Source organism: Meles meles, chromosome 6 (genome assembly GCF_922984935.1).
Source record: "Meles meles chromosome 6, mMelMel3.1 paternal haplotype, whole genome shotgun sequence".
Lineage (NCBI taxonomy): Eukaryota > Metazoa > Chordata > Mammalia > Carnivora > Mustelidae > Meles > Meles meles.
In genome coordinates, this window is record NC_060071.1 from 14,903,080 (window position 1) to 15,031,201 (window position 128,122).

General features: G+C 42.1%; 1 long non-coding RNA gene across 1 annotated transcript; it reads right to left on the minus strand.

Annotated features, from left to right (window-relative positions):
• Positions 1 to 32,615: 32,615 nt before the first annotated feature.
• LOC123943302 lies at positions 32,616 to 92,717 on the minus strand. The gene is made up of 6 exons (XR_006818612.1): positions 92,572 to 92,717; positions 92,059 to 92,456; positions 87,200 to 87,360; positions 86,515 to 86,684; positions 59,697 to 59,885; positions 32,616 to 32,667 (listed from the first exon to the last, which is right to left on the minus strand). It is a non-coding gene; the product is annotated as an uncharacterized LOC123943302 (long non-coding RNA).
• Between the last annotated feature and the right edge of the window lie 35,405 nt (positions 92,718 to 128,122).

Here is a 128,122-nt window from a genome sequence, read left to right on the forward strand (position 1 = left end):
GAGAGGCATTTATGTGCATAAAGTAGAGAGTAGCCGCTGCGGACACCAGACAGAGGCTTCAAGAAAACGCACGACAGTCTACGCAAATCCCCTCCCCGCCCCCACAGCTGAAGCCCAATGAATGGTCTTGGCGCTGAAGAGCGGCGTTCTAGAATGCTTATCTTCTCCCCAGTCCTCATCCCGACCCTCGAAGATTATGAATACAATCGTTTGTGACAGATTGCTCCCCAGTCTTCCGCCTTAAATTCTCTATGATAAATTCAACACGAAGTGACAGTCACAGCAAGTGTTCAGGGCTGTATCTAAAAAAACTAATTTTACTGAAGTTAGAACTCAATGAACGAGAAAATGTGAATGTACACCCAGGGCATATCTCAAAACTTTAATCTCTATGAATGCCATAATGGTTATTTATGGCCGGGATGATATTAATATCTTAAAACATTTCAATAAAGAAACGCCGTGAGACTTTAAAATTGTATTGTTATGCAAAGATAATAATATTTCAATGGATCCTTCCCTGTGCTGCTATGTTAATGGAGCAAAGCGAAAGAAAACGGCAGCTTTTGTTAGCCCGACGGCGGCCAGGGCGAGGCGGTTCTGTGTTTCATTTCTGAGAAATAGCTCCTCTTCCTTTTCTGATTATTTGGGACTAAAAAAATTTTCTTGGGCTGCTATTGTCTGCTTAAATTAGGTAAACGCAATTAAGACGAATCAAATATACACAGGCTCCAATGATGGGTAAAATTAAGGTCACCGGTTGCAGCCTTAATCCAGCAGTACCGCTTAATCTCGGCTTTAGCCATTACAAGTGAGCGGAATGGTAATGTCTTGCTAGTGTTGGGGTTAATGTAGACTGATCGGAGAACTAGAGATAAATCCTGCAGGCTTGCTTGAATGTGCAAGTGCTTATACTGACATTCCGAAAAAAAAAAAAAAAAAGAAAGAAAATCGGACTCCGTTCCCCAGGACCGGTTCAGAGTCCTTTCCTTGGTTTTTCTCTCCACTGAAGCAAAAGAACTTTTTTTTTTCTTGTCAATTTCTGTCCCTGCCCTACCCCAGCCCCTCTCCAGCCACCACCCCTCCAGCCCCCAGGGCCAGAGATCTTCGCACTTGCCATGGGCGTATATTTCTTGCTCATTCCGAAAAGGAATGTTCTGTGTCTTAGTCCTCTTAACAGGAAAGCACTTGTCTTTTCTTTCATAGACGGGAAGATCACATCTGGGTTGTTGCTGGAGATAACCAGTAGATAGGAAGAGAACATGGCACGTATAAACAAGGGGGGGGGGTTGACATTTACAGCCAAGGGAGAGGTACGAAATTGCAAAGGTCATCAATGAGTAAACAGATATTAATGTTTAGCTGGATAACTGGAACATAAACAGGTCACATTAATAAGTAACACCAGGAAAAACTTAGCACTTTCAACCAAGCTCAGGAAAGTAGGTGCCAAGGAAGTCACCACAGCAACCCCCTGCCCCCGCCAAAATGAGAAAAACCCATTGGGCATCTCTGGTCTCTAAAGAGTGAAAACTTACGGTTCCATGTTTCCATTTCTCGCATTCACCCCCCCAAAACAATTTTGAGATGGTCACAATAAGAGGCAGGTCCTAAAGAAAACTTCCGGGTGAAAAATGTGTTTGAAGAACTGTTCCCTTGTTCCCCTGTCATGGCAGTCTATAAAATTGATCAAGAAATCTATTTTCTCACTAACCTATAAGTATTTTCTCTCTCCATTATTATGCCTGTATGTTCTATTAAAACTTCTGAAATGAGGAATTAAATTTTGCATCTGTTGATTGGCATTTACCCCTATGGCCCAGGGGTGGTGTTGGGGAGGGGTAGGTAAGACTTTTTTTTTTTTTTTTTTTTGGTTCACAGCAAAAATGAGAAGAAGGCATAGGGATTTCCATACATCTCTGCATGTATCCCAGCCCCCCAGAGTGGTAAGTTTGTTACAGTTGATGTAGCATCAGAGTTTATAGTTTTTACCTTAGGGTTCACTCTTGGTCTTGCACATTCGGTGGGTTCAGTTTGGAGAGATATATGAGGACATGTAGCCATCTTTATAGTATCATATAGAGAATTTTCAGTCTCCTTCAAATCCTCTATGATCTGCCTGTTCATGCGTACCTCCAACCCCCAGTGATCTTTTTACTTGCTGCTATTAACATTCATGTGTGGTTTTTGGTGTGCACATAAGTTTCACTTCTGTTTTTTTATTGGGAAATGCCAAGCCAGAGCTGTAATTATGAAGGCAAAGGTGTGTGGGGTCAGGGGGACAGACAGTGAGACTTGGTGACTTGATGAACCCCCAGGACCTTGGGAGTGAATGTTCTGAGCCCCAAAGAGTGCTATCCTCTGAGTTCATGGCATCACATTTTTAAAATTTTTTTAAAGATTTATTTATTTATTAGAGAGAGAGCAAGCAAGCACAGGGAGGGGCAGAGGGAGAGCGAGGGGGAGAGAGAGTCTTAAGCAGTCTCTGTGCTGAGCATGGAGCCCGAGGTGGGACTTGATCTCATGACCCTGAGATCACAATTGGAGCTGAAACCAAGAGTCAGATGCTTAACCAACTGAGCCACCCAGGCACCCCATGTTTTTTTTTAAATTTTTTAAGGAAGTCAGATTTCATGTGAAATTTCTAGACTTCTGGATGTCTAACTGTTGACAACTCACTGAAACCCTCCTCAGGCCAAACAATTCCCATTGACTGCAGACCATACCAGCCCAGTTTAAACCCCTTATCTACATTTAAAATATATAAACAAAGATCCCTGAAATGGAGGAGAAAGAGGGTCTGGGTGTTCCTTTAAAATTTATTACAATCTCTCTTCTCCTTCAAACACATTGTCCTCTATAAAAATATTTTTTAAAGAAAACTAATAAAATAAGACAATAGACTTAATAGAAAATTGGAATATCTGTAAGGACCTAAACCTTATTCTCAGAACTCCAAATAAAAGTCAAATGAGACACTTTTATATATGTGGCCTAATGGTTTACAGATGAGTGAGTAGCACTACTTTCAAATATAATGTGAAGAAACCAATTTTTAAATAAATGTGTAGTTTGGCTATTAAGCCCACAGGAGATATTGTGACGTACCCAACCTGAAAATCAAATTATTTAAGGTTGGTTATACTAATAACAGCCTCTAACCAACTGCTAAGGTTGACTCTAAAACCAGACTTGCCAAAAGCAGCAAACGAGACAGGTTTGAGAAGAAGTAGAAAGAAAATAAGGTACAGGGGATGTTTACTAGTTAAATGTGAGTTAGATTTTCATATAAAGGACAGAGGCTATGTGGGATCTTGTTTCTGGATATGTGGTGGAAAGACAGGTGTCGGGCTAAAGGTGTCACGGTCTGGTCCCTCCCTACTTCACCGCCACCATGAGTTTTTCCCCACCATGGTTTTTCGTCCCCATTGACAGCTGACCCCAAAAGTCATGGTGTCTCATCTCCCCTACCATCTCTTAGCCTAAAGCTGTATTCACATCCCCCTCACTTTTGACACAGGCAATTCTTTATTTGTCCCATAAAATTCAGCTACGTTCAAGTGCCCCCTCTTCCAGAAAACCTCAACTAACCCCTCTCTTCCGACTGGGATGCCTCTCTGCCATGTTCCCTAAAGCACCTCTTTCGACCTCTGTCTTAGCACCCACCTCTGCACTACAGTCACGGGTACCCTTGTTTGGATACAGGTCCCCACTGGACCGTGAACTCTTCAAGGAAGACAGAGGCTGCTAAGTTCAGTCTTTGAACCTCCACCACCTAGCCCTGTGTTCGGACAGCAGCGCATCTGTGTGGAATGAATGTAGAGATGAATGGGATGGAAGGATCCCAGAGCAATAACTCTTAGAAAAAAGACCCTGATGGTCCTGGGATCGAGTCCCACATCGGGCTCTCTGCTTGGCGGGGAGCCTGCTTCCCCCTCTCTCTCTCTGCCTACTTGTGACCTCTGTCTGTCAAATAAATAATAAATAAAATCTTAAAAAAAAAAAAAAGAAAAAGAAAAAAGACCCTGATAAGTAAAATATTGATCAATGAACCTGTGATAACTTTCTTTCTTGGTCTAAACATCTGCATGTGTTTACTGCAATGACACCGATGGTAACAAGATTTACTTTGAAGGATCTGGTGCATCTTATTAATCACAATCATACAAGATCCAAAAGTTCAGTTCTTCCGCTTCCTCATCTGTGAAATGAGAGCTGATGGCTTCAGCACTGCTTAGCCCAACGCGTGGTTGAGAAGACGATCTGGAAAGATGTATGGGACCACATAGAAAAAAAAAAGTCACCTTATGAATGACAAAGTCCCATCTGGAATGTGGACTGGACTGTTGACTCTCCTCCCCGCATCTCTGTCTGACTCTACTAGAATTCTCCATTGGGGCACCCGGGTGGCTCAGTCGGTTAAGCATCCAACTCTTGGTTTTGGTTCAGGACATGATCTCAGGGTCCTAGAACTGAGCCCCACATCATAGGGCTCTGCGTCCAGCAGGAAGTCTGCTCTCTCTTCCTTTGCCCCTCCCTGCCCCTGCTCGCACATGCTTGCCCATTTGTGTATGCGTTCTCTCTCTAAAATAAATAAATCTTTATAAATAAATAAACAAACAAACAGTTCTCTATCTATTGTCTACAGCCCAATCTGCACATGAGCAAGGATTCTGTCTCGAATCTCAGGATTTTCAGGCTGAATAGGACACCCAGCACTTAGCAAGTGCTCACTAAACGGTTTTAATAGCACTATGTACATGACCAACATTATGGTAATTTCGTTCTTTCAAACTGGACTAGACAATACTCAACAAGACCAAATAGGAAAGCAAAAAAGGAAAATGGAAATTATTGAGAGGCTACCATTTACGGGACCGTGTACCACTGATTTTACTTTTTAATTGTAACCAAATTATAATTACAATTGTAATTGTAAGTGAAGGGGAGAACACTGTCCTTATTTTACATGCGGGAAAATCTGAGTCTCGGTGAGTTGGATATCCATGCTGAAAGGTACACAGTGGTCAATAGGGTTTGAATGCAATATACCACACTGCCTCCCTATGATACCACGCTGCGTCCCCATGATAAGGCCTTTGTGCTCCAGGAGCTAAAAGACTCCGGCACATCGGCTATCACAGAACCAATAACTTCTAGAGGTGAGTGAAAACTCAGGGTGCATCTAATCCAACCCCAGATCATAGACGACAAAACTGAGGTTCAAAGGGAAGGACGTGGTCAACGCCACAAACACTGTAAGAAAGACAGTCATGAAAAATGCTGACATGTTTCACGTTTACTTGTTATGTCCTATTTAAGTATTGTTTTCATTAAATTTACAAGTATATTTATAGTTCATAAAAGTTTTTAAAATAATTCTACTTTCTTTGATCTCCTAAACCTTTTTAAAAATAACATGTATTTTGAGCCCGTGCAGAATTAAATCTTACATAACTAAACAAAGTTGTTTTTTTCTTCCTGACAAAATACCAGTGACCTCTCTCTTAAAAAATAAACTAAGATTATTGCCTAAACCTGCGCCGCCCCCCAGCAAAGAAGGCATAACTCCACAGAAAGAGGTCTCCCACACGATAATTAAAATAACAATTAACTACTAGAAAAAGACAGAGGTATTTCCTCCTTTAAAAATCAAAAGAAAACATAAAATAAAATAAAATAGATTCTCTGTGAAAATTGCCCTAGTCACCCTTAAAAGCGTTTCCCAAATTCCAAAGGACGATTCTTAACGTATGAGGTAGGCATTTAAGAATAAATCTTTTAAGTAATTCAAAACAAGGACTCTTCAGTAAATAGTTGAAATTAGGGGGGTGGGGGGGGAGTTAGAGTCATCTGGTTTCCATTAGGATGATAAAATAGTTCACTTGAAACCTTTTACAAGATGCTTTGTTACTGGGAGGTGTCTGCGCATGTCACTCCATCACCGGCCATTTGACACAACATAAAAGGCTTCGAAAGCCCTGTAAGGCCTCTTAATCAAAAACTAATTGTAATAGATATTGGGGAGTGTTAACACGGTGACCGCGCGGTTGTAGCGGTGGTATGGAAGTGGCAGCAAACATTAAACACAACCCCGGCTTGATAGGGCTTATCTGACTTTCAGAGCTAAGTGCTAAGTACTACAGGCCAGTATCTCCTTGCTCTTGCTTTCTACCACTTTCAGAGTTAATTGCCCCGTAAGGCTTCATCGTCTTAATGAAATTTATAGCATTGTCAGAGAACGTGGTAGATACCACGGCAGCTTAGGAGACTTTACAGAAAACAGAGACATAAACAGAGAGGGAAAGAAAATGAGGACCGGAGCCCTAAGGCAGCTGCTGCCTTCCCCAAGGGAGAGACTCCCCAGGCCCTGCCCAAGGGTTTGCAACGTATTAACTCTTTCAGGCCCGGAAGTGGAATATTCAGGCAGGACACTCTCCTGCAAAGTTAATGATCAGTAGCCTGGGACCCATGGTAGGCATTCAATAAAAACTTAAGGACTAGTTTAGTCCTTCCAGGACTAGAAGCTCCGGCCACAAATTGGTGAGAGTCGTGGGTCCTCTGTCCTCTGGGCCTAACGCGGTGTCGAAGATATGGCAGGCACTCAGGAAAGGTTTTCTGAATGACTGATGAATGAATAAATGATCTCGAGAAGGAGAGTACGTTTATAACGTTCAGAATGCTTTCATGTTTGAGCCCCACAGCCAACCACTTGACAGGCATAGGGTTTCATGAATGACTGATCTGAGCCTCGCCCAGCATGCTATAGCTCACCTTCCAGGCTTTTTGGTTTTGCATGGACTGGACAGATACTGTGTGAATAACCTGTTGTCTGAATCAGGCTATGGAGAATTTCAGGTTAAAGACCACGTGTGATTTTGGATCCTGGACTGGATCTTAGAACAGAAAGGAATGTATATATTACAGGAAAAATTGGTGTAATCTGATGAAGTCTGGAGTTTAGCGATTGGTCTCGTACTTTATTTCATACACACACCCGCCTTAGTTACTGTCTTAGAATTAGGGTTGGTATCAGTATTAGGATTATGTATAGGGTTAACATTAGGGCAAGCTGGGTAAAGGGTGTAGAGGAATTCTCTATGCTATCTTTAAATTCTTCTGTATCTCAAAAAGGCTTTCAAAATTAAAAGGTCCTGAAAAGAGTAACAGCTCCGATTATCCAGATACAAAACCACATTATATAAAAGAATATGAAACGAAATGTGAAAAAATTTGTATTACCTTCATCCACTTGCAGATGGGTTTTCCAATTCATGCCCGCTCATTCTCTCCAGCTTCCTCCAGTCACGTTTCTTTTTTTTTCTTTCTTTCTTTTTAGAGAGAGAGTGCACGCACGCACAGGTGTGCACAGTGGGGTGGGGAGAACTGACAACAGAGGGAGAAGGAATTTCAAGCATACTCCCTGCTGAGCTTGGAGCCGATGCAGGGCTTGATCTCAAGACTAAGATCATGAACCAAAATCAAGAGTCGGTCATTCTAACTGGCTGAGGGCCCCAAGGGCCCCCCATCACAATTTCATACATAGTTCCACAAAACTCTATTTGAATCTCTGCTTTTATAGCCCTTGCATTTTCCAGTAGCTATCCATGCACAAATTCTTCCACCATACTTTGAACTCTCAGAGGAAAAGGACTGTGCCTTGTTTATCCTTGTACCTCAGAGTTGTTCATTTGGGTTTTTTTAATGTTTTTGGGTTTTTTTAAGCTTTAATTTATTTATTTGATTGAGAGAGTGAGAGAGAGAATGAGAGGGGAGAAGGTCAGAGGGAGAAGCAGACTCTCCATGAAGCCAGGAGCCCAACTAGATCCCGGGATTCCAGGATCATGACCTGAGCCGAAGCCAGTTGCTTAATCAACTGAGTCACCCAAGCGGCCCCCAGAGTTGTCCATTTGAAACCATTTGGGCATAGATCCATGAAAAGTCTTTAACAGAAATCACCATGCTCTCAGCCCAAGGTGTTACTATATAAATTAGAAAATCAGTTTGACTGCTTTGGAAGTGTCTAGAATAACGAAGGCCAGCATGTGGTAGAATTTATTTCTGTTCTGCAGCAGAGTGATTCAGAAAGTTCTGGTCCTCAAGATGGCCCAGCAACCTAGCTTCCTACCATTTTCTTTTCCATTACACTATAAGGTATTGCTCTTGACAGCCATTTAAAGATGGCGTACCACTCCCATGTCCGCATTTCAGCCTGCCTAAAATGGGAAGGATGAAGTTGAGGGCCAGCAACTTCCTTTTAAGGACACAACAGAGCAGTTTCAGAAAACATTCGTTCTCAGACTATAGGCCAGAATTTAGCCAAATGGTTGCACCTACTTGGTGCTGGGAAACACAGTTCAGTTAAATGGCTTTTGGACCACAGATAGGAGAACCAGGAGAAAATTGGATATTGCAGGACGATTCTGAATCCCTGTCACAGTTATTTTATATTATAGAAATTTACCTAATAAGACATTGATTTTTTTTTCCTACAGTAGTTACTTTTATAAAGCATATTAGTATTTTGTAATACTGAGATATAATTCGTATACCTAAAATGGACCCTTTTAGGGGTGCCTGGGTCAGTTAAAATCCAACTCTTTGTTTTGGCTCAGGTCATGATCTCAGGGTCCTGGGATCCAGCCCTGCATCAGGGTCCATGCTTAAAACAATTTCATCACTCCCTGTCTCCCACTCTCCCTACCTCTATCAACCACGAATCTAATTTCCACCTTTATGCATTTCCCCAGTATGGATATTTTATATAAATGGAATCATATAATATGGTATGTTTTGTGTCTGGCTTCTTTCCTTTCATAGGTCATTTTTGTCTATGGGGCAACATGTATTAACACTTTATTCCTTTTGTGATAATATTCCATTTTATGGATAGACCACATTTTGTTTATCCAGTCATCCATGGATGGACATCTGGGTTCCTTTCACTTTTTGACTATTATGATTAATGCTGCTAAGTATATTCCTGAAGTTTTAATGTGGATAGGTTTTCCATTCTCCTGGGTATACATGTTAAGCATGCTGGGTCTTATGGTAACTCTATATTTAACATTTTGAGAAACTGCCAAATTGTTTCCCGAAGGGCATGTACCATTTCACTAGTCTACAAACAATGTATGAGGATTCTAATTTCTTGACATCCTTATCAATACTTGGTATTGTCTGCTTTTTTATATTATAGCTATACTAATGTGTAGGAAGTGAAATCTCATTGTGGTTTTGATCTGCATTTTACTAAAGACTAATGATATTGACCCTCTTTTCATGGGCTTATTGGCTATTTGTTTATCTTCTTTAGAGAAATGCCCTTTCAAACCCTCTGCTCCTTTTCAATTGGATTCTTAGTCTTTCCATTATTCAGTTGTACGAATATTTTGTATATTCTGGATATGAGTCCCTTATACATGATTTGAAAATATTTTTTGCCATTCTGCAGGTTGTGTTTTCACTTTCTTGATGGTGACTTTTGAAGCATAAAAGTTTTTTGTTTTTGTTGTTTAATTTTAAGAAAGTCTAATTTACCTGTATTTTCCTTTTGTTTTGGTTTCTGGGTTTTGGTGTCATATACAGGAAACCATTCAATTTTGTGGTTTGATCTCTTACCTTTAGGTCCATGATCCATCTTGAGTTAATTTTTTGATATAATGAGGGGGAGGGATCCAACTTCATTCTTGAATATGTATTTCCAGTTGTTCTAGGACCATTTTTTTTGAGAAGATTCTTCTTTGCTCCATTGAACCGTCTTGGTAACCTTTTTTTTTTTTTCTTTTTCTTTTTTTTTTTTTAAGAGGCCCCATGACTCCTTAGCTCACACACAGAACTCTCTTTTTTTTTTTTTAAGATTTTATTTATTTATTTGACAGATAGAGATCACAGAGAAGCAGGCAGAGAGAGAGGAGGAAGCAGGCTCCCACTGAGCAGAGAGCCCGATGCGGGGCTCAATCCCAGGACCCTGGGATCATGACCTGAGCCGAAGGCAGAGGCTTTAACCCACTGAGCCACCCAGGTGTCCCGAACTATCTTGGTAATCTTGCCAAATATCAGTTGACTATACATCTTAGGATTTATTTCTGAATTTTCAATTCTATTCCATTGATCTATCATTATACCAGAATCACGGTCTTGATCAATGTACTTTACACTCACTAAGTTTCAAATTGTGAAATGTGAGTGCTCCAACTTTGTTCTTTTTTAAGATCATTTGGCTCTTTTGAGTCCCTTGCATTTCTGCTTAAATTTTAGGATAAGCTTGGAAATTAATTTTTTAAAAAAAAGGCAACTGGGGGGGCGCCTGGGTGGCTCAGTGGGTTAAGCCTCTGCCTTCGGCTCAGGTCATGATCTCAGGGTACTGTGATCGAGCCCTACATCGGACTCTCTGCTCAGCGGAGAGTCTGCTTCCCCCTCTCTCTCTGCCTGCCTCTCTGCCTACTTGTGATCTTTCTCTCTGTCAAATAAATAAATAAAATCTCAAAAAAAAAAAAGAATTGTTTTCTTAATTTCATTTTCAAAATACTCATTACTAGTGCATAGAAACACAATTGATTATAGTATGTTGTCCTTAGGTTTTGCAAAATTCACTTACTAACTCTAATATCTTCTTAGTGGATTCCTTGGGACTTTCTATAAACAAGATCAGTCATCTTCAAATAGAAATAGTTTAATTTCCAACGATGGTTGTTAAAGTGTCTATTCTACCCTTCAATTCTGTCATGTTTTTTATTTAATATAATTTGGGACTCGATGTTGGAGGAGTAATTTATTATCATAATTAAGTATTCCCGATGGACGGATACTTTTATTTTCATAAAATGTCATTCTTTACATCTGGTAATAGCTTTTATCTTAAAGTCCATTTCATCTGAATGAGTATAGTCACCCCAGCTCTCTTTTGATTTGCTGCTTCCCTGCTATACATTTCCCCATCCTTCTCCTTTCAACTTGTTTGTGTCTTTGCTCCAAGTGTGTCTTCTGTAGACAGGATATAGTTGGTTGATAGTTTTGTTTTGTTTTGTTTTTTACCTATTTTGCCAATTTCTGCTTTCGATTGAAGTAGTTAATCTGTTTACATTAGTTAATCCCTGGTAAAGTAGGATTTATAGCTGCCATTTTGTTATGTGTTTTCTATACATCTTATGTCTTTTTTGTTTCATCATTCATCCATAACTGTCTTTTTTGTGCGTTACTTTGATAGGATACTTACTTGATAGGATATGGTTTTAATGTCCTGGCTGTTTGTTTTAACACTTTTTTTTGCTGTTGTTATTATTTTCTTAGTGGTTGCTCTGGGTATTAAAATCAACATCCTAACTTACTCTAGCAAATTCTTCATTTCAATTTTTGTGCTTTTCAACTCTAGAATTCCCATGGGTTTTTTTTAATAGTTTCTCTCTCTTTTTAAAGATTATTTATTTATTTGAGAGTGTACTTGTATATGTGTGTGTGTGTGTGTGTGTGCATGATGGGGGGAGAGGCAGAAGGAGGGGGAGAGAGAATCACAAGCCAACTTCCTGTTGAGCATGGAGCCCAATGTGGGATTCAATTTCACAACCCTGAGATCATGACCTGAGCCACAACCAAGAGTCGGATGATTAACCACCTAAGCCACAAGATGTCCCTAATAGTTTCTATCTCTTTATTAATATTCTCTACTTGGTAAAACATCATCTCATATTTTCCTTTAATTATTTAGATATACTTTCCTTTAGTTCTCTTAAAGTCTTTGTCTACTAAGTCCAACATCTGGTCTACTTCAGGAATAGCTTCTTTCCCTGATTGCCACCCACCGCCCCCATCCCGCCACCCCGGGTGTAGGCCATACTCTCCTATTTCTCTAGAAAACTGGACAGTTTAGGGGAAAAAATATGATGTGTTACTCTAGAAATATGATTTCCTCCCCCCCCTCTACCTAGAGTTTATTGCTGTTGAAGTTTTTATTGTTGTTGCTGCTTGTTTGCTTAGTGACTTTCTTGAAATAATTTTGTGAAGTCTATGTTCTGTGTCATGTGCAGACCTCTATAAGTGGTCAGCTCATGATTAGATTTCCTTAAATTATTGCAATCAATAAGTCTCCCAGCCTTTGCCAAGGAGCTCTGAAAAGGGGAAGGGGTACTTTCATTGTTCAGCCACATAGCTGAGAACTCCTCCTTAGCCTTCATTTCCTTCTCACACAGAGACTCAAGGTCACCAGAGGTAAGAAATTGGAGTTTTCTGGGTCTTTCCCAGACATGTACTCAGGCCTACACTTACATGTGGGCTTCTAGATTTTTAAGAATATGTGGAGCTTTTCAAAACCCTCTATGGACATCTCATTACCCAGTTTTCCCTTTTTAATATTTTGCTTCATCTCTTGATGAAGATCCAACTGCTCCGACTGCTATCAGCAACTCAGAGACCTGTCATGTTAAACAATGCCACCGATAGTTTTTAACAAACACCCTAGAGAAAAGGCTGTTTGTACAGAGTGAGCCTTGAGTCAAGTCAAATAAAGACAAACTGTGAGACAAGTCAAATAGTGACATTTTTCTGGGAAAGGAGCCTTTGAGGAGTTTCAAAACCATTTCCCTCTTTCAGTGGCTACTAGGTTACTTGTTTTTATAGCTACCATACTTATGAACCTTTGGTTTTCCAGGCTACTACAGAACAGGGAAGAGTAGAATGGAGTGAGACCAAGTTAAAATACCACCCATTCACCGTCCTTACCATGATTTTGGAATAAACACTCTTCAGATTACTACAAACCTTTGGTTAATTTCCAGAGTTCTGAAAAAGTTGCTTTTAGTGATTGCTGCCAATATTCTTACTGCTTTTATGGAGGAGTGAATTTTTTTATGTCCTCACTCTTCCTTTTCAAAATTGATTTCTCACATATTTGTATTTTTAATCTAAATAAATTTATATCTTCAAAGTGTGTAATCATGGCATGGGTTGAGTTAAAATGTAGCTATGGCAAAGGATGTTGTTCCTTTTGAAGGCCAAAACAGTTGTCAGCCAAACCCAGATGTGAGTCACCAGAAAGCCTCTTGTAGAAAATTACTTAAAATTATAATCTGAAATTTATGAGGATACGAATGCTAATCTCCCAAATATTTGCATTTCAGCAAATATCTATGGATTCCATATCACATGCAAATATCCATGTCAGTTGCAATGGAAAATCCAAAGATATGATACACATAGTCTTCTCTGAAAAGACTTAAGGAATACATACATGCCAGAAACTAAATAATGGCAAAGATGTAGGCCTCCCATTGGTCCATAGGCAACATGAGCCCAGATATAAATAGGACCACAGTAATGCTAACAAAAATTGTGTTCTTTGCCTCTCACCCTGTTTGTGATTTGCAGAAACTCCAAGTCTCATCTTTCTACCCCTTCATGTTTCCCTTCACATCCCGAGTTCTTTAAGAGGTATTCCACCCTTTAGACCTGGCTTAACCCAAAAGCTGTCAGGTCTAGAGTAGATAAAGAATAAGGTCCAAGCTAATCCTGCTTAGCAGAGGTTTAATGGGCTATACAGCAAAAGCCTGGGCTCCATGACATAAAGTATCTGTTTTCATCTCCTCTACAAGGAAGAAGTGAATCTTCCTCCAAAAAGTAGTTCAGACTCCCTCTTCATTCTACTTGGTGTGATCTTTGCACTCAGGCTGAGCAAGATTTTATCCCCACTCTCTCCTTGTGAGCCTCAAGACTTCAGACAATAGTAGTCGCTTTATGTCCTACTTGTTAAATGGAGGAGTAATGCCTATCACTTGGTTTGTAAATTAAATAGGATAAAATATTTACATTGTCTGGCCCAGAGAAAATACTCCTGGCACGTTCCCTCATGTTCTCCAAGCAAACAATCCCCAGTTGGATCATCTGGAGGGGATGATTCTCATCCTGATGGTTCTCCCGATTTGTGAAGACAACAGTTTTGCCTCATTCTTGTCTTACCTCACAGGACACCACCTCAGAGAGGCCCTCCCTGACCACCCATCCAAAAGAAACTCCCTGCTAGTCCTTCTCTGTTCCATACTGAGGGTGACCAGTAATGCCAGTCTGCCTGGAACCAGGGGGCCTCCCATGATGTTGGACTGTCTGCGCTAAAACCAGGACAGTGCTCAGCAAGCCTGAAGATCTTGGTGACACTTCCACCTTCCTGCCTTTTTAATTTTTTTCCTTTTTTCCTAGTCTTTGTCACTTTTTGGTATTCACTTCACTCATTTGTGTTCTCATTTCTTTCCAACTGAAATGGAAACCCCTTGAGGGGAGGGACGGGATTTTCTCTTTGGGCCTCACAGCTATATTTGGATGACCTGGGTGCTCACAACACTCCTGGGCACACAGTAGGCACTAAATAGCTGCTTGTTGAAAGACTGAATGAATTGTTAATTAATTGATTGACTCTTTTTTTTTTAAATGCTCACCCTTCTCAGTTATGCATTCACATAAACGCATGCGGAACACAAAGTTTTGTATGACACCACAATTCATTTTGTTAAAAAAGCATTTGCTTTGGCTATAACGACTGAGCGAGTTATAAGCCCTTGAACCTGTGTGGCAGTGAGAACTTCAGACAGCTGTGTTCCTTTTCTTCTGATCCCCAACAATATAATTAAAAAGGATTCACTGAAATGTAGACGTTTCTACCATTTACCTTGGAATGTTGGCTCTCGCCAATATAACCTAGTCTGTAAATACAAGATTAGCGTCTGTGAAGGGAGAGAGCTCGTTCTGTAAAACTGCATTCAAAAGGAAATCTCCACCTCTTTTTCCATGAGAGAAGACGCAGCATTACTCGTAAGACCCATAATTACCTCAAATGTTCCACCAAGATAGAAGAGCTACAAATGTTAAAACGCAATCTGAGACCACAGCTTTGGACTCGGAGATAAAGATGATGCCCTTTTCCCCACGATCAGTTTACTATATAAATGAGAAGACATAAAGTAGTTTTAGATTTAATTAAAGTAATTGACTGAATTGCGTTTTGTAGTTGTGATTGTCATTAACATTCTTGACCTCTCTGTCACAGAGATGTGCCAGAGAATTTTTCCAAAGGATATTTATTATGAATATTATCATCAATAAGCACCATCAACATATTAAAATTAATTTTAACTTCTTTATGGAAGACTGGAAAGCACACCCAGCTGCTAAAAACCATCCGTTCTAAATCATTCTTTATCGATTCAACATGGCTAAACCTCGAGTACAACTAATAGGGGATTTTATGTGTGTGTAGGCAAGTTTCTATAGATAGATAAGATATTTCATTTTATTTTAGATCTAACTCTGGTTATATTAATCACAGAACCATATTTTCCCCGAGCCCTGGGATTCACTTGCTATTCCCAGTCCTGGCTGGGCCGTCCTCGCGCTGCTTTTCTTTATGTCCACGTGCATACTCAGGGACACATGGACGTTTGGGCTTATTTTGACTGCTTGCAAAGAGCTTAATAAAAGACAGGCTTGGGTGCATCAAAAGAACTTAGTCCACAGGTGTTCTGAGCTGGGCTAACTTGTATGTAGAGCAAACAATTAAGCGCTGGAATTTGAGACTCTAAATTGTATCAGTTGAGCACCTGTCCCGAAGGGAGGAAAACACCTTTCATTACATTACCCGCGGGCATGTCGGCTCTGGGCTGTGTAGAGTTACAGCAGATCCTATTCAGGCACGCTGGCTGAGATGCGACTGCTCCTGCCATGAACCCAGTCAGGGGCTTCAAGTTGAACTCCTTCAGAGAGTATCTGCGTCTCTATCTCCATCTATCTGTGCCATCCGCAGCGCGGGCCTCTCCGTATCTCTTCCTGCGCCGATCACTTACTGAGCATCCGCTCTTCGCCCGGCACGGTGCAAGAAAGGTTTTCAATAGGGCACTGCGTCTCCTTTCACCCAGCAACACTACAAGGCTTGGAAAGGCTAAGTAATGGGCCCTGGGTCGTGTAAGAGTCAGTGGTAGTATCGGCATTCAAAGCCGGGTCTGCCGGACTCCAGACTCCTGTCTTGATCACCATGTCTGGGTGGACGGTGTTGTCCATGCCAAGCTGGAGGAGGGGTTTCACCCCCCCCTTGATCTTGGCTTACTTCTCTTGCCTTTTCCATGTCAGAGTTCCTCAGCCTGTGGACTTCTCACATTTCCTTCATAACTCTGCCTGAATTTCATCTTTTTTTCAAACGCTACACACACACACACACACACACACACACACACATTTGAGAGTGAGCAGAGTAGCGGGAGGAGCAGAGGGGAGGGAGAAGCAGACGCCCCAGTGAGTGTGGAGCCTGATGCAGGGCTTAATCCCAGGACCCTGGGATCATGACCTGAGCCAAAACCAACACTAGGTCGCTCAACCAGCGGAGCCGCCTAGGCACCCCTTGAATTTCGTCTTGACACAGAGGGCTTCCCTGACCTCCCCAACGATCTGTCCCTGCATCCTACTGGGATTTTCTTACAACACATAGCACCACTTGGGGTATTAGAGATGCATTTGTTGACTTGCTTGTTTCCTGCCTTCTCAGAGAGATTTGAGCTCCATTATGATAAAGATGCTTGGCTGTTGTTACCTTTATAGCACAATGGCCCGTAACCATGCCCAGCACATAGTAGGTGCTCAATAAACACTAGTGAATGAAAAATATATATGCACATACATATGATTCCTTGTTCTTAATTCACATGTATTTACTACGGAAAACACAAAAGGTCGCTTGATGTGTTATTTTGCTGAATTATCACATCATAGATAATCACACGTCAAGATTCAAGAGAAACTTCACCTAAAGCAAATGAACCACTGATTCTACCCAGCCACTGAGTGGTAGCCGCAGGTGACCTGATGTCCCGGTGTGTAGACCGGGCCAGCGAGTCAGCCCCAAGTAAGGACCAAACACCTCTTCACACAAAGCACCACATTTGCATTGAAGCAGAAATAGGATACATTGGACTAATTCCTTGTTTGCTGATGGGATTTACTATTAAAATCTGGGTGGACCAGAAAATCCAGGGAGCCTGGCAGTTAGAGCCACAAGGCTTCCATCTCCAGGAGGAAGACGGTTCCTTGCTAGGCAAAGGGTACACTTAATAAGCCTCTTTGGATGCCAAATATCAGAAGATTCAGAAATGTTGACGGCCTGGAACATTGGACAGGTGCAGTCACCATAACAAACAAAGGGAGAACTGTTTTTGCAGTAGTAAATTATAATGGCGACAGTGGGTGTCAGCGACAGCAGCTGAACGTATCGGTTGTTTACAATATGTCAGATATCCTACATGATCTCATTCAATCTTCACAGCACCTCCAACGAGGACCGAGTTTATTATTCCTATTTTACAGATGAGAAAACTGAGACTTACAGAGTCTGGGTAGGTCACCCACCGTCATGCAGCTGGTTAGTTGAAATGTGACTGATATGATAGCTTTATTCCAATGCCCATGTTCGTTATAATTTCGCCTTTCAATGTAAAACATAGACCACGAATCCTTTCAAGAGACTTCTAAGCTAATTTTTGTGACTGTAAAGATGGAAAGAGTAATGCTGTGAGCATAAAAGGGAACAATTCGAGGCAGTAAATAAATACCACATGGTCCAGCTTAAAAGTGCTTTAAAAGTGAGGGAAAGAGCAACATCAGTCTGAGCTGGGATTATCACAGTGGGCTTCACGAAGGAGGTGACATTTGAGGTAGATGTGCTAAGAGGGAGAAGAAAATGAGGAGTTCTGCAAAAGGAGAAACAGCATCAAGAAAACCATGCCAGGAGAAATTCAAAAGATATGTTTGGGGTTAAATAGACCAACCGGGCAAAAGTGAGAAGCTTACCCAGATTTGTGTTGCCCAAACTTTTCATCATGGTGATCATGGTTGTTACGCATAGAAAGGGATTCGATGTAAGCTGTGCTTGGCAAATGCTAACTTAAATGAAATTTTGCAGGACTTCTCAGAACCTTGAGTGAGGTTAATTGCATTGTGACTCTCAAGGAGAGGATGGCATTATAATGCTGGATTTGTTTTAGCAATTTATTTGACTAGTGGACCACCCTCCCCCTTTCCCTACAGAGCCCTGGTTAACATCTCACTGAACTGGACATTCTGTGGAACCAGTTTGGGAAGCTCCACTGTGCAAACATCATGGGTAACAGGACAGGGAAGACTGACAGGCACCATTCCACGGACGGCCTTGTTGCTCTGTTTAAGGAGGTCTGTAGCTATCGCACTAGGGAGCTGGTGAAGACTTCCAGACTGGGACATGATATGAGCAATTGTTAGAGAAGACTGGTCTGAAAGCAGAGGAAAGCATAAGACCCAGGTCAATCAAAGGGAATGACTATGTGGTCCAGTTGTGAGGTCATGAGGGTCCAAACTCAAGAAAAGACCCTTCAACCATTCCCATCACTCCATTTTCTTGTCGCCAATTGTCCTTGTGCACTCATCAATTTCCTGAAGTTGTTTGAAAACCCATGGCCATGGGCAGTGGGGAGAAATGGACATCTGGAGAATGCTGTTCGGAGTTTGAGAGAAACCCTTGGATCAGATTAGCATCTGATCATATCATTCCTTTAAAACCCTTCCATGACTCCTCATTTCTCTTACTACTCAAGATAAAATACTGCCCCGGCCTACAAGGGCGTGCCCACTTCTCCATCCCACACCTTATATCCGTCCCCCCTTTGCTCATATGCCCAATGAGACAGCAATGGCCATCCTTCCTTGGACATGTCATCTGTCAGCCCTGAGAGGTCAGGAACATGGTGTTTTTACTTATCCCAGTGTCCAACACAGAGTAGGAGCTCCCTAATTATTGTTGAGTGAGTGGATGGATGGACAGCTTATCCACTGGAACAGATGTGGTGTGTTCTAAGATTCTTTCTGGCAGATTCTACCAACTTCCAGACCAATCCCCCAATATCAAGCTTAACACATTATAAAATAAAACCTTTTGAGTGTATATATAACTCTTTCTGTTTGACTTCATATCTCACATGACCTCTCATGTTTCTGTGAGTCAGAGTCTCCAGCTGGCAAGGATTCTATTTGTCATTTTTCCACAGGCAGAAACCCAAACACCACAATCCCTGGTCGCTTTATCCGTTTTCCTATTCACAGATCACCCCACGGGAGGCATCGTCGAACATCTTCCACACACATACGTTTAATGTCTTGCCTTCCCTTCCTGACTGCTAACACCTGTTGAGTTATGAAGCCAAAGAGTGTTTCTACTCAAAGTTCTTACTTTTCCTTAAGCAAAATTTCAGGGGGAATTTGAATCAGGAAGGTCACAGCAGATACCTGTCCCCGCCTCAGACTCCCCGGGAATAGAAACCTTCCTTACTGAGTTGCTGTGCACCAATTAAACCACACCATTTGCTTTCCACATTTCAAAAGAATATTCAAGGTCCTCAAAGGCTTCCAGGCTTAGCCCAAACTAGATTTTTCTTCTCGTCTTCCACTTTGTCTCTCAACGAATGTAGCCTGAGTTGTAAGGAGTGTCAATGTCTAGAATCAAATATTATTTTATTTTTACTACCATTTTTCATTGCCCACAGTCTTTTATTACTTTATGCGGTTGCTCTCGCTGTTCACCTCCTCCTCAGGCCAGCCAGTTTGACGTTTTGACTTGTGTAGGGCGCCTAGACACCCATTCGAATTTTAAAGGGTGGGGGTGGGATGACATTTGGACATTTATGCCATGAAGTCTATTTTGTTGCTACTACTCTTTCTGAGACATATTTGTGGAGACCAATGAACGCTTTGAGACCCTTCTGGAAGAAATTTGTCCTTATTTTTAAAATAAGGTCCCCAGATAAGGGGACCTTGTTGACTCAGTCAGTGAAACATCTGCCTTCAGCTCAGGTCATAATCCCAGGGTCCTGAGATCAAGCCCTGCATCGGGCTCTCTGCTCAACGGGGAGCCCGTTTCTGCCTCTGCCCTTCCCCTCAGCTCATGTGCTCTCTCTTCCTCTCTCTCGCTCTCAAATAAATAAATAAAATCTTTTTTAAAACACCAGGTAAACCCAAGGATAAAAGGTATTACACACAGATCTGAGCACCTGCTGGGCCGAGAAACATTTCTCTGCGATGCTTCCAGAAGGCATTCTGCCCTGATGATTCAGCCCCAGCCACACAAGGGCCCCCGCACCCCACCTCTCACAGCTAGAAAATATTTCTCTGCATCTCTAGGCTAGCACTTAGGCCAGAAGTAGGGAGAGATTGTCACAGAATACCATCAGCCTGCTGAGCCGTCCTCAGGTGTCGCTTACAGAGTTTTGTCCCAAGAACTGTCTAAAATGACCTATCTGGCCACCCTCTGCTTTCCCTTTGTCTCCAGAAACCCCTGGAATGTTCTCCGAGATGCCTGGAAGTAAAATCAAAGTTCCGCTGCTTGGCATACGCTGCCCAGCAGTGGTCAGTCAACATTATCACCTGTCTTTGGACATGGCCCTGAGAAGTTACACTTGACCCAGTGAGCTACAGGTGAATTGTAGGTTATACGTAACTACACTCGCGAGCCGGTGTCAGTCACAAACCTTCCTATTTCACTCCCAAATACCATGAAACCTCTTAAGGGAGTCCTCTGATTATACTGTGGAGGTTTGTAGGAACCAACGAGGGTAAATAATTAGACTATATTTTTAATTAATATTGCAGTGCCTTCTAGCGCAAAGATATTTAAGATTGCGATCATATTGGAGTAACAGTAAGTAGAGAAACAGTCTTGCTCTTGATGAAGCGAGAAAGAACAAAGAAAGTTTTGTCAGACCGACAAAAATATCCGGCAATTTTGGCAATCTTATGTCAAAAGTTTCTAGTATGTTTAAAGGAAGTTTTCAATTTAGCAAACGCTCTGTTTGCCAAAATGAATATTGGTCTCTATTACCAAAAATAAACCCAGAGAAAATGAAAGGCAGGTACTGTACATTTCTAGTTGGCATAACTGGAAACCTTTTTGTAATCATGTGAACTTTATGGAAATAAAAACAATTAACACGGATTTCATAATGGGCACCATTTCAATTTTTGTTTCATTAAGCTTCATAAAAATATAGGCTCATGAAAAAGCCAGTTCAATTAAAATGTGGACTTTTCATTATTTTTAACACATTTTACCTAGTTTTAATTGATGAAAGTGTTACGTATTTGCCAACCCAAGAATTTTTCACACTTCTTTAATTCAAACCAGCTTGATTTTTGCAATTCAAATAGACAGGTTATTAGTTGGCATTAACTGGAAATCAAATAAAGCCATAGTAAAATTTATTAAATAGATCACAATGCATACATTATTTCCTAAAGAAATTTATTTTATACATTCAAAATACAGCAAATCAATTTCTGTTTTACCATGGCTAATCCTTACAACTCCTGAATGAGGAAGATACTAAGATTCTATAAGTATGATTTTACAAATGAGAAAAATCCAATCCAAAGTGACCTAACTTGCCCAAGGTCGTACAGCAAATGCAAAGTCCAGAATCCTAACACAGGTAATCAGAACACTTGTCTATCTTCTGTAGGCTTAAGATAATGAGCTCCTTGAGCAAGGATTGTGTCTTTCTCTTTCTTTACTTGTTTATTTTATATATCTATATTTTGTTTGTTTGTTTGTTTGTTTGCTTGCTTTTCCCTGTGCACTGTTCCTGGACAAGGCAGGTGTTAGAATATATAGTTAATGGTTTGTATTCAGCTTTCTATTCAACATAGCTCTCTACAACATGCATTGCTATACATTTATGGTCAAGAAACACTTAATGGGCACTCTACTGATGCCTAAGACACTGTTAGGTAGTCAAGGGTCTTCTGAAGCATCATAGAAGATAAAATTATACTCGTGCATACCTTGAGCTACAGATTAGTATCTCCAACCGTGGATGCGTTGACCAACTCTATTTGTAGTTCTTATAGACACCACAATTCTATCACATCCCAAATTAATTTTTTCATCTTCTACTCAAAATTTCTCTTCTTCGCCAGACTTCCCAACTAGACCCCGGGGAGTCACCCACAAATTTTTTTTTTCATTCACCCCCATATGGTCACAGAATACCTATTTTCTCTGCCAGTTAACTTTCCATTCCATTTCCTTCTTTACATCTTCAGTGCATAGTTCTGACCCTTATTTTCTTTAGCCCAGAAGATTTTAACAGCTCACTTACAGGTCAGCTTGTGTCCAGCCTGTCACAACTGGCTTTCTTCCTCCCAGGTGCCCAAAGTTTCTTTCTGAAATAGAAACCATTCACTTCTTCAAGAGTGCAGACAGCTGCCCCTACCTTAAAGAAGTATTTTCCACTGTGAGACCCAGAGAACCCTGAAAGCACCGTGAATAGGAAAAGACAAATAGGTTTAAGGCAGGCTCTTGGAAATTTATAATGCAGAGTAACTGAGTAAAGGCCCTGAGAAGTCCTGCAAGAAAGAACCCCATCCAACAGCCTAACCCACTGTTCCCTATATCTAATGAAAATGCATTTATTTGTTTTAATTGGTATTGTTTTCGCAGACAATACTAATTAACATCTCAAGGAACCAGCATTCTTCCCAGCATAGCTTGCAAAAAGACCATCCCACCAGATAAATTAATGGTAGGGACAGCTCTCCTCCATTATCCACCATCTCTCTCGACCAATTACCCCACATTCATGGGGTAATCTTTCCAAGGTGATGACATACTCTTTGTCAAGGTAAACACGAAACTCCTTCAAAATAGAATGCATTTCCCCCAATTTTTCAACCTGAAGAACTCTTCCGAACAACTTCAAGACCCAGCTCAAATAATGTCACCAGCTCGCTAAAGCATTCCTCCTGTCTCTCCTTTGTGCTCTTCCGCTGTGGACCATCCTTCTAAAACTGCATGCGTTCGTTCACAGTTTGACCTTCCTTACAAGGTTATTAGGCCCTTTTATATTTGCATCTGAAGTACCTCGCGCCGTTTCTAGTACATCGTGGAAACTCAACGAATGGGGACTGAAGGTGGATCTCACTGTCTGCTCACCCAATACCTTACAGAGAGTAGGTGTCAATGCCTTTTTGTTATCAAATGTCTCAAGAGAGGTCAAATCGACTTTAAAGAACCTGCCACCCGGAGGGATTACAGCTGAGACAAAGGGATTTTCCCACGGGACGTGTGGCTCTAACTCAGGCACTCTAACTAGCTCCCATCAGCTAATCCAGCCAGCAGAATGCTCATTCCTCCCTGCCCCCCACTTCACGAGCACCTGCCCCATCTGTACTTCACTAGAAGGGGACAGTATTCCCCCAGGGAGGAAGAGACAGACTTTCCAGTCCCAGACACAACTAACCGGTGGAAGGCACTAGTGTGCACAAGGCAAAGTTTTGGTTACCCGCTGAGGGCAGTCCTCACCCGCAAAAATCTGGTACCCCATGGCTCCAAGAATTATAGCAACTTCCTTACTACTCACTGGTAGGACACTATAAAGATGATTTTACAAATGAGAAAATCCAATCCAAAGTGACCTAACTTGCCCAAGGTCATACAGCAAGTGCAAAGTCCAGAATCCTAACACAGGTAATCGGAACACTTGTGTATCTTCTGTAGGCTTAAGATAATGAGGAAAGGGTCTAGCTCTTCTTCTCTAGCTCTGAAGAAGTTAATTTCCAAACAGTTGCGTCCAATCCTTTTCAAGGATGAGGCAGATCTGGAAATGACTCTGCGACTTGCCAGCTCAACAAGCCCTTTCACCTTTTGCCACAAACTTGTCCTAGTCTGTCAGATGAGGATAAAGGAGGCAGCGTTTGAAACCATTGGACATCTTGCTTGGCACCTGGCGGGGCCATCAATAAAAGTGTATCACATTTGATTCTGCTTCTCTCGAATTTTACACTTTATCAAAACAAAAAGAGGAACTGCTTATGTGAAATTAATAACCTAACTCAAAAATCTATTACTAAGTGTATTTTGGACAGATCTATTTGTCTCTGCCACTCTCCCTTTTAAATTAAAATTAAAACACATTCTTTAAAAAGCCCTCCTCGTTCAGCAGAACAACACGCAGAATTACGCCTCGGAGCCACGCATCTTAGCTCTGACTCCATGTACTGCACAAAGTTTAGCAACGTGAGACCCCAATGTCTTCAAGGTAAGGCCTGGATAGAGCACGTGCTTGGCGTATCAGTGATTTGATCCTGTTGTCAGAGAGCTAGAAACTGTGGTTAGAATCTCACAGGACACAAACGTTTCTTTCACAAGATTGGGACCTTCCAAGTTATTTCCCATTGTTTTGTGAGGGAGTCAGAGGCATGAGGCAATTTAAACAAGCTAGACAGGGAGCAAGCCACAGCTCGCACTGGGGACTGGACCAAGTCACACACAAAGAAAGCCTGAGCCGCTGTGTGTGTAAGGACAGCAACCCCCAGGAGCATGTGTTCTCCCAGGCTTGGAGTTAATGAGGCCATTGGTTCCCTCCTTTTCCTTTCCAGAGACTATCATGATCAATTTGCATGATGATTATGGAAAAAATTAAAACACTATTCCCAAAGATCAAGTTAATAAAGGCCTCTGAGACTTGGAACGTCCTGGAGGAGAAGGGTATCTATTTCACTGAAAGGGGGACAAGCATTTGAGATGAGCTGCTGTTAGGGCAATGAAGCAATGGTGAATTCCTACCCCCTCCCCCTCCTTTTTTTTTTTTTTTTAAATCATAGTGTCTTACATCTCGATTAGACCTCTCTCCCTTAAGAGCACATCACAAATTTAATACAGATTCAGAGGGAAATCAAAAGAGTGGGGGAGGGGGTATCCGAATAAAGGCAAGAGAAGTATATGAGTTGGTAGAATCCTCCTGCAGCTGAAAAGCCATTTGCTTTTCCGTGACAGAGTCTACATTTTCTAGATTCAAACTGAAAAGCATCCATTTCTCCTTTGATGCTTCAAGCCTGCCTCGGAGATAGACATTGACAGCGCTTCCCTCCCTCCTGAGGAGCCACAGATCTGTCCTTGCTCCCTCACTGAAGGCAAGCGCCTCACCGACAGACCAGTGCCTCATTTAGTTCAGTTTTTACCCTGTTCCTGCCTTTAATGGGGAACTGGATCCTGCTTTTTCTTCTAGGGAGTCTTGCATTTTCTGCTCCATAGAGAAAGCGTGAAATCTCTTTGGCAAGTTGGCTTGGAGGACCACACCCACGAAAACAGTCCCTGTCCTACTTCCCCTTCTGATAGCATCTCCACTTGGTAGGTGGTCACGGTCAAAAGCCCAGGGGATTAAGAGGAAAACATAGGAAATGAGCACGTTCTACTTGCGAAAGATGGTTCTTCTTGGTATCACTACAAAATGGGACAAAATAAAAGTGCAAGACAGAAGGGTGACTGTCAATGAAGTGTCTGCCATGGGCTCAGGTCCTGATCCCAGGGTCCTGGGATCGAGTCCCCAGTTGGGCTCCCGCAGGGGCCCTGCTTCTCCCTCTGCCTGCCGCCCCCCTGCTTGTACACACGGTCTCTCTTTCTGACCAATAAATGAATAAATGAAATCTTTTTAAAAATGCAAAACAGAAGACTGTGAAGTTCCTCCATCTATTATGGATTTTACTTTAAGCATCCAAACTGTCTTTATAGAATTAGCAACAAGAAAAGCAGTGAAACCAACAAACACTCAATATCACAACTAACTTTCCCCGCAAATCATTCTCAATGTCTCTATTCCGTTCCCCTTACCCAGTGGTGGGCAAAGACATACATCTCCTTCTTTAATAATTTGTGTTACTATTTCTCTTTGCTTGTATCTAATCCATACTACTGTGGATACCCCATAGTTCATGGTTAAACACACACACACACACACACAAAACCACCTGTAACGGTTTAGGTCCAGTAAACCCAGAAGGAATGAAATACTATATTCTTTATCTACAACGGACTCTGAGAAAGAAATTTTTTTTTAAGATTTTATTTATTTATTTGACAGACAGAAATCACAAGTAGGCAGAGAGGCAGGCAGAGAGAGAGGGGGAAAGCAGGCTCCCCGCTGAGCAGAGAGCCTGATGTGGGGATTGATCCCAGGACCCTGGGATCGTGACCTGATCTGAAGGCAGAGGCTTTAACCCACTGAGCCACCCAGGTGCCCCTGAGAAAGAAATATTTTAAGAGGAGAAGAGGAGAGGCACCTGGGTGGTGCAGTGGGTTAAGCATCAAACTTCTGGTTTCAGCTCAGGTCATGGTCTCAGGGTCGTGAGATGAAGCCTGGTGTTGAACCCCACATTGAGCTCTCTGCTAAATGCGAGTCTGCTTAAGATTCTCTTTCCCTCCTGGTCTGACTCTCCTACTCCTGCTCTCTCTGTCTCTAAAATACACAAATACATCTTAAGGAAAAAAAAAAAAAAAAAAAGGAGGCAAGGATACTGTTGTGGTGACTTTTATATTTTAACAATGTATCCATGACATCTTGCCCATGACTCATGTGGCCTCTTTGCAAGTAAAAGGCTGTCCTTGGCACAGCAACGGCTGTAATGAATTGGGTTGAAAATCCTTAGCCGGTACGCACTGTGTGAAGCAAGATCCAGCCTCCAGCGGCCGAGGTCAGCACCTGGCACTGGGTACACCCAGCTGGAGGAGAAGTGGCCTCTTTTTCATTCATCTGTCCCAAAGGACACAGTTTTCCGATAACCATATTTGATTAAGGGAGCTCAGGACTTAGGCATATAGGAAGCTTGTGATCTGATCGCAGTTAATTTAGTGGCAGGTGACATAAATTACCCAAAAAGCAGTCTTTATGGGTCAAAAGCACATCGGGGAGTGGCCATCACTTCCCCTTTATAGTTGATAGATCTAGTCCTTGAGGCAAGCAGAGAGATGCTGTCCTGTTCAATCTTCTAACGTCTGAGGAAAACAAGGCTCAGAAAAGTGAGTCACCTTCCCCCACTCTGACCATCCAGCAGCTAATAAGTGACCCTAAGATCCTGTTCCTCCCCCAGGCAGAAGGACCCAGAAGAATGAAGGCGGGGAGGTCTGATGGGAATGTGTGGCTTTTAGCATGAATCTCCAGTGCCCGGATATTACGCTCTCCAGAAATCTTTGCTGGGCTGAACTCAGATTTTTTTGAGCGGGTCTGGGGTATCGCATGCAAGGAGGGGCTCGCTCTCAGGGGGGCCTCCCTCACATCACTATGGTGTCCACCCTCCTCCCCCACCTGCTCCTCACTGTCCCGACGTCACTCCAGACGGGCAAGGACTCTCGGTTCCAAGTCTCACAAGCAGGAGCAGGTTCAGTCTCACTGACGTCTCCCCTCGGGCCTGCCAGTTGGCCTTCTCGACGTTCACTGTCATACCTGCGCAAGAGACAGGAAACCTCTTGAGGAAAACTTCCCATCCATCTTCCTGGTGGTCTTTCATTTCTTTGCCAATAAGGCGATCTGCCTCACAACACACTTCGATATATTTGACGTCTGTCATAAAAGCCAGGTCAGGCATATCTGTCTTCTGTTAAAATAAGCCATGCTACCGAGCCACTTCTCTGCTGTTAAGGCCCCACCAGAAATAATTATTGACATATTGTCCACACGTCCAGCCAACCCTCTTAATAGGAGCCATAAATTACCGGTCCTGGTTTCCCGCACTCCTAGAGGGAAACCAGATAACACTTACAGGACCAAAAGGAGACACCATGATGTTAAAAATGAAGGGGACGCTGTGGCTGACGTGACTGGCTTTAAAGGAATACCTTCCTTTAATATCTTTCCAAAGTTAGTGATTGTGGCAATATACAGCCGTTTCTCTGGGATGAGGCATAAATTTTCTCTTAACACTTTACCCAGTGATGCTTATGGGCAGGCAGCGCAGAAGAAAGCGGATAGAAGTTTCCTGAGTGGCCGTGATTTCTCTTTACACTTTCCATGGCTCGTCTTTCGGGAATGTTCCTTATGGGGAGAATTCTGGGACACTTGGACTCGGCACACACTGCGAATGTGAGAGGGAAGACCCATTCGCTTCTCATTCTCATTGCTCCCTTGAGAGGCACCCCTGGAAGGAGCAGGTCTCAGGTCCCCCATAGACCTGCTACTTGGAAAACTTGTCGTAAGATTATGAAAATCACTACTATGCTCAAATGTGTTCTAGTCCTTTTGAGCCTCTGCGGGCCAAGTACACACGGCAAAATATACACCGCTTCCCCCTTGAGGAAAGAACGTGGGCGTATAGACCTCTCCCTGCTGATCAGGAAGGAAGAACAGAGATGACTTTTATGAAGGAAAAAGGAGTCTAGAAATGCATGTGCTAACGTTGCTGTATTTTTGTTGGGGCAAGGAAGGAGGACTCCTTTTTGAAGATGCTTTTGCGAACGTTCCCACGGGGAAAGAATTATCAGGAAAGTGACGTGTTAGCAGTTCCGATGTCGTACTGGAACAAAACAAGTTAATCAAGACCGATGTTTTACCAGTGGCACACAAAGTGTGGAGAGGGGTTGATGCCTAAGAAAGCAAAGATTAAGAGCTAGAATAGTGTCCTTTCTTGGGCCTGCCGGGGTGGGTAGGCTAAGAAAACATCCAAAGATCTATGGTAAGAAACTTTGTTCTCTCTGCAGACCCAGACAGGGCTTTTAAGAACAGAGGACATGTATGGCAGGCAGGAGAGAAACCCACAGATACCGAAGAGTGGACACAAGGAAGTAGTATTTCTGGCTGGCAACGTTCTTTCTGGGTCCTTAGTCTCACCCAACTCTTGAATGGATGCCAGACATTTCTATTTGCACACGCATACCCCCTTGCCCCACGTTAACATGAGAAATCGACTGTCTGGTTCAAACTGGAATAAACTGTTGAAAGAACTGTAAGTGCGTAAGTGTCTTCTTCAGAATCAGGAAACCATCTATCATTTGGACTTTGAGTCGGAGCATTGTAAAGAGAAACTTGTTCTTCATGGTGACGCTGCTAAACCAGGAATAAAGAGTGTTGTTGAGAGAGATGTTTTAGCAGGATCTGGGGGAGAGATTAACTCTACGAGAGGCAGAGGAAATCGCCAATTTCCCCTTGTCCACCCCACTCAACTCAAACCACCCCAAACTGTCAGCGGATGTGAAATGAGAGGAAGCAGCTAATTTGATGACCAGGAACAACACGGACACTTAAGGATGTGAAGATAAGAGTAAGGTAACCCATGTCACTAACTGCGGGCAGATCAGTTGCAGAAGTCAAAAAGCGTCAGTCATGCCAACTGACTCGGAAGATGGGTCTTTAACGTTCCACACTAAAGGTTTCCAAAGTGAAGAGTAGCTCTTTTTTTTTTTTTTAAATATGGAACGCTTCACGGATTTGCGTGTCATCCTTGCGCAGGGTCATGCAGAGTAGCTCATTTTATCTTGAGGAGGCATCCGTGTCTGCACACAAGTGGGAATTCGGCTTCCATTCCAGGATTTGTGCCAGACAAGCACGTCACATGCTGGCCAAGACTTCCCAGCTTCTCAACAGATGAAGGGGCATCCACTTCTGATCTCAGCAGAGGAACTCTCACCTGTTAGCTGGTGGTGTGTCACAGCGCCGTGGGGTGAATGGCTGTGAAGGGGCAGGCATTCTGAGACTGAGAAGGGCACGTGCTCACTTTCCCTTTCATGTGCAAAGGACCTCAACGGGATGACTGCGCAGGGTTCGGTGCCAGTGACAATGGAAATCATGCCAGGAAGGTCGTTCATTCTGCACCACAGCCACTGGGCGACTGACCCACCATAGAACATTAAGTACTTTTCACATCAAGGCCTTGGCATGTTGCTTACTTTGGGGCTTGGGGAGGGAGGGGTCCCACTGAACGTCATCTACACACAGTGGATGTGTTGGCAAAGCATGATCCTCCCTTCTCGCTAGATTTTGACATGTCGCCGGATGCCTGTGTTTGGAAGGAATGGTAGGCTCTTTCCTTGGGACTGAATATAAGCCAACATATTGTTTGCCCTCGGGAAATGGCTCGCCTCCACTATGGGGGCCAAGAGCTGGGTTCTGATCCCAAAGGATTGCTCTGGGGCTCGCTGCCTGTGTGCAAAGAATGAAACGATCTCTCATCCATCAAGGATGACTTCTCTTGTTCCGGAGATCTTCACAGAAACCCCAGCCCACCTCCTTCCATGGCTGCAATTGTGATTTCCCTTTCATCCCATGCAGCACAGAAAGCAAATGACATGTGTTCAGGTTTTATGCTAACAAGGTCCTTCCCCTCGTCTCGCTGATATTTAAACTCACTAAGACCACACACTTCCACGGTGCTGTCCTCATCTGCCTAAGCCCAAATCCGTGCCCGTGGGTGAAGAACTGGATACTATTACCCCGATAGCTGACGATAATATTTCTGCATCCATTGTTAAGCTTCTTAAGTTTCTTCTTCACTTTGGGAGTACTTAGCATATCTTTTGCTAAAAACCATACTCAGTGTGCCTTAGGTAAAGGAAGATTGGATACGACGTTCACGGGAGATTATCTCGGACTAAGCTGCCGAGCGGACATCTCCGCCTCGCTCAGCCGGGCTCTCCATAAATGCACCTTTATAAACCTCTCAGGGGTAAACTGGGTCACTTGATGTTGTTTCAGAACATCTGGAAAATAGTCATTGGGGTGGGGAGGGCTGTAAAAGCTCCTCGTGCTCAGGCTCAGGGGAGAGAATGAAAACATGGGTGTGATACAGACCAAATGATTCTAAAACCTCCACTGGTTTGTAAATACCCCAACGGCTCATTATCTGCTTTCACTTCTAATAAGAGGGGTTCAGCAAGGACTTGGAGTTCAATACGTGTGATTCCTCCCTCCCGCACGAGCTGAAACCTCCCTTCTCGGCCGTTTTCCGGCCATCGACCAGCTAACTGCGGCTGAACGGAATATCCATTTTCTGCACCTCCCCAGCGTGAGCTCTGGAAGACCAGAGGCAAGCAGAGGACTGAGCCCCTGGAAACAAGAGCCCACAAGCGACCGGCAGGTGTCCGCGTGCCCAGAGGCAGCACTGTTACACGTGTGTTACTGCACACGTGACCATGTATTACAAACAGCCAGCAAATGGCCCTTCCTTCATTGGCCAGGGTACTTCTGCAGACGTAGAGATTCAGACATTTCAGGGAAGAAGGGTCCTTCCTTAAAGTGTCTTGAATTCCAAGTGGGGGAATTTCTCAAGAGATTGAGGAATGTGTCCTATGGTTCTCACTTGCCTTAAAATATTAATTAAGAAACAAATGAGAGATTTTCCCATAGGGGCGAGCTCAGAGTTGAGCTAGCTGGCCCTTGATGCTAGCCATATTGCCCTCTCCTCCTAGATTAGCACTGGGCCAGGCTGTTCCTTCAAATTAAGACAATATGCTTGTAGTGATGAGCTTGTATGAGCCATCTATCTTCCTTTTGTGATCTGGCTCTCACTGAGCTGAAATGAAGCCATTTCTTTTGCCTGTGGCTGATTAAACACAGAGTCGATCCGCATCTCGGAGGACATTCTAACGATTCTCCACAGAGCCCATGTCAGCCCAGCCCACACCTGTAGACTCCTCCATTTCCATCGTAAACCAAAGCATCTGTTTCAGAGGGCTGGTAAGTTTCTTCCATCCCAGGTATCACTCTGGTCAGACCCAAGGGGTCTTATTGGGTCCACGAGGCTGCCTGCCCTCCCATGGGTAACAACTGCTCCCCAAGGAAGTCTTGATCCCATCAAGAGTGAAAAGGATGCAACTCTGGGCAAAAACCTGTGCCTTTGCTAGAAGTCTCCATGGCTCATGTCCTGTGGTCTTCTTTTAATTAAAAACAGGCCAGGAAACACCAAGGGGAATCTTTGAAATAAGGCAAAGCTTTATTCAGTAATTCATTTATTCCTCTTTTTCATTCACTCAATGAATCCTCATCGAGTACTTGCTAAAATACTTAATTACTGCTGTGAGGAGTATTCCAAATAAGAAGGAGCTCGGGGAGTATGTAAGAAGGGACCCGATGTTTTCTAGGGTTCAGGGAAGATTACCCTGGGGAAGTGATATCAGAGCCAAGACCTAAATGATGAGAAATAGTGAGTCAATAAAAAGATGAGAGAGTATTCTCAGCCAAAGACAGAGCATATTCAAAGGTCCTGGGGTAGAGGGGTGATGCTTGGCCCATTGGAGCCCAGTGAGAAGGAAACTGTCCAGAGATAAGGCTGGTTACGTGGTAGGGATCAAATCAGGCAGGGCCTTTAGGCCGAGTTAAGGAGTTAGTTTGATCCCAAAAGCTTGATTGGAACCAGTAGTGTTTAAGCAGGAAACTAAAATGATATCACTTTCTACCTTATATTAAGGAGGAGCAATGTTGTACTGTCCTTGCCAGGCACTGTACAGATATGTTATTTATGATCTCCAATTTCCAGTATTCTTTTAAGGTGGCTATTTTTAGCCCCACCTTATAGCTAAAGAAACTGGGGCTCAGATAGGGTAAGCGACTAGCCAAGATCACACAGCTGGCATGTGGGGCCAGGTCCTGGCCAGGCCAACCTCCCATCTAGGTTCTTTCCCTTGCCACATGCTGCCTTCCCACACACAGACTGAACACTCACCTGCTAAACATTACATTTATGTAAAATTACTTTTTCCGATTGTTTGAGAGAATTTCCTATTTACTGATAATATTTCAATAATAAACAATAGCTCCATTTAAATCGCAATAGAATTAAAAATAGGATAGCAGACTCACCTTGTCGTCTTAGAAAGGAATCCTGGTGACAAGGTCTTCCGTTAGTACCATGCAGCAGCTAAAAGCCAAAGATCTGGAATTAGACTGAACTGGGTTTAAATCCCAGCTTGTCTGGTTACTGACGGTGTGATCTAGAACAGGTGGCTACAAATGCTGAAGCTCGGTTTCATCCTTTCTCAGCACATATATTAGCATTACGTTCACTTGGTTGTTGTGAGTGTTAAATAAGGTAGTTATGCAAACCAAGTTTCTGAGATGCTCCATCCACAGGCCACTCTCATGACCGCTTCACCACTGTCATATTCTGCATCATCATTACAGTTATCATGGTCATTATCATCATCATGGTTCGTTAACTAATTTACCATGCTAGGGGGACATCAAACGCCCCACCTCTTTCTCCTAGCGTGTGCTTCTTGGCCCGTTGCAAGGGCATTGCTCATTCCTCGGCTCTCACATGAAAGGGAAGCACCTTAATTCCTAGCAGGGAGCTGAAGACCACGTCCACCCAATAAGTCATGCAGTAATTAAGTTCAATAACATTGAAAAAAGGACTCAAAAGAATTCCAAAAAGGGGGCACCTGGGTGGCTCAGTGGGTTAAGCCGCTGCCTTCGGCTCAGGTCATGATCTCGGGGTCCTGGGATCGAGTCCTGCATCGGGCTCTCTGCTCAGCAGGGAGCCTGCTTCCTCCCCCACCCTCTCTCTGTCTCTGCCTGCCTATCTACTTGTGATCTCTCTCTGTCAAATAAATAAATAAAATCTTAAAAAAAAAAAAAAAAAGAATTCCAAAAAGACCGAAACAACTTTGCAAAAGGAGATAGTTGATGGAGATGGGTGGATATGGGGCATTTAAATAAAGAGCTATAACAGACGGAAGGACTCTGTTTTGCCTTGAAAACTGCTTATTTGTCTTGAGAGATCTTCTAAATTATGCAAGGCTCCAAATGGATTATTTTTCACCAGGAACAAAGAGTTTACATACGAATATTATATAAACAGCAGAGAGATGTTTCTATATGTGATGCAAGTTTGCTAGCAAAGTATCTGAAATATCTAAATCCGGAAAGATATCTGGGCGAAGCCATCTGCTCCCTTGATGGTTACTAACACACACCACGCCCCTCCTGATACGGTAACCAGGTTTGCACAGCAGATTCACAAAAATTACTTTTTAAATGTAACAATGCTGGAAAAGCCACGTGTCCAGTGCCTGGGACATATGTAGCCTTTTATAGATGTTAGCTATTGCAATAATACAACAAAAATACTCAAGATTGAACAGTCTTCCCACCCCCTTATCTTTACTTAGATACAACTGACATATAGCATTGTGTGAGGTTAAGGTGTACAACATGATGACTTGGTACACACACATATTGTAAAATGATTACACAATACGGTTAGTTAACACCTCCCTATCACATCACATAATTACCTGGTTTAGGGGAAAGGGAACATTTGATATCCATTCTTAGTAACTCTCAAGGGCACAATACGGTGTTGTTAACTATAGTCATCATGTTGTACAACAGATCTCCAGAAATTGTTCATCTTATAACTTGAAGTGCGTATCTTCAACCAACGTTGCCCCATCCCTCCCAGCCCCCCACGCTGTCTCTATGAGTTCAGGTTTTTTATCTTCCACATATAAACGAGATCATACAGTATTTGTTTTTCTTGTCCGGCTTATTTCGCTTAAAACAACGCCCTCAGTGTCTACCCATGTTGTCTACAGAGGTAGGATTTCCTTCTTTCTGGTGGCTAGGTAATATTTATGCTACTGTATCATTTCTATTTTGCACACTAGAGCCTCAGAAATATATATACACAACTTCTTTTTTTAAGATTTTATTTATTTATTTGACAGAGAGAGAGAGATCACAAGTAGTCAGAGAGGCAGGCAGAGAGAGAGGAGGAAGCAGGCTCCCTGCGGAGCAGAGAGCCCGATGTGGGGCTCCATCCCAGGACCCTGAGATCATGACCTGAGCCGAAGGCAGTGGCTTAATCCACTGAGCCACCCAGGCGCCCCTATACACAACTTTTTTATCCATTCACCCATAGACAGAGACTTAGGTTGTTTCCCTGTGTGGGCTGTTGTGAATAATACTGAGAACAGGTGTGCAGAGAGCTCACTGAGATCCCTTTGGACATATATCCAGAAGTGGGATCGTCAGATCATAAGGTAGTCTATTTTCTTTTTTTAATTTTTAGTGGAGCATCCAAACGGTTTCTGTGCTGTTTCTGCCAACTGACATTTCCACCAACAGGGCAGGGGGGTTCCCTTTCCTCCACATCTTTCCCAACATTTGTCACTTCGTCTTTTTTATAACAGCCCCTCTAACAGGTGTGAGGTAATGCCATTATGATTTTGATTTCCACTTCCCTAATGATTAGTGACATTTAACACCTTTCAACATACCTGCCAGTCATTTGTACATCTTTTTTTGGGAAAATGTCAATTTAGGTCTTTTGCCTGTTTTTTTTTTTTTTCAGTGTTCCAAGATTCATTGTTTATGCTCCACGCCCACTGTTCCATGCAATACGTGCCCTCCTTAATACCCACCACCAGGCTCAACCACCCCCCCAACCCCCTCCCCTCCAAAACCCTTTTGCCTTTTTTTTTTTTTTTTAATCAGGCTGTTCGGTTTTCTGTTATTGAGCTTTACTAGTTTCTTAGCTATTTTGGATATCAATTTCTGATCAGATAGATGGTTTGCAAATATTTTCTCCCCTTCCATAGGTTGCCTTCTCATTTTGTTGATTTTGTTTGTTTTCTGATTTTTTTGTTTTTGTTGATTTTTTTGTTGATTTGTTGTGCAGAAGACATTTAGTTTGAAATAGTCTCACTTGTTTATTGTTGCTTTTGTGGTTTGTGCTTTTGGTTTCATATTCAAAAAACTATTGCCAAGACCAATGTCAAGGAGACTTTTCCCTATGGTTTCTTCTAGAAGATGTGCAGTCTGGGGCCTCATGTTTAAGTATTGGTCCATTTGGAGTTAATTGTTATGTGTGGCATTAGATAAAGATACAATGTTATTCTTTTGTATATAATTATCCTGTTTTCCCAACATGACTTATTAAAGAGACAACCCTTCCTCCGTTGACTATTCTTGGTTGTCTTGTCATACAGTAGTTGACTGTATATGTGTGGGTTTATGTCTGGACTCTCAACTTATTTCCATTGGTCTATGCCTGTTTTTATGCCGTACCATACTGTTTTGATTGCAATAGGTTTGTAACACAATTTGAAATCAGGACATATGATGCCTCCGGTTTGGTTCTTCTTTCTCAACATTGTTTTGTCTAGTTGGAGTGTTTTTGTGGTTCTGTATGAATTTTAGGATATTTTTTCTGTTTCTGTGAAAAATGCCATCGAAATTTTGATAGGGATTGCATTCAGTCTGTAGACGGCTTTGGGTAGTGTGGACATTTTAAAAATATTAGCTTTTCCAACTCATGAGCATGGGATATCTTTCCTTTTATTCATCCTCTTCAATTTTTTTCATCAAAGTCTTAACTATTTTCCCGGTGGAGATCTTTCACCTCCTTGGTTACATTTATTTCTAAGTATTTTATTGGTTTTGGTTTTGGTGCCGCTATAAATGTAATTGTTTTCTTCATTTCTTTTTCAGATAGGTTGTTGCTAATGTATAGAAACACAACTGATTTCTGCATATTGATTTTGTATCCTGAAACTTTACTGAACTCTTTTACTAGTCCTAAGAGGTTTTTGGTGGAGTCTGTAGGATTTTCTACATATAAGATCATATCACTTGCAAACAGACACAATTCTACTTCTTTCTTTCCAATTGAGATGCCCTTTTCTTTCTTTCTTTCTCTTTCTTTTCTTTTCTTTTTGTTTCGTTTTTGTTTTTTCTTTTCTTTTTTGTTTTGGTTTGGTTTGGTTTGGTTTTTGCCTAATTGATCTGACTGCAACTTCTGGAACTATGTAAACAAGAGTGGTGAGAGAGAGCACCCTTGTCTTGTTCCTGAACCTAGAGGAAGAGCTTTCAACGTTTTACTGAAAAGACTTTTATTTATCTGTTCGTTTGGTTCAGTTGAAGCATCACTGACATACAATGTTATACACATTTCAGGTGTGCAACGTAGTGACTTGACATTTCTTTACATGATGCTATGTTCACCACAATAAGTGCAGTTACAAAATCATCCAGTCAACTCCTATGTTTCACAAGTGACAGAACCATGGCCCAAAGAGGTCATGGAATTGTCACATTTTATAGAGCCTACCTGTGAGCACATGAAGAAGTTCAGACAATCTAAACTGAAATAACCAGAAAGTTCCAGCATGCTTACCTCTCCAGAAAAATATACCAGTTTCATGGGACTGTTTTTTTTTTTTTTCCCCATCACACGAATCCAATTTTCATTCTTTTCTTGTCATCGTTCCCTACTAGTTTATATATTCCATGAAGGCAGGGACAATGCCTGTGTCACTTTCCACCATATTCCCAGGATCAGCACAGTCGCCTGGCATGTTGTGATATGTGCTCACTAAACCACTCACTGAATTGGTTGGAAATGTATTAGGAAGGGACGAGCCAAACTGTTACATTGTCCATCGCAGAATTCTATGCAAGACCTAGTGAAATGTCATGTCTCTCACTAGTACTCTGAGAGATAAGAACATTTTGTTGGATAAATATTTGTAACCCAAAATCCAAGGTAGCATGCACCCAATCAGTCCCATTTGTTGTTGTTGACCTACTTGCAATACAACTTCCTGTCCATCTGAGAGATAACTCAGTCTATAATGAGCAAGTTAGGTAAAGGTGGTCCAGCCACTCAAACACTGATCCTGAAGCTTCAGGGAAAACTGCTCCACACCACAGGCACCCTGGGAACCACTTTCAGAAAAGGCAAAGATGCATTTCCACATTCATTTGGAAACTTCATTGCCATCCATGCTGAGGTTTGCTCATGGCCGTCACGAATGTAGTTCGATGCTCCCTCAAGTCGAGGAGGTGAGGTGCACATGGTGATGGAGAAGCCCCGTGGCTCCATAGGAAGGCTTCTGTCAACTGTCACCAACCTGACTCATGAATTCAGACATGCGCTTTCCCCCATCACCCTAGTAGAGTGACGCTCCTCCCATTCAACATAAAGTTCCAGCTCTCAGACTCAAGAAAATGGTGGGGTAGAAGACATGGAGGGGGCTCTCTCTGGAGCTCAGATTTATCGTCTGTGAAATTGTAAGACTTGACCGATCCGTCTCTCCAGATGGTTGTAAGAGAGGTCACTGACAGACATCTTCAGGAATACAAAGTCTATACAATTATAAACTGGCATTTTATTTCTCAAGAGCCTTCTATCAGGTCTTATGGGGCTAACAAAGTTAGCCCACCACCCAACCCTGCCCTTTAGGGTACTTACAGTCTAACATTCATACATCTAAGTGTGCTGAGTTTAAAAAAAAAAAATTATGCGTGCACACACACACACAGAAACACACACAATTTTTCTCTGCTACAAAATACCTTCATAAAGGAGTCCAATATAAAACACACTGGAACACAAGTTAAATAATCTTTGATTTTCAATACCCTCAGATCACTTCACTCAGATCGGCATTAAAATTTTACATTTTTAGAAGGGAGGCATAAAGAATATGGAAACAGGGTCCTGTTATGTTAAATTCTATATAACCCAATTTAGAATCAGATATAACTAAAATGGATCAGAAAGAAGGCCCAGATTACATATCTGCCTCTTACTTCCTGTACAGGATCAGTATTCCGTAAGTCCACAAGATCACAGCTTGACCGACAGAAGTCACATACTGTAACACAGAGTAAAGGACTTGTGTTGACAAAAAGTTGGGATTTTTTCCCCTTATCAAAAAACAGGCATATTTGAAATTTTGCCAAAAGCGCTTAAAGTGGATTATATCTACATTTGACTTCGTGGTAAGTGCAAAGACAAAAATCTCTGAAATTTATAAACAAAAGTTTCTTTCTTCCTCCGGAGTTCAAGGCAAAAAAACCAGCCTTCACTGACTCTCGGGCATAGCAGAACTTGAAAGTCACAAGGATGTCAGATCTATTTATTGTTGCTGTAGCTCAAAATTTCCATCCGGCTACATTTAAACATGGAGTTGGGACTTCACAAAAATAGCATCAGCAACATTGCCACTGAGATCCTACGACCTTAACACAAAGTAAATATGAAAGTAGAAAAGAAATGTAACCTTTTTAAAGTTCTCTCTATGCAAATAGCATGCAGAAGTCACTGATTACTGAACACTCCATCTCTTCAATATCTGAACCATCCCGACAAATTGTCGTGGCGAGCTTGTTGTTTTGATCTTTCAGATTTCTGTAAGTTCCTCTTCACTTTCCGTGATGGTCTCTGTACCTACAGCCACCACCTTTTGATTGTGAATTTCTTTGGAGTCCAATATCGTAGCAACCACCAAATCACAAAAGAAGCTTTTTGATTAAACATGTGGGTCTATGTACCCTTTCAGCCCAAAGCAACCCTATCCTCAGGCCACCTTCCAAAACGATCTATTAAAAATAAAATACACTAACGTAGCAAGATATCCACTGAGACTTGTAGAGCCACAAACTCCCGATCTTGGGATCCCCATTTCTTTGCATGAGTTCATGTCCAATGTGGTTGGGGGTCTGGACTGAAAGAGACAAATTTTGGGAGGCTGGACATCCATGACGACATGAAAAAAAAAAGAGAGACAAATTTTGGAGAACAGACATCCATGACGACATGAAAGGCCAGGTGCATAGAGGAGGACACTGTGTGTTTCCCAGGATTAGAAACTCAGTCTGACAGTTGAGAGACAGAGCAGGACGTGGTTAACGGGTTTGTTTTGATGAAAGCCACTGTGAGACTCAGGTCCCAACTGTGTCGTCTCCAGGCTGAAATGATAAAGTGTGACAGGTGGACTGAAGAATTCCCGCCCCCCAAACACACACACACACCACCACCACCACCACCACCACAGACCTCCCAACAGCTCTGGCTCTCCATGCTGGGCTGCAGTAGGGGACTACCAAGCCCAGCGGCACCCAGATGGAGTGGTGGAGAGGACTGAGCATGCGTAGGAGGTCCTGTGGGCGGTCCCGGAGAGGCTCTCAAGAGTTATTAAGACGAATTTGGCCTCCTGTGTGCCCACAGCTATGAGACCTGTAGGCATGGAATATCAAGCTGAGCATCTATCTCCCACCTGAAACATAGGAGTCATATTTGCTGAGTTTAAATTTAAAATTTGAGAATCAGGGGTGCCTGGGTGGCTGAGTGGGTTAAAGCCTCTGTCTTTGGCTCAGGTCATGATCTCAGGGTCCTGGGATCGAGCCCTGCATCGGGCTCTCTGCTCCGCCGGGATCCTGCTTCCTCCTCTCTCTCTGCCTGCCTCTCTGCCTAGTTGTGATTTCTCTCTGTCAAATAAATAAAATATTTAAAAACAAAAAATAATAAAATAAAATTTGAGAATCACTTAGGGGATCCTTGGCATGTTATCTCAACTGTTCGCCCATCATGTGAAGTTATGGGGTAACCTGTCCCCGTGGCTTCTTCCTCTATGACAGATCGTCCATCAATGGTAACAAACCTCTTCTGGATATTACCAAAAAATTCTGTAAGATGTCTTCTTTTTAAAGAAGATCTTATTTATTTATTTGAAAGAGTGAAAACGAGAAAGAGAAGCGGATTCACCACTGAGGAGGGAGTCTGTTGCAGGGCTCAATCCTGGGACCCCAAGATCATGGCCTGAGGAAGGGCAGACGCTTAACCGACTGAGCCACCCAGGCCCACCTCTGCAGAATATCTTAATATAGCTTCTAAGGATGCCTGATTTGCTACTAAGCAGCTGCTGAAGCATTAGGCGAATCTGGCTCCATGTCTTTAAAAATATATCAAGCATTCATAAAACCTAAATTATTATGGCTCATCATCATATAATGATTGCCGTCTCTAACTTTGTGTTAATACACATGTCCAGAAATGGGCGTTCACCTTCTCAGGTACCAATGAAGGATGCAAAAGTAAGTGCTCTTAAGAAACTACTCTAAGAATCTAGATGTAGAATAAATCAGTAAGTCAGTGATACAGAATGAAGAACACTCCTTGGCTACGGGAATAGCCTAAACAGAGGGAAAGAATTCTGAATTCAGCCCTTCTTCCAGCTTCTGGCAGGAGCTCTGACCAGGAAGAAACCATCTCAATACCCAAGAAAGTTTTGTTTTATATGCCTGTTGGTTTGGTTTGGTTTGATGCAAGAGATCATTAAAATCTACACCTATAAAATGGTATGACTCCCACTTTCCACAGCATCGCTGTGCCCCTTAGCAGTTAATAAAGAAGTTATGTCTTCCCTGACTTAGAGAAAACAACACCCCAACCCAAAGCAAAAAAATTTATCAGCAAGTTTGGCTCAATTAGTCAATCAAGGCCTTTCCTTATTCTAGAATCTGTGTGAGATCAAAAGTATAGCCTTCCCCTAAACAATACAACTGAGGATTTTTACCCAGCTGTTAATTCAAAAGTACTTTCCTGTGCAAAAAGAAAAAAAAAAAAAGATCTTGCAATGGATCCATAATTTCAGCATTTTGAAAGCCTGCCTTTGTGAAAAGAATTCCACGAACAAGAAAACATTTAAAGGCATCAAATTCAACAATCTGCTTATGTTGGTAACATGAAACACACATAGTCTTTCAGGAGGTCCAACTTGAAGAAATTAAAAAAAAAAAAAAGAATATTTTAAATGACCAGTAACAAAGCAAAACAAAAAAGTTGGCTTCAAACTTTTCTTTTTTTTAAATATTTTATTTATTTACTAGAGAGATGGAGATCACAAGTAGGCAGAGAAGCAGGCAGAGAGAGAGGAGGAAACAGACTCCCTGCCAAGCAGAGAGCCCGATGTGGGGCTCGATTCCAGGACCCTGGGATCATGACCTGAGCCGAAGGCCGAGGCTTTAACCCACTGAGTCACCCAGGTGCCCCAAATTTATCTTTTTGATATCCATGATCTATTAGGGAAAAGAAAAGGAAGGCACTCCTGTCAAAATAACATTTCATCTCCCCTTATTAGGTCTGTTCACAGGTTTAACAGTTGTAACCAAAGTTTTAGGAAGCAGTTTTACTTCCAGCTTTAATTAAAGACTGAATTCAGGACCAGGCCACATTTGTCCTAAAAATGTTTTCCTTTTTTTTTTCTTTTTTTTTTTTCATTTCTTTTTCTTCTTTTTTTCTTATTTTTTTAAACTCTTCTCCTGAAATGGATGCATTTCTCAATCTCTTATATTGGATGCTAGACTTAGATCTCATGGAAACCTTTGAAAGAACTTGCAAGAAGCCAAAATGTGAAATGGGTATCGTGCACCAGGGTCGGCTTACTGTACCAAATTGGATGAGAAAGTACTTTGCAAATGGTACAGAAAGCCCTCCATGCACGCAAATTATTCCAACTATGGGTGAATCGCCCTTCACCACAATGATGCTGATGGAGACTATGGGGACAATGATGCTAAGGATGGCCGTTGAATTATGGAACATTGAATGATTTTATTGTCTGGCAGCCACTCTGCAAAGCACTTCACATGAATTTGTTTGTTACTCACAGCCATCAGGTGATACAGATTAACGTCACTTTACAGAGGAACACAGAAAGCTCAGAGAAGTTAAGCAAAATGCCTAAAGTCACACAGCTCCTCAGTCCATGAACATGAAACTAGCTCTTCATGCCCTCGTGAGAAGGAAGTGTTGGCAAAGATTCATGAATTATGTCACTATCTTAGATGACGCAGTTCCCCCAACACGTGGTCGTATTACTACTGTGTAGCTATTGAAGAAAAAGGAGACACAGACACACTGTACACAGACACACACACATTTCTTCAGATACCTGAAGATACATCAGATATCCCTGAACTAACACAGACGTGTTCTCTTTGTTCGACAATGATTCAAATAAGGCATGGAATTTTGCTATGCAAAGGGTCTTTCTGACATCAAGGAAGCATACAGACCAAATGTTCCATAAACGAGCACGGGTTCCCCACTGTGGCAGTATTTACCTTACTTTTTTTTTTTTTTTTTAAATATTTTTTATTTATTTGACAGAGAGAGATCACAACTAGGCAGAGAGGCAGGCAGAGAGAGAGGAGGAAGCAGGCTCCCTGCAGAGCAGAGAGCCCGATGTGGGGCTCGATCCCAGGACTCTGGGATCATGACCTGAGCTGAAGGCAGAGGCTTTAACCCACTGAGCCACCCAGGCGCCCCGTATTTACCTTACTTGCTTGGTGCATTACTCAGAAATCTTTGGTTTGCAAATGGCAAAAAGTCAACTCTAACCAGCTCAAGCCAAAAGAGGGACTGATTAGTTGACAGAAGTGAAAGGGCTCCAGAGCTCTGGGTTGGAGCGTGGCTGAGTGCAGGCACTTGGGTGAGGAACCTGCCCATGTCATTATTGCTGCTGTTGCAATAGGCTCTGGCCTATTGCTCTGCTCTGGCCTCGGTCATTGGATTCTGAATGGCTGTTCTAGATATGAGAGCACGTCTGCCTTCCTATCACCATGGCCTTGGTCATTGGATTCTGAATGGCTGTTCTAGATATGAGAGCATGTCTGCCTTCCTATCACCAACCAAAGTCCTAGGGAAGCCGTGAATTGGCTTAGCCTGGACCACATACCCATTCTTGCTTGAACAAATCGTCACCTTCAGAGGGACAAGGCATCTGATTGGCCAACAGAGAAGGAGGAGGAGGAGAAAAGGGGGGAAAGAGAAGGGGAAAAAAAAAGGACAAGGGCATACTGATGATAAACAGAAGTGTAACATAAGAGTAGCCTCTCTTAGCCCAGAGGGGTCTTGCTGGTTTTCATCTTCAATATTATCTCAAAAATTTCACTTCCAAGACAGGACATGGATAACAGATCCCTCCGTGTTCCTTTAAGATCGCGTTCTTTATTTGTGCCTGCCTTATTTATTATATTTAAGAAAAAATGAACGCAAAGCTTTGAAGAAGCAAGACTTATAGGGATGATGCCGTTCAGGAGGAAATAAAGTTCCTTTCTCTGCTTGATTATATTGGTCATAATTATGCTCCGTACCACGGTGACACTTAATTATACTATTCCAATAAATCCACACTCATCTTCCAAATCATAAATTAACAAAAGGAGACCACAGAGTGTGCCCCTTTACACACTGAAATTTATTCCCCCTCATCCTCTAGAAAAAACGACGGGAGTTTCCTGGGGTTCTTTCTCACGCGGTAATATCCTTCATCCCCATGGCACACAAAGGTCCCATTGATGAGAAGAGCAGGGCACGTCTACACAGGGGCAGAGAGTTGGGGATTAAGGAAATTCTCAACTGGTTGAACAAAAATGAGCATCACACCTTCTTAAAACTCCACAGTGACCAAGTCACAAAAATTGGGTCTGTAATGAGAATTGGAAAAAAAAAAAAAATTTGGCAAGTGCCTTCAGGCGGTTAGGGTCTGTGGAGATTGAGAATTCAGATAACAGCAAATGAGTATCTCGGGCCATTCTGCTTCATCCGGCGGCACATGTTTCCTAAAATTCTGCCCGCCTTCAACAGAGAGAGAAAAAGACCCTCATGGAAAGCCATTCTTTGACCCTGCAGCCCCCAAAGTACCTCTTATTAAATCCTCTCCCTTCCCACAACATTTTCTTCACTTTTCTTCTTTTAGATCCAGGGGCAGAGCTCTGAGTAAGTCCTACTCCTTCACTCATGGTCATTTTCTGTTTGTACCAGGCCATTCACTTACTTGTTCACTACCTTTTATCTCCTTTCCCTCCACCATTTTCCTCCCCTAGTCCACAAACAAGTATCAGGTTAGAAAATGTCCTTGAATGTGTATGTGTCTTTGTAAAACACGTAGTGTACCCTTGTTCTGTGTGTGTATGCTTTTAATTTATGTGAATGATGTCCAGAGACTTTGTTTTGTCTCCCTCCCTCCTTCCTTCCCTTCCCTCCCTCCTTCCTCTTTCTTTCTCTTCCTCCCTCCTTCCTTCCTTCCTTCTCCCCTCCCTCCCTTCTCCTTCCTTCCTTCCTTCCTTCTTCCCTCCCTTCTTGTCTCTCCCTCTCTCTCTCTTTCTTCCTTCCCTTGCTCTCTCTCTCTCCCTTCCTTCCTTCTTTCCTCCCTTCCCTCCTTCTTCTTCACCTAGCATTGTTTGTAAGTTTCATCTACTACACCTCACCATGTTACCTGGCATTGCGTGGTAAGCCTCCTTGACATCCCATTACACCTCCTCCTCAATGATGAACTTCCAAGGCTCCCCCACCCTCATCACCTCAAACGACACCATGATGAACACCTTCATCCAGGCCCCGCAGGGACCCAATCAGAACTTCCCCAGGGCTCTACACGCACCAGTGGGAGCGCCAGGTCATGGGACTGAAGGACTGGTCTGCCTCTGACTCCCCTGTTCTCCCTGCTTTATGGAGAACCGACCATGGTGACACGGATCAGGGTCATATCATGCAAATGGGAGAATTTGAAGCTCAAAGAGGTTGAGTGATCAGCCTAATTTCGAGTAGCTGGTTAAATGGTAGAGTCAGGATTTCAAGCCAAGGTTCTCTGACACCCGGGTTTTCACCCGTCCACTGTACCATACTGCTTTCCACGGGGATCTTTGATTCAGTGGCCCACGCTAGAGGCAAAGGGAGCTTCCCTGCATCTGGCTTCTTCTGCCCCAGGTGACTTCAGCCCAGCAGGCAGCGGAGAGCTCACCCTGCCCCAAGGGCCCAGGTGCCCTGGCCTGAGCCCCCAACGATGTGTCATCAGAGAAGAGGGACAGCCCCATTGGCCAGGGGCCAGCAGAGCTTAGCCCCCCTCACACCCCCCGCTGCAGGCAGATTTAACAGCTGCCATCTGGCGAGCAGAGTCCCTCCAGGCGAACCGCAAGCCCCCCTCTCTGGGTGAATCACTCTCGTGTCCAATACCAGTCAGGCCCAATGAAACTTTGATGGCTCTATTAATGAAGATGAAAACTTGAGATATGCCAAAGACAGATTAAATGGCATCTTGGTAACATGATTATCTCTGAATTACTAGCTGCAGAGCGAGACAGCCAAGTGACTAATGCTAGGGAAGCCTGGGCAGAGTTTGGAGGCAGGATTCCCTACGTTCGGCCCCCATGATGCTGTTGATTGGATCGGGGTAGTCCTTTCACTAAACGGAACCCGGACAGCGACTTCCTTTGCTGTAGTTAGACTTTCTAAGACAAGATTTAATCTCTTAAAGTTCTGAGGGCCCGCATCTAGAATGGTCTGCGACCAGATGAGCAGGGAGTATTATAGGGAAAAAACAAGGAAGACACACAAGAACCTGTCTCAGGCTCATATATATGGCTTTGTGCATAAAATGAGTAGAAATGACAGGATGCAGTGGATGGAGGGGGAAGTCTCAAAGACACAAGTCACACGCTCCCACATTCTACTTCTTTCTCGAGCTATCATTCAGTGAGTTTTTCTCTGCTGAGGCTTTCAGCAAATTAGCTACATTAAGCCACATAATTTCCTTGAAGTTGATTGCCGTTGTCATGTTCCATAAGGAAAAATGAGGCTTAAAAGTGCTATTAACTGGTCTGAGGTCCAACACCTAGTATCTGGCCATGCCAAGATTCAACCTACATAGGGTCTTTTCATGTCCAAGGTCTGTATGGTCTTGCCATGATTTGACCTCCCAACTGTGAGGCACTACAGAGAATTTGGAAAGAGCTCCAAGAATGATTTCCAAGGCAAATGGAAAGCCAGCCCAAATAAAGAAGTGACGAAACATTCATCTGTAAGACACGAGATTGAGGGGTGCCTGGCTGGTTTGGTCGGTAGAACAGGCTACTCTTGGTATCGTGAGTTTGAGCCCCATGTTGAGGGTAGAGATTACTTAAAAAGAAAAGAAAAGATTGAAAGTTGTCAAATAGTGGTGTGTTGGGGGAGTGGGGCTGTTTGAAATCTGCAAATAATTGAATAAATGAGATGCAATTTCATTTTAGCTGGAATTGTGTACCAAAGACTTGATTTGGCAGCTAGGGAATGAACTCCAAAACCTCCAAGAATCCCACTCAGCCGCAAATGTTTCTAAATAATACAGCTTAATTATAAGAGGCCAAGGACGTGAATTGAAGGCATGACATATGATATAAATTGTGTACTGTAAGAAGTTACCTAAACACATACTGAGAAAGCCCCACTCTTTCTCTCTTCTCTCAAAGTGAGTGTATTTCCATGCGCGCGAGCTAGAAAAACCAGCGTTGGCTCTAAGACTCCTGATGTACTGTACCTTTTCAATCAGATGCATAATTGTCGTAGGACTGTTACTGCTTATGCTCCCACTCTCACGAGAGACTCTAATTTTTGGTTAAGTTCTTAAAATCCCTTTCTGGAAAAACAAATGAGATCACATTCCCCATTTTCCTGGTTAACGTGTCATTACCACCCACAGAGCCTCAAACAATCAGCTAAATTCCATTGTCATTCTGAATTTCTCTTCTTTCTTTTGTTGCGCATTCACAAAACTTATTCAGTCTTCTGCCTTCTCAATGGGAAAAATTTTATAGAAACTACCATAAACGATCCATAATTGTGAATGGCTTTAAAAAGCCATATGGAAGGATGAATAATCTTCCCTTTTGTTTTCATCTTTCCTAAATATCCTCTTGCTTTGTGTTTTGCGATACCTTTTGCACCCAGCTTTGGTCAAAATTGTCGTTGGCCATTTGCCAGTGTGAAATGTCTTACAAAATGAATTGCTTCTTTTGTAAATAAGAAAAAACTTTGAGAAATATTGCTTCGGAATACTGGGTTATACTTAGAGCTAGCCGGTAGCATTTTCTGTAGGGGCCAAGGACGGTGGTGAGTTTATTGTCTGCTCAGCATGTATAAATCATGATCCAAGTAATATTTTGTGCTCGCCTTAGTATCTTCTACTGGCTGTAGTTTGGGGCATCCCAGATATTTTTTCAGGAAAGAATCACCTATTTCCTGTGCCGGGATAGCCTTTCATTTTGGATTAAACTTTCAGAGGACACTAGTAGCAGATAAAATTGGGACACATCTTTAACCACCAATTTCTTGGCTGAGGCTTAACGAGGACACCCTGATTTTCAAGTGAACGATCTCACCCACTTTCACTGGCTTCCTTTTCTTCTTTTTTGCTGTAAGAAGTTAATTTATTCCTTTTACAATTTAAATGCCAAGCTCTTCTAATATTATTCTGGCAAGGTAACTTCTGACTTACCCACTCTTTCCTTTTCCCAGATCACCCTATGCTTTCTAGGAAAAAAAAAATCTCTAAATGGCACATCCTAGACAAATACCAGAGTTGGGAGCTCATTCTTAAACCAAAGAGGTTGTCAAAGTTATCCCAATAATGCAATAATGCATTGCGGGCAATTCATCTATAGGGCACATTATCATATAAATAATAATGTTTTGTAATTTTCACAAACTTAGATCTGATAGCAGAAGCATTCTTAAGTGAAGTTTTTAAAGCTCACATTCAAAAGAGACATAGTTCTCTATTTTTGCCCAGTGAAATGCATATATCTATTCACACTCTGAATCACGATGTAGGATTATTAAAATAACTGTCCTTTCAATACTCTTCTTTCCAAACACAATTATTCTTGAATCATATATCTTAATATAATATTCAAAATTATGAGGATAGAATGAAAAAAAAAACTTTACTGAAATGATGGGCCCTATAAAGGCAGGACTGGATTGATGGTCAATTAAATCTGTACCTGTATGCTTTCATTCATGATGTGGATTCTTTTTCTTCACTTCTGAAATTAGCTGAAATAAGATAAATTATGCCAAGATATCTGGGCAGGAAATTGCCACTAGGTGTGAACAAGAGACATCCAATCTCTCCATTCTAATGAAAATGCAATCAGTCATATCTAAACTGAGAAGAAAAGACAAAATATGCCAAAGACTCAAATATTTAGAAAAGCGCCTTAAAAATCAGTTCATGTACAACCTATGCTGAAAAAAACCAAATTACTCAATGAATAAATGTGAAAAACATCAAGCTTTGTTGGCTTTAAGTGTCTCTCCCATAGACTTTCTTAATGAAAAAAATTAAGAAAAACATCAGCTTAAATCTCTATCTAATACAAAAGAAAAAATATATATATATATGACATCTGGGCTCTCCTTAGATACACAGTATACCTAAGAGCTACTCAGAATGCATAGGAAATACATTATAAAATAATGCAAATACTTCAAAGCACAGTGAGCCAAGCCATAGCCAAATACTGAGCAAAAATACAATGATGAGGGGTGCCTGGGTGGCTCAGTGGATTAGAACCTCTGCCTTTGGCTAAGGTCATGATCCCAGGGTCCTGGGATCAAGCCCCGCATTGGGCTCCCTGCTCGGCAGGGAGCCTGCTTCCTCCTCTCTCTCTCTCTCTCTCTCTGCCTGCCTCTCTGCCTACTTGTGATCTCTATCTGTCAAATAAATAAATAAAATTTAAAAAAAAAATACAATGATGAGAGCCTGTTGGATAAGAAACATGAAGATTCTTTGTCTTTCTACATCATATCTCAAATATGTGAAAGCCAACTTTCATCTTGGGAAAGACTTCATTTTCAAAAGCAAGGCCCAATATTCTAGCGTCTTGGCATTAAACAGAGACTCTGGACAGCATAGTTTTAGTGGTAATGTTAATGGAAAACAATATTTACCGTTGTCACTACAAATAATATACTACTATCTTAAAAAATATTAACCAGGGGCGCCTGAGTGGCTCAGTGGATTAAGCCGCTGCCTTCGGCTCAGGTCATGATATCAGGGTCCTGGGATCGAGCCCCGCATCGGGCTCTCTGCTCCGCAGGGAGCCTGCTTCCTCCTCTCTCTCTGCCTGCCTCTCTGCCTACTTGTGATCTCTCTCTCTGTCAAATGAATAAATAAAATCTTTAAAAAAAAATATTAACCAACTCATAGACTTCACTACCTTGTGTGTGTGTGTGTGTGTGTGAGCATGCATATATGTGTGAATGTGTGTGTTTTAACACAAGTGTTTTCCTCAAAGAAACTTGGCCAAAAAAACCTCCTTCTTTAGCTGCTGGTGTATTTTGGTTTTCATATGTGGCACGGAACGAATTTCTGTAGTTGTGAACAACTACATTTGATTAAAATCTGTCAGATTTATCTTTTTAGCAGGAGAAAAGAAATATGTGTTTCTCCAGAAAGGAAATCAATGTGTCTTTATGATCGATGTGAGAAGAAAGCTAGATACTGTCACTTTAAGTGATGAAGCAGAAAGACAGGGTGGCTCCCTCGCTGTCATTACTGGCCAGTGACATAATTGTGGGGCAAAGCCCTATTTAAATTTTATAATCCTATTTATAGGTTAGACTTATATGGTCACTGACTTAATAGTTATCTCTCCAACTGGTTAAGTTACAAAGTCTTGTGTCTGAGGTGTCCATAGTTTGTTTTGTTTAAATTTGCTTAGCCAAAGTTCTGCTCTGTTGCTCTGTGCCCTGTAAGAAATAGTGCTTCCTTCCCCCGTAAGAACACACCACGTCGTCAAGGGCAGATAACTATAGCAGAGAATCTCCTTTCTCAAGGCAAACAGAAGAAAGAAACCTCAAAATCATCCCCCAGGCAATGCCCGAGACAAATGAAGCAGAAAGCATCCCCAAAGGGACAATTGGGAGACTGCTTCGTGACAAAAATACATCCAGAGATTCCCCCCTTTCTCTTGGGACCCACCGCACTCCCCAGGATCCCACAGGTCTCTAGATAAAGTTCTGCTAGATAGAAAAGAAAGCTTCAGCCCTAGCATTATGAAATTATAAAATGCTCCATTCCGAGACGGTACAACCAGCAGACACTTACCCTGTTAAGACAGCTTGAGAAAAATCAGGGCACGCCAAGATGTCTTCACTGCATGAATATCAGTGTCTTTGTGGTTTCAACCAGCAAAACCATTTTAATGAGCTGATAAAGCCATGACAGGATCTGTGATGTCGCATGTCGGCTAAAATTGCTATCTCTCTTATTTCATGAATGGCAGCTGTCAGTAAAGTATTTGAAGTGTTCATTTGAGTCCAATTTCAATAATAAGGTGCTATGAATAAGCCTCTCTCTTAACTTTTTTAGAAATGATAGGTTGCTTTTGTTCTGTAATTAAAGGATGTTTCTAGAAGGCATTCCATTGATGTGAGTGAGCATGTGTGCACTTTGTTTGCATATTAACCCAGACTTGATTCAACCATTTAATGACAGTGGATGTAGACCACCTATCTCAGGGTTTGGAACATGGTAGATATTGCTTAGAGGTTCGTTCTTTTTTTTTTTTTATCATTCCTCTCTTCAACTTGCATATCCTAAAAATTAAATAAGTAAGCACAAATAACTAATGCATTTGCCTAAAGCTAAATGATTCTCTTTTCCCCCAGTGTCCACATTCCCTCCCTACCTCACTTCTACAATCTCCAGGCTATTCAAATATCAGAGCTTAAGAATTACACATTAAGAATTCATTGGCCACCATCATATCCATTATAAGTGATTGGAAGCCTTCCCACATTTTATGTAAAACTGGAATAGTTCAGGTAGATTCTGATATTCTGGTAATAGACGCTATCAGGTAATGGTGTCATATGCTTCAAATACACTCATGGATTTGATTTGTTAATATTCTGTTTACAAGTCTTTATAGAAATTGGTCTTCAAAATCTATACTCTTTTTTTTTTTAAGATGTTATTTCTATATCTGAGAGAAAGAGAAAAAGCACGTGAGTTGGGAGAGGCAGGGGAGGGGGGAGCATGGGGAGAGGGAGAAAGAATCCAAAACAGACTCTGCTCTAAATGTGGAGCCTGACCTGTGGCTCCATTCCACAACTGCAAGATTGTGACCTGAGCCGAAACCAAGAGTCAGATGCTTAATCAGCTGAACCACCCGGGTGCCCCTGTACTGACTTGAACATCTATCTTCTCAAAATTATTTTAGTTTCTTTCCTTTTTATGGTCAAATAGATTTTGGATAACAGTGGGATTGATTTTTAAAACTGTAATGAATTCACTTGTAAAACCATCTAGGTCTGGTGCCTTTTTCAGTGATAGATCTTTTACTTTCCAATCTCCTCTCTAATAATTCATCTATTCATGTTTCTTAAACTAGTTCTTTTAAGAGGGTTTTTTTTTTTTTAACTAGGGAATTTTCCACTGCCTCTACATTTTCAAATGTATTTCTACGGAGTTATACATAACATCTGCCAGCTACTTCTCTCATCTTCATATTTGTTGTTATAGACCTCGATAATGCTATATCTATCTTGCTTTTCTCTCTCTTCATAAGTCTTGTCTGGGGTGTATCTAGTTCAATAAACTTACAAAGAAATCAATTTTGATTTTATTTATCCAATTTTGTGCTTGTTTTCTGTTCCTGTAGTTTTAGGTTTCATCTTTATTAATTTCCTCCCTCCATATTCCTTTGTATTTTACTTTTGAATTTGAGTTTTCTAAAATTTATTCTCAATCCTCATTATTTTTAAAAGATTGATTTATCTATTTGAGAGACAGAGCGAGAGAGAGAGAGAGAGCACGTGGTGCATGTGGTGGGGGAAGGGAGGAGCAGAGGGAGAGTCTTAAATAGACTCTACACTGAGTGCACGGCCTGACATGGGGCTTGACCTCAGGACCCTGAGATCACAACAAGAGACAAAACCAAGAGTCAGACACTTAACCAACTGTGTTGCCAAGGCACCCCTCAATCCTTCTTTTTTTTAAACAATGAAAATAATTGCAGGATACAAGTTTTTACCCGAGTACAAAGTTTGCTTAATGTCTCATGTATTATATACTCATACTATATTATAACTGCAGTTTTGTAGCTGAACATACCTCTATAGTTACCACATATACATATTATAATCTTGTGTGTATGTGTATATTTATAATACATACATACATATGTATATATATATATATATATATACACATATATGCATATCTCACAAAGATTAGGATGTCTTTCTCTTTAAGTAATTCTTTGTACCCCCACAGAGTACCTAGCACAGATTTTGCCCATGGTAGAATTAAAATGTGCAGAATTTTTAAAAGTTATAGGAAACAAAATACTTGGTAGAGTATTTAACTCAGAGAAGCCATTGCACACCTACCTATTTATCTTCCAAGAGTCAGGTGATGCTGGAAAACAGAATGCCGAGAGGAGGTGATTCTGATGCATTGGGTGATGAAAAGAGAAGGTGTGGCATCAGATTTAAGCAAGAGATGGGCTCCAATTCCACTTACTGCCAAGTGATTTACCTTCTCAGAACCTCAATTTATTCACATACAAACTAGGTTTAAAAAAATTCTACTTTTTTAAAGTTCTACCTACTCAGAAGGTTGTTATGAGGATTAAGTAAGATAATCATGAATGTGCCTAACATATTATAAGAGCTCCATAATGACGAGCTCCCAGCATTATTGTTATCAGCATTACCATTACAGTGGGGTCAGGGTAAAGAGGTAGTAAATAATTGAGGGGCAGAAGCAAGATAAGGGGAAGAGGAGCTGGGAAAAGGACAAGAAATAGAGGACTTTAGCCCAGTCTTAACCCAGTGGTCTTGGAACCACTAGTTATTTAAGGAGCTTTTAAACCATTTCCCACCACTGGTGACATTTCTACAGGCTGGGTCTATACTTTGTTTCCATTTTGCTAAATAACATTATATGAAACCTCTCACAAAGTGCGCTTCCAACCCCATTCACCCCAAAGAGGACCACAGGGATGGAGCACACCAGACGAGGTGAAATGGCAGAATAAGTATGCCACCACCAGCTGACCACTGAGGGCCCATGATTGGAAAACTCCAGCTTTATGGACCATTCTTGTGGAGAAAGGAAGCACCCTTTTTGTTTTTATTTTCTGAGTGAAATTAAGTCAGGAAAAGGTCAGCTCTACATTAGCACTACTCCAAGTCAGCCGGAGATCTCTTAGAGGCAACATAGGCTCCAGAACTCCATGGCTAGGTTCTAACTCCACTCCTGCCATTGACCAGCTGTGTGGCCTTGGACAAGGTGCTTAACCTCTCTGTGTCAGTAAAAGAGGGACTTTACTTACTAATATTTATAAAGCACTATTTTAAGTACTTTACATATGTTAATCTATTTAAGTCTTACAATAGGTATAGGAGCTTAGGTGAGATAGGGTGTAGTAAAGATTAAATGGTGAATATATTTAAAATTCTTATAGACCCTGTTTGGGTATGGAAGTGTGAGCTTCTATTGCCATCACTATTGTAAGTGTTATACATTAACTGACACCATTATCGTCACCGTCATCATCGTCACCGTCATCATCATCACCATCATCATTGCCATCATCATCGTCACAATCATCGTCATCACCATCATTGTCATCATCGCCATCACCATCATCATCATCACCATCAACACCATTATCATCAACATCATCACCATCATCACCGTCATCACCATCATCATCATCACCATCGTCATCACCATCATTGTCATCATCGCCATCATCATCATTGGATCAGTTGCAGTATAGCATTTGGTGGCATTTTTCTCTCTCCTCATTCTACCCTCAAGTTCTCTCCCCATTTCTCAGGCATACAGAGTCATTTTAGGATTTCCTCCACATCCCTGTCCTCTCCTCCTTCCCGTCTTACCTTTACCCTCCTTGTGTTCTGAGACCCTAGTTCTTCCTAGGAACCTAAAAGAATGCCAACTCTTCCCAGACCAACAGAGTGCCAACTATAGTGTGGGGGGTTCCCACCTACACACAATCTGAAGCTCAAAGGGTTATGACCAGTCCAGTCAGAAAACAGATTCAAACACCTGACCATTGACCCCCAAAGTCCAGGCTTGTCCTATTACAACCACACAGCCTTAACATATTCACCCCACCTTCCAAACATATTTTTTTACCCACCACTCTCAAACACTGAACTGGTTTGTTCACAAGGTATATCATCCAAGTTTTTAAAATAAAGAATCATGCTGGCTTGATGTATTTATATCATATCCTCAGTCGTCTATATGGTTGGATTTTTTTTTAAAGATATGTGAACTGATTTGTAGTATATAATATGCCTTCTTGACAACCAATAGTGTTTTCTTAGTCAAGTACATAAACCTCTTGAGATGATTATACAAATTAAGATGTCTTACTATACATATTTTAGAGCAATTTCTTGACAGGGAGAAAAGTTAGAAACAACCCAAATATTTAATAAATGTGAATTGTTTAAGGGCACATGAGGAAATCCAGAAAATGAAATAGTCTGAAGCCATAAAAATGATACTAAATAGGGGTACCTGGGTGGCTCAGTCGGTTAAGTGTCTGCCTTCAGCTCAGGTCATGATTTCAGGGTCCTGGGATGGAGCCTGGCGTCGGGCTCCCTGTTCAGTGTGAAGCCTACTTCTCCCTCAGCCTGCCATTCCCTCTGCTGTGCTTTCTCACTCTCTGTCAAACAAATAAATAAAATCTTTAAAAAATGATACTAAATGAATAGGTCTGTGTATGTAAAACAGGGTGCAAGTTTATGTACCTGTAGGGATATACACCAATGGGATCACAATGGTTGACTTGTAATGAAAGGGGAAATTCAGATTGGGAATGGATGTTCTTAGTCTTGCTCTTTATATATTCTAAAATTTCTCTGTAACAAGTATACATTGCTTTTATAATATCACAAAACAATAGAAGAAACTAGATTCTGGTGGAAAACACAGTCGTACTTACTTCAACCAGCTCAAACTGTCTCCAGTTAAGCTTTTAATCTGCTGTTTTATCAGACTGTGCATTTGTTTGATAGATGGCTAAGTTGCCCCTGGCCTGTCATACTGTTATTTGCTTTGAACTCCAAACATCTGGGTGACAAAATCTGTAGATGTTAAATATTGTTGTTTTGGTTTGGTTTGGGTTTTTTTAGTGTTTGAATGTATAGGAAAAGATACATAAAAATTCTTCATATCATCAAGATGAAATCAAGAATAACTAGTCCAATGCATTGAAGGCAAAACCAACCCCATAAGCTTGGTGCAGGAAAAGAAACAGAGATTGACCTATATCACCTTTGTGTGTCCCCTTTCAGTGGCATCCTGTAGAGCACGGGACACTGAGTGCACTTAGCCGTGTTGAAATAATCACAAATGCAGGTTCCTAAACCGCCTACTGCACTTTCTTCCTGTTATAACAGAATTATACTATACAAACTACCCCGTTGCTTCAGTATAAGGTTAACCATATTCATTAACAATTTTCAAAGCCCTTCTTTATCTTTTCTTTTTTAAGATCTTATTTATTTATTTATTTATTTATTTATTTATTTATTTGAGAGAGAGAGCGAACAGTGGGGAGGGAGAAGGACAAGCAGACTCTCCATTGAGCAAGGAGTTCAACACGGGGTTCAACCAAGGATCCCAGGATCACGACCTGAGCCAAAGGCAAACACCTAACCAAGTGAGCTACCCAGGCACCCCAAAGGCTTTATTTTTCTTAACCACCAGGAATGACCACTTTATATATTAATTATAATGAATACATGTTCAGGAAATAGTAAAGAGCTGAATTCAGATTTTTTTATTGAATTTATATTTTATATTTCTATTTTCTAATTAAAATCAGAAGTATAGCTGTTATTTATTTATTTATTTATTTTTACCCATATAAGAGAGAAAGAGAATGTTTGTGCCTGCTCAAAAAGAAAAATGTGGAGCGCCTGGGTGGCTCAGTCATTAAGCATCTGCCTTCCGCTCAGGTCATGATCCCAGCGTCCTGAGATCGAGGCTCACATGGGGCTCCCTGCTAGGCAAGAAGCCTGCTTCTCCCTCTCCTGCTTCCCCTGTTTGTACTTCCCCTGCTTGTGTTCCCTCTCTTGCTATGTGTCTCTCTCTGTCAAATAAATAAATAAAATCTTTTAAAAAAGAAAAATGTCTCTGAAAAATGAAAATTTTAGTTAAACACACAGATATTTTCTCTTTGTGCCATCAAATACAACAGGAATTGGGCTTGGAGGAATTTTGTTTTGATTTTGGTTATTTTTAAATTTTTATTTAGCCAATTGGCATTATGTGGAATGCCATAATGGAACTGAAAAACTCTCTTGTATTTCAGAAATCAGAATAAAATAAGTTGAACTTTTTTCTTGTACCTTTCTCAGAAGTTTTTGAAAAATGTGAAGGGCACAGGTTAAAAGTATTAAAAGCCATGTGTTTGTAAATAAGAATTGTAAGAATGGACATGATTGAATATTAATAAGTACTCAAACACTAAAGACATTTAAGAAAAATTAGCTTGTAAAGAGAAGAATGGGAATGATTTAACCATTGGTTTCAAATAAATAACAGGACGGGAGAAAGAAGGGAGGGACCATCTTGTTGCCAAACCCACTTAAAGACAATACTCATGAGAATTGGCTTTAAACTCTATTACGTCTTAGACCAAGTATAACTCAAGGTTGGGCCCATGATGAATATCTTTCAACACCTTCTACTCAACACATCTCCCATATGCAGGCCCCCTGTGATCTTCTGAGCCAGGTAGACAGATCTGTGTTAATGCTACCTACCACAGAATGTTCCAGAATGTTCCAAAAGGAGCCACTAATAACCCAGGCAAGTATCAAGGAAGAGCAGCTGTGTGGAAAAAAGACATCAGCTGCATGAGTTGAGTTTGATGGGTGAAGAGAAAAGGATTCCAGGGAGGGGGATCCACATGTTCAAAGGTCGTAAGGTCCCATAATGTGTTCAATGAATACATTTCTGTGTGACTATGGAGCAGGATCTGTGCCAAAAGGTGGCCCCATAGAATCAAGCCCTGGCCAGCTTTGCAGAAGTCTTCTTTCCACCATGTTAAGAAGTTGCCCGGTTTTGCCTCAGAGGTAATTGTAGTATTTATATAGTAAAGACTTTTTATAAAGAAATGACATAATGGTGTCAGCATTCTAATGTTGAAAATACCATTCTGGTAATAGTATGAAGAATAGATCGGTAAGCATGTAATACGGCGGGCTATTGCAATATTCCAGACCAAAAAATACACACACACACACACACACACACACACACACACACAGAACTGAATTAAGGGTGTCAGAGTTAGGGATGATATAAAGGAAGCAGGGTCAAACAGTGGTAAGTTGTTAGCAGGGACAGAACTTGTGAATGGTTTTGGTGAAGAGGAAAGACGAGGAGAAGAGCCTGGGATAATCCTAGGTTTTTACCTTGAGCAACCAAGAAGATGGTGCCACATTTTCCCGAATCGGGGCACACAGAGGAGAAATAGACTTTTCCAGAGCAAGTAGTTTGGGGAGATAGCACATTTAGTTTTCCAGGCATAGCGTTTATGGTATCTATGAGATACTTAATGAAAATTTTCATTTACTAGAAAGTAAGATCCATGAATTCAGGGACCTTGTTGGTTTATTTTTATTGGTTGATTTAGTTCAGCCGATCAGACAGGTGGCTTTCAACATAATCATCACTTCACACAATACCTGACAGATGATAAATGCTCAGTCAATTCCAGCTGAATGTGTGTTTTTGCATGAATTTGTGGGTCTGATCTCAGGACAGGCAATTTCAGCACTCTCTGGTTTCCAGAGAACTCTAGAACCTCCTTTGATGTCTACCAAGACCATTTTGCATCTTGAAATATTGTGATTCTGGTCCACTCCCAAAGGAGTGAATTACAGAAATCTTACTAAGAGTCCTAGTGGTCCTATTACTCTTTGTGTACAGATATATAGGCAAGGTTGTTGGCTTCCTGACAGTTGAGGAAAAATTACAAAACCAATTTTTGAAGTGGTCAGACTGAGCAGAATGAATGGTAAAGTCATAGCATTGGAGTGAGCCTCTGTTTTTTTTTTTTAATCAGACGTATGGCCTTCAAGTTGCTATTGAAATGGTTAGGAGAGCCAAGCATAATTGTTGAGATGGCCGTGATCCACATATACACCAAAACTCTAAAGGAGATTGTTACATTAGAATGAGTAGCAGTGAGAAGTGCATAGCTCCAGCAGAAATCTGGAAAAGACTTTAAGAAAGGAAAACCCCTTTAGTAAATGGCTCTGCTACTTGGAGAAGTTGGAACAAATCTTCCTTGCCAGAGAAGCTTGAATTACCTGCCTATCCCTTTAAGCATTTTCTTGTACAAATCAAACACAGATGGCCCATTACGTTTATGACCTCCTGTCAATTACTCTAGATGGAGCATGCATTAATTATTGAAATATTTTCATAGTATACAAGTTTTTAGTGGTTACATTGCCTCAGATAATTTCAACTTTCTGATGAGAAGCTGGCATAAAGTATTTTATTTATGAAAATTAATCTCTTGAATGTAGTAAAACCTGCAAATACAGTAGTCGATTTTTTTTTTTTCCATTTAACAAAGCCAAACTAAAAATCCTGGCCTCTATCCTTGGAAGTTGGCGTTATGTTAGCTTTGCCTGCAATACATAAACTCTGCCAAAATCTATTACAATTGTAGTAAATTTTGATTACTGGAGTTGTTTGTTATTTATGTCTAGAAGATAAAGATAATATTGGGAATAGCCCTCTTCCACTCAATGTATAAATTACATCCATAAAATATCTTGTTTTGTAAACAGTAAAATAAAAAAAAAAAGACGACTTGGTTGAAGCTTCAAATATTTGCATCTACTTCCGTTCGAGTCAATAAACACTTCAGATGATGTAAAAGTCCACAGAGCGTTTAGAGCTTTAACTGTGCCACTCGTTTTTTTGTCAGGCATGGTAAACAAAACCCTGGGCCATTTGACTATTAAAACAGCAATAAGAATGTTCCAGTGAAGCCTCACTCTTGGAGAACATGAAGACACTTGCAAAGGGACCTTAGAGAAAGGCTTCTGTATTTTCTGTCACTCTGGAAGGACGCTATTCATTCAACAAACATGGAGCACCGACTCTGTGCAGACAACCCCTCTGGGCATTTGGAGTACATTGGGGAACAACAAAAATGTTTCTGCTCCTACCAGGAGAGATTCTAACAGAATCAATTGCTTCCTTTCATCTAACTCTTTGCCCAGAGAAGAAAGCTAAATCTCAGAGAGGTGAGCTAACTTACCTAACATCGCCCATCAAGAAGGCTGTAAAGTCAGAAGAGGAGCCCAGGTCATCAGAGCCCATCTTCTCAGTCCACCATATTCTCTTGTGCCTTTCCCATTTCCAACTGACCTTTTTTGGTCCTTGAGAAGTTCATACTTGCATGTAGTTAGCTGGACTCTCTTCAGTAGACGTTTTCAGTGGACTAACCCTAGGAAAAAAATTCTTAATTTAAAAAATGAGTTGTCTGTGTTTCTTCTCTCTGAAATCCACATAAGTGTAGGGTAAGAATGCTACAAATAAGACATCATCACAAGAATGCTGATTCACAGCCCAGTGGGAAACAGTGGCCCTAGAGGGGGCAAGCGAAGTTCATGCATGATCATTGGCTTCATTCTCTGGCCAAAGCCAAAGATGGATTGAAAACTGGAACTCTAGCAAGACACACATGGAGGGTGCTAATGGCATTGTGCTTTCACAATGGCTTTGTAGAACATGGAGGAGAGCAATCCCTACATATTGTGGTGGCAGCCAAGGCTGGAAAACTATGGTCCCTAGCTAGAGTCATGCAAGGGTGGGGGAATTCTGCATATGTATCAGGTGAAAGTGGTGTATATCTACTGGACCCCTCTCATAGACATTCACAAAAAACACTATTGATGGGAGAATTCACATAAAAATTAATGACACTGAGTAAATGCTGTTCAATTAATTTGGGGTGTTAATTTTGCCAATCTAAAAAAATAATTTTTTTTCCAACCACAAAAAATAAAACTCTCCCCAGTTTATTTAGCACATCATACTTTCAAAAACCTTCTTGCTCTTGGTAAGAGAGAGTCAGAGGGCTGTCTGAGGTCATATCAAATTTGACAGATGACAGCCTAGAAACTAGGCTTCCTGATTTACCACATCAAGCTCTGGATACTCGTTCAGGCTGCTTCTTATTCGGTCCTCATCAGAGTCTATATGAAAAAGCGTCATCATGGTCATTGGCCACATGAGAGCCTGAAGCTCAGGAACACAGAAAAAAGTCAGTCACCAGGTCAAGTCAGAGAGAAGTAACTGAGCTTACAAAGTAGTCCATTAAGGGTGTGCTGGTAAGAAGGAGGGCACATGTAGGAGAAGCGAAGTTATACTGGAAGAGAAGATAAAATGTGCAAGAATAGAAGTATGTACAAGGCAAAGAAACTGTACAGAGGTAGAAGGAATTAATTTCATCTAGCATTGAATAAAAGTCCAACCAGTTGCAAATGTACCTAATTTGTTGTGATCAAAACTATAAGATATTGGGATTTGTTATGTAGGGTCTACAGCTATTGTTTCTCCTTTTTTTAAAGATTTTATTTATTTATTTGATAGCAAGAGCACAAGCTGGGGGGGCAGGCAAAGGGAGAGGAGGGAGAAGTAGACTCCCCACTGAGCAGGGACCCTGATGTGGGGCTCAACCCCAGGACCCTGGGATTATGACCTGAGCCGAAGGCAGATGCTTGATGACTAAGCCCCCCGGGTGCCCCTAAAGCTGTTGTTTCCGATGAGAGGGCATAATAGAATTACCTCGGAAGCTTGAAAAAAATGCAGTCTGATGCTTAATGAGTCAGCAACTTTGGACATACAGTGCAGAAATCTGGTTTTTAACAAGCCATATTTGGAGCCCTTGATCCAAAATCCTTCTACTCAAGTATGGTCTGGGGACAAGCAGCCTCTTAGGAACAAAGACTCTTAGACCCCACCCAGGCACAATGAATGGGGAAGTGCCTTTTAACAAGATCTCTAAGTGACTTCCTCTACACTGGACAATTTATAAAGAGCACTGGTGGACAGCATCCCTTTCCTACTTTGTATTCACCTAATCAGAAAAAAGAAGTCAAGGGCGCCTGGGTGGCTCAGTCGGATAAGCATCCAACTCTCGATTTTGCCTCAGGTCATGATCTCAGGGTCCCGGGATCGAGCACCTTGTGGGGTTCCACACTCAGCAAGGAGTCTGCTTGAGGATTCTCTCTCTCCTCTCCCTCTGCCCCCCTCCTCCACTCATGCACTCTTTCTCTCTCTAAAATTAAATAAATAAATCTTTAAAAAAATAAAAAGACAAGACAAAATAAGCCAACATGACATAGAGTGTTCTTAGTGAACCCATGCAGGGCCTCTATCCCCAACTTCATTTCCATTCAAACATTCTAGATTTCCATCACCCTCTGATAAAAAATTACAAAACAGCCAATCAAGATTTTCTCCTAAGTTTTGTGAAACACAGCATCTAATTCATGGGCTATCTAAGTATTTCAAGCATTTCCAAAAGTCACCTGTGATATTTTGGGGCAAGTAAATCACCATTTGCACATACCTCAATTTCCACTAACTCTCCCATTTCCCACAGTTTCTTGAAGACAAGTAAAGCACCCTGGCAATCCCATCTGCTAGTTTTCTTGCCCCACACACCCCCATAAGGTAATCAGTCCATCAAGATCAAGAGACATGGGTGTGTTTAAAGTAGCTGGGAAAGCTATAACGAATTCTACCCTCGTGCTAAAGCATCAGGTTCCTCTTACAAGTGTTTGTTTAAACCAGTCCCCTTGAGGGGCGCCTGGGTGGCTCAGTGGATTAAGCCGCTGCCTTCGGCTCAGGTCATGATCTCAGGGTCCTGGGATCGAGCCCCGCATCGGGCTGTCTGCTCCGCGGGGAGCCTGCTTCCTCCTCTCTCTCTCTGCCTACTTGGTCTCTCTCTGTCAAATAAATAAATTTATTTTATTTATTTATCAAATAAATTTGTCAAATAAATTTTATTTATTTTATACAAATAAATTTTATTTGTCAAATAAATAAATAAAAATCTTTTAAAAAAAACCACAAAAACAAAAACAAAAAAAAAAAACAGTCCCCTTGAGTGGAATTGGTGCAATTTCTCCTTGTTTGTAAGGGCAATGCATCCTCTGCCCTACTTAGGGGGAAGCCCTCCAGCCACCATTCCAGGGTAACAGAGGAAGAAATTCTCTTCCTCCAGCCCAATTGTCACCACTCAGCTGGGAGCAATACAGCTCATGCAACGCTTAGGTTTTGACAGGCACTCACTACTTTACTATATAATGAAAGAAATTTTAAAGAAATAAAATTACTTGCAATTCTGCCACCCTGACAAGTTCATGGGCCATATGCATAGAAAGTTAAGTTTACATGTGGTTGGCCATTTCCCTTTCCTTATGTCAAAGCTGGTTTTCCATACGGTTATAGAATTCACAGCTTTTCCTGCCCGCATAGCACTTCAGTATTGTTATGCTATGTGTATGGCATCAATCTACAACTCTTGGACATGGAGTTGGCTTCCAGTTTTTCATTATTAGAAATACCTTTTAACAGCCTGTATTAGAGTTTTTAGAGATTCAATCCCAAGAGTTGACAATGATCTTTAAAGAAAAGAAGAAGTTGGTCTGTGGCCAGGACTGCATTGCTAACTTACATTAGGCTCCTCATAAGTGTATACCATTAGTTAGAAGGGGGAGCAGGCAAAAATGTTAAAAACTATATAAAATCAATGTTTTTTATCTTAAACATCTCCTGAAAGTACATGCCCTACTAAGAGACCCAAAAGTATCATTTTCATCCATGAATTACTATACATAATATAGACTAAATATGTTATTCATATAATGGGGTTAGCTTCGTTGCACTTAAAGGTTCTGAGTTACAAACAATTCATGGGTTACATCGTCGGCCATTTCCTGATTAGATGCCTGCAAGAGAATAGAGCTGAAGAGAAACCTGCTGTAGCCTAGCGTTTTAATACAGCTGTAATTTGATTACATTCTCACTTTCTGCTTTAGACTGTGGAATTGAAAACACATTACTCTCCATCACTTAGAATCTCCTTAACCTTCATTGAGGTTGTAGTCCAGCCATTTCGCGTAGAACTAGCCCAACATCTGACTTCCGTTTTTCCCTCCCTTGTTAGCTATCCCCCAAAACGATGGCGACGCTGGTTGTGGTGGAGCACGAGGAAGATGGCAGAAGCCACATTAAGTACACAATTTTGAGAGTAAGGTCTCCCCTGGAGTTCAGGGAAGGGGGATCTAGGGCATGAGAAGAACATAGAGGCGGCAAGATTTCGAGAATCATGACTATTTTTGTTTTGCTAAGTAAAAGGTACATAAAGGAGGAGAAAATATGTTTTAAAAGACTGGTCTGGAGACAAATCCATGAAGGACTTTGAACGGTAGGACAAAGAGTCTGAATAGGAAAATACTGCAGTAAGAACTCATCCAAACTAGGTTTTTGTTTCATAGATGGAGTCAGTGAAATGGGTCGAAGACAGGAGGGCGTCTTGGGGTAAATATGGAGCTTCCATAGTGTTTCAAAAGTTGGTAGCAACAAGGGTCTGAAGAGGCAGCAATGGAGAACGGAGAGTGGGACATGGGTAGAAGGTTCTACAGAGGGGAACAAAAACTCACTGAGTGAAGGAGACAAGGAAAGTTGTTCTTAGCAAGTCACTCCATAACAATGTCCTTCCTAGACCCTAAGCCCTAAGCAAACACCAGCTTGTTACAAGGTTATCTTCTCAAATGTAAAAATCTATAGGCCTTTGGTATGAAACTGTCTGAAACAATGATTCGAATCTGGGCATCAACGTTATGACCAAAATGGAAATATGCAATTGACTTTACGGCACACATTTGTAAAGGATGAACAGTACGTTTGTTTTAGTCTGGTTTTTTGACTGCTGCCACACAATCTCTGATTAGCTGTCCACCTCAATGGGCCAAGCAGCCCAACTTCTAGACATTTGGCCGGTGAGGAGGCTGGTTGGCCCAGCTCACTCTGGAACAAAGAAAAGTCAATGATAAGGCACTTTGGATGTTCTCCATCTTCTTGAAGAAGCAAAGGCAAAGTTTTTAACCAAGAATAAGAGTGACTGAGTGACATATAGGCTGGAGTAGAATTGAGAAACGTCGTATCAGAGATTCTAGTAGAACTTTCATTTAAAAATTAAACTGGCTAGGGGTGCTGGGTGGCTCAGTTGACTTTTGCTCAGGTCATGATCCCAGGGTCCCAGGTTCAAACCCCGCATCAGGCTTCCTGCTCAGTAGGAAGTGTGCGTCTCCTTCACCCACTCCCCCCTTGTATTCCTTCTCTTGCTGTGTCTCTCTCTGTCAAATAAATAAATAAAAATTTTTAAAACTTAAATTGGCTAGATAATTTGGCAGTAACTATCAGAAGATGAAATGTGCACACCCAGCAATTTCACTTTAAGTGTCCATGCTAGACAAACACTCTTGCATAGGAGTATCATAAGCATGACACATATGGGCATATGAAAGAAATACTCATAGAGTACATAAGGAATTATGTCCAGGGATAGTCAGCGCAGCATTGTGTCTGAGCAAAAAGGTAGTAGGAATCTGTGCACATTGTACAAAAATGACTCGATGAGCATTGGTATGGCCATACCATGGGAAATTCTTGAAGCACTTAGAATGATGTATATCTGTTTCTACTAGCAAGGGAAGATCTCCAAGGTGCTGATGAGTGAAACTATCAAGCACACAATGATATGTTGCTGAATATGACATGTGTTTTAGTGGTTCTTTGGATAGGAAAAAAAAAAAGAAAAGTTTGCTAATATAGATCATGTCAAGGAAATTGGAGAAAGCAACTGAGGTTGGAGATAGTGGCAGAGAGCATGTTATCCTTTGACTCAAAACTCACAAGACAGTAAGTGTATGGTAATTGTTTTGAGTTTCAAAATTTCTGTGAAAATTGTAAATAACCTTGGCCCAAAGGAATCTTTTCTTTTTTCCCCCACCAAATATCTGTTCTCATACCAAAGACCCCTTTCCTCTAAAATGATTCTTATTTTTCTTTTTCCTTTTTAAAGTCAGTGAGGAACTGGGTTAATCCAGAAGTTAGTGGTTGAATAGCAATGGATAGATAGACAGATAGGCGGATAGATGGATGGACAGAGACAGACATGGAAACCTCCACTGGCCAATCTCCCTCAGAGTTACCAATTTCATACAGGGTCACCAAAGCAACTCTGTTCCATGCAGTTTTGTGGTCCCCACAGCTTAAAACACAGGGAAAAATAAAGATCAAATGACATGCCATTGACCTGCCACCTCAGGGAGATCACTGTGTATGTCATATTTAAAAAGGAACGGGAAACGCCTTATCTTCCCGAAATGAGATCCACCAATGGAGCCGACTTGAAATCAGAACTCAATAATCTCGATTGGAATTTATCCACTGGAATATTTTTCTAGGTTCAGACATAAGTGGCAGCAAATTATTTTCTAAATGAGAAACTATGTCTACAGTACCTTTATATGAGTTCCAATCTTAGAGGACAAGGTAGAGCTAATGTAACTTTAATATAGTTTAGCAGACAGTGATTACTGCAAAATCGTCTTGTGCTCCCTCAGGATTTTTTTTTTTCACTTAAGAACTTGATGGTGTTTGGGGGAAAGTGTTATAAGAGGGATTCTAGCCCGCAACAGAAAAGAAAATATTAACCCACTATGTCGCCAACCGCTGGACTAATCTTTCAAGCAATTCAAAGACAGAATCACAACATGAGCCCCAAAGGGCAGTTTAAATATTCTGGAAAAATGCTAAACAGTCCTTCGCTTACAAAAGACCACTTTGGTGGGTTTTCAGTTATTTGGGGCATGTTGCTTGGACTCCCTGATGCACAAGTCAACCTTAATGTAAGTCGTTTTCTTTTTTCATGTGTTGGAAAGCAAGAACCGCAGAATATTTCTCTGAGCCTAAAGCTAGACATGGTCTGCCACGCTGAGCATGTGAGAAGCGCACGGGGAAAGAGGGTTTAATGAGTAACTTTGCAGGAAAAGACCCTGAAAACTTCTCCTAAACATTAGACCCGTACTTTCTGTCTGAAACACACACAGACAGAATCTGATTCACAGCCTCTAGAAGGCTCAGAGATGCTGGCGGCACTGGTAGGGAAACTTCAGAAGTCCCTGATTAGTTCAAGTGCATCTAAAGGTTTGTGCGTACTCTCCACCCGTCCCCAGCCCTGTCCCCGCACTCTGCCCCCCTACCTCGTAGCCCCCCATGTCCCCCATTCCCCCAGTCAGTGTCTGGAGATACCGCGTTGACTGGAGTTCTCCCGGAGAGAAAGATTGATAAAGCAAAGCAATTGGAGTTATTTCCTATGCATGAAATTGATTAAATGCTTCACTAAATGGCTTATAAATTTGCTTCTCATATTTCTGTCACCGCTGAAAAGATTACAGAAACTCTGCATATAACCATGTTGTATACAATACCAAATTACAAAAGGTTGTAAAAACTAATGTTTTGTTTAAAGTTTTGAGCAGGACCATATGCCTCCAGTGACCTTGAGTAAGCTATTTTAATTCAAACCATTTCAAAGAATAGAAAGGGGAGAAATATTCAACTCCATAACAACCCAGACGAGTCGGTAGGTAAACCTCCGTTAACTCGGCTGAACCGGGCGCGGAGCAAACGCCCTCCCGCAAACGCCTTGTGTCTCCAAAGCTGGGAAGCACATGGCGGGTCAACAGGGATATATTTACAAAGACAGGAAAATAGGGCTTTAAGACCTCCCAGAGCCGACTTGGCGCTAGTAGTTTTCATTCAGAGACATAACCGAATGAGTTCCGAGTCTTGCATGGACTTGCAGGACCGCAGAGAAGACAGGACAAATATTAGCATGGGGGGGGGGGGCGGGTAGGGGTGTCCTATGTTTAGCGGTTTTGTGTGTCTATTTTTTCATCTTCAGGCATCTTTTAGATGCCACTTCAGTTCTCTTCTTTCTTCCATGTGAGAACGCCTTCCAACTCTTGAGGAACAATGGAGGGGGGCTGGGGGCTGGGGCGGGATTTTAGCAAAGAAGCAATTTATAGGCGAGCACGTGACCTACAGATGTTCCTTGGAAAACGAATCCCCTTTCTTAACATGGCCTTAAAAGTACCTTGGCTTCTGCAGGGAAAATGATATTCTTCCATAACATTTATAAGACATTATGTCCCCAGCAAGAATTAACACTTGGCATCAACACACAGCTCCCGCCAGAACTTCAAGAGAAGAAGTTGTAAAGCTTCTTCAACTTCAACCCAGGATGGGCTTCGGATCCTGACTGGCCTGACCTCTGCGGTCCAGGTCCGCAGCCTTGGCTCAGCTTCGGGAAGAGCCAGTGTGGGGACTAAGGGGCTCCACCACCACAGCTTCCTAGCACCCAGTGAGCCCTAAATTATCAGGGCGGTGCTGTCAATGGGGAGCAGAAGGACTTTCCAGTATCAGGCGAGGGACACGTCTGCTTTTGCATGAAGTTTCTGGGTACATGTAAGAAGTGGTGATGGAATTTTCTTTCTGGGAAAACACAGTGTAATTTAACTAGTAAAATCCAGATTTTTTTTTTCTCTGTCTCTCTCTGTCTCTCTCTGTCTCTCTTTTGGGGTGTGTGTGTGTGTGTGTGTGTGTGTGTGTGTGTGTGTTTTAATGAGTACCTATTCTGGGAGATATGCCAAAAATTCAGGGATGATTTAACCTGGCCATCACTAGCTGGACAACTTATTTAACTCTTTGGTGATGGTTACATGAACCTTCTTGTTGGCTTCAAGCCACCATGTAATTAACATTGATGCCAGACACAGAGGGTTTAATAAATTATAACAAGGAAAGACGGCCATTATTCTACAACATAGAGAATAACTACCTTCTGCCCACAGGTGTTTGCCATCTTAAAACATACAAACCCACGGTTCCTAAAGCTTAGCCCTTGAAACACTCACTCTATGAGATAATCCTTCCTCAAAGGATTTTTGTGGATCAGATCCACTGGGCAACACTCTCCTGGAGAATTACCATCTATGGTAACATGGTAGGGGGTTCTGCTGGAAACGAGCCTCACTCCATTTAACCTGGGCTTTCTCACTTGACCCAAACTTCTTTTAGTATTAATGCTTAGAACCTTGGAATTGTTCTCTGAAACATACTCAGGGAAATATATTTAAACCTACTGCACGTCTGGCAGAATAGCCCACCTCTTTTGAGAGTTTAGCAAGCTCTGGAAGTTCCTTCAGTGAAACTCTCAGCCAAAGTATGAGACATCCGTAAGTTCCCTGCAAGGAAGCTTTGCCATTCCTCTTCTCCGTGTGCTATGCCAACATTGGGTGATGCAGAATTTCCTTTCCTACCCGGGCCAGTTGCATGTTTAGGGACAGTAGCTACTTTTTTTTTTTTTTTTAAAGCAGATCTTTCCAATCAACGCAAGAGCCTGTGGGCATTGAATGCCCAGACAAATATTAGTTACATTTATAAATGTATGCTCCATGTACCTTGATTTTTTTTTCTTCAGATGATTTTTTCCACCTCTGAAGATTTTTAATATTTTATTTATTTATTTGACACAGAGAGAGAGAGACAGCGAGAGAGGAAATACAAGCAGGGGGAGTGGGAAAAGGAGAAGCAGGTTTCCCACTGAGCAGGGAGCCCCATTCGGGGCTTGATCCCAGAACCCTGGGATCATGACCTGAGCTGAAGGCAGATGCTTAACAACTGAGCCACCCAGGCACTCCCCCCCACCCAACCCGCCTCTGAAGATTTTTAACAAATTGACTTCCCTCTTCTATTTTAAACAATAGACGAAAGCCATGTTTATTCCTCCGTTCCTATAATCAAAGTCACTCATGCATCAAGATCATTGAAGAAAATCTGGCAGAGTGCGAGGAGAGTGGCGCAAATCTGGAGATAAGCTTGGGTTTACCTTCATTGAGTTTTTTAAGTAAATCATGTATTTGCACACTTCTGCCTCTTAGCTAGTTTGAGTAACAGATCACTCACTAGGGGCATCAGAGGTGACGTATGAGAGCAGGACCCCTGGTGAGGATCTTCACTGTACAGCTTTGGTTCTCAAAACTGTAAGGTGCCTGAGAATCCCATGGAGGCTGCTTCCAGCACAGGTCTCAGAGCCATGCCCCCTGGCTTCTGTTTAGGTAGGTCTGGGAGGGGCCTGAGAATCTGCTTTTTTTTTTTTTTTTTTTTTAAGATTTTATTTATTCAGGGGCGCCTGGGTGGCTCAGTGGGTTAAAACCTCTGCCTTCGGTTCAGGTCATGATCCCAGGGTCCTGGGATCGAGCACCGCATCAGGCTCTCTGCTCAGCAGGGAGCCTGTTTCCTCCTTTCTCTCTGCCTGCCTCTCTGCCTACTTGTGATCTCTGTCTGTCAAATAAATAAATAAATAAATAAATAAAGATTTTATTTATTCATTTGAGGCAGGGAGGGGCTGAGGGAGAGGGAGAAGCAGACTCCTCACTGAGCAGGCTCCATCAGGATCTGAGCCGGAGCCAAAGGAAGATACTTAAGCAACAGAGCCACCCAGGCACCCCAAGAATCTGCATTTCTACCAGGCTCCCAGGTGATGCCGAGGCTACTGTTCGGGGACCCCACTTTGAGAGCTACAGCTGTGCAGCAGCTCCCTAACGTGTCCGATCCAACAGGTCATAATAAACCCAAGCCACAGCCCCTACGATGGAAAGTTTTAGGGAGGAGACACAAGAATCTGGATTTTTAATAAACTCCCCAAGCAATTCAAAACATGCAGGTCTGGACTACTTCAGCCAGAGAAGCGAGGCTCGCCTCTTAGGTCAGGGCCTTGGGTCTTGGTCCCCCCGGCTGCCTCTCGGCGAGGGAGTCTCCCTCTTCAAAGTGCAAGAGGGCTGAAGACCCGGGAATGCCTCATCCAATAACTTGTCCAGTAATTGGTATATTGATTGCTAATGTCATCATGTTTTAGTACCTATAAACCCCTCACTCTATTACACAGCCCCCAACAATCCAAAAAGTCATTGTTTATTCATTGTGACTCCCAAACTGGCCCTTGTCAGTTCCTGCTGGAAGGCTTGCTGATAAAAATCAGCAGATGATTGGACGCACACATTCTTAACATGACTGACCCATGACATCTCCGAGGGCAGCCAGGGAGCCTGTCATTATAGTACAATACTTCTCTTTCTTCCTCCTTATCTAGCCCCAGATGACTTTGAGATTTTTATTAACTCATTAATGACTGAAGATGTCATTAGGGCCAGTAGAAGGGTTTCCTTTTCTTTCCATTCCTTTCCTTTCCTTTCTTTCCCTCCTTCCTTCCATCTTTCCTTCCTTTAATGGGAATAAGTGTACACTTCGCTCATGGTAGGAGGGGGACAAGCTCATGGATGAAACAGCTAAGACAAACCAAAGGGAGAGACCCTTTCCCTCTACTAGAATTTGAAATCTGATTTATGGGTGCTGGGAATGAGAACCTGCACACGGAAATACCAAGTTGTTTTAGAAATACATTGGGCAAGAAAAAATGGGCCAGTCCAATAAAGAAATAGCAACCCATAAAATTCAGCAATTTCCATTGTGTGGTAGGCTCAAGCTTTCCAACCTAACAGCTAAATAAAAAAATAAAAGAAAAAAGAAAAAGAAAAAAAAAACCCAAATAAGGCTATTGAAACCTCTAAATGTTTCTTACCTACACATTCATTAAACCCCATCTTGTTTCTGCGTGCTTTTAATTTTCACATCTGCAGAACTGCTTTTAAAAATCAAATTAGATCTTTTGAAGGCACTTAAATTGCAACAACCTTATGTTTTTTTATATACTCTCGGGTTTCAGCCTTTTTATCTGGGTTGTGTGTCCAATTAATGGGATATCTCAAGGAAGCACTAATCATTCCGAAAACTTGAGAATATAAAAAGCAAGCAGACTATTTTCATTATAACTGATTGGATTGAGAATAAGCTACAGAGGAAATGTTCAATAATTATGATAACTTTTTTTAGATGAGATCACAAAAAAAGTCAGTCACATAAGGTGCTTTTCACTGCAGCAAAGTCTTTGAAGTCCTGTTTTCATTTGATTCCTCTTCGGGGTTCAGCCTCGGGCATGTCAGGAGGCTGGTTGGAGAGTGGGTTTACACTGATTTTATCAGCCTGGATAATTCACTTGGCAAAGAAAATGTCTGTTACTAGATGTATCTCATATGTTATTAAGTGTTTATGAAATTTTACTATTGTCAAAACACATTGTGAATTAACAGATCCTCATCACACATGGAGAAACGACTCTCTCGGAGCGAAAATTGTTGTCTGAAGACTGAAAAAGATTTTTGCCCAAGGAAATTACTGTCAGTACACTATGACCAAGATTGAAATAATGCCTTAAGCCAAGTTTTATTCTTAAATCACCTAATTACCTCTTTCTTTCTGTATTTATTTGCCTGGTGGAAAATTTTATTCATTAAATGCTATGTTAATAGAATAATTAGTTAATATTTGCAGATTAATTAAATGCAATAAATTTATCTAATTCAGTAATAATAACAGTATTAAAATGTTTTTTTCTTTACCTCTCTGTATATGAGGCCAAACATCCAGAGAAAACCTGGGAAATAAGAGTCAAAAACCCAGATGTTTTTAAAGATCCAGATGTATAGTGTCAAGTAAAGAAAACAATCAAGGATTTTAAAATTTTTTTTCCATTTTCATACAGATGTTTGGTGTCATATAGACACAGTCTTAATCTGCTCAGTCATAATCACAATGTTCTTTAATATCATTTGCCAATATTTTAATCCCTCTGTCACCAAATTATCTCTAACAATCCTGTTTAATCATTCATAGGGGAAAACACAAAAGATATATTCCTCAGGAAAAAAGATATGTGTATGTATATATAGAATGCCCAGCAGACTCAAAACACAAGAATACCAGCCAGAATGGTGCCCAAGTCTTTATGTTGAAAAACACTTCCTATCTGCATTTTCAAATGATGAAAGATAATTCAACTTAAATGGTTGGAATGGCAACTTAATTTTAATTGACATGCACGTGCTAATTTCAATTTCTAGTAAGTAGTTTAGGAGAATAACAGGCTCTCAAGTGTAAATGATGGCCATCTTTTCAATGGGGCTCTTTTCCCAACTTACTCACTTACTGCTAAGTCCCAAAAAAGACGATGTTTTAGGAACGATTTCCTGTTCTGGTGACTTTGGGTATAGAGAAACCCCAACCTAGAAATGTAAAGGTTTGATATGGAGCCCCAGCACCTTCAGGGTCTAACTGTGGGAACTTGAGCTAGTCACTTAAGCTCTGAGCCTCAATTTTTACTTCTTTAAAATGGAAATAATAACCCTGCCCCCAATTAACCTGAGGATCTGATGAAAGAACTCTGGAATTGCAGGATGCCTAGCAAGTACAAAATTATCATTAATATGTAACATATTTTATCATTAATTTTATGTGTTATTGTTTAAATGTTATCACGTGGAAGTATTGTTACTGTTAATAAAGAATTCAGGGGCACAGGAGAGATAGCCACGCTCAAAAAGATCTGGCCAGCAGCGCCTGGGTGGCTCAGTTGGTTAAGCATCTGCCTTCAGCTCAGGTCATGATCTCGGGGTCCTGGGATCGATTCTTGCATTGGGCTCCCAGCTCATCAGGGAGTTTGCTTCCCCCTCTCCCTCTGCCCCTCCCCACCTCTGTCTCTCTCTCTGTTTCAAATAAATAAATATAATCTTTAAAAAAAAAATCTGGTCAGCTATTTTCTATTTACAAATTAGTATGACCATAACCCCTGGGTGTGCAAAACAATATCAGATTCCCCTCCCCCATGTTCCTGTGCCCTTCCTTCACCTTGCCTAGTCCAACTGAGAAATCATGTTAGTACTACTCACTTTATGTTAACTAAATGGACTATTCACAGATCCCACTGGATGGGTCTGTATTACAACGAGGCCACTTCTGTCAATCTAGAACCATATTCTCGGTCAACTGCTGGTCTTAACTTCAATGGCAGGGACTCCAGTCCTCACATTATACCAACTTGGTGGCTCCTTAATACTCAAACAGAACTCTTGGTTTCTATCAAGGGAAATTGCTTTCATTTTGCTTTGTTTTGTTTTGTTTTGTTTTTGTTTTACTATTGATAAGACGTATGCCCTGAGAAGTTATCATCAAAGACCAAGCCAACCTTCCTCCCCACAATCTGACCAGGTATCTGAGTGAGAAATTGACGCATGCATCTGTACAACACAAAGCACCAAAGATCTTGCAAGCATTTTAGTCTCATACTTTTTCATCATAGCTCCAAGACTTTTGGAAAGTACCTCTAAAACTTTTGACCTCAACTTTGAAGATACTGAAAGGTTCTTACAGGACCAAAAAAAAAAAAAAAAAAAAGAGGAATGAACAGAAGACAACGCAGTTCATTTTAAATTTTAAAAAATCTCTGCAGTGTCAGAATGGGATAGCCAAACAAAAGCTCGCACAATAAGACATTTCTTTAAAAGTGGACTCTAACTTTTTCCTCACTTTTATGACCACAGGGAAAATGGAATGACTAATTGCGTTTTTGCTCTTCAACTTTTTTGAAGTCACAAATCACTCATTAGGGTGTTGCTATATTAGAACACTTGCCTTAAAGGGCCAGAAATCGATACAAAAGAAAACAATAATAGAAAAGGGAAAGATTTTTCCCATCATAACAGGGAAAGGTGTGTGAGCTGGAAAAAAGTACAGTACCGAAGCTCATGACAAGTCATGATAAATGGGTCGTTATAAAATTCATGTTTAGGCAGCACCAGGCCGGGGATAATGCCATTCGTCATGGCAACACGAGGCAGCTAATGAGCCCTCATTGCATATTCATGTCTGTGGCGGGTCTTCTCTCCCTCCCACCCTGAACTAGTGTCTGGAAATATCTCCACCTCAAGCTGAAACTCAGCTAGGCCTTCCTCTTCTTCTTCTCCTTCTCTTTCTTCTTCTTCTTCTTCTTTTTTTTTTTATTTGTTATCGTTGCAGCAATTACACTGTAAAAGTGCTGCCCAAGATTGATTGCTCTGATCTGTAGTTCAATTGTAAATTAGAATACACATCCCCCCAGGGACACAGGGCTCCTATTTGTGATTAAGAAAAAAGCCCCATAATAGACTAATAGCTAAAGTTCTCTCTCTTTTACTTTCAGGCAATTAGCTTGATGAAATGGCCTCTTTTTGTGTACCCTGGAAGTGTAAACCGATATCATAATGAAGTATATGATGTTTATTCTATTATTTCCACCTTGCCGGGTATGCAGGAACGCATGTCATGGCGGCTTTGTCTGGTATGTTTACTGATTCACAAGGAAACTCGTTCTTAAAGATGCAGTGTGTGCATTTTGAGGCTTGAGCTAAAGCAACCCCTAATTGCCAGCTCACCGCCATGCAAAAGACTTCCTACTAAAGCAGAAAACACGGAATTTCTCAAGTAATGGGAAGAGCGAGATTCTGGTAGTCAAGAGCCATCTAGCTGCTGGACCCCTCTGGGGTAGGTGAGGTGGGAAAGTTCAAATGGCAGCTCCGTCAGGCTCAGTGAAGACCCCAGGGTCCTTTAGCAAAGGGTTCTGGGGTGACTGGGCACCCAGCGAGACTCCAGCTGACCCTAATGTGTTCTTCGTCTCCGCTTAATGAGTTGTGGGATCCCAACGCCGTTTCTTCTCTTGGGTGGTTGAAGCTGGTCCTATAGAACGTTCTCCACTTTGAAGTGCGCTGTGCCCTCCCCCACTCCAAATGTCTTGTCTTTTCAAGATCCAAAACTTTGATCTCCTAAGCTGACAAGAAAACATTCTTTAGCTTCCTACATGCACCAGCTGACAGAGGTTTGGAGCAGCCAGCCAATGAACACAACTGCTTGTGGCTGGCCCATGTCCAACGTCATTTGTGTTGTTCCTATATAGTATTTTAATATTTGTTTTCTTTTCATTCATGAGGGCCTCAAGAGGAAAGGAGGGGGGAAAAGTGTCCCAACTAGGCAAGAGAGAAACAGGAAAGAAGGACAAACAAAACAAAACTATCTTGACGTAAAATGGTTTATGGTGAAAAGATAAAATTAAATTAAATTAAATTAAATTAAATAGTTGATAGTGGGTTTCTTATTAAGATGTTAATTACCAATCCATGGGCACCTGGGTAGCTCAATTGGTTAAGTCGCTGTCTTTGGCTCCAGTCATGATCCCAGGGTCCTAGGATCCAGCCCCCATCAGGCTTCCTGCTCAGTGGGGAGTCTGCTACTCCATCTCCTCTGCCCCTCCTCCTGCTTTTGCACTATCTCTCTCTTTAAAAAAAAAAAAGTTGTTAATTACTGTTCCAGTTCTATGTTCCAATTCCCAGCCATTCCTCAATAACCCAGTTATTGGAGCACCTGGGTGGCTCAGTGGGTTAAGCCTCTGCCTTGGGTTCAGGTCATGATCCCAGGGTCCTGAGATCCAGCCCTGCATTGGGCTCTCTGCTCAGCAGGGAGCCTGCTTCCTCCTCTCTCTCTCTCTCTCTCTGCCTGCCTCTCTGCCTACTTGTGCTTTCTGTCTGTCAAAAAAAAAATTAAAAAATAATAATAATAACACAGTTGTTACTACCTACCAAACATTTTCTGGGCTTATGTTGCTGAATAAATTCACCTCTGTCCTTTTTAATACGAACTGCACTTGAGTTTCTAGAAAATCATATTTATAGCAAAAGGATCTCATTCATTTTTTTAGTATTGAGCTGGACGTGCATTTTTAGATTTGTTATATTTTAAAACTGATGTGTGAGATAGTCTTTTGTTACATATAAAACATGTTTGCTTTTCCTCCCAGTTACTCTAGCCACTTCCTGGCTAAATAAAACTTTTTGAGAAAGTTTATTACTGCAGCCTGAAAAGTGATTCCAAGGTTATATAATTTCCAAGCGTACGACAAAATGAGCTACCCAGAAATATCCCAGGAAAATTCACTTTGATATCTTTCTTGCTAAACATCAAAGGTTTTGCCAGTCTTTATTTGGGGACTAACTTTCTCTTTTTCAATATTTATATACTGAACTGCTCTGTAAATTATAAACCTGCAGTATAATAATTGTAAATTTTCATTGCTTCTAGAAATGTTTGAGTGTCTAGCTGCTACATTGCTGCCACATTTGAAATATGTTATTGTAAACTTTCAAGTGACATTGAGCCTGGGAAGGTCTCATCCACACTCAACAGCATTTACTTGTAGAAACCAGTCACATTCTTTAAGAGTACATTAACTGTATAACTACAATGCCTGATATTTACAAAGTGCCTGATAAGTTTTGAAGTTCTTTCGTATAAATCACATCACATACATACTTCTATGAGACAAATGAGGCAAATAATTTTATTGTCAGCCCAAAGACGGAAGGAAGGCAACAGAGGCTCAGAAAGGTTAAGGGACTTGCCCCAAGTCGCAAGTCGGCACACGTGAAGTTGAACCTTGTCTCTAGGCATTTAACTCCAAAATCTGAATCCCTCCTGGAAGGTCACGCTGTCTTCATACCAGCTACACAACCCCCACAGGCAGCAGCCCTCCTGAATCTCAAAGCTCGTACAACAAACAAGTCTGTGAACTTCAAGTGTATCTGGGCAAGATTGACAAATGAATGTAAAGAAACACACACACACACACACACGCACACCTTGATAAAAAGGAAGGGAGAAAAGGGATGGAATTCCTCACCACACTGTTACCTACCTACCTAAATATAAAATAAATAATCTATATTTGATTGCTAACATATGCTTAGACTAGCTAGATACCAACCACAAAACTGAACCAATTACCTAGGTAATTCAAATTTGAGGGACGGGGGAAGGGCACTCTTTCCGGGAGACATGGGTTTGTATCTAAATTTTCCAGAGATTTGGTTGAATCTTCTCATCAGACTTCTTTCCAAGACCTTTAGACACACCACACCCTCTGTCTCGACCTTACCTCATGTCACATACTCCCATAGAACTAATACATCCCTGACCATCAACCTAGAATTAGCTCAAAGATCACTCCTCCACGTAGAATGGTCCCTGACTTCTATCTCTAGCTGTTTCAAATGCCTCTTTGATCTGATATTCAGGAATGAGCCTCCTTCATCCTCATAATGGCCTCTCCCATCCTGATGCCAGTGAAGACAGGATTTGGATCTAGAATCCAGCTACAAACTCTTCCAAGGGTGTGCTGGACCTGTTTCCCGAAGTGTTCCCACTGTCAAGATCATAGGCATACCAAATGCCATGCTCAGAGCCCTGAGTTTAGCAAAGCAGCTCTGGGCTGCTCTTTGCCAATGAAGGGCCACTATGTTGATGAGGATTGGCCACTACTTTGCTGGAGTGGCCTTGAAGTGGCAACTACATCAGATAAAACATGGAAAGCAGAAAGAACCCACCGGAATAGGCAAAATCAATGACCAACGCACATCAACCATGATTTCCTATGAAAAGCTGTTCCTATCTGAACATGAGAAAGGCCCTGGAAATGAGCCCCAAACAAATGACCCCAAAATGAAGTTTATAAGTAAGTATAAATAAGTCCAAATCCCAAATGTGACATTACTTAAACTTATGGGACAAATGAGGGGATGTGTCATTATTTCATTCATTCATCTATTCATCTGTTCAATAAGTCATTCAACAAATTCTTATTGAAACTTGAGGAGATGATCACAGAAACAGATATCATCCTTGCCCTCATGGAACTCACAGTATAATAGGGGAGACACAGATATATAGTCCTACCACTGACTATAAGATTATATATATAATGCAAGCAAAAGTATGGAACACAGCTTAGCAAATTAAAGGACCATTTAAAGGTCCAGCGAGACTGGACCCCTGAGAACTAGAAGTAAAGTGGATTGTGACAAGGCTGAGGACATGGGTAGGCTAAGGCCAGACCATACAGGATCCTGTAGGTCACAGGTCACAGTAGGAATTCTGGATACCACCTGAAGCCCAGTGGAAAGCAGCCGAGGGTCTTCCAAGCAGGAAACGCCGGTAATCACAACTGTAGGGGGCTAGAGGATAATAGTGTTGTTACATTCTGAATGAGGAACCTCAATTTTTAAGGCATACAATGGTTTTATTTCTCTCGTGCTGGCTACCAACCATGCTTTAAGGAACCACTTCCCCTTTACTGTTAACGAAAACAGACCTCTCTCCAACCCACGTGCTATGTGAGCCCAGCACCAGGTCTGCCAGGGTTGAGTAGGGAAGATCTGACCTAACAGGGATGATGTCAGAGACCTTTTGAGTCTGTTCTAAGAAACAGTGACTGCCCTTGTGATAGCAAGCCATTGCTCAAATGCAACACCGGAGCTAGAAGACCGTATCTAGGCTCTGAATGAAAGGAGCTCGTCCAAAGATCCTGAAAGTTGTCACTCTCCACATCTTAAAATGCCGACTCTGGCTATAGGACATGTCCCTGAGTCCCTTTCCTGCACCCTTTGACCTGGCCAGGACCTACCCACTTTGAGCCCCTGCCCTGTGGGAGGCTCCCTCCTCTTCCAGCATATTTGAATGTCAGCCTGATCAGACCTAGAGAACAATAGCCAGAATTAGGGCAGGATACCGGGGCGCCTGGGTGGCTCAGTCAGTTAAGCGTTCTCTTGGTTTCAGCCCAGGTCATGATCTCAGGGTCGTGAAATCCAGCCCTGTGTCTGGTTCCAAGCTCAGGGTAAGATCTGCTTAAGATCCTCTTTCCCCACAAACCATGAAAGACTGTGAACACTGCGAAACAAACTGAGGATTTTGGAGGGGAGGGGGCTGGAGGGTTGGGTGAGTCTGGCGATGGGTATTAAGGAGGACACGTATTGCATGAGTGCACCACACTACTGGGTGTGGTGCATACACAATGGATCTTGGAACACTGAAATAAATAAATAAATAAATAAATAAATAAATAAATAAAAGATTCTCTCTCCCCGGAGGCACCTGGGTGGCTCAGTCAGTTAAACAGCTGCTTTCGGCTCAGGTCATGATCCCAGAGTCCTGAGATGGAGCCCCATGCGGGCTCCTTGTTCAGTGGGGAGCCTGTTTCTACCCCTCTCCCCTGCTCATGTTCACTCTCGGTCTCTTTTTTTCTGTGTCTTAAATAAATAAATAAATAAATAAAATCTTAAAAAAAAAAAAAACAAAAACCTGCTGAAGTCCAAATAAGGTCTATAACTAGGTTAACACTATTGAATCCTTTTTGTAATGTTGACAAGGTACTGTGCTTTATATGAGCTGTTACCTTTGGGGAAACTGGGGAAAAGGAACAGGTGATCTTTCTGAATTATTTTTACAACTTCTTTTGAGTCCTAAAACTTTTCAAATAAAATATGATTACTTTTTAAAAATCAAATTTATACGTTTACATTTTTATTTTTTACTTTCTTTATTCTCATATATATTTCTAAAATAACAAAGAGAAAATATCACGATTAGATATTGCTATCCTGCACAACACTGGCATACAGGAAAGGTAATGCCCTAATTCTGGGCATTGTTCTCTAGGTCTGATCAGGCTGGCATCTCAAATATGCTGGAAGAGGAGGGAGGTGAATTACTTTTGCCTGATTCAAGCACATCCTCAAATGATGTTTTCATAAACAAAGTGCCGACGGCTACGATCTTATCTTCCCTTTTCCTTTTATCCTAATTCAGGTCAATAACAAGTATTTCTGCTCTCTTCGGCAGATTCCAGGTTGTGGGAGAAAAAGAGCTATTACAAGCTACAGGGCCGTGTTAGTAGGAAACGCACAAGAAGCCAGAGTGCCTTTAAACGTCTACTTTAGCGTTATCTTAAAGAAAAAAAAGTCCAGTTTCAGGAAGAGATGTTTCAAATAAATAAGGCTGGCATTTACACTCTAACAGCGTTACTGGAGTTTTTAAATTATGTGTTCAAGAGCCCACTGTTGGTTATATGGATGATAATGTGGGTCATTATATCAAAACTCTCTGAAGCATAGTAGGCAATTTTTCGACAATCAGGAATCTGAAAACTACCAACAAGTAATTCATAGGCATGTAGATCAAGGTAAAGCTTCAGTTTGGCTTAAACATGTAAGTTTAAAAAGGACTCCGTCAGCATAAAAAGCTGCCGTTTCCAATACCATGCAGTTAATAAGGTTCCTGCAGTCCATACCGTGAGAATTATGAATAAGCCTGTATATATCATAAACATAAAATCTAATTCAAAGATGAATGATATTCCCCCATATTTATCCCTCTTTTTCTGAAAGCTGCATACCCTTTAGTAAGTGTACCTAAGAAGTACACCTGCTCAGAAGTCCCCCTCGTTTTGTGCTAACTTGCTTAAACTGAGTTCAGCTCAAGGTATGGCATGCAACATCATCTTAGCGACCCACAGGCTTGTGCTGAAAAGATTGGGCAGGATAGAGTATGATCACCAGGTGCAGGGAAAGAATGCCTGTCTGATTGCTAGAAAAGCTCATCAGGGAAGGCCATCCATCTTTACTTTCTCAGGATAACATCCCCAAGCTGTAAAGACAGAGTTTCACTTAATAAAAAAGGAGGCAAAAAAAAAAAAAAAAGCAAAAATGCCCTTAATATTTGCCTTATCGATTCACGAATCAAAGAAAAAAAAACAACAACTATCAGGACTAAAAGATTTCTTCTGCACAACCATTTCTGTGGCAGGAACAAAGCTTTATTTATTTATTTATTCCAAAGGGGCGGGGAGGGTGGAATCCACTTTAAAAAATCCGAAAAGAGATTAAAAAAAAAAAACAAAACACAAAACCATAACCCACAAGATTCGTAGCTCTTTAATGCTTGCCATAGGCCAAATCGTACAATTAGAATCAGTCACTTTAAGTGCCAAAGTTATATAATGCTAATAGATCACTTTATAATGTGAGCACTTTTTAAAAGTCATATTTAATTTTCCATTACTACTGTACTGGATGCTAGCCGTGTCTGTCCATCCGCGCAGAGAGGGAGGGATCGCGGGCCTGCTGGCCGAGGCACTGCTCGATTCTCCCCTTAATTCTCAGAGACCCGACTTGGAATTCCACAGTACACCGCTTTGCTACTTTCTCCCTAAAAGTGTTTATTTTTATTTCCAAACCAAAGGATGAGGGTTCCTTTTGGTTTCATAATTATCTTATTTAAAAAAAAGAAATACAGATCGAAGCAAAAGCTTCTGTGTTAGGCGGGCGCGCGCGTGCGCATGCGCGAGAGTGAATGTGCGCCCACACGTGTGTGGCTTTCTTTAAGAAAATGAAATGAAGCATAAAATAAGCCCTTAACAGTAACCTAAGGAATAAAACAAAATCATTTACAACACATGGGATTGTTGCAGGATATGTCAAGATTAGATGGTTTAAGGGCGCTATCCGGAATGTGGAAGCAATTATAATGAAATTCATGACTCATTAGCAAACATTCCATATTGTGTTTCTCATTTCTGGGTCAATGTTACTGAGAAATATAGACTTAAGGTTTAGATGTTTCATTGACTTTGGGATGCACTTATAGATAGTTGGACCATACAGGGACATAAAGCAAAGTCTGCATGATGAAGTCCTTCCTTTCTCGGATGTAGGCAATTCGGTCCTCAAGCTAAGGATGAACCAAATAACCTGGAAAGCGTGTTGGGAAGAATTAAGTTGGTGATAGGAAGGTTGTCTGCAAATGTAAAGTAGGACTTGCATGGTGCAAACATGAACGGCCGGATGTCGGGGGGATTTCGCATACTCGCTGCTTGGTATGCAAAATGCCTGGTGAACTCAAGTACCCAATACTGAACATAATGGGAACCAGATGTCTAACAGAGAGAGAAAAATATTTTATAACAATAAATGTGACATTGACTCTTAAAGGGTTTCTTGCTTTTAAACAGCTTCCCTGTCTTCTCTCCCTTATATTTTCAAATGGTTTAAAGTAGATCGTGTAAAGAAATTATTCTCGTATTTGAAAAGAAGAGCTGTCTAACCTGCCATGGGCTTCGCAAATGCATACAGGAGGAGAAACGATCTGAAAAAGATAATTTGGGGGAATTCATTCGTTTGCAAAAGCACTGTGCTCAGCAATGCAAAAATGAAATTAAGGCCAATAAAGCATGATTCCTCCTGCCCCTTACAAACTTGAACTAGACACGAGGCCATAAGATGTACACAGCTGTTATGGGAGCATGGCAAAAACAAGCCCTGGGCAAGGGACACGAAGCGCCCTGAGAATTTGAAGGAGCAAGAGAAAACTCCTGCGGCGGGACATTCCACGAGGAAGGGTCGTCCTCTGTGGAATCCACACACACCCCCTCCCCGTCCTGCACCAATGCAGCCCCGTGGGGTCCTCCCGCTCTCCCGCTGGTCACTGCAGTGGACACCCGGCCACCCTGCTCTGTCTGTCGGCCTCTCCTGACCCCCTCCCAGAACAACTCTGCCTTCGCTGCTAGGGTAGCTGTCCTGAAGCCGGGATGCCATCTGGCGATCAAGTGGCAAGCTCTGTAGTTGAGCCTGGAGTCCACTTCCCGCTCTGTCACTTACTGGTTGTGACCTTGGGAAAGTCACTTAACCAACCTCCTTCTATCTGCCTTTTCCCATCTGCAAGCCAAGGGTCATAAAAGCACATGTCCTCTGGGCTTGATGTCAGGATTGAATGAGATTCTGCGCACAACGTGCTCCACCAGGTGCCGCCATGAGGTCAGAGCACGGATAATACAAACTTTTTTAGCTCTTCTGTCAAGCATCAGATCTGGTTTTTATAACAACAACAACAACAACAACAAAAATCTCAATTCCTTATTTTGCTGTGCCAGGCTGCTTAAGAGCTGATGCTTACATGCCTCTCCAACTCTTTCCCCCAGTCCCTTCCGTCAGATGCCCAACTCTTCTCCAATCTTGTCTGTTTGTCATCGCTCAGGCAGGGCTCCGTGTTCCAGCCTCCATACCTCTACCCGCCACGGATGGCCCTCCCTCCACCTACCCACCTAGCATATTTTTGCTTACCCCGCAGTCCTCTCCTCTAGCAGACCTCTCTGTGTCTTCTCTGAGAGCCCATGAAAGAATAAATGCCCCCTTAGCTAGGCCTATGGTCAGAAGCTCATGGCTCATGCAGACAGCACACATAAGTAAGGTAGCAAAAGGTAGTACAGCAGGGAGCGGTGGGGACTGTGAAAAAAAAAGAGAGAGAGAGAGAGAAAGCGAGACCCGGCACCATAGCTAATGGGTCAGCCATGCCTCACGGTTGCCATGATAACATGAGGGCTCTGTATTGCCAAAACTTCCATTTTTTTTCAAGGTGAGACAGAAATCTACATTTTTCCCTGAAATCTCTAGTTACTCCTTGTTGGCAACTAAAAATGTTTCTAAATGCTATAACCTTGGACCCACCAAAACCGTCTGGAGACAATCGGGCTAACTGTGCAGACTGTGACTCGGGAATTTCCTTCCAGATACCTTCTCCATTCTGGCGAATTTAACTATGACCTGTAATTGTTTGCATATCCCCTTGTCCAACAGACAATGCTCCCTGAGGCAAGGAGCATGCTGGGTTTGGGTTTTCTTCATCTTTCCGGTGCACAGTAGAATGGGTAGCTCAAAGCAGCATCTCAGTGAATTTCATATTGATATTTCCTGAGCCTAAAAGCCAGGGTACGTGAGACCTGCAGGTGGGAGATCGTTCCCATTAGGTCAAAGGGTCAAGGTGTTCCTGTTTCAAACAGTCCTGTTTTTAGAGAGGAAAGATTTTCTAGATATCATTTAGTCTGGTCAATAGGTGACTTCTTAGAACTGTCTAGAACTCTTCCTCAAAGTTCCAAAGACCTCTCCAGGGTTAGCAATGCAAAATCCAGCTCTGACAATATAAACCTATCCTATAAACCTATTTCTGTATATAAACTTGATTTCCACCTAGTACGTGAGTAAGTACATGAATGAGTGAAATCTACTTGAAAATACCCCAATTTGGGGGCGCCTGGGTGGCTCAGTGGGTTGGGGCCTCTGCCTTCGGCTCAGGTCATGATCTCAGGGTTCTAGGATCGAGCCCCGCATCGGGCTTTCTGCTTGGCGGGGAGGCTGCTTCCCCCTCTCTCTCTGCCTGCCTCTCTACCTATGTGATCTCTCTCCCTCTCTCTCTGTGAAATAAATAAAACCTTTGAAAAAAAAAATCCCCAATTTGAATATCAGATGTAAAAACATTTTTTTTTAAATGTCAGACGTAACACTGTGTGAATTTTATTGGAAGGTGAGCATTCAGCAAATCCTGGACACAGAGAGGTACACGTTGTCTCTGAAACTGTGGACATGAAAAAAAATGGGAAAGGCTGGGCTGTGGACAACTTAGAAGATTCAGTGAAAGAAGTGACAGTTTTGAACTCTTTAAATATTTATAACCTGTGACCCGATGATGCAACTTGTAGGCACTTATCTCAAGAAAATAACATGTAAATGTTTGGGGATATTTGTCAAAGCTTTGTCTCTGATGCTGAAAAGTATGGGGGGACTGTTTCATGAGCAATTACAGAGGATTTAGGATTACGGTAATTAATAATCATAGGCAAAATCTATTGAGCCCTTACTTTTGTGGCAAGATTGTGTCCTGGGAACATTCGATTTCATTACATCACTGGACCTCGTCCTTATACCCATTTAACAGATGGGGAGTCTGGGACGGAGCATTTAAATACTTTGCCCAAGTCACATAGCAAACTACGTGTCAGGCATTTGGACTCAGTACTGTCTAATGCCAGAGTTTAAGCAGCATGTTTCCCTTTCCCCATAAATATGCAAACGCCCACTGTTGTCACCGTGTAGGCCCCAGAATCATAATCTCGAAGAATATCCAACGACACAGAAAAAACATATGAATCACTATTAAACGAAGAAAAGCAGGTTGCAAAAAAGTATCCCCTTGCTTAGATATTGTTAGGAGGAAATGTCAGAATCCCACAGACACAGTTCCACCACTAAGGGAGGATTTAAGATATGAGTAAGAGGTTAGAGCACAAAATTCACCACAGGAATTCATGCCAGGATCCAAGGAATGCCTCTAGACTCCTGTCTTCTCTACTTGTCTCTTGCAAACCACCATCTCCAATAAAGTTTTAGGCTTCGAAGTGAAAATTCTAACTCCCCCTCGATGTGCTATCATGGGTCCAGATCCCAATATCATCTGATTTACATGAAGGAAAGGGCAGGTACTGGCTGAGTAAGGGCCTGATGGCTTAGAATGGTCCAGGTAGCTGGGGTCAGAAGCTCTGGTTTTGCCACAGTTGTTTCTATAAAATAGCAAACAGCTTGGGAGGAATGCGTTGCCCATCTAAGTAGCAATTTTGTTTGTTTGTTTGTTTGTTTTTTCTGAACAAAATATGGAGGGAAACCAGTAGCCCACACAAAGGTCTTAACAATGTTTATACCCACAATATTGGTTTTCTTGGTTTTGCTTCTTTTGTGTGTTCTAAATTCTCTGCGGTGGATATATATCATTTTTATACTAAGAGGAGAGAAGGACTTAAACCTACATGGGGATTAAAACGTGAAGGTCGGGGCGCCTGGTGACTCAGTGGGTTAAAGCCTCTGTTTTCAGCTCAGGTCATGATCCCAGGGTCCTGGGATCGAGCCCCACATCGGGCTCTCTGCTCAGTGGGGAGTCTGCTTCCTCCTATCTCTCCCTGCCTCTCTGCCTACTTGTGATCTCTGTCTGTCAAATAAATGAATAAAATCTTTTTTTAAAAAAATTTTTAAAAATAAAATAAAATAATAAATAAAAAGTGAAGGTCTGGGGCACGGGGTGGGTGCAGCTCAGGTGGTTAAGCATCTGACTCTTGGTTTCAGCTCAGGTTATGATCTCAGGGTCCTGGGATCGAACCCCGTGTTGGGCTCTGTGAGCTCAGAGTCTCTCCCCCTCTCCCTCTGCCCCTCCTGCTCATGCTCTCTCTCTCTCTTATTCTCTAAGATAAATAAATAAATCTTTTTTTTTAAGTGAAGGTCTACAGTTAGTAATATCTGGAGACCAGAGACCGAGATGCAAAGAAAATGTCTCTTTTGTGATGCTGGAATATAGGAAACTCTTACCAGAGAAAGGTCAGCAGCTGAACAGCAAAGCCCACCTGAAAGTTTGCAGCTGTGGACAAGGCCTCACCATGAAGATAGTACACCATCAAAGCTGTAGCTAATGGAGATGCTGGACGTTGGACAAACCAGGGCCCACTGCCCTGGGACACTGTGTGGGACAAATGGCACACCTAGGATAAGACAAGTCAGAGCAGAGAAGAAAGGCATGAGCTACACGGAATATAAGACACAGTTTTAGAAGGCAAGAGACAATGGCCACAAAGAGGGAACCCAACATGAAGGTACATATTTCAAGCAGTCAAATGAGGAGGGGGACTGGGAAGGGCAGGGAGAGGTCATGTCTGAGAAATGGCCGTAGAGAAGCAAAAAGTAAGGAAGGGGAATGGGAGGTAAACCTTTTTCATGCACAGAAAGCATAGTGGTGACCAAGGGAGAGAGAGGGATGGAAAGATTTTGAGGACGACAGAAGAAGAATGTCTTTGAAAGGAAGGATGGTTTGTGGAATGAACATGAGGTGGGGGAAGAGAAAACAGGTAACAAGATACGAATGAAGATATTAAGAACAAACGTTGGGGCTTGAATAAAGTTGGCTAGAACACCCACTGCAGAGTCAGGGAGTGTTAGCTTCCGCCATCTGACCTGCTCTAAAGTTCTCCAAAAGAGAAGAGGCCACAGGCCTTCCTACCTGCCCTCTGCCGATGGCCTCTCCACACACAAGTCCATCTTGCTCCCCATTTGGCACATGTTCTGCTATCACCTCACGTTCTGGTGAATGGATACTTCATTCCTTTGCTCCGACTACTTAACTAGAGCGTAGCTCCAACTAGATGAGAAGTTCCTGGAGGTCTGAAGGTTGAGAACAGGTGACATCGTGATTGGACATTTTAGCAGTTTGAAGGCATAGCCACAAGTTCTGGAACACTCCTCAAATGCACAGGAAGGGTCTATGTGCCTTCTCCTTGAATCTGAGCTGACCGGACTGACTGATGGGCCCATAGTGTATGTGTGTGGGCCATACTAGAAAGGAGGGTTCAGCCTCTACCTCGTTCCCTTTGGATACTCACCTCTGGAGTCCTGAAAGGCTGGGAAAGAAGCACAGGGATGAGCTGCTGTGAACAGGGACCAGGCATTCCGGCTGGTGGCCCCCGCTGAGGTTCCAGCAAGGGCCAGTGTGAGTCCCCACGTGTCAGTGGGAAAGCCTTAGAGGTGACCCAGCCCGGGCCACCTGCAGACCTCATCCTCACGAAAGGCTGCATGAGACCCACCAGCTGAGCCCAGTCAGCACACAGCACCATGACAGATAATAATAATAAAATGTTGCAGTTTTAAGTAAATAAATTTTAGGGGGATCTGTCCTACAGAAATAGAGAACCAGACCAGATATAGTTGGTTCTCAAAGTATCTGTTAAATTTAATTTAATACCAGGAGCACTTGGGTGGCTCAGTCGATTAAGCATCTGACTCTTAGTTTTAGCTCAGGTCATGATAGGATGGAGCCCCACCTTGGGCTCCACACTGGGCATGGAGCCTGCTTAGGATCCTTTCTGTCCCTCTGCCTTTGCCCCTCCTCCCCAGCTAGCACAGGCACGAGCGTGTGCACGTGGGCTCACTCGTTCTCCCTCCCTTTCCGAAAAAACATTTTTTTTTTTTTTGTCAATTCAACAGCAGATAAGGAAAGACAGCATTATCTCTCGATCTTTTTCTCTCCCTTTGTCTTACCCTCCAGGCACTATCTTTTCTGTTCCTTAATCAGGTTCTTCTTGTACCCTGGTCCCCTCCCCACCCCGTTTCCCTTCTCTCTCTCTCCAACTCTGGAATTCTCCCCTCTTTTTAATGGCCAAGGGACCTGTAGAAGAGAGAGCCACGTTCTCTCCATACCTATAAAGGCTTCTGTTTTCTCTTTTAGCATGAACAAGCTCAAATCCTTAAAAAAAAACCAAGACAACAACAACAACAAAAACCACTGTACCCATTTTTTTCGTTCTTTACTGACTTTATCCCTTCTTCCTGAATGATCTCTAGGTCTTGTGCACACTTTTTTAGGTTGTAAAAACTAAGAACAAGATATTCTCCCCAGGGATGATATTGGCTAGACTCTCGGCCCCTGCTGGAAAGCACTATTGTCTTGGCCACCCTCGGACTTCTTGTAGTTGTCCTGTCCATCAGCTCTAGGAGTCCGGACTGGCTTCCCCAGCCAGGACACCGGTCTGCAGGCAGCAGCTGCATCCGGGGCTTGAGTGGGAAGATAGCAAGCAGGGTGGTCAGGACCTCTGTGAGGACGGCCCTCCCCCCGGCAGCTTCAAATGAGGCCTCCCAGGAGGGGGGCCCAGACGCTGCGGCCCGGACACCACCTGGCCACCCTGCTCAGAGAGGGGGTGACCCGCACAACGGTCACTGAGCAGCTGATAAAGCATGGAGGCTGGGGGGGGGGGGGGGGACAAGCAAGAACCAGACCAGGAAGCTTCCCCGCCTCCTCTGTGGAAGGAAAGGCCTTCCAACTGTGTGCCCCTGAGGGGGTAGCCTGCGCCACCCCCTCAAAATGCCACCGGAGACAAGCCCAGGTGGGTGCACATGGCCAGATTCGTGGCCTTGCATCCCTGCACAGAGCTCTGGAGGAGCACACAGCGGATCCGCAGAGAAATGGAGAAGCACCCCCCCCCCCCCGGAATGGCAGGCACATTGCTACAGGGACCGCGTGCCGGGCTGGCAGACTGCGCCAATGGCCCGCCAAGTAACATCATCTCAGGTCAAGGAGAAAGCCCCAGGGCCCAAAATAGCTGCCCTTCCCAGTTGCCACAGGGTCTAAAATTATACCATTGGAGATTTATTCCTTCACACACCTCACTTTCATTGGGGGTTGGTCCTGTGCGGGGTGGCTGGGGGGTGGGTCGCGGAGAACCCACGAAATGTCTTCGCATGAAGGTGTAAAAGGCCTGCCGGGTCCACAGAGTTCTGTTGGGGACGGGAACGGTGGGAGGTGTTGAAAGGGGAGGAAGAAGGCAGAGGACGTGTGGGTGAGGGAAACCAAAAGGAAACTTCTCCTGTTTCAGGGTTTTACCCAGAAGGAGCCTTGCTGGCAGCTACCTCGTAAAGCCAAGGCCTGAACAATTTGCCAGTAAATTTGAACCATGCATGTAAACAATGCTAATAATTTATTCCTTGAAATGCCTTTCTAATACATTATTATGCAGGGCTGCACATGCTTCTACTTCAAACTGCCTAAATGGAAAAAGAAAAAAAAAAGTAAATTAAGGGGCAATTAGAAAGAATAACAGGAGAAGCATGGGAAATGCTATAGGCCTATCACGCCGGAAGGCAAGGGGAAGCTCCAAGCAGGTAATCAGATCATTTCAACCAAAGCCTCCATTTTCTGGGGGAAGGACCCCCTCAGAAATTCAGGAAAAGCCTCTGTCTTTGTGTATAGAAGTTTCGTTAACCTGACCCCGGAGGACCAAGCGGTAAACAAAATAAAAACAAGCGATCGCTATTGGAAATACACCTCTGGTCCCCTGTTTCAACTAGCAATAGCTCTGCCTGATTCCATTATTACGTTTTTAAATTCCTATTTTAAATAATTTTTTTTTCTTAAAGTAGGTACCATGCCCAGTGGGCAGCCTGATGCGAGGCTTGAACTCACAACCCAAGCTGAGATCAGGAATCAGATTCTTGCTTAACTGACAGAGCCAGGCTCCCCCGACCTGATTTCATTTTTATAGCCCTTAAGAAGTAGGCAATATTTCAGAGAGGTAACCCCCTCCCTCGTCTGCCACTACCTTCATTTAAGCCACTCCGGGGACAGGAAGTAAAGCACAGATGCCATTGATGAGCTTTAGAGGCAGAGGCAGGGATAAAAATGGGAAACAGGGAAAACAAGGAAGGAGTAAGGCAAGAGGAAAGAAAGGGTGTGCAGGGCTGAGAACAACGGGTTCCCTCCCAAACGACGAACATTTTGACATCATTTGGTAGTTTATAAAGAACTAGCTGCTACATCATTTTATCTCCAATGTTCCACCCTCATGAAGCAAGGACATTTTTTTTTTAAGATTTTATTTCTTTATTTGACAGAGAGAGAACAAGCAGGGACAGGGAGTGTCAGAGGGAGAAGCAGACTCCCCAAAGAGCAGGGAGCCCTATGCACGGCTCGATCCCAGGATCCTGGGATCTGACCTGAGCGGAAGGCAGATGCTTCACCGACTGAGCCACCCAGGCGCCCCAGGGAAATTTACTCCCATTTATATGAATGAGAGCCCTTTGGAGGAGACACAAGGTGACTTCCCTAAGGTCACCCTAGAGGAGTAGATGGGGATGTGGGAAGGGTTTGACACCAAGTCTAACTCACTCACTCCCGTGTTTTCTCTACTCCAGCAGTCTTTGGAGTTACAGGGCATGGGGATCCAAGAAACATTACTCCTGGGTCTATGAGTAACTTACTGAATGATTTCTAAAACTACGATTTCCCTCCTCAACCTTGATTCATTCATTCACTCACTGGAGAAGGATGCGAGTCTTGCCTCACTCGGGGCAGCGTCTAGGAACGTGGGTTCACCTTCATGGAGATGTCCTGTAGATAATTCCTTGATGGCCAACTCAACTGCCCCCTTTCAAGAGAGCTGTTCCCTGACCATGTAATCTGAAATGGCCCCTGCCATCCTCTGCCAATCACTCTTGTCTAATTTTCCCGTAGTACTTACCACCACCCCAAAGTCATGTAGTTCATCTTTATTTACTTTATGGCAGCTTGTCTTCTCTAGAAAATGAGGTCCTTCAGAACAAGGACCCTGCCTCACTCGAAGCTGTCTCTCCAAGACTTAACAACAACTCCCACACGCAGTAGGTGCTCAATAAACATTTGTCCACTAAATGACAACGAATGTCAAAGAGACCTTTCTTCTAACACCTACTATGTGTCCAAAGTAGTGCCAGGTCATTTACACCAATTATCTCTTTGAATCAGGATGATATAGGCCAGTTGGAACACAATATGAAGAAGGCAGAGTTTTACTAATGGCGAGTGCTTGGAAAGATTAAAGCTGAATTCGTAATGCCTGTACCCTATGCCCCTTAACGCAAGAACAAGGGCCATCTTGTGACGTTAAAAGGTAACAAATTTAAAATGAATAAAAGGAAATACTTTTTAAAACAGCGTATAATCTACCTGTGGAATTCACAGCTGCGGGATATTATTGGGGCAAATAGTCTAGCAAGATTCGAGAAAGGATTAGACATTTACATGAATAGGAAAAATATTGGCAGTTACACTAACTAGGTTAAAAAGTTACAAGGCATGTCCGTCCTGGGCTCCAGGGCATAACTGTTCACCAGCTGGGGTGAGGAAGGAATTTCCCCTCGTGACGGAGGCTTGCATAATTGGCCAGATGCACATTGGCTCGTATTTTTGCCTTAACGGAGGCAGAGACCACAGCCCTGGGGAAGTTCCTGGAGAAGACAGACCAGTGACCTTTTACCCAGGTATTCTGGACCCCCTTCTTGCACAATCCCAAACAACAGGTAGCAAAGACCCATAACATCTTTTCGGACTCATACCTGAAAATGTTTCCATTTTGGGAACGGTGAACAATAATTTTCTCCATCCTGATGATGAAAATATTTCACGGAATGAGATCGGGCCCGGTGGTAATCTTATTAGCAACACAGCCAACCACGCCTGGAGGATGCCTGAGCATTTCCCCACCTCAGCACATTGGAGTTCTGGGAGAATCTCATCCAAAGGTCTCGTCCAACCCTTGGTGCCATCCGTCTAAGACTGAGCCTTGCCCATGTGCCCTTGGTACATGCGGGTTTAACATCAGTGCATTTCTGCAGGTGTGGGAGGAAAAACTTCTAATGCCGTCCGCTCACATTCCAAAGTCCTTCTTGGTTACGCTGCCAGGCACAACCGTTGATTCTTGGTGATGTGTGGCATGCATTTTTTGTTTTTCATCCTAACATGGAAAATCCAAAAGGCCGTTGTTTGTCACACATCCAAACGCGAGTGCTCACAGTAACATGCTGTCACATTAAAGAAAACAGTGAAACTAAATTATTTATTATACTCACTTTATTGCCCTTACACAGGTGTAGACGAGGCTCTGAAGAAATCGTATCACTGTCTGAACCGCTAACGGAAGAACTTTCCCCACATTGTGAGACAAAGAACATTCCACGAGCCAAAACACAGAGGGAAATTTTCATTTAAATCCTCAAACCAGCTATGAGTCTAAAAGGTTTCAAAAGTAAACAGACATAGAACAAAATGTGGCATACGTATAAATCGATGTGTTTTGATGAGAGCAACACCATAGATGGCATTAATATTTTCAAATTCATTCTCACACAAAATATGGGAAGAACCGCCGGTCTAGGCCATAGCCATCAAGGAAAGGCTCAAGTCACTCTGGGCAAAGTCCTTTCCACCTAAATGCAAGATTTGCTCTCTTATAAGGTTTCCTTCCTTAAGTTAGCAGAAGAATATTAATCAGATTGTCTTCGTATAAGATCAGACTTAGAGTATCTAAGAGAAAAGACCTTAAACAGGGCACCTGGGTGGCCAGTGAGTTAAGCCACTGCCTTCGGCTCAGGTCATGATCTCAGGGTCCTGGGATCGAGTCCTGCATCTGGCTCTCTGCTCAGCAGGGAGCCTGCTTCCCTCTCTCTCTCTCTCTCTCTCTCTGCCTGCCTCTCTGTCTACTTGTGATCTCTCTCTGTCGAATAAATAAATAAAATCTTAAAAAAAAAAAAAGATCTTAAACATGTAATTGTTGCTTCAGATACCCACCTGTCATTTTACAGGCTGGTTGCAAATAAGCTTTTTCAACTTAGGTATCTCTCTTGGTCTAAGCTTTGCTCTTGACTCTTCCATGTGATTACCAGACGAGCAGAGTTTGTCAGATACATGTTTGCTGGTGCTGGTTGTGTTTGGTTTGGAGATTTGGGGTTACTTTTTGGGGGGTGGGGGGTTGGTGGCTAATATTTGTTTTTTACTTAAAATCGTCCACATATCATGAGGCATGCTAAGTTAAGAGTGTGAGCTCTGTAGTCCACCAGGATGGGGTTCAAATCTCATACTAGCCATCTGACCTCAGATATTCCAACGAACCTTCCCCCTTCCTCATCGGTAAAATGGAGAAAAAATAAAATCTAGCTTCATCTAGCAAGCACACCAGAGGGGGCAGTGACTACAAAGGATGTGATTCACTGCCTGTCACATTTTCAGTAGACAATAAGTGTTATCTTTTATTATGGCTGAGCGTGGTTTGCCCACATATCTGTAATCCTTGGGAGTACATATTCTATTCCGATGTTACGACATCATTTGCATATCAACATCGAGAAAATATTTTACAGTTCCCTTTCCCGTATTGTTAGGTTTATATTAAGGTTCTAAGTACTGTACCAAGAGTTCAAAGAACATCTCTGAGGGGCACCTGGCTGGCTCAGTGGGTGAAGCATGTGACTCTTTTCTTTTCTTTTTTTTAATTAACATATAATGTATCATTTGTTTCAGGGGGACAGGTCTGTGATTTCTCAGTCTTACACCATTCACAGCACTCACCACATAGTATGGGATGCTTGATCTCAGGGTCACGAGTTCGGGCCCCATGTTGGGCGGAGACATTGCCTAAATAAATGAAACTTAAAAATAAATAAATTAATTAATTAAAGAACATCTTTGGGCATTCTTTTTGGTACTGAAAATGGATTCCCAGCAGTAAAATTATTTGATCAAGGGTTATAAAAATTTGTAAGGTCTTGACACACACTGCCAAACGAGTTTCCAGAGAGGGTTTGGACGGCATAACCTACCATATAAGTTATGTGAGATTCATTTTTACCACCAGCCGGTGAACAATGGGAATTGCCACGGATCAGGAATAAAAAGAGTAAACATTTAAAAAATCACAGAAAGACCTTGTACAATGAGCTATCGTCTTTCCAGATCTAGCCAAAAAGGAAAAAACAAAAACAAAAACAAAAAAACCTGCTGTGAATGGTGCAAATTTTCATGTCCTCCACACCTGCCCATTTCCCTCCAAGCCCTTTCTGGAAGGATTGCACTCCACCTCTCAGAAATGTCTCCTCCTCCAGCCACATACCTTGTAGTTTTCCGGCTCAGTGAAGTCCGAGGGGGAAGGAGTGGATTCCTCTCTGCTGCAGACGCGCCCAGCAGCCCCGTGAAGGTCGGCCTCGCAACTGCCCGCCGCTGGCATGGAGACAGGCGTAGTCAGGAGCAATCCCAAAGGAAATGCGACCTGGTGAGGCTAATACATAAATATTTTCTTGCAAGGTGGAGTGAAGTAGAATGACACAGCCCACATCTGACCACAAAACATGGAAGGTGTAACCCAATGAGGCATATCACCTGAGATCTGAAAGGCATCATCGGAGGAGGAACTGTTGGTTTGTGCGGTTTTGCCAGAGACCTAAATAATACCTGGGTTTGTGGGAAGAAAGAAAGAAAAAGAAAAAAAAAAGGAAAAGAAAGAAATAAAGAGAAAGAAGGGAGGAAGGGAGGGAGGAGAGGAAAAGAGGGAAGGAAGGAAGGAAAGAAATAATGAGAAAGAAAGTAAGAAAGAAAGAAGAAAGGGAACACTTTGGTCTTCCGGTAGTGAATGTACCTCACATAAAAGGGGAGCGATTGACAACATTGAAATGGAAATTTTCTGACTCAGGGTAACGCAAAAGAGGCTTTTCCTTGCCTCTTCCACACCAGCATCCTGATGACCCCTCTTTAAGACTCTTGAAACAAGTCCTGAGGAGCCCCGGAAATTCATCTGAAGTGTGTGTGGGCATTTTTCTAAGAAGAGAACCTCTAACCCCCGACTCATCCACATAAAGCTGTCCAAGGAGAAATCTCTCCCAAGTTGTTGTCACGAATAAGGCTGGTCCAGCTGCTTCTCCAAGCTTGGGGGCAATGCAAGAGTCAGAGAACAGGCACAAATCAGAGCTGGACTCTTTCAGCATCTGTGGATGGCATGGCGTTATTTGCTAAATTCCAGAACCCGGTGCTGGTTAAACAGGCTTGGGAGGATTACTTCCTCCAGTGATGGGGAGCACTGGCATGGCCTTTGGTCCTGGCTCCATGGATGTCTGCACCCCTGGGTATAAAGCACCCCTACAGTCAGGCAATAGGGCTGGAGATCTAAAGACTCAGCCTCCCATCACTTACTACCTGTGTGACCCTATGTGAGCAATCAACCTCTCTGGGCCTTGGCTGCCTCTCTGTTAACTGGAAACAGCAACACTTGCCTTGCTCCGTGACTGGGGGTGAAGGGAGCCCCAGTGCCTGGTACTCAGAAGTTGTAAGGTACACGCAGCACACACACACACACACACACACGCATAAGCGAATGTGTGTGCACGCACTTGAGTTTTTGAAAATCAATTACTCCTCTCCATCTTTATAGCTCACAAGGTGATTTTTGAAAAGTCAATCAAGAAAGGAAGGAAAGAAACAGGTTTCCCTTTCCAACAAGAAAAAGCAATTAAACGTCAAATATTAACTGTTCCTGGGAGTAAATTTTTTTAATGGGTTAAAGGCTTGGCCATTACAGGCCTCCAATATGTAATTTCTAAGAAAGGACTGGGTAATTTTTTTTTAAATTAAGTGGAAGATAAAGCGCTGGAACGAGTGTATCTGTTCAGAAACCACTTTTTTATCCATTTTCCGGAGCTTCCCAATTGCATCATGCCTTTTAAGAGACCCGATCTGTTTAAACAGCACTTTATTTTAAACCCTCACTTGTGAAAAGCACTGATTTATGATAGGGCTGATTAAAGCAATGGTGTCTTAAGCAATAATGATTTTAATTATAGGACTTTCACCAATGTGCATATTCTGATTCGCTCCCCACTTCTTCCCTAAGGGAGGGAGCACAGGTAGGTGGGGTGTAATTTTGAAAAGTCCCTGGACAAATTCAGTATCAGAAAGGAACGTAGAGCCAGGTAGACCGATGCACCCTTTTTGACAACGTGAGTGCCTTGTATTTTACTCTGCTCTGACAAACTCAAACAATTCCCTGAGGGGATCCTACCGATATTATTAGGGTTATTTATAGCTCTGATCCTGCTCTGTTCCCACTAGGGCATATGGAAGTTGTAGGAATATTCATACTACAGACTCCCTCCGAGCATCCTACGTGAGAGTCTTCAGTCTCGGGCTGAAGGAAACCATTAAGCTCAGTGTTAGATCTTTAACTCATTCACATCTAACTTCAATATAACACGTACCAAATACCCTCTCCTTATCTGAGGGCCCATCCCATGGACCAGGGTGGTGAGGAAGACGTTCATGTAGGGTACTCCCATTAAAATCCCCAACAGCAACTAGAAGGGAAAATTCCAATCACACCTTGACAGATTTTCTTCTTTCACCAAATCAACTTTACAGATCTCTTAGTTCGGGGCTATTAATTGGACTCTTACATGATTTACATCGAGTTCTTAATCTCAGCTACGCTATGGTGCTGTAGTCTTTAAGGGAGATGACCAGCAAACGCTTTATGCATGAATCCCTCTGCAGAAAAATCACCTTAATAAATTTTTAAACTTTTTTTTCTTTTGGAATTGAGAAGTCCCAAGACACAAATGAAAGTGTTTGGGTCCAGCCATTAGAATTTTCAGCTTAGCCCTTGAAAAATGATGTGCATAATTGCTTTACAGAAGAAAATCAGATCAAAGTCAAGATTCTTCCTTTTTTAAACTTTGTAATTATTTCTCAGACTCCTCCTTGAAAGGCCTTAAAAAGACTTCCATTGAAATGTATATGGGCTTCTTCGCTCTTCCTTTCAAATATGCTCCGTCTTGACTTTGACTTTGCTGTGTGGCCTTCCACTGCCTTCTTTGATGGCACTGCCTGAAAGGAAAGTTCTCAAACATCACCAGCACGGGCAGGGGATGGAGCAGACAAAACAGGTGGTGTACTGTGCCAAGAACTAGGCATCGCACTGTTTTATTCTGTAGCTCAGAAACAGGCAATTACAGGAAACCCCATTTCCTTCGTTGCATGAAATTTCCAGCCAACCCTTAGCACACAGACCTCCTTTCCGTCCTCTCCTTCCCAGCCCCTCTCCATAGCAAGCCCACATCCTGCTTCCCAGCAAGCATTAAATTGAAGCTAACATGCTCCAACTTCTCTGGACCCTGAGTGTTAGGGGAACATTGTGAACCTTCTCATTTGCTTTACATGGACGGCATCCAGTTCTCCCAAGGTTACGGACTTCCTTAGTTAGAAGCGATCTTGGTGATTCTTCTCCACTCCCTTTATTTGACCAACGAAGGGGGAAAGACCCAAGGAGAGAGAGTGACTCGCCCAGGATCCCATAGTAGGGCTCTGCAACTTACCCTCTAGTGCTCTTCCTGTATCCACTCACAGTCATGGTGCAGACCAAGAACAGTTCTCCAAAATAGAATTTCACTGAGGCATCACCATATAAACAAATTTATTACAAAAGCATTGATGGGCCCCCATTCTGCGCTAGAAGCCCTTCATCTCCCGAGACGCAACATTGACTGGAAAGCATTCTAATCTTGATTCAGTCACCTGCTAATGATTCTTCCTCACTGAGTGTGTGCACACAGCAACCACTGATTGAACACTGCAGAGACGATGAAAGCTGGGAGGGCATTTGGAACCTTCATCCCAACTTCTCGCTTTACCGAGGAGGGAACTGAGGCCCTGAAAGACTCGAGAGCTAGTTCGTGTCCCAGATAGGTCTAGAGCCAGTTCATGTCCCAGGAAGGTCTAGAGCTTCATCTGATTCAGAATGCAACCTACCATGGGGACTCAATCAGTTACGTTGATCATCAACCTCTTCCAGTAAGTTAGTTTGTCCCTAGGCTCTCCTCCAACATGCCACTTTAATTTGAGGACTACTCTCAGAGTACTAAAGTCCACACAGGGTACGTTCGCATTAAAATCCCGACCAGTGGGGCGTCTGGGTGGCTCAGTTGGTTAACGTCGGACTCTTGATCTCAGCTCAGGTCTTGATCTCGTGATTGTGAGTTCAAGCCCCACGCTGGGCTCCTTGCTGAATGTAGAACTTATTAAAAAAAAAAAAATGTCACAAGCAATTGGATGAAGGTCCCTGAAAAGCAGAGTTTAGCTACATACAAAATAGAACTACAGTGACCGGCACCATAACATGGGAACAGCATCCACTCACACCTCTAATACATTCCAGATAAATCCAAAGAACTGGTGTGATAAGCCATGTCAACAGAAACACCAGGGGTAGGGTTTGTACCTTCACTTTACTAATGGAATTTTTAGGGTTGCCACAGATATATTTAAAATAGTAGCTGCCATTTATATATATTTTCAATAATCTTGTAAATCAACAGTTTTCCATAATCTTAGCTGAAACTATAAATGCTAAGTGGACCCATTAAAGAAGAAATGTTAGATCTTTTTTTTTTTTTTTTTTTTTTTTTAATGTGGTCTTCCAGGAAGCTGCCTCTGGACATAACTGTAGAAAATTAACACAATAAGTAAGGCATTATCGAAGAGCTATTAACTGATTACACTAATAAAAACCAAATGGGGGCTTTAATTCTGCCCCTCTGGGAGAGAAGGACAGATAAAATAAACAACAGAAAAGAACATGAAGTAAAGGATAATTGACTTTAAACAATAATAATACAGAAACCTCCTACCAAGCAAAAAAAAAAAAAAAAAAAAAAAAAAAAAATTAATCCAGATCGCTACCTTCACTTTGGGAAAGATAGAAGAAAAATCTTATCCTGCCTTGTTAAGACCTAAGTTTGGCACCAATAAGGGTGTTTTCCAGGCTAACAAATTAGAAAATTGGAAAGGCGGGCTAACAAGGAAATGTTTAACGCCTGGTACATGGCCATGACGACTATGTTACATATTATCAAAATGAGGGGCTCTTCTAGTCCTGCTCAGAGGTGGTTGAAATGTAAGTAATCAGAGCTCATGCTCATCAGGGTGGGATGGAAAGTGGGCTCCCGTGATGCTTGGCATTCACAGAAAGGGCCAAACCAGACAGAGAAGAGGAATACTAAGGGTTCCACCACCTTGGGCAGAGGCTAGGTGTCTTCAGAACCACCCCCACATATAGTACTGCCTGTTGGCTACATCCTGAAATTCTTTTTTTTTTTTTTAAGATTTTTATTTATTTATTTGAGAGAGAGAGAGGGGAGAGAGAGCATGAGTGAGGGGCAGAGAGAAAGAGAGAAGCAGTCTCCCTGCTGAGCAGGGAGCCCAATGCAGGACTCGATCCCAGGACCCTGGGATCTTGACCTGAGCTGAAGGCAGACGCTTCACCAACTGAGTCACCCAGGTGCCCCTAAATCCTGAAATTCTTGGACATGCTTGGGATGAACTCCGTGTACCAAAGAGAAGTCTTTTCTTTCCATTTTATTCTCTCTGCCATGGTCTGTCCCCCTGCCTTCAAGTGGAGCCAGAAGCTTACAGTGTCTCTCAGAAGTGCCGGATAGGTGCCAAGTGCCCTACCAGATGCTTTACACTCATTGTCTGTCATGCTTATATTATACTTTGCAAAACAGGTGATGACCCCAAACTTGAGTTGCAGAAATGAAGTCTCAGAGTGATAGACCATTCAACTTCCCACAGTGACTAGGCCTGACCCCTCTCCCAAGGCACACACCTTTCTCCCTCCCCAAAGGTGACCCCCGCCATTGCTAACTGTTACTGTCACTCTTTTTCTCAGTCTGTTTTTACATATTGTTCTAACCCATCTAACCCATGGAACCAACCGTCTTTGCACGGCATCTGCAAAAATCCCAGGTGATTTTTGCTTTTCACTGGCAAAAAGTCAGCAAATTCTACTGAAATCATTCCGATGTGAGAAAATTGTTCCGCATCTTCTTAAAATACAAACATTAAAAAAAGAAATTCTTCCAAGACACTAACTTTTAAGCTGGCCGAAAATAGCCTGCTTGTTTCATATGATGTACTAACTAAAATAGTAGTGGTTCCAATTTGTAATGAGTGTGCTGGTCTGAGAACTGATCTCCCATAGTGAAATGTGGGCGTTAAGAAAAGAAGCACAGTAGATAAGAGGTGGGGTTATCTGTAAAGAGATAGAAGACTCTTCTGGATGACAGTGTAAGACTTGGGGTGCCTGGGTGACTTGGTCGGTTAAGCATCCAACTCTTCTTCTTTTTTTTTTTTTTAAGATTTTTTATTTCTTCATTTGTCGGAGAGAGAGCGTGTGCACATGAGCAGACGGGCAGGTCAGAGGGAGAGGAAGAAGTAGACTCCCCATGGAGCAGGGAGCCCTATGTGAGACTCGATCCCAGGACTATGGGATGATGACCTAAGCTGAAGGGAGACGCTTAACCGACAAGCCACCCGGGATCCCCAGCATCCGACTCTTGATTTTAGCTCAGGTCACGATCTCGGGGTCTTGAGATCAAGCCCCACATCAGGCTCTGCACTCTGCACAGAGTAGGCTCAAGATTCTCTCCCTCTGCCCTTCCCCTGCTCATGCTCTTTCTCGTGCTCTCTCTCTAAAACAATAAATAAGTAAATAAAATCTTTAAAAGAAAAGGTAAGACTTGTTCAGTTCTGGGCAGAGAGAGCCGGGAGACACCCAAGGTGACCGGTGAACACAAGCTTCAGGGAGGAGAGTGCCATTAGAAGCCAAAAACACTTTCCAGAAGTCAGAGCTCTTCAAAAATACAATGTATTCAGATCATCATATTTAGTAGCAAAATGTTGGAGGCCTGTCCAATAAAGAATATTTTATAAATAATTTGAAAGTTCTAATCTTTTGCAATAAGACAGGGAAAAAGTGAAGAAATTATATCATTCCAAGGAAGAGGACAAAATTATCATTATTGGCAGATGATAATATTTCCCTCTACAGTTCAGAAGAATCAATTGGCAAGCTCTCTGAACAAAAAAGCAGGAAAGTGGCAAATGCCAAATAAAAATACGTAAGTAGGCAACTTTCCTCTGCAGTTATAAAATTTAATAGAGAAACAGGATTCACAACAACAATCAATAAACTTGAGACTATATTGAGATATTACCTGAAGAAAACTACAACTTGGCAGAAATTCGCAGGAACAGATAAATGAGAGGCATGTTTTACTTGTAGCTGAGAAAACTCAGTAGTAAGGACTTCAAGTGCCCACACATTAATGTATAAATTGTACTCACTTACATTTTGAACTGGATGAGTTCTTGTGGAATATAAAAGAGGGGAGCATAACCCAGAAAACTAATCCAAGGACGACAAACTTGCATGACTGGTTATGAAAGCATAGTCTTAAATTATAATAATAAAAAAGGGAGGGTTTTGGCAGAAGCAGCAGTGGAGACATGAAGATAATGAAATAAAATTGAAACACACAGAAACAGGCCCAATAACATACAAGATTGTGAGATCAGTAAGGAAAAGAGGCTTCGCTATATAGATTCTCACTACACAGATGAAAACAAATTCCACACAAATAAGAGATTTAAACATTTTTTTTTTAAATAAGAAGAGCCACAAAAGTAGTAGAAAATGTAGATTGTTATTTATCTGACCCCGGGCTATGCAAGGCCTTTCTGAACATAAAAGCAGAGGAAGAAAGAATAAAGGAAAATATTTATGTACTTGGATTTATAAACAAATTCATTAAAAATCCATTAACAATTGGGGCAGCTGAGTGGCTCAGCTGGTTAAGCATCTGACTCCTGATTTCAGCTCAGGTCATGATCTCACAGTCGTGAGACTGAACCTCATGTCTGCTTGAGATTCTCTCTCTCTCTCCCTGATAAATAAATAAAATATTTTTTAAAAAATCCATTAACAGGGGCGCCTGGGTGGCTCCGTGGGTTAAAGCCTCTGCCTTCGGCTCAGGTCATGATCTCAGGGTCCTGGGATCGAGCCCCGCATCGGGCTTTCTGCTCAGCGGGGAGCCTGCTTCCGCCCCCCCTCTCTGCCTGCCTCTCTGTCTACTTGTGATCTCTGTCTGTCAAATAAATAAATAAAATCTTTAAAAAGATCCATTAACAATTAAAAGTCAAGTGAGAAAATGGACAAAATGCTTGCAGTGAAACATTAATACACTTAACATGTAAAGAAGTTTTATAATTTAACAGAAAGTTAAATTGTAAATTTCTAAATAAATAAAAGTGCAAATAACAGGCAAGTTACATACTCACAAAACAAGCCAAATAACCAAGAAACATGAAGAAAGTTAACATCACAAATAATCAAAGAAATGCAAATCATAATAGGATTCTGAGTTTCTTATCTTTGTTTGGGGAGACTTAATGATGGTTTTGTGAATTCTGCACTCTCATTCACTGCAAGTGGGAAGATAAATTGATATAAATACTTTGGAGAGCAGCTCTGCAAATCTTAAAAAAAAAAAAGGAAAGAAACAAAACAAAAAAAAAATACCTTTTTGACCCAGGAATTTTGCTTACGGTAATTTCCAGAAGAAATGGAGATGTACACAAAGGTTTTATAAAGGCCAACAGTTAAAAAAATGAGTATCTAACTAGAGGTCAACCAAATTATGATACCTACAAATAAGGAAACAGGATGCCAGCATGAAAATCATACTTTACAATAGTTTCAACACAGGAGCAAATACTGATTATGACTTGTCAGATGGGAAAACCAAATCACGAACCAGGGGATGATAACAGACCCTCAATCTTATTTTTCAAGCATACAAATACACATCCGTAAAAACACAGAGGAGGGGCACCTGGATGGCTCAGTGGGTGAAGCCTCCGACTCTTAATTTCAGCTCACGTTGTGATCTCAGGGTTGTGGGATGGAGCCCCACCTCTAGCTCCAAGCTCAGACTGGGGTCTCCTTGAGTTTCTCTTCCTCTCCCTCTACCCCGCCCCCATTCTTGGGCACAGGTAGGCCTCTCTTTCTCTTAAAAAAAAAAGGGGGGGGGGAGAAGACTATAGTCTATTTTTATTTACTTCTTCATGTATTCCCACAATTTCTAAATGTTCTACAATGGCCATGTATTATTTTTGCAATTGAGAAAAAAATTGTCTTGCGTGTTTTCACTTCTAGTCTGCTGGAAGCATGGAAGCCCCAAGGTAGACTGCCCAGAGGAGGTGCTGCCAGAAAATAAGGGGGAACCCGGGCTGCAGGACGACTCCGGCTGGTGAGTCTGTGCCTTTCCCCCTATTCTGGCTTTTTTTCTGTGGTGGTGGCTCCGTGTTTTATCTGTTCTCAGAAAGTTCGCAGCTTCCCACACTATTTCATTTGCCCCTCCTAGGAGTGACAGAGTGTCCCAACAATACTTAATGTATTTTGTGTCAGGGGCCTGTGGGTCAGCAAGGTTATTAATAAACATAGCCTCTTGTTCTAATTTAGGTCCCTTCTCTCCTTCGTGTCTCTCCTCCTGCCCTGCTTTTCCTTTCGCTTCTCTTTCCACCTGACCCTTTTCCCCTGCTCCCTGATACCAAAGATTCTGCCTTCCCTCTCTCGCTCAACCTCTGGCACTCTTCCCGAAACGCTTTTCTGATGTCCTTGTTGGTCCTGTTACGTTTTCATGGGGAATTTAATTTTGAGGAAACGCCTGGTGTCCTAAATGGATTCCGTGCAGGCGGTGATGCCAGGCTCTGCCGTGCCGGGCTGGGCGGAGGGACCCCTAGAACTGAGGCGAACAGTGGATGAGCCGGGAGACTACCTCGTTCTGTACAAAGAATGTCTGTTAAACCAGATTTCACGCACACAACATGAGCCAGGCCTGAGAGGCCGTACGGTCAGCCCCGCGTAAAAGGAAGTGAAGAGGGAAGATACCAGGCAGCTTAAAAACACATTTTATTATTTTTCTATCATCTCAGAGAAGACACAAAAACATCTAAGGAGTTCGTCGTGTACATTTGGAGTGTGTGCATATCCATTTTGTTTTCTGTTTAGAGCTTACATTACTACCCACACTTAAACCAGTAACTCTTGCATTTTTGCTGATTTGATTACACAGGTAGGAGGGGCTGCTTATCATCCTCTCTACCAAATTCGTGCGCCCAGGCTCCGCAAACCTCCTTGAACTTTGTAAAAATCCTGTTCAATTATTTTCCGGTGTCAACATTTTCTTTATTTTTTAAGCTTTATTTATTTATTTTGTGAGAAAGAGAGATGGAGAGTGGGGGGAGGGGCAGAGGGAGAGCATCTTCAAGCCAACTCCCCACCGAGCAAGGAACCCAACCTGGGGCTCGATCCCACAAAGCATGAGATCAAGACCTAACCCAAAACCAAGTCCCTTTACCCATGGAGCCACCCAGACACTCCCACTGTCAACATTTTCTAACTGCAACTTCAGATCAGAGAAGATTACTTTGTGAACTGAAAAAAAGTGAGTTCCTACACTCACTCACACACATACAGACACACACACACACACACATATAGGTCTGCACGTGCACTTTCCAAACATATTAAATTTCAGTTGTTACTTTATTCTACTAAACACAGTATTTCATCTCCTATCAGAGCCTTCAAGAAGTTATACGCACCAATGGGAGTTTACTTAACAATGATAAAGCAACAGTTTTATGTGGGAAAATATGTAAAAAGAAATGCATGATTCTGTGTTGAATTATTCATACTTTTTGAATTAACCTATGGCACTTTTTCCTGTTCAAGAACGCGTTAGTTTTTAAAAATGACCTGGACTACCTTTTGTAGAATGAGTGGAAGTCTTTTAGGGTGAGGTAAGTTTTTTAACACATGATTAATTCTACTCCCTACTAGGGTCCTCATATTGAAGAAATGAAAAAAAAAGAAGAAGAAGAAGAAATGACAGGAAAGCTGCATTTATTCTGGAGAAAGGCAGTTTTCTGTATCTAAATTCATTATCATGAAACGTATATACCAGTTTTATAGCATTAACAGAATTGTGTCCGACTTTTGGTCTTTCCAAACTAAGAAGGAAAATCTCTGTGTACTTTGAATGAATTATGCATTCGACTTCTTAAAATGGTCACCCCTAACCACTGTCCATTAACAATCAGAGATGCAAGCATCTTATACTCAGCTAAAATCTCCATTGGAAGTAGCCATTAATCAGACTTGACTGAATGTCTAATTTGGTTCCTTATTTTTTATTTTTTCATTTTCCTTTTAAATAGATCATTCTTATCGGCTCTGTAACAACAATCAAAGGATGAGTGTGGCTTTAAGTGTGTTCTGTTCAAGGTGTGGTCATTTGTCATTCACGGGATACTATTTTTTTTTTAAAGATTTATTTATTTGACAGATAGAGATTACAAGAACGCAGAGAGGCAGGCAGAGAGAGAGAGAGAGGAGGAAGCAGGCTCCCAGCTAAGCAGAGAGCCCGATGCGGGGCTCGATCCCAGGACCCTGGGATCATGACCTGAGCTGAAGGCAGAGGCTTTAACCCGCTGAGCCACCCAGGTGCCTCCACGGGATACTATTTAATTATTTTCTTTAAAGGCAGTATTTTTCTTAATATACATAGGCTTGCATGAGCATTAACTTATGAGAGATGGTGGGGAAGAAGAAAGGAAAAAGGAGGAGGAAGAATTTATTGAGCGCCTACTAGGTATCATACAGTATCACACCTGCCTCCATTCAGCCCACAAATTTTCTGTCATGCTGAGTGTTTCACACATCTTTTTTTATCTCATCCACACAGCATCACAATGAAGAAGATACTGTTCACCTCAGGATACAGATGAAAAAATTGGGGTTTAGAGATATCAAGCAGCATACCCAAGACACACAATTAGTGCGGCAGGAAGCAAGGATTTGAACCTAGGCTCTGCTCACCAGACTACAACGTTTTCCATGTGCAGGAGTAGTAGACTTCATTGTTGGCAATGGCAAGGGCTCAGAGTGGAAATTAAAATCCTGAACTTTATTTTATTTCATGCTTGAGATCAGTGATGCCTGATCGCTTATAAAGTCTGGTGTGGGGACGTCTGAAAGACCAAGAAAGAGCTCCCAGAGAATCACATTAGTGAACATGGTGGAAAGCACCATGAAGTGACCAACAGGGCAATTCTCACGTTATTACGTTACTTATCAGAACACCCATGACCCCGTGTAACTCAAATAGATAAACCAGTAACTTTCAAAATCGGGGAATCTTTGTACCTTTGCCTTACATGTTTTAAATATGCTATATTTAAAGAGGGTCCTTGGTTCCAAGATGTTCCTTTACATTTTGGTCAATAAATGTTCTGAGGCGCACCTATGGGGAATTCTTTCCTCACATAATGAGGTTGAATGCAAAGCATCGTTTTATGCCCTGTAGCAGACCAGGGTGGTTTTGTTGTTGTTGTTGTTGTTTTTGTTTTAATGCCCACACTGTTTTCGCTTCTTCCAAGTCCCAGCCTGGGATCGGCAGGTTGTGGGATGAGGATAGTGTGGCGGGTGTCAGGGTACAGTTCTTAATGCTCTAGGGGTAAGATTTCTTATGAAAACTGGCAGCTTTTTTGTTCTTCCTCAGCCTTTTTAACACACAGCCAGGGCTCTCTGTTTAGCTGCGCCCGCTGTGGTTACGACGGTCCCGGGCTAAATTTACGCCGCTGAGAAGTCCCATTGAAGTGGCTTGGTGACACAGAGTCAGTGGGAGTTGTGTGTATATAAGCCGAGGCAGACCTTGGCCCGCTGAGTGTAATAGCATATCTGCCTTGGGAGATTATGGGTATGATATGGGCGATGCGTAATGGATAGGGCAGTCTGTGTACAAATTTCAAATGACTTGCTCCACCCCTTTAGGATGGTGGCTGTCAAAAGTATTAGCCCTTTACACACACAACAACCACGTATCACATTACCGGTGGCCCCTGCTCCCACAGAGTGGGTTCCTCCCACGTCTCCCAGTAGGTAATTGCTTCAAGGGTACCTATTAAACACATACAAAGGAGAAAACACTGGTGAATTTCCTTCTTTGAGCTCAACTGTATTCATATAGAAGGAGAGAAATACCGAATGTGTTTAAAATTAGCATGGACGGAAGTTCAAAGGGAATGACATGGGAAAGAGATCTCTGAAAGATTTAAATGTTCAATCCACCAAGAACCGGATTGAATATACAGAAACCGAACCCAGGGGAGCATCCTGTTGCTATGTGCTTAAATCAAGACCTACCCTGATGTAAGCACTTAGGTTTGGGTAGTAATGGGAAGGTAGGGAAATGCAGAAGCTTCCGTGCCGAGGACGGTGTTTAAGACATTTCAATTTTTTGAGCACGTATTTTTGAATGAGTCTGCCCAATGCTGGGGAATCTGCAAAAGTTTAAACAACATGAAGATCTGTCTCAGGAACGTTAGCGTTCTTTGGTTAAGCTTCTTTTCATGCTAAAAATACAGTGTCCCCTCTCAGCTTAGTGCAAGCAAATTAAGCAGAATCCTATTTTTCCTTTTTTTTTTTTTTTTTTGAGTTGAGACTGAACTTACATGTTGACTCTCCTGGCCTTCCGGCCTTCCAGGCTAAACAGAGACAATGGATTAGCATCAGGAAAGACACAGGTGACACTGATGAATATTGACAGAAAAATGAGCAGCAAAATAACCACCATGATGACGCCTTGAGGATGAATATACGCAACCTCTTTCCATAGTCAAGATATTTTTTGTAATAATATTGCAAATCTGGTAGCATTAGAAACCCCAGCATTGATTATATTGCCTGCCCGCACCAGTGTCCAGAACTCCGTGGAAACTCATTTGTCTTTTTAGCCAATATATTGGCCCCAAATATATTCCAGGCACAGTACTAGTCTCTGGAGATGCAGAGATAAATGAGATACTGGTCCCGATCCTTAGGGAGCTTGTCTGGATTTATTTTCTTTATACAATAAATAGTACATGCTATGTGCCTGTCACTAGTCTCAGTGCTTTCCATATATTAGCTAATTTAATCATCAAAACAACCATATGTGAGAGTTACATTATTATCCCCATTTACAGGTGGGGAAACTGAGGCACAAACAAATAAATCAGCATGCCCACGGTCATAGAGATCCAGGATTTAAACCCGGCAAATCTACTTTCAGAGACCCTACTATTAATCACTACTTATGAGCTAACTGAAGACATAAATTTGTATATTCTCAACCTAATGGCTAGTACCATCAAAGACCCTAGAAATTCCAAAAACCCTCCAGAAAGCTTCTGCAATATTTAGATCAGTGATTGGACAAAACTTTGTAAAAGAGGGGCACCTGGCTGTCTCAGTCGGTAGAGCACATGACTCTTGATCTTGGGGTCATTGGGCATGGAGCTTTCCTTAAACAAAATGACAACAAAAACACATAACTTTGTAAAAAAATCTGCCAGTCAGCTTTTAAAGGATCCAAAGATGAGAGAGACAGACTCTATAAGCTACGAAAAAAACAAATCAAAATGCAATTTAATGGGGATAAACGTGAGACTATCTTAAATGAAATAAATCCCCTATACAAGCCCTAGATGGCTGAGATCTGACTCCACCGCTGAGATCTGACTCCTTCCTAACTCAGGGCTCTGTTCAAAGTTCATCATGTGGTGGACCGCACCGGTCGTGAGACTTCTACATGTTTTATTTGTTGCTGGACGCTTCTTAAGAGAATCTGGCACACCAAGACCAACCAAAGAAAACAAAACCTCTGAGTCCAGGTCGTATGTGGTACTAGAGAATTGTGCCAATAAAACAGAAGTGGGGTTTTGAGCAGATGAGGAGAGCGAAAGTTATCTCCTGGTGCTTGAAAGTCTGTCATACCGTAGAGCAATGAGGTTGAGTTGTGTTGCTTCTGAGGACAGAATGCAACCCAATAGAAAGATGCTCTTGAGACACAGATTTTTGGTCCCACAGAAGGAACACAAATTTCTAAAACTAAAGCTCCCAGCAGTGGTAGCCCTGGAGGGAGTGAGCGAGCTCTGCCCCTCCCATCTCTCTAGGTGGCTGGCCCTGTCTGGCAGCCTTCACCCCGACCTTTGCACCATTACACTACCTGCCTTCAACTGACAACTCTTATAAATTGCTGACTCCATGTCAGCCTGGCCATCTGCCTATCTCCGGACCTCTGGCTTCAGTGAGAAGCTGGACCAGTGTTCTCCAAGCTTCCTTCTAAGGAAAGGATTCAAGACTTCTTGATTCCATTATGGAGCCTTGAATTCTCAAACATTTTTAAAACCAGTTACCCCAGTTTTACAGATGAAGAAATATCAGAGGGACAAAAGCAAAAAAAAAAAAAAAAAAAAAAAAAAGAAAGAAAAAGAAAAAAGAAATATCAGAGGGACTGAGTAACTAATGGAATCAGGGGCAGATAAAATCTCCCCTTTCATATCTGGATTCCCGCTAACACTTGAACCACTATTTCTACACAACCAACCTCAGCATTGTTCCAGAGCAACTTAGTCCTAACCTTATTCTAGAAAATTGGTCTGGTCCCCAGTGGCCACTAGATCATTTAGCTGAGAGCTTACTATCATTTCTAAGTTAATTTGTGAGTTAATTGTAAATGTCAGGAGCTCTGACACTGCAGAAAATGATAAATTATTGAGATAAACCAGGGTCAGAAAAATCCCTGTTGGTTGTTGATCAGTTTTTATCAGAAAAATGTGTTGACATGGGAGGGGACTGGAAATGGCATCAAAGAGGAGTTGTCTCAGAAGACAGCCTTCGCTAAGCGGACACTCGATTCTTGAGTTAGAAAAATGCTTTGAACATTAAGATTCCCATACTACTCCATAATCACCACCTCCATCACGCGTCCTCCTAAACAACTATCCAGTCTAGAGAGCTTGAAAAAGAACTTGAATATATCCAAGCCTGTGGATATTTCCAGTGTGATGGTCTAAATGTGGTATTAGACTGGTTAGATTATAAATCTCTGAACACACATGCATCACTCCTATCAGTAAAAATAATGGCTTGTCTTTTCCACACTGCTGTATTTGGCAGACCTGTGCCTCCCTTTTCTCCTCCTTGCTGTTTGACCTTTGTGGTTCCTTTCGCCTGGCAAGGTCAAGCCCTTAACATCAGGATTAAGTTAAAAAGAAAGACAAAAATTTTCGAAGAAACTTCTGGAATTATCAGGGCTACACCAAGTGAGGACTGGTCCTCCTTTGTAAAGGGAGGAACCTCAGTCTCAAGCCTAAATGATTCAAATCCCTACCAGCCTCTCAGTTTGGGACCAGATAGTGCTTCCTTTTTTTGCCCACAATGGCATCTACTTCTGACCGTGCTCAGCAACGCGGCGCTCGTGGCCTGACTTCACCATTTACCACTTGTTAATGATTTATGCACAGTATTTTGGAGCTAAACTGGAGTGCTATGGTTAACTAACCAAAAGATGTCAAGGAGACTTTATTTTTTAACTTCTTTTGTATGAATGATTTTGGAGGGGTAGCAGACTGAAAAGCCAGTCAGACCCGGGCTCCTGGGGGGCTCAGTATTTAAGCATCAGCCTTCAGCTCAGGTCATGATCCCAGAGTCCTGGGATCAAGCCCCGCATCAGGCTCCCTGCTTAGTGAGAAGACTGTTTCTCTCTCTCTCGCTCCCTCTGCTTGTGTTCCCTTTCTTGTTGTCTCTCTCTGTCAAATAAATAAATAAATAAAATCTTACCCGCCCCCCCCCCCCAAAACAACAACAACAACAACAACAAAAACGCAGTCAGACCCTTCCCTGAGCCATAAAAGTATCTACGGCTTTCACTGTAGGAGTGTAAGACCAAACGCCTTACCTGGAAGGTAACATTCGGTTCTCCATCCGCTGAAGCTGTAGGGCAAACAGCAGCCAGGCTTTTCTTCCTGCTTTTCTCTACACTCAGACACCTAGGTCAAAAGAGAAGTCAAGTTAGGCTGAAATTTGTATAATTTACAATCTCCAGCCTGTGGGCCAGAGCCAAAGGGCTCTTGGCTACAAAGTGTAAACAGAGCATTGTTGCCTCTTAATCTGGGTAATTGGTCCCAAATGCTGTTGCCACTTCTCAGATCAGATGCTTTACATACTTTTTAAAGAACCTGGAACTTTTCTCCTTTGGCAGGGAGAAATTTGGAGTGCAACTGTCTTTTCATCAGCACTAAGACTCCTATAAACAGTCAGGTGATTTCATTTGGGGGCCTGTAAACACAGGAGGCTTGGGCCCTGCTCTGGGAGATCCATTCTGCTTTCGAATGTTCCTTCATCGATCATTTGCTCCCACGCCCGAGACGACATCTGGGTGTTTACCTAACAGGCTCGGCTTCTGCAAGAGCTGAGCAGACCGGGCCACCTCTTAGAGGATACCAGCCAGATTTCAGACGCTGGGCTATGTCTCACCCTGGCATAATGCGCTCTTACTGGTACATTCCTTGAGGGTAAGGCACGGTAATGAATTTGGCCAAAAACCAATTGTTTTATGACATCATTTTCTGGGCAAAGTCCTAGGGACGCTGTGCAAGAGAAGCCAGTGTGGTGTTCTGGGAGGTCTTAGTCCAGGCTTGGGAACACTCAGGGGGACTACAGGCTGTGTGACCCCAGAGACGCAACATAACCTCCCTGAGTTTCAGTTTCCATATATGTAAGTGCAGACAGTAATAGATACCTCGGATCTCATCATGAGGATTAAATGAGAACATGGATATAAAGATTATGGGACATTCCATGTTATTATGATTATAGATCATAAATATATACATAAATCTACATAATGTATTATGTAAAGCAGTTTTTAAACCATATTTTTTTCAACCTATCTTTAAGTCAACCTACACAAGGCCGGGAACAAAATTTGTCATTCCTGTGAAGTCTCTTCAGAACCCCAAGAGAATATAGCTTTCATTATGGCTCTGGCAAGTCATTGACAAAAATCCGAGTTCCCTTAATTTGCTTTTCTCCTAGACTTCCATTTTTACCAATTTCCAATCTCCTTCGTGACATTTTTAGGCCTTCATTTCTCCTCTAAATATTTCTGGAATCCTGTTGAATTCTACATTAACTAATGGTTCTCCAAGTTTTACTTAGTTGGTTTTTTTGCTTTTTTTTTTTTTTTTTTGTATTCTTATAAATTTCCTCCCCAATCTCTCACTTGGTCATTCTTGTACTTTTTTTCTTTAAATTCCACTCTGGGGGTGCCTGGGTGGCTCGGCCAGTTAAGTGTTTTGGTTCAGGTCATCTCAGGGTCATGGGATGGAGCCCCAGGTCAGGCTCCTTGCTCAGCAGAGTCTGCTTAAGATTCTCTCTCCCGGGGCACCTGGGTGGCTCAGTGGCTTAAGCCTCTGCCTTTAGCTCAGGTCATGATCTCAGGCTCCTGGGATCGAGCCTCACATCAGGCTCTCTGCTCAGCAGGGAGCCTGCTTTCCTCCCTCTCTGTCTGCTGCTCCGCATACTTGTAATCTCTCTCTGTGTTAAATAAATAAATAAAAATCTTTAAAAAAAAAAACCAAAAACCTCTCTCTCTCTTTCCCTCTGCCTACCTGCCCCTCCTCCAAGCACTCTCTCTTTCTCTAAAATAAATAAACCTTAAAAAAAAAATTCTACTCCATTTATCTCTATCTCCTTAGCATAGGGTATCCAAGTGGAAGCTCAGCAAAGACTTATGGGAGATTTGCCAGGTCAATTGCCTTCCCACTTCTGGGATAAGGTTAGACAAGAATGAGCTTTCTCTACTTGAGCTTTTCCCAATAAATTTACTACTGTTCTCAGTAGTTTATAAAGTGGTTTTTTTTAAATATTTTATTTATTTGACAGAGAGAAATCACAACTAGGCAGAGAGAGAGGAGGAAGCAGGCTCCCTGCGGAGCAGAGAGCCCGATGTGGGGCTCGATCCCAGGACTCTGGGATCATGACCTGAGCCAAAGGCAGAGGCTTTAACCCACTGAGCCACCCAGGTGCCCCCTCAGTAGTTTAAAAAATAGGAAAATATCTCTCCCATTCATAGTCTGAGGCACTGTCTTTTCCCAACCAACATGGTAATTGCCTTTCCTCTGCAAGGTCAGCAAGGCATGGTGCTGGAGTACTGAGATTCCAGAACCAGACATTCTGAGGTTCAGATCCCCTTCAGAGCAATGTAACCTTGGGCAGAGCAAGTAAGGTAACTTCCCTGTGCCTACTTTTTCTTACCAGTGAAATACAGATAACAGTGTTTGTCTGGTACTATTATGGTAAACCAAGTTGATTCACCACATGTAAAGTGCTTAAAACAGTGCCTGATTACAGCAAGCACTTAAGAAATGTTGGTTAGCAGTATTTTGCCGGGATTCTCCTGTTTAAAAAATCCTATGTATATTTCATGGTCAATCTCATATGTGATCATCTTTCCACATACATCATTGAAAACTTGCTTCATATACTGTTCTTCCCTACTTCTGAACTTTACAGAAAATGTGAAAAGAAAAAAAAGACAAAACAGCAATTCCAAAACCATCTTCTGGTTCTCTTTCCTGGCCCATCATATCTACTCATCATTAGCTAAAGTAGGAAGAAAGTTTTACGATGAAGCCACAGCACAACTATAGTTTACCTAATGTTAGTGAGTCTAGGTCAGGTTTAGGAAAACCTGGTTTGAATTTTCAGTGAACCTCCTTTCTACTCTCAAATGCCCAAAGAGGATTTATAGTTTCAGGTGGATAGCAAATGAAATTTGGTAAGTTCATCTGGGTTTTACTTTGGGTTTGTCATTTGAATGAACTCAAATTTCATGCAGCCTTAATCCTTATATTTATGGTTTTTCTGCCATATTCACCTCAGTTGATAAAAAAAAATTTTTAAATAAAAATTGAGACATGCTGTTCGGTATTTGAGCCCATCGCAATATTACACAATGGATGCATTTCTTTGTCTTAATAATAAAAATATATGAGGAAAATATATTTTAGGTAATGTGCTTTAAGGAGTCAAGCTATTTTTGCAAATATTCCTCTTTCTTACATATCGTGTTTATTCAGCATGAAATTCCAAACTGACCAGATGATAATTAACAAAATTATTTCTGTCGACATTTCAAGATCTGTGCTGTCTTTTATCTCTGGCTCAGTTAAACTGTGACTTTAAAATCAAATTTGTATAATTTAAGCTTTCTCCATTTTTGCATTTCATTCCCCAGAAGTCAGAAATGCAGACTTTAAACTAGCTAATTTCCTCAAATTATATGCTAGAGGTTTGAGGAGATTTAAGGATAGATCTTTTATGTCAAAATGATAGGTTCACAGTTTGTGATTGATGATCTTGTACATATAAATGATATATGCCCATTAGATAAAGGGGCCTTCTGGGATGAGAAAATTAGGCAAAAGTGAGCCTAGAGAAATTTCTAAATCCTACGTTTGCAGAGATAGGGGCAACATGCTTCCAGTTTCTCTTTTATTTTAAGATGAAATAATCTTAAATAACTTGCATATGGAGATTAATATATCAATGCGCCCTAAAAAGATTATTAGCCTAAAAGTACATTTTTCACTCTAACAAGTAGTTCACTCTAACAAGAAAGTAGAAGCTTTTTCTAGTTACATTACTTTGAATATCTACTTTTTAATATAACCAAACAAAGTTATTCTGGGATTTTTTTTTTCTTATGAAATGTGCACTAGATAAAATTCTCCCAAATACTACTAATACCTTTTCATAAATTGACATTTTATGTTATTTTAAAAATTAAAACCTAAAAACAGAAAATGTCATTTCTTCTTCTTCTTCTTCTTCTTCTTCTTCTTCTTCTTCTTCTTCTTCTTCTTATCTGTAGTCCCCAAATGACTGCTCATAAAAATAAACTTTACAACATCTTTAAGAATCCCAAAGAAGCCCGGTCAAGATTTTTTTGGCTGGAAAAGAAAGCAGTTTTGATATTCAAAAATTTGGCCTCCCTTAGTCAATGCCCAAAAGGGGAAAAAAAAAATCAGCTAATCTTAGAAAGATGGTAAATTTAAGTGATTTTCTAATCCAAGATAGTCCTCAATCATGTTTTGAAATATGATCAAACAATAAAGACTGGGAAAAGTCATAGAAAGTTTCAAAAATAACTCAAACTAGAAACACGGAGCATTTCTTTGAGAGACTTTGGTGTTTCTGAATTAGAGGATGAACAGCATCTTACTGGAAAATAGCAAAGTTTGCGCCGACATGCCCACTCCATGGCAAAACACACACAAAAAGATCCACTAATGTATCCTATTACTGCACCTTTTTAAGACAGTATTTAACATCAGATTTTCGTCGGCCAAGTATTCCAGGTGTCATACTAAGCAGTAAAACCAGCTAAACGCGGACACATCTACACACAGGCTCCAACTCTCCTTCGGTAAACAACGCGGCAGGCACGCACACGCGCACACGCATGCGCACACACAAACATACATACACGAAACCTGACCAGGCTTTGCTCTGAGTCCCTGATAACTCTGGCCCTGGAAAGAATTTTAATCTACATGGTTTGAAAATAGGGGCCTTTTAAATATGCTGCAAACAATTTGTGATGGTCATCTCTAAAATGCTGCTCCATTATCCTTTTCCATTTGGAATGAATGAGGCTAATTAATTTCAGGCCATACTTGATGAGGTCAGCGCCATACGAGGGGTGCGTGCTAGACATTGCTAATCTCTTTCAGCTGAGAGTGATGAATTAAAGATGAAGCATGCCTTTGCAGGCCTAATTTAGAATGTATATCAAAAAACCTACAGCAAATAATACTATACCCTACAACAAAGGAAAACTTGTTCTCTGAGGCTCCCTGAGTTGTGTTGATTTTAAAGACATTTTCAGTCTTCTTTGGAATTCCAGCTGTGGAGGGCTGAACCATACCAAGAAAATCAAGCCATCTCTCGCACATGGCCCCGTGGACAAAAAGTGGGATTAAAGGAAAGAAAGAAGGAAAACAAAAACAAAATACAACAATCGGTGTATTAAAATTCCACCTACACATTACGCTTTTTTTTTTTTTTTCCTCCGGAGCTACCAGACTGACAAAGATCCCAAATTAGCAATACCTGTATTCAAGCAGTGGCCACCCAGCTCTGCTGGGACATTTCAAAGCAACATGCTAAATGAGGCAGCCTGTTGTTTTTAAAGCAGATATCCTAATGAGGCTTATTAGGTTTTTCCATGTCTCTATTTTGAAAGCCAATAGAGATTGACCAGGTAGATAATGTGATACCTTTTATTAAGCCAAGAAAGAAATTGTAATACAGATGCCTCCGGGCCAAAATGTTCTTATGAAAGTTAATGCTAAGCCAACTTCCCAGTTGTGAAAAAGGGAGGTACTCACTGGTCTAAACTCTAGAGAGGAGGAATTAGTCATGATTTCTCAAAGATAACAACCACGAGTCCCTAAGGGTAGCAAAGAGGGTGGCACAGACCAGAGACTAGAGCGTACATCTTGCAAAAAATATTCTGGCAAACCTAACGAGAAATCCTGATGATTATCCTAAGGATTTCAGAATTTCCAACTGGTGGCCACAAGAGTTCCTGACTCTATCCCGGTAGCCCTCATTAGAACAAAGCTGCTTCGAATTAGGTCCAATCTACATGCTGAATCAATCTTTCATCCCTTTGATTGCTTCTGAAAATATTTATATTTCTTAATAATGCACATTTTGTCTTGCAACTTCTGATGAAACCCAGACAGGGGGTCCCAAAGCAGGCAAATGTATGTGGAAGGGTGATTTGGGACAGGAAAAGGAAGATAAAAAACACAGCTTTTTCCCATTGGGGAACCATTACAGAATATAAATCTAGCAAGTTTGGTTATGTAAGCATCAGAGAAGGATTGTAATAAATACAGATTGGAATATTATAGTGACCTAACGGAGATTACGGCATATTCTTAATATCGTGTGGTTCTTCATTGCAGTTTTGACTATTTGCCCGGCTAACTTAATAGATTTTATGGAAAGCGATTGTGGGAGAGATCCAGGAAGATATCATAGTGCAACCAATAATAACCCACACAACCCATCATATCAAAAAATAGAGTAATAGTTATAAAGATGTGACCAGATGATTTAAAGTATGTTTTCATTGAAAAAGGAGCATAGCATTGGGAAGATGGTATTTGGGGGGAGGAGGAGCAGTGGGAGTGGGTTTCTGGTTTAGGGGGCTGAGAGGAAAGGAGCCCACTTTCTCCCTGTCACCAACCAGCAGGGTGACCTTACATAAGTCGTCTAACTGCTCCAGACCTCGGGTTTTTCTTCTATCTGGGACGGTTTTTCTTGTAAGTTTTAAATTGTATGGTTTTCTAAAGAACGATCATTGTCTTAAGTGTTCATTTCCCTCTAGAAGCAGAGAGGAAGAAATCAGAAACTTTGTCCGATGTTAAGTGTCTCCAGTCTGAGGGATGGAAACCATACCTTCTCAAAACGCCCTCACATGTCCCTCATCCCCATTCACCTCTTCAAACATCTTCCTCACTTCATTCCCTCTAGGCACCGTGACAGAAGAAAACACCCAAAACCAATGCCCATAGTTTCATTGACTCCAATCACCCCATTTTAGAGATGAGGAACATAAAAATCAAAGACGTTGAAGTTGCACGGTAACTGATAAAGCTGGAATTTAAACCCAGGTCTCATCATTTCCAAACCAGGGTCTATTCTGCTATGACAAACTGCCTCAGAGTCTGGGATTTTTAGATTCCAAACTAAGTGGGATTCCTTGTGACCACTCCATACTACTGAAGACTCCTTACAGTTAGGAACAGGAGCACAGGAGAAGGCAGTGGCTTTGAATGTAGACTTCTTGGATCTGAATCATTTGTCCCCAGAGTAGTAGCAATGTGCGTTTTCGTAAGTCCCTAAACTCTATAAGACTCTGGGTTGGTTCTTTTGTTTGTTCGTTCGTTTGTTTGTTTGTTTTGCTTGGATAATGGAAATAATAACAAACTTCAGAGAACTCGACAGAGATTAAAATGAATATTTTTATATGATTGCATTGAGATTAAATGAAGTGGCATGTATGTTTCCCATAGTTGTGGTCTATAGCAAATATTACCTGCCATTCATTCCATCATCATCTTCATCAGGTACATAATCACCAGCAGTAAAGAGACCCTGGAAGGAACCTAGGAAATGTAGTTATGAATTCTGGCTGAGATCCTGTTGACTCCATGCCTCAGTTAACTCTCAGAGCCTCAGTTTACTCGCCAGCAAAATGGGAATATCAAAATATCTGCCTGTGAAGAATTGCAGTAAAAATCAAGTGGGTTATGCACATGAGATAATTTTTAAATAGGTAGAACCCGATAAAATCTCATGGGTTCGTGGTTTTATTAAAACATTAGTCTTCCTAGGCTGGAAACCCTCCAGATGCCTGGAGTTGTTTAACAGATAATAAAGGAGATAATGCCACCCTTTTGTTTCTCAAATAAGCCACCTTAGACATAAAACACCATTAAATCATAAAAGAATAAATTCATTTCCTCAATTATCACCATTATCCACTTAATCCTGTTCTACTGTTCTCTACCTAAACTTGTGGTTCTCTCATAATTTTACCTTACCAGAGGATTAGATAACAAATAGCTCACAGAGACAGGGTGTAGAACAGGAAAACAGCAAACCCTCTCTCCTCTTTGCCTTCCAAGTAAGGGAGAGAAATATCTCAAAGCAAAGAAAATACGTTTTATGAAATATTAAATGCAGGCTTCCAGAAAGCGTTCATACCCTCATTAAAATACTATCAAACTTTGCTATTGACTAGCTAGCTGTCTGTTGCATGTGAACTTAAAAATACATTCATTATTGAGATATAATTTTGTTCAAGCTAAAGAAGCATCATGGGCTCGGGAATTGTTTTCTGAGTGGGATTATTAAAGGGTTTGGGGCCTAAAGGTGTATGTCTATTTTAAAAAGAAATTTTCTGATTGCAGATAACTTCTCAATTTGATTTAGTGTCGAACGATAGTGATGGGGTTGATAAGTGAGCGTTCATCGGTAATTCATCTTGTGCTGGTAGAAATTTACAGCAAAGCAGTGCTTTCCCAACAGTGACAAGCCCTATTAATCTTCTTCAGACACATTTCAATAGGTGTCCCCATCTGTGGCCAACATCTAAACACTCTGGCATCACCGGCGACTTGGAGACACCTTCATTTCAAGTTACACTACTGAAAATGTGATACTAGATTGTACTCTATTTTTTTAACCTAATTCTCTCTCTTCATTCAATTAGCCTTTCTTGCCTGGATTTTCTGCTCATGTGTAACATCATTTCCGAGGGAGAGCTCTCCAAGCTTTGGTTTCTTAGAGATGCACAATCTCCTCCAAGGTTAACTATCAACAACTTTTTTACAAATTAAAATTGCATAGATCCCCGTTCTGACAGTCACTGGCCTCTGATTGCCTATGTCCTTAGAAAGTAGAACCTGCTCAAAGAAAGCCTGCCTGGGCATTTGAGAGCACTCAGCCAAAGGGGGAGGCTATAACATCCATTTGTGTTCATATTGGGATGCAATTTGTTATCCTGAACTATGATGTTTAATTTCAGTGCAGGAGAATGTGGAGAAAAGGAGAGGCAATTAAGAAAAGAGGGTGCAGGAAATGCAACCCCGTGTTCAAATAGCCACATTTACTCAGCAGATTCAGTCCATAGGATCAACCCCCTCTCCTATTCCTTTGCATCTGCTGGGGGACCTCCTGTTAGGGAAAGAAATGCAATAATCACTTTAGGGATAGATTATTTCTTCTAAATTGCCTTTATTCTACAGGCAACATCCTCTATCTGGCCGCAACGTTAGTCCAGGCAAAAAAATGTAGAGGGAGTGTTTGATTTTGGATTGCACCTAAGTGCTTTTTTTTGTGCCATTTTCAACCTCATAATGGGTTTGGTCTTGCAAAGAAATAGGATTTGAACAGCATTTTTCTTGTGCACTTCAGAAACCTTTCAAATGAGAAAACTCCCTGACACATTCTTACGTTAGGAAGGTTAGATATACCTGCATAATGAATGGAATTATTCTTAACTTCATTGAACTTTTTTGTCCATGTGTGATCTGAAATACATATGTGTCGCTCCTAAGTGTGTGTGTATGATAAAGATATACATTCCCCCAAAATCTCCCTCCCTCCCTCAAATTATTCTTCCCAATGACCATATGAGTTTCTTATAGATCTCAATAACCTTATTGTAGGTGGCAAGTTTAAATGTGCCATATTAATAACTTGTTATCCAAGACAAATTAAGTCCTTGTGTGTCAAAAGCACTCAGCACTGGATTATCTACAAGACAAGTATTTATTGAATAAATGTTCAGTCCAATTTCATTTTAATGTGACTGACTGTATGTTTCAGCCTCTTAGGCAGAGATAAAAACACTCAGACCTATAACTGTGTTGAAACATTACACCTAACTTGTCTATTTCTATTATTGTCTCTTAACTTAGAATATGGAAAGAAGGCTTTTATTTTCTTTGCTTTTTTTTTTTTTTTTTTTTTTTTTTTTTGGTGGTTGTTGTTCTGAAGAGCAGGGAGAGAGATAGAAAAACGGCTGGCATTCAGCCTAAAGAGAAATCATTGAAACAAATTAATCCTATGCCGTTTAAATTGACATGGTAATCCATCATCAGAGAAGGCAAACTCTGAAAGCAATCTAGAATCTGCCCTGCTCTTTCACTGGTCCTGGAGGCACAAAGACAGATAGTAAAGGGGGGTGGGGAGGGGGGAGGATCATAAAAGTTAGGAATGACTTAGAAAATAATAAAATTGATTATATCAGCTCTCACTGTCCAGCCTCTGAAAACCTCCTTCGGAAAGGGGAGGTTAACTTTCAACAGTTGCTTTCAAAGTTTGCTTCTAAGTGGCAGGTCATCTGCAGTGGGGTTCCGACAGTTTGCCTCCTTCTCTAGGCTGCCAGGCTGCTGACTAGTGTAACCGCTGCCTCTGCCTGCCGCGTTTAAAAAGTAGACCAGCTAGGAGCTCTGTCAAGACCCACACTTACACAGAAACTTTCCCTACAGTGGTAAGGGGCTTCTTATATGGGGTTTAGGATTGGGGTTTGTTTTTGTGTTTTGTTGTTTTTTGGTGGGGAGGAATGGGAGGGAATCTTTTTTTCTTTTTTTCTCCAATAATCTTCTTGTTTTTGCACTCAATGAAAATGCATGTTATTGTAATTTTCAGAGTATAACTTTTGTAACGTCTTTTAAAACGGAGGCAAGCCACCATGCCCTGTCTTCTTTTTGTGCCTTTTATTTTGGAGGCTCATTTTTCTAAACTTCTTGCACTTCAAAAAGACTGTGATGCTATGTTGTTAAAACTTGTGCAAAATTCCTAAATTATATAGAAAACTGAGGTGTCGCATCCTGGTTGATAGTTAAGATGAAAAAAAAAAAAAAACCCTTACTAAGAGCTCCACTGTAAAAACAGTATGCCTGTATTTTAAACACACAGAATCCTTTTTTTTTTCCTCTTTAGTATTTATGCAATGTTTTTATTTTTGTTTTTGTCTTTGGGGGGTAAGGGGGTTGCAGAACCTTGACTTCTCATTATTGCCTAGGCGTATAAACTTGAAGACAGAAATGAGTACTATTTTTAATAATGCATTAAGCTACAAAAGCAAGACAATTTGAAAATTCTTTTTTTAATCTCAAAATCTACTCTGTTAACAAAAGACAGTGTGTGAAGACAAAAACCCAGATACCTTAGTGCCAAAGGCAAGAAGGCAGAAAGACATGAATATAAACCATACCCCCACAGCTGCCCTATTTAAATCTATCTAGGATAGAGTTTCTTCTAGTTTATTAAGAAAACTTTATATGTTCCTGAAACTTCAAAGTAAACATCACACCTCTTTTCTATGATCAGAATTTATACTGACTGGTTTTTAAAATAGGGTGAATAATGCTTGCATATTGACTAATGCTTTTGAAAGCACGTAAGCACAAAAGACAAATTAAATGCATTTCCAGAGTAAATAGGAAGAGAGTTAAAGGCTCTTATATAAAAAATTCATCCACAGCCATGCCACTAACAATGTTAAGAGTTATTAGCAAAGAAGAGGAGGTTTAGATGTTTGTGTGTTTGTTTTAAATAGAACCTAGGAAATTTAAATAGTAGCTCTTCAGTAAACAGTAACTGAAGGTTGAATTGTACTTTCTGAAAAAGATCTCCATACCTTTGATTTTCCTTTCTATTTAGAAACAATGTAGGCTTTAGCCAAATAGTATATGATTTTAGAAGTCATTAAATCAACCAATATCATATGAAAAGAATCAATGAGTAAACAAGCATTAAGTATTGGAGACTGAAAAATATTACTTTTTAGCCCCCGGCCCTCCACCCACCCCCCATGTCCCTTACATCTGACCATGCTCTAGCTTCCTTCTAATTGTATGGTAATATGGTAACAAAGTATATGCAAAATGAAAATCTGCATCATAACTTTTGGAGTCAATAAATAAGCTATCAATACACATTCTGCAAAGAAATAGGATTGCCTAATTTTTTAACTTCCCCCTGACATGTGATATGATGTGATCCTGTCAAGAAATACCCAATGTGACATTTTTCACTGAAGCCAATATTCCCTCCCTTTTATGTTTTCACTTTTGCTTTAAACTGTTTTAAGTGATATCATCTAAATCAATTTACCTCAGTCAAGCACTTCGTAATCTCGTTGATAAGGCTGATTAATTTATTATAAATTGTAATGGACAGATGGGAAAAGTACCTTTCTCTATTCTATAGTCAAAATAAAAGGGCCAGTGTGCATTTTATTTAAATGTTATACTTTGTAAACTCTCCAGATGAAACCTCCTATGCTTGAGGAGCTGAATATCAGATGTTAAACCTAATCCTCTTAATTTTGAACAGAAGTCCTTTACTTTTAATATGTACCTCCAACATTTCAAGAAATCAGCCTTTGAAGAGGAGAAATGCAGTTGGCAAATTAATTAATTAATTGTATTTTCTAAATTCATACATAATGTCTTTCTATTATGGCAGTGTGTCTGTCTTTGTTCATCTACTTCTTTAATTATATGCTTTATGCTGAAACTTCTCTTTAAGCTCTCTAAAAACGAGTAGAAGGAAAACTAATCCTTAAATTATTTTCCTCCTTCCAAAATTCACCTTGAGTTTGTGGCTAAAGGAAATTAAACCAGATAACCCCCCCTTTGTTGTTCTGTTTGTATTTTATTTAAGTACACTGATGCAGTTAATGAACAATATTAATTTATCTGGATATCTGCCTTGCTAACACTTTTGCATTTAAGTGACTGGCAGTTGATATCATTTGATTAATGCTCTTTTTGACATACCAAAAATGAACTGTCATTTTAAAGGTTTCCCTACCAGGCTCTTGCGAAAAAGGGAGAAAATATAGAATTAGATGATCTTCCCTCACTCTGTCCACTTCTAAATATGAGCTAATGTCCACACGGCTTTAGATGTCTTTAGAACTTTCTCATTAGGAACTGCCTTGCACTGTAATATTAAAAGCATGGATAGTTCACATGAGACTTGGTTACATGGGCAACAAGCCTATCTGTACCTAGAACCTATTCTCTTTTAATTCTTCAGTTCACTGAAAAGTAAATTAGAGGATCATGTTGTAGAATTTTTAAATATATATTAGGCAAAAGATGCTCACCTTTTCTTTAAGTGCCCCGCCAAAGCTGTCAAACTGAAAATTGACGTTTTTACTTTGAAGTGTCTTTTTATGATTCTGCGAGGCACAATAGCTTTACCATTACTAACTTGCTTCAGCTTGTATTTCAACAATAGTGATCCAAGGAGCTCATTCAAAACTCTTTTTTTTTGCGCTGCTTTCTGCCAGACCTCGGCAAGAACACATGAGTGACAGCCTCTATCTAGTGCTTGAGTATATGAACCTTTAATCCATCATGGAACTTCTAACACCCTAAGGATATATACACACCCATACATACACCTTCATGCACGGAACTATTATATAAACTACCCATTAAAATGCCACAAGGTTTAAAGCCAGCAGAATGAATATTTTCCTAATCTCATCCAGATTTTATGGCTATAATTTGGCTACTGGCAAGATTCTAAATTAGCTTTTACTTAAATGAAAGAAGGTAAAATATGCAGTAGATTTGGGGTTTGAAACCCCCCCCCATGCTAATCTACTGTTGTAGACATGTTAGAAAGTGAGCTGGGTGGTCAGTTAAATGGAAGAAAATATTTCACTACATTATGTTTTTCTATTCCCTAAAGTCCTCCTCCATGGAGTAGGATTCCTTGATGGATGAGACTGTTGTCTCCCTGAATGGAAACCTGCTTTCCTAGGAAGGATGGGGGTGGGGGAGACCATTGAAGGGCAGGGAGCAACTAGAGGGAATTTTCCCTCCCCCCACCCCTCCCTCCTGTCCTTCCTCCCTGCCTTCCTGCCTTCCCCTTTCTCTCCTCCTTTGCTACAGCCCCTTTTGGTATATGAGTGTAGTTAACCTTCGCTCTGGCCAAGACCAAGAAGGGCTAATGGAGACCCGATTCCTGACAGCCTCAGGTCAGCGAGAGCCTAGAGCTCCCAACCCAGGAATGAGAGGATTACCAAGGAAGGAATTCGAGGCACCAGTCGCCTCACACCTGAACACATCGCTCCACTCCATTAGGATCCATATTAAAAAAAAAATAATAAAAATAATAATAATAATAATAATTACCCCTTCTGGAAAACGGTTAATTGGATCTGAAGTTATATTTCCTGTTGGATTGAGGGGCCAAGCAGGGCAACCTGAACTGAATTCCTCAAGCTGCCAAGAAAATCGAGGAATCTGGTGGGGGTGGGGGGGGGGGGATAGGGAAAAGTAAGTAAATAAATAAATAAATCTATCAGCTTCTTCAGAAAGAACAGGCTTTTTGTTTGTTTGTTTGTTTGTTTGTTTGTTTAAGGAAAAGGTCAGGTGCTGGAAAAGGAAGAAGAAACGAAAGAGATTCTCCCCTTTCCTCACCTTCCGCTCCTCCTTTCCCCCCCAAAATTAGTATCCTCTTGATTATTTGCAGCTGTGTCGAACCTCGAGGTTTGTTCACAGGAGCCCGCGAGACTCCCGCTCCTAGAAGTGAAAAGCCATTTTCACGCCAGGACTTTGCTGCTTGAGTTTGGGGGAGGAAGGTCTCCTCTTCCTCCCAGCAACCCCCCCCCCCCCCGCCCAAGCCTTGCTAACTTTAGGGAGTCCCGCAAGTCTTTGCTCCTCGGCCACTTGAGGCTCTTGCCCCCAGCCTTGGGGCCACAGACCAATTTCCATCGCAGGAGCGTGGCTTGATACCCCCCAAAGCTAATTCCCCGCCCTGGAGAGCACGGAGACGCGCCGGCGGCTTCGCTGGTGTGTGTCACCCTGCCCCCGCCTTCCTTCTCGGCCTCCCACTTCCTCCCACCTGCCCAGGAGCCCCGAACCTGCCATCCACTAGCGCTGTGGTCCGCAGCGGGTTCTGCCACCCGGCGGCCGCCCTAGACACCGGGTGGGTGGGAGGGACACACAGCCCGCGGGGCTGGGCCGCTGCGTCCTCTTTGGGAGCATCAAAGGAGAAAAGGGACAGAGATAAATCAAGGAGAAAGTTAGGGGATGCTGCGTGTCGCGGCTGGGGCGGCAAAATGCAACCGTTTGGGTCACACCTTTGCTCCAGGAAACTGCCTGCAGAGACCGCGCTGTGGGGGAACCCGCCAGCCTCCCCGCGTCGGGCCTGCGTTCCACTCCGGTGGCCACCTGACCACTGTCACTCGCAGCGTGGAGCCCCTGGCTCCCGAACCCTTGGCCCCCGTGGCGGCCCGCGCCATCCTTCCCTGGCGGCGGCCCGGACAAGCCCGGCCGCGGCGGACACCCTGCGGACGGCCGCACCCTAGCGTCTCCCGTCGAGCAGGGAGGGACGGAGGCCTGCGCCCGGGAGCTCCCTGGTGGTGGTCCGGCCGCCCCCCTCGAGGGCTGCTCCCCCTTCTCAGCCTCGCCAAATCCCTGAAAGCCTGGGCCCCCTTCGTCACCCCGGGGGCTTCTAATCACTCCGTATCGATTTCCCTCTTTTCATCCCGTTGAAGACACATCTTAAAACACTCCAGCCCGGAGTGTGCTCTGGGCTTTATCCACACTAATAAAATGATTTACCCTTCTCTCTGCGCTCTCTTCACAGAGGAAAATCGTTCGAGCCCCGGCTACTTGTGTGTGATCAGTAAATATTTAGTGCGGTGACATCCTCAGCTAGGCTTCGGATCGATTCGGGGACCACCGGGAGGTGCGCACGGTCCGGGCGGGGCCGCGCCAAGCCCGCCTAGGGGGCTCCTCCCGCCCTCGCCGCCGGCCGCTGATTTACGGCCTCGGCAACCAGCAAAAGGGGGCGAAAGCGCGCCGGGAAAATTGGCTTTTCAACCTTTTTACTTTTGACATTCAGCCACCTCCCCAGGCTCTAATTCTCTCCTCTTCTCCTTGCCACCCCCCTCCACCCCCGACCTAGGGCGCCCTTCCTGCGGCAGCGCGCTGCGCTCGCGCCCCCGCGGCCCGAGGACCACCTATCACAGCCCTGTGCCGCGACGCGGGGAGGCCCAGGCCCCTGCTCCAGGGGTCGTCGTCTTCGGAGCGAGGTGCACTCTGCCCGCCCACACCTCAGAAGGCGGAGAGAGGGTGGAGAGGCCCACGTCTCGGTTCGCCGAGCAAGGAGCCCCTCTGTCTACCTTTTCTCCGACCCTCGGTCATTCCCCTGTTCCTGCGGCTGGTGCTCGACGCCCCTCGGGCCGGAGGGCGTCGGGTGGGAACTTTACTTGCTTCGCAGAGGAGCTCCTGTTTCCGTAGAAGCGAAAAAGCGTTGGGACGTGCTGGAAAGGGATCTCCTACCCTGATCTTGGCTGCCACAGGGCTGCGGGCGCCCAGTGGCTGTGTCCGTATCCCCCTGGCCTTCCGAGCCTCCCCTGGGCGCACACCCTCACTGCAAGGCCGCGCCCCGGACCTGGACCCCGGGCAGTGGGCCCGACCCGGACTCGCCTGTCCTGCGGGACGACTAGCACTGTCCGAGTAGGGAGATGTGAGGGCTACTAAGCTCCTGGGTTTCCACCGCTCTTCAGAGGGGCAGGCTGGGGCCTGAAAGACTCCAACACTGTTGCCCACCTGTTAGCGGGCCTGCTCTCCTCTCACCTGGGGCCCGGGCCTCTGCAGTTCCGTCGGGCCCAGGGAGGAAGGTGAGCGACCTTGCGGGGTCCGCGCATGCCTCCCCAAAGCTAGCGCCCTCTCCTTTGTCCTACTGATTTTCTAAACTGCCTTATCTGCAGACTATATCTTTATACTAATGCATACTTAATTGGTCCGTCTTGACTGTCCATATAAAACAATTTAATTAGGGTGCTTTCTTGCTTTGGAGAGCAAAGAAAAAAAATCTGCCCAGTGCTTATTGTATTTAGCACCAATACAGGCAGAAAATGTAGCACAAGTTTTTGGTTGAAAGAGCACCTCTGTGCCCATTGAAGGGCGTTGATCCGAAAAGACAGAAAGGACAAGTAAAATCGATTTGAAGCGACCCTCTCTGTCCCTTTCACACCATTCAGAAACTCCATTCCTTCTAAGACAAAGACCAGCGCCTTGGGAATTCTCGGGGAAAAAGAGGACTCCAGTCCCACAAGCCTAGGGCACTTTTTAAAAAATCCTCAATATTGCCCTTAAAACCGGCTCTCCGTCCTGTGTCCCCCCGCGTGTGGGTTTCACAGACACCCCCTCCGAAGCGTCAGGCAGGAAGGCTGACAGACAGCACCCCACTTCTGTGCACGTTCGGCCTTCTGGCCAGGCCAGACAAGCCTT